Here is a 125,304-nt window from a genome sequence, read left to right as displayed (position 1 = left end):
GCTTATAGTAATTGACCGTACCTGTTCTCTTCACTGCCCACTCTGAAATGCTCTTTACCAGGAAATGACTCTGTCTTAATCTCCATGGGAATACTGAAAGAGAAGTCTCAGAGAAGCTAATTGCTTCCTTAAATTAAAAAACTGGGTGAAGTCAGATCTATTGTTCCTCCGGAAGCTTGCTTCTAGAATTTGGAATTGGCCTCCCAGTGAGAAGGTTTTAAATTATGAAGATCAGGTCAAGGGAGTCCCACCCATCTGTGAATAAAACATTCATGCAGAAAAACAGCCTCCTGTTTTCCTCTCAGAAACCTGTGCACATGCTTTACACTCCCCACATCCAATTAATTCATTACCAGGTTTTGCATCCTAAATGTCTCTCAAAACCATTGTATCCAGCGACCTGCCATTCATTTATTCAACAAATTTATTGACTATCTGCTATGCGTCAGGCTATGCTAACTACTGGAGATACAGCAGTAAACCAGACTCCAGTCCTACAAGAATATCAAACCATTCACACCGTAAAGTCTAGGTCCTTGAAAATTATGGCCCAAAACTCTTATTGATGCAAATAAGCATCATAAAAACTACATGGTTAGCAAAGCAAAACTCCAAATTGATGATAATGAAGCTAAACTAACAATAATGGATATTTAAAAGAAAGACTAAGCCAATGTAATACCTAGAGACCAATCTGAGTCAACATTGTGAATGAACCCCTAACAAAGCCTTGGAGCTGAAAACTAAGGAATTCCAACTATCTGGGGATTTGCACAGTGGGAACTTTGCAAAGTTGCTGGCAACTCAACTTAGTACAATGCTGAATCAATTCCTGTGTAAACTTGGGCTAAAGACCAAAACTCTGGTTTATGAAGAGCAAAGATGAGTTACCCTTAATAACTTCCATAGGAGGTTATTAGTGGTCCTTACTGTTGTAGAAAAATTTACTTTTTTTGTTTTGTTTTGTTTATTTTTTTCAGAAAACTCTGCTTCTTAAAAAGAAAAAGAGAACTTCTGCATTTTGCATTAGTGGATAAACCCTTAAGAGGTGCAGTGGGAGAACAAAAGCTAATCCTGATAGGTTGTGTGATGGAGAGGGGAAGGAGTGGAGGATTAAAGAGGGTTGACTGGGATACCCTTTCAGAAAGATGAAAATGGCCTAGATTTTCTCAGTAAAAGCACAGCTCTCTTGAACCAAGTTTGAAAGAATGTAAGGGCTAGAGTGGGTTTAAGAATTAGGAAATGCAGTGCTATTTAAAATTCACTATAAGAAGTTTGAAAAGAATTTTTTACCCTTCAGGAATTTTCCACTGAGCTGAACATGGGGCAGTATGTTTATGTTGAAATAACGGTTCAAGAGATACTATACTTGAACATTTATACAATCCTTATCCTTTCTTAATCACTTTACGTGGCTTATCTCCAGATTGACAGACACCGATAGTCAAGAATTCTGGGGAGGGAGAGTTATGGAGAGGCTACAATAGGCTGGGATGGCCAAAAGATGTTTGGATAAAGAGGTAAGGTTGGAGTTGAACCCTGAGCTGGATTTACAAAACAGTGTGTATTAAGAGGCTCTGAGAAGATGACATTGACTGGATTGGAGATGGGTCCCAAAGAAGGCACAGACCCAGAGGGAAGAGGACATGGCAAGCTGAGCTATTTGTTACTGAGAATCTTGGAGGGTTTGGAGGTCAGGAAAATGCCAGGTTTTAGAAGGACCACACAATAGTAATCTCAGACATCTATCTCAAGCTTTCAGTCTCCCACAATCCATTCTTTCTCTAGTCACCAGGGATCTTTTATCTTAACTGTTTTGTTTGTGCAGCTTCCTTCAAAAGCTCCCTTTCCATGCCTGAACCATAAAATCGAAAATTCCAGCATATGCAGGACCCTCCAAGGTGTACCTTGCACCCTCATCTCAGTGGTGTAAGGGTGGGGTGGGCTGAGAAGCTACTTCCTGAAGCAGGCTTTTGTATATGCTCTTCCTTATTTCTAGAAGGCCCCTTTTCCCCTAGCTAGGTTTCTTCGCATTCACCCCTTAGGAGCCAGGCATTCTGCTCAATCATAAAAATACAAAGATATATACAATGTCCAAATTATATGACTTACGGCAAAATGGTATTAAAAATAAAGAACACATATTTCATATTAAGTGCACTGTCACTTATTGTACTAATCACCTTGAAGTTGTGTTGTCTTGAAAATAAATTTAAAATTTTCAGAAGTTTACATGGAGTCATAATGATTAAAATCAATATTCCAACCCCTAAGTAAGTTTCTACCTCCTATAGTTCAGGTAAGATAATTTTGAAGTCAACAAGTTGTTGCTTTTACCTCACATAGTTGGGACCAATACGTTGAATGTCAACTGAAAAGAGTGGATTAAAGCGGAGGATCAAAAAGTGACACATACATACCTTAAACAGTTCCTTTTTAATTTAAACTATATAATGTGTACTCATTTGCCAATAGTTTGATGTAGGCTCAAGGCTTTTTCTTTGCTTATGGAGTTTCTCATCATTTCTCATTATTTTCAAATGTTTTTTTCATTTTAATAAGCCATTTTAATAAGACATCTAGTTTCAATGCCTTTAAAGTAGAATGAGAAATCAAAGGTACTTAGGAAGCAATCTGAGTGTAGAAGCCTTCCAGGTTTTTGTATTTTTTTCTTCCAATCTTTTACAGTTGTCTCTATGATAACTAACTTGACAACAAATGTTCTTAAGCAACATCTTCATTGAATCTTTCAACAACTTGCTTTTCATAAAACATCTGTCTTTTAAGGGTCCATCATATTTTATTAGTTCATATAATATTTAATTAAATTATACACACACACACACACAATAACAGGTACAAGCGAAGTAACAGGTTTGGTTAGCAACTGTTGCTAACCACCAAATCCACTGTGGGAGGAGAGGGAGGATGGTTCACTGGAAAATTTCCTTCCAACTGTGAGATACCAGGGTGCTGGGGTCATTACAAGGTACTTAAACTTAGCTGGTATGTTTTTGAATTAGCTGGTATGTTTTTTAAATGATATCTATTCTTTGATTATTAAGTAAATGATTATATAGTTTATAAGATATGAATTATTTGAGGACTGAAACTGTATTGGAACTCCTTTGGTTGCGAGTGACAGAAAATGAACTCAAATGATTTTATGCATAAAAGAGAATCTATTGAGTTAGAGAACTAAAAAGTTCAGGAATTCACTTGGCTTCAGGCCTCCCTCTCAGTCCACCTCTCTGTCTTCTCCACTTCTCAAAGCATATTTATCTCACGTTTTCATATTTATACTTTCTCTGTGTAGTTGAGGAAGACGGTTCACCTCCAGTATGCAGCATGGTTATTTCTTGGGATTACAGGAGAGAATGTTTTTTCCAGCAACCCTCTACCACGTCTCTGAGAAGCCTCTGATAGGCCTTGATAGGCCTTGATTTGGTCATGTGTCCATCTTTGAACCAATCACCATATCTAATTAGCCAGCCTGGATCTCCTACCCACTACTGTGCGGATAGAGCACTGTGACTGACAATCCCATTAGACCTCAGTAAGTGGGGGAAGAGACAAGTCTTCAAATGATAAACTGTGTGCGCTTAAGAGAAGCTAGACCTGCAAAAACAACAGATGTCCATAGCACAGACCATGCCTTAATTATTCGTGTATTCCCCCAAGACCAAACACATAGAAGCAGCTTAGTATTAAATAATGATACTAATACGAATATATAATATTAAATATTGTACTAATGAATAGCTATTTATAGCACTTTATACTTCTAAAACATTTTCACAGACATTATTTTATTGTTAATAGTAAAGACAGATTAAATGACTTGCTTAAAGTTACACAGCTGGTTTCTGATAGAGCCGAGTTCATAACTGGGTCTCCTGGTTTCTAGTCCAGTTTCCTTAGGAAGTCTTCCTCTTTTTTTCTCTCTTGATGCCAGGGCTGATGTCAAAGAGGAAGGAAAGAGGGAAGAGGTATGTGGTCATGCTTTCACTACTTCTTAGAAGGCTTGATATGGTTTTCTCCTTCGAGGCCATGCTAGTGGTAGGTGACTAGTATCTATCTTTCAACCTAATTACATGTATGTATAATGGATGGCTGTCATCACTACTTGGACTATTAATTTATTGAGTTGTGAAATCTGCCAAAGGAAACCTCACATATTGTTTTGTTTCTAAGGTTAATATTTGCCGTGTGTTTGACCATACTTTGATGTGCGAACACTCTATCATGAAGATAGTTCCTTAAAGGTAGTTTAGTATACTGGAAGTAGTGGAAGATGTAGAGTCAAGCTATTGTTTGAGTCTCAGCTCCATTACTTGTAATCTTGGACAAGATGAGTAACCTCCATGAAGTGGGGTGGGGTCACCTTCTCCTGAAGTCCCTGGCAGCCTGAGTAGGGTGAATATAAAAATGAAATTGAGATTCTGTGAAATAAGAAGACAGGGGTAATGGAATCCAGGAGATATTCAATCGTATTCAGTATTCATGCACCAAGCATTGGGGTAGGTCATGTGAACCTAAGGGCCTCACAGTTTGGTGTAGGAGGCAGGCATCTATAAAAGCACAGTCTTATTAGCATGGATTTGGATCAGAAAGACATGTGTTTTTAAATCCCAGCTTTATCCTTTCTAGCTGTGTAATGTGAAACAAGTTTTTATCATCTGCGAAACTCTGTGTTCTTATCTATAAAATAGAGATAATATTTAACTTGTGATGTTGTAGGTAGTGACACGGAAGTGACTCACTAAATAGTACCTTCTCTTTCTTTTCTTACACTGTACAATGAACCTGGAAGCACAGTTCAGGAAACAAGTTATCTGGTTGCAGCATGGGACCAGGTTCCTGGATCACAGGTTTGATAATAGGCATAGCTTTGAGATGATGATTGTGGATACTGGAATCATCTGTCAAAAGGCTGTATTTTAACTTGACTTCATTTAGATAAAAACAGCCAAATTGTTATACTGGAAATTCTTAAAGCTCAAAGCAACTTTAATTCTTTCAAGTGCTCCTGTGATGACCTAGTCTTGTGCATAACTCCTCTGGTATAGAAAGGAACAAATATTTGATATCCATCTTCATTGTTTGCTGTGGGTTGGTTTCCTGTTATTTTTTTCCCTCTGTCTAGAGGAAGGGAGTAAAGGAAACTTCCTTGTGAACCTACTACTGTATGGAACATGTTAGAAAAAAATTAGCACAGAGGGCAAGAGTAGAGCTTCTGAATTATCACCAGCACAATTCAATTCCAGTATACCTTAGGGATAGTTTATTGATGATTGTTCATTTACTCACCGAAAGTAACAAAAGTGCAAAGTACCAGAAGGAGGGGCCCACATTGAGCTAGGCAAATCAGGAGAGCTCACCCTCAATGTGGATAGTCTAGTAGAAGGTCCCACACACCCATGTGATCCAAGTTAGAAAGTGATTTGACATTAGACCATCAACAGATTTAGATAAATTGTTTTTGGAATATGTTCAGAATTGGGAGAAGCGACTTCTTAGAGAATAAGAGAAATTAAAGAAGGTTTGTTGTTTTGTTATTGACTGGAAGAGGTGGCAGCCCAGTCTTGAAACTCTGGTAATACTTTAGTATATGAACTTGCAAACAAAGGTAGGAGAACATTTGACGTATAGGAATTAGTGTGAAGAAAGGACAAGCCACGGAGACAGGAGTGGGAGGAGCATGTGGGTATCGGCTGGGCAGTTTCAATTACTCAGAAAAGAGAATGTTCTTATCTCTACTACTCATCCAGCACTTACCTGTCCTTTTATTACTTTTTATTTTTATGAGTGTACATCTCATCTCCTAGATGACCAAAGGGAAGAGTGCTGTACAAAAGTAAGCTTTGGTTTCTCCCCACGTCACTTACCGTCCTTAGTAAATAAGCAAGCCATACATATGTTATGCAGGTGAAGAGATTGGTTGACTCCTTGAAGGTAAAACAGAAAGAAATTGTATAATCAAAAGGAAAATTTTTTCATGTAAGATCACTATTTTAATGAATTAGAATGTTTTCCGTCTTCTTTTTCTCACACTTAAAAATTCTTTAATTGGCTCACAAGGGACCCACTTCAGATCAAAAGACACACACAGACTGAATGTAAATTGATAAGACCAAGGTATTTTATGCAAATGGAAATTTTAAAAAGCTGGAGTAGCAATAATTATAACAGACAAAATGTACTTTACAAGGAAGGCTATAACAAAAGACAAAGGACATTTCATGTACAATAGCCAAGATATGGAAGCAACGTAAGTGTCCATTAATAGATGATTGAATAAAGAAGATGTGGTACATACATACAATTGAATATTACTCAGTCATAAAAAAGAATGAACTATTACCGTTTGCAACATGGATGGATTCAGAGTGTATTATGCTAATGTGGAATTTAAAGAACAAAATAAATGAACAATCAAAACAGAAATAAACTTCTACATACAGAGAACAAACTGATGGTTGCCAGATGGGAAGGGGCTTAGGAAGCTGCGTGAAGAAGGTGACGGGATTAAGAAGTACAAATTGGTAGTTACAAAATAGTCATGGGATGTAAAGTATAGCATAGGTAATATAGTCACCAATATTGTAATAACTATGTATAGTGCCAGGGGGGTACAAGACTTATTGGGGGATTACTTCATAAGTTATATAAATGTCTAACCACTATGCTGTATACCTGAAACTAATATGAATATCAACTGTAATTGAAAAAGTTAAACATTTTTTTAAAGATTATATCACCAAAACAAAACCCTAGGCCTATTACAATAACTGGACTTATTCATTGTATTCTTTCAACAGCACAAAATTTATTCACCTTGTATTTTCTATTTACAAGTGTTTTCATCTGTGTGATCTCATTTATTTCTCTTTAAAAAGCCTCAGATTAATTAGAATCTTATGCCAGAAAAAAAAAATTCTTTATTTTTTCTTGATAGTACTAGTGTTAATAGCAATATTTGACAGCATTAGAATATAACTTATGTACCAACTGAAGCAATACTTGAGTCAGGCGAGAAGCAACAATGGACACAAAAAGCTTTCATGGGATGAAAGGTTGTTGGGGAATAAGATATTCACATAGCATCAACGTATCACCCCATAGAATAATAATTAAAGGGAAAAGGCAGATCTGGGGGGCAATACCTGATTCAAACTTGGCATCACTCATCCTGAGACAACTTGCTCTGTAGAGCCAGCACCCTGCCGTGAAACAGTATGACATCCACAACGTCACATGTAGAGTATTCTTGCCAACAGTGTTTTCTCTAAATCTAGTAGTGGGGGTGGGGATACAAACGCAGACTGTGAGACATTCAACAGGACAACTGGCCCAGATTCTTTTTAAAAATGGCAATGTCATGAAAGACAAAACTGGTAATAAGGCTGCTCAAGAATTAAGGAGACTAAAGAGACATGACAATGAAATGCAAAGAATGATCCATGACTGGCTCCTGGATTAAAAAACAAACAAACCCTAAAATACACTTTTGAGACAATTGGCGCAATGTGAGTATGTCCGGTGTGTTAGATAAGGTTATGTATTAATGTTCATTTTGGGGGGTTATATTATGGTATGGTGGTTATTATGGACTGAATGTTTGTGTCCCCCCCACCACTGTCCAAATTTGGATGTTGAAATCCTAACCCTAATGCAATGATATTAGGAGGTGGGGCCTTTAGGGAGCTGATTAGATCACGAGGGTGGACCCCAGAGATCTCTCTTGCCATTTCCACCATATGAGGAGAAAACTGCCATCTGCAACCCAGAAGAGGGTCCTCACCAGAACCTGACCACGCGGAACCCTGACCTCAGATTTCTATCCTCCTGAACTGTGAGAAATAAACTGTTGTTTATAAACCTCACGGTCGATGGCATTCTGTTATAGCAGCACAAACTAAGACAGTGGTTATGCACGAGACTGTCTTGGTTCTTAAGAGATCCATGCTGAAGCATATAGGGGTGAAGTGTCATCATATCTGCAAATTACTTTTAAGTGGTTGAACCAAAAACAGTACGAATGTTTCTGTCTAAATAATTGAGCAAAAAGAATATACTATGTACTATAGATATTTCATATCTGAGTGTGTGTGTGAGAAAAAGCAAGCAAATGCAGACAATGTTCACAACTGGTGAATTTAGGTGAAAAATATAGTTCATTGTGTTATTTTGTCAGCATTTGTATAGGTTTGAATTTTCCAACATAGTTGTTAGGAAAAGTGAAAACATCTTTTTCCTAATTGTCAAACATAATATATGCTTGTTCATTGAGAAATTTTAGAAAATATAGAAAAAGCATGAAAAATAAAATAATCATATGCTATGGTAGAGCTTTTCTTACCGTCTCCCTTTCTAGTCCCTCCACATCTTATAACTCTTAGGCACAAAGGCCAACCTTGTTAATTAAGATTCAGGTAGGAAGATGAACAGGAGTCCTTTACATTTCTTAAAGATCCTATCAATGGAGTTTCAGATCACTTTGGCTCTCTTTCTCAGGTTTAATCCTTTCTATACAGAAGCTACAAACTTTAAATACTCAAGTGTTACACAAAATTATTTTTAAAAAAATAGGAAAATGTTTAGGTTGACACTTACAACATCACAAAATTCAAAACATAAATTCATCATTATGAAATACCTAAAAGGCTTCTCGTTGCAGTTAGAAGAATACACACACTCAGGTGGCATAGCATGTCAGATCTGACCTCTGCCTTCCTCAGATTTTATCTTCCACACTCTCACCTTCTTCTGACCTCCTGTACTTTGAATCTCCAAAACGGTCCTAGATTTTGCCTTAGGGTGTCCTTGGCCCACATCTTTACGTGGCTGACTCCTTCTCAACATTCAAGTCTCAGCTCAAATGTCACCACTTTCAGAGCAGCCTCTAGGGACCACTCTCTGGAGGCAGCTCCTCCCCAACTGCCTCTCCCAGCCCTCTCTGTTGTTTTAGCATGTTTTGTTTCAAGTCAATCATCACTATTGGAAATCATCGTGCTCCTTTTCAATTTAATCATCTTTGTTGCATATCTGCTCTGAACCAGAGTGTAAACCTCCGTGAGGGACCCTGTCTATCTTGAGGCCACTGTATCTCCCAGGGCTGAGATGGATCAGGGTCCGGTACATATTAGGTACTGTGTAAATATTTTTTGACTGAATAAATATTCCTTTTCATATACAATTCACACATATGCCACTTAGACCACAGCTTATGTAGGTTAGTATCAAGAGCTATACAGCTATTTCAGGAGCTGTAGTGAGTTACTCTTTGGAGGCTCTTAAAGTTTCTTCTAAAGAAAGTCCAAGTAAAATCAGAAAAGTGGCCACGTGGAAGCTCCTCTAATGAATAAAAGAACTGTACCTGTACAGAATGTCAAGAGAAGTTTGTGATCTGTGTAAAGTATATCAGTTTCATATCAACCCAATTCAAGTGAGTTTTCTAGGGTTAGGATTCCTTGTGATAAATTACAAGATTATCCTTAGTACATTTTAAAGTTTGGGGGACACAGGAAGTAAAGAACTCCATGAAGTTAAAATTAGATATGAGAACATAGTATCTGTAGTATTTGGTTAATGTTTACTCTTTCCTCTTTCCTTTTTTAAGCTTAAAAGCTTCAGGGCCACTTCCTGAAAAAGCTTCCAATGCCAATTTTCCACTGCAATGGAAATTACTATGACTGACGCAATTAAAAAAATGTAATTGTGGCACTCTTCTGTCCAAGATCAAAACCCTTCCTCTCCCTCTTCAGGTAATGATCTTAACTTACACTAATCCTATAAAGTTATTTTCTGCTGGTATTTGAGGACTGTTATTAACAAAACAAAACAACTAGACAAAAGTCTTCAACCACCTTTTAAGAATGTATCTAAATTCTAGTCTTTTAAATAAAATTTTTACTATAAAATGCATACAAAACAGTGCAAAAGACATATGTGTACAGTTTAATAAGTTATTGAAAAGCTAACAACCTAGATGAAGAACCTAGATGAAGAAATAATACTGTCAGCTCCCCTAAGGCATCTCTATTCTTCCCATCCTTACTCTCTTTTTTCCTCTTAAGGTAACCACTATGGTATCTTAACTTTCATGGTAATAATTCCTTTGCTTTTTTTTGCGGTTTTGCTGGTATGTATAGAATCCCTAAATGATAGTTTTGTTTTGTTTTAGTTTTGTAGTTTAGTTTTGCCTGTTTTTGAACTTTATATAAATGGAATCATCCTGTATTTTGGGAAGGCATTGTTTATTGTGTTCAATATTATGTTTAAAAAATTCACCTTGTTGTCAGGAGTTCCTCTAACTGGTTCATTCTTATCCATTACCCTCCTTTGTACCCCAGTTTTTTTTTTTTTAGGATTGTTTTACCTATGGCTACACTCTGAAATCTTTTTATGGGTAGTTTAATGGAGTTTGGGTATTTTTTAGAGACAAGAAGCAGTAAAACTGTTAAGAACATTAATTCTGGAATTAAATGACCTGTGTTTGAATCCAGACTCTACAACTTAGCTGATATCGTGAGTAAATGATCAAAACTTTTTGAGCTTTACTTTCCAGAATGGGGAAAATAATATTACATCGTAAGATTGTTGTGAAGACAAAAAATAGGGTAGCCAGATGGCTCAGTTGATTAGAGTAGGAGCTCTGAGCAACAGGGTTGCTGGATCGATTCCCACATGGGCCAGGGAGCTGCACCCTCCACAACTAGATTGAAGACAACGAGCTGCCGGTGAGCTTCCGGAGGGGTGGCCGGATGGCTCAGTTGGTTACAGCGTGGGCGCTCAACAAGTTTGCTGGTTCAATTCCCACATGGGATGGTGGGCTGTGCCCCCTGCAACCAATGATTGAAAATGGCAACTGAACTTGAAGCTGAGCTGTACCCTCCACAACTAGATTGAAGAACAATGACTGGGCCCTGGAGAAACACACTGTTCTCCAATATTCCCCAATAAAATTAAAAAAAAAAAAAGATTCTGTTTTTGTTTTTGTTTTTTTAAAAAGAAATTCATAAAAGTCCATAAAGCACTTAGTACAGGGCCTTGCACATGGTTACCCTGAATAAAGGATGGCAATTACTATTACTATTATCCCACTCGAAGTTCCAGTTCAGGAGCTGTTTAATCTCGGCTCTTCCTGGAGGATCTTGCTTAATACATAGCAATTGAGATAGAGCTTTACTCACCACACGTCATCATCTTCAACATCCTCTCAGAAATTGCCTTCCTGGTGACTTCCCCATAAATTCCTCCATAAATTTGTCCAAGGAAACTGCCCTAGGAGCCTCCCACCTTGTGGTTGTGATTGGGTGGGAAAATTAGAGGCCCTTCGGGCCAGGTCCTCAGCAACTCCTGAATTGCCCTTGAACAAATACCAATCCTTGGATTCATTAATTAAGCAGGTGAGGCAGAGTGGAAATATTCTAATCCCCCTTCTTTTCTTCTTTAAGACCTAGTACTAGAGATGTAAGCCCTGAAATGCTATTAAGGAATGTGCTGTTTTCATAAAGACAGAAGACTGAGAGATGGACAAGACTCCACAGGCATGCTGGATTTGAGAAACAGGGTTATATTCATTTGCTCATTCAATGAGTATTTGTGGAATAACTCTACAACAGGGACTGTTTCAGGCAGACGGGACACAGCAATGACTTGTTAAATTTATTGAGACTTGTTTTGTAGCCCAGCTTGTGGTATGGTTTCTCTTGGTGAATTGCCCACGTGCTTCTCAACAATTTTACAAAAAGAGTACTATTTATTAATATCCCAAATGTACAGTGGGGGAAAATGAGCCTATGTACTTTAATTTCCCTTAAGGATTAATCCATCCAACTAATAAGTGGCAACGTGAGATCTGAACCTATATTTCTGATACCAAATTCTGAGCTCTTAAGTTTCTCCTTTACATATAAAACTGAAGAAAAAAATTGGTTTTTATCATTCAGCTGCAGGTAAAATCAAATTTCTAATCACAGTTCCTCTGAGAATAATATTTACTTTGAGTTGTGAGGATTTTAGTCAAATAATGTTCAACAGTGGATCATAGTCCATAATACTGCTCTGAGTTGTCAAGAAGGAATATTTGATTAAAAATAATTAAAATTTCGCTACAATTTATGATTATGTAACATGATTACACTGAGCAGGACATCCAACAAATTTTGCTATTGAAGAATGATGTGTTTAGGTTTTAAGGCTGGATTTTCTTTCTTTTTTTTTTTTTGTGTGGATTTTCTTTTTGAACATTTTCAACTACTACCTAATATACACACTATTAGGCAAGAGTTAAAAGAATACAGTTTTTAGATTTTTCAATGTTGTCAGCATCATTTGGAAAATTAATCTGAATGGAATAAAAATGGCATACTATTCCAATAGAAATATAGTTTGGTCCTAAGTTGAACCACATAAAATTGCCATTTTGTAGTTAAAATGAACAACTATTTCCAATTTCATATAGTTCAACTTAATAAATTCTATTACTCCACATGCATGAATTCAGCAGGAAAATAAGCCTCTCCAAGACAGGGATTTGGGCGTTTTTGTTCACTATTGTGCAGATGGTAGGCAATCAGAAAATGGTTGTTGAATGAATGAATAAGGAAAGCAAATAAAATATGGTAACTAAGCTTCCATTCTAACACAACATGCCTTTGGGTTTAGGTTTGGTATGGGAATAAGAAAAATAACATATGAATTAGCTAGTCTCTTAAAGTGATAAAAAATTTAATTAAAAAAACTAATTTACCCAAGAGAATTAAAAACATGTCCACACAAAAACTTGTCCATAAAAATTCATAGCAGCATTATTCAGAATAGCTAAAAAGTGAAAATAACCCAAATTCCCACCAACTGATGAAGGTTTAACCAAAATGTAGTATACCCATGCAATGGAATATTATTCATCCATAAAGGGGAATGAAGTACCGGTAGGTACTACAACATGAATGAACCTTGAAAATATTATGCTCAGTGAAAGAAGCCAGACACAAAAGGCCACATATTATATTATTTATTCACATAAAATGTTCAGAAAGAGCAAGTCAATACAGACAGAAAGTAGGTTAGTGGTTGCCAGGGTCTGGAAGCAAGGGGAAATAGGGAATGACTGCTAATGGACACAGGGTTTCTTTTTAGGGTGATGAAAACATTCGGGAATTAGGTAGTGGTGATAGTTATATATCCTTGTATAACTAAAAACCCACTAATTGTATGTATACTTTAACATTAGGGTGAATTTTATGGTATGTGATACATATTTCAATTTTAAAAAACGGGAAAAAACTCTCTTCAGAACATGTCAAAGTACACTATAAAATAATAGATGTGTTTATAAATCTGAGAGTATTAGAAAATGTTCCCTTGTTTAATCATAAACCAAGTGGAATGTTTGGAGATTTCAGTAATCTGACAGGGAACATTAAGAGGATTAACCTGACTTCCCAGTGTTAACAACACCAATTTAAAATGCATCATTCAAAAACTACAGTCATACTAAAATAATTATAGCAATGACTTCCATGAAAACAACACCAATCAGATTAATTACCCATTAAAGCTCTCATCTATTAAAATACTTTATATTTATATAATGCTTTTACTTCCTTAAGTATTGAATTATGCCTTGAGATCTATTGTATGAGAGTCACATCTCTAACCACTCAATTAAAGGCAGAGAAGTGGGTGGGATTGGACAGAAATTGATTAGCAATGCTGACATTCCAGCTTGGAACACAAAGTGAAGCAGGATTTAAGAAACCTAAAATCCAGCCTTCAATGCAGATGGTAGGTAGCAAGAACTAAAATTGCCAACTTCTGGAGTAAAACTAAAAAATATATATTGAAATACAACTTACATATATACGAGTAAAAGTACACATCGTGAAATGTAGACTATGAATTTTCCTAAGAGAACACTCTTTTGGAAACAGCCTCCAGATCAAGAAATAGAACACAGCACACAGAACTAAGTTTATTTTTTTTTTAAAGCTAAAGAGAATATTAAGATAGTTTAAATCCTCTCAAGAGCAGATTCTCCATCATATCATAGTTAAATTTGGGAAGGAGAGCAGAGGAGAATGAAGTGGTAATATTGTATACCGTTAGTATGCACTTAATTTTGATGGCAAATTTACTGACACCAGTATCTACAGTACTTCACCCTCATTTAACCACTCAGAGTAATGGTCTTTTTTCCTCGACCCAGAGATTCAGAAACATTTCTTAAATTTAACTTTTGAAAATCCACATCTGGATGCTTCTTTCTAACAAAATTGAACCAAATTTTTGGAACAGGAAAGTGCTGTGTGAAGACGTACTTTTTTTCTTGCCGAAAGCTGAGCTCTCTTCTGGAGGAAAACAGTGTTATCTAGACCTCAGTCCACCGTTCCCTCAGAAGCCCGCGAAGATCGGAGCACGCCCCAGGGTGGTCTAGCCCCCCCCCCCCCAAGCCCTCCCCGGCCCCGGAACCCGAGCCCTTCCTCTGAGCTGGATCCCGCCCCTCGGCCCGAAACGCGGAGTTTTCCTTTAACTTAGAGCACTACGAGGGTGTGCGGTGCCGGGCCAGTTCCTCCCGCCTTCTTCTGCACCGCTCCCTTCCCCCTCCCACCGAGTTTCAGGTGGATGGGTCACCGAGGGAGGACGCAGCCACACCTCCTGGCCTGCGTCCACCTCCCCCTTTCTCCTTCCTCTGGCGGAGGCGGCGGAACTCCCGGGAGAGCTGGCCAGAGCGCCAAGGAGCCCCGGCGAGGTGCAGCAGGTGAGACTCGCCGGCACCGGGCCGCGGACCCTCCCGCAGCCGGGCCTGGCGTAGGCGCGCATGCCCGAGGGCCGGCGGCCGGGGTGGGGGGGCCAGAGGGAAAGGAGCGGAGCTGAGTCCCGGCTCGGTCCCGGGCTGCGGGCTGACGGCCCGCGCAGCGTCAGGTGCGCCCGCCAGGTGAGCGAGCTCCCTGGCTCCCGTCGTCCTTGGTAGGTCGGGCTGGGCTCCAGGGAGTACGGGAGAGGTGGGCGCGGGACCGGGCGCACGGTACCCCAGAGTCCCCGCGGCGCCTCTGTCTCGTAGGGGAGGCGCGGGGAGAGGGCACCGGCCGTGGTTTCGGTGGCGGTTTCGTCCCGGGGCTGAAACTCGCGGGAGCCGGAGAGGCGCGCGGCCGCGGAGCGAGCAGCGCTGGGCTGACGGCGAGGCTGCCCCCGGGTGCCGGGCGCCCCTTGGAGGCTCGGAGCAGCTCCTTCCGCGCAAACGCGTAACGCGTGTGCGCCCCGGCGGCGTTTCGTTGTTGCGGGACGGGAGGTTCGCGCACGGCGAGGATCCTGCGCGCTGCTCCCCGGGCTGCAGTTCCGAGGGCTCCTGACGGAGAGGGGCACAGCGCCCGGCTCCGCGGGCCTGGACCCCCAAGGCTGGGGGGAGGGGCCGCTCGCTGGCGGGGCAGCTGAGATCTTGGGGACCTCATCATTTCCGCCCCCACCCCACCCTTCGGGGTGTGCGGGGGAGAGGGGGCGGCCGGGTTGAATCCGTGGAACACTGTTCCTGGAGGACGGAGTGGGCCGACCGGCTAGTCTGCGTCCCCTTGGTGGGAGTTGGGTGAGCGCTGTGGATGTAAGCTGGGGCGGGGATGTAATTTCGAGGGAGGCTGTATTTCGAGGGAATCTGCTCACGCTGGATTCTCAGCCGTGACCAAAAGGCCTCGGGCGGCCCCTGTTGGGCCGGCGCCTCCTGCCGAGGGTGCTCCTGGGCGCCGGGGGCCTCACTACCCGGGGACCTGCCCCCGGCCCGGCCGCCGGGGTCTGCACCTCCACGTCCAGCAGACATGTTGCCTGCGTCGGAGGAAGTGCGGGGAGAGGTGGGTTGAGGGGCCAAAATGGCCTCTGCACTTTGCGGCTGGAAGAGACTGGAAGAGCGAGTCCAGGCCCCTCGTGTCCCAGGTGAAGCGACTGAGCCGGAGGAGAAGTCACGGCATCCTCGGGCCGGCCCTGGGGCTGGCTGGGCACTCTGCCCACCTGGGAAACGAGCCGGGGCGGGGACGAGGCAGCCTTCCAGGTTCGTGTGTGGCCCTCGCGCACAACAGGTGTATTCTTGGGATCCCTGGAAAAGAGAAAGCCTTCCCATTAAGGCACTGGTGTCGATGCTTGCTGTGATTGAAAACTACTTCTTTCTAGACGGAGGTAGAGTTCTCAGACTACGCATTCTTCCCAAGTGTAACAATGTTTCTTTTCCGTTGTACGTATAGATCTTTATTTTCTGTGTGATTTTTTTTTTAATATTGTAAATGATTGAGTCACAGTAATAGATACCTCCTTAGGCAAAGCAACACTTTTGTTTTTTTTTTTGGTAGTTTTGCATTTATTCCTCCTTTGTTAGGTGATGGGAGAGCAGGATGGGGAGGTTTAGACAATTCCAGGTTATTTAGGGGAATGATGGGCAGTGCCTCCTGTGTGGGAGGCCCTGTGCTAAAAGCGTTTTGTACGTTATGTCATTTAATCAGTCACTCTAAAAGGTAGACCTTATTAGAACCCTTTTTAAAGGTGAGCCAACACCTGTAGGGCAAACATGTTACAAAAGGGCTGGCTTGAAAAACTACTTCAGCTTATCAGGGAATGTATACTAGAAAAGCAGCAGTTCTTGATATTCCAGCATCAGAACCAGATTTGGGGAGTTTCTCTGAAATTCTCTTTCGGTTAGTCCCTATGGCCTCCTTTAAGTTTTCTGCATCCTATTTGATGTGAATGTAAAATTCTTCCTGTTCTAAAAATAAAGTTGGAATTATTGCCCTTTCAAAATGATAAAAGGTTAATTGTAACCTCATTAATTAACTGATATCCTTCACTTTCCCAGGAACCTTCCAGAGGAAAGTTTTCTTCAGTTGCATTTTGAGGCTTACTTCATTAGAATATTTAGTGGGCTTTTTTCATCTATTTATGAAAATATTAGAGTAAAAAGCCCAGGCAGATTTTTGTTACACCTTTTGTTTTAGCCTTCAGGCTTACAGCTGTTCTGTAACCTAGTTACCTTTCCAATCTTGAATGTAGTATGAATCACCTAGGGATTTTATTGAAATACAGATTCTGGTTAATAAGTCAGAGTGGGGCCTGGAATTCTGCTTCTCTAACAGGCTTCCTGGTGATGCCTGTATGGTTTTGTGTATTTGACCTTTTTCTATCCTTTGCCTTCAGACTTTAAGCTCTTAACTACTTTTCTTGAACTTTAAGGATAGTATTTACTGGGGGTTAGCTGAGTGAAGAACTTCAAGACATTCATTGCTAGGTTGAAACCCCAGCTGTAATGTGGGCTATTTTTTTTTTAAATTAAAGTTTATTGCAGGGACAATTGTTCAAGTTACATTAGGTTTCAGGTGTACAATTCTGTAATACATCATCTATATATCACATTGTGTGTTCACCACCCAGAGTCAGTTCTCCTTCATTCACTATATATTTGATCCAGCTATTGGTTTTATAAATCAAAATGTTGGTAGAGCCTCACTTTGTACCTGGGATCAAGAATAAGTGTGATGGTCAAGATAGACATCTAAGTACGTGTGAAGCTGCTATTCTTGTTGGAGTGGAGATTGTGGCACTGAAAAAAAAAAAGGGAAAAACTAATAATTTCATTGCCGGGGTGGGGTCGGGCGGGGGGCGGGGAATTTGCTCTGAAAATAAAACAGGTTTGGTGGATGGAATGAGTGACTGGAAGGGCCTCTCTGAGGAGGTGACATTTGAGCTGAGACCTGAGCCCCAGGCACCTGCCATGTGAAGATCTGGGTGTTCTAGACAGGAAACTCACAAGACCAAGGCTCTCCTTGGACTGACACCTTTATTCTAGGCAATGATTCTCAAAATATATGGTGTGCTTAAAAATTATCTGGAGAGCCTATTAAAAATGCAATTTCTGACGTAGAGTTTGTCTGTTTCAAAATGTGTCTAATTTCAAAATTTTAGGCCGTTAACTAATGATGTGCCTATAACCTAAATAGAATCATTTAATATCAGGCACAGCTTTAAAAACTTCTTAAAGGCAAATGAACTGTTGCTGTATGTGATTGAAAAGGAACAGACTGCCCTTAAATACGAAGTTTATTTTTTACTTTTTGACAATTTAAAGAATAATTTGAAAATGCAGAGCATTTTCAGACTTTTCTACTTCATCTTAGCTTAGTTTTTTTTTTTTTTTTTTTTTTTAATAAGGCAGCTTTTTACCAGTAAACAGTTTCAAGAGGAGGACTCATTATATGTTAACATTAGCTGGCTTTCAGCTTAACATATCCACAAGGGTCTGCTGCTTTCTTTTTGCCCCTGCCTCTTAATTAGCTATTTGACTTATGTCCCTATCACAGTCATGATTTGCTGTGCTGGGCATTGGACAGCAGTCTGTTCTTGGCTCTCTTTCACCTTTGGCTGTGGCCCTTAAAGCACAGTCACAGACTGCCTTGAAAGAGACCTTAGATGTCCTCCTGTCCAGTCCCCCCAAAATATCAAAATCAAACTACTTAAGCTTTGCATAAATGGCATGAGATCACATTGTTATTTGTTATTTTTGGAGGGTGTGTGGGGTCAGGGAGAGGGAGATAATTCCTCAGATTGAGAGGAAACCTGACCCTGTGGTGTGTTTTTTTCAGAGAACCATTTCTAGGACTACAAAGACAGCTCTTCAGATACTTGAAGGCTGCCATAGTGGTCCTTCTAATGTTGCGTTCTCCAGGCCAAACATTTCCTGTTTTTCCAATCATTTTCCTGAAGACATGGTTTTTCTAGATCTTTAATAATTTTAGTCACCCTCCTAGAGAGACACCTAGTTGGAACAGGATGCATACATTTCAAGGTTAGGCAGTTTGCTTCTTTTTAATAACCATCATTCCTAGTTTTAAGCACTATCTCTGTGAATACTGCCTGAGTTTGGAATAGCATGTTACCTTTTGTTGAAATTCTCACCAAGGACATACACTCTTAAAAATGATCAGTTATTAAGCCAGATCTGGCTTATCCAGCATGTTGCTATTACTTTTTTAAAATTCAGTTTACATTTTTAAAATAATTTATTCATGCCACCAATGTTTGAAAATGGATACAGTATACCTAATTGCCTAAACACTGAAATCTCTCACCTTCACAGTAAACCACCTCTCTGTGAATACATTTGCTCATCTTCTTTAATCCATTATTTTACTTAGGTATCCCAGCCTACAGGTCAAGATTATTCCCCCTATTGACAGAAGAAAGAGGTTAGTGAGGCTCAGAGAAGATAAGGAACTCGTGTGAAGCAGTGAGCTTTTCAAACTGCTAGATTTGTTTTAACCCATCATTCTGGCTTTACAGAGAATTCCATTAGTATTGAAGTACTTGTAGCCAATGGGTTTGTTAGTGGTCACCACTAGAGACCTCCCTTCAGGTGGACATAAATGGTCCATTCTTTCCTCCTAATATTCACCCCTTAGGAATCTGCCTAACAACACTGTACGCTAGAATGTGCTTAGGATTCTCAGGATTCTCTGCATTTCCTTCACCTACCAGTTTGGTAACCTCAAAAAAGGAAATGAAGTTGGTGTGGCATGACTTGTTCTTAATGAGCTTTCCAAAATTATTTGCTTCACCATTTAAAACCTCTGCTAGTAGACGAGACATCAGAGCTAAACTCTGAATTCAGGAAATAGTTTGTTTGGAAAGGGATTTTTTGCGATACTTAAATTGCAGCCTTAGTCTGGATTTATTTAGCATTTTCAGAAAATCACCATTGAGCCTGGCATTTTTGGCATAGTCTTGAATGAGTGAGTCACAGGTATAGAAAGAATAAGATTCCTCTCAGGTCAATTTGTCAGTATTTGAAATTCAGCTTTGGAAGTAGGTACTGCATTTAATGTTTAAATCCAGTTTTTCTTAATATTTTTCTAAATGTCAATTAGGAAGACATTTAATCTGGACTTTTACTTTTTTATAGCACCATAATGTTTTGGCCTAAATTGCTCATTTACATGTGTGTTTGGGTGCTAGCTAGGACTGTGTACACCTATGATTTATGGACTTCTGTATGTTACAGTGCAATAAAACAGTGTTTAGAAATAAAAGAATGTAGAGAAATTATCTTCCCTCACTGTGTTTGGAAAAATTATGCTAATTGCATTGATGTTACTACCCTTCAATATATTTCTATCTTTGAGGTTTTCCGTAATATACACGTTTGGGCAGTATTTTATCCTGAGACATTTGGAATTGACTGTCTTCAATGATGTCAATGGAGGACAGCTGCCATTGATCTTAAAGAACAAAGTTTAAAGAGTTTGGATTCGTTCACGGTTCCTAACACAGTGATGTACGCCTACTCATACCTTATTTGAAAAGGAAGAAATATTAGACACTGTAATATATTCAGATATAGATCTTGCTCAAGTGTCCTGCATCCCTTCCCCTAGCGTCTGCCTCTTCCTCTGTAAGTCTTTGGTTATCCCCACACTGTATTTCATCAGCCCTAAATACCGCCTGTTGTTGTAGCTGTTTCCTTTGTGTGTGACCTTCTGGAGAACTGGCTCATTCTTCTGGAGAACTGGCTCCTGTGGGATAGTGGAAGCACTTAATAAATACTTGTTGAGTGGGTGAAATTGCCTCCTAGATGTTTAGGAGGAATTTTAGAACAAAATTCCTCTGTGTGCTCTGGGGAATTTTAGAACAAAATCATTCTGCTTTTCATTTAGAGAAGAGGACTCTTTAACACAATGTGTGTTTAATACCCCTCCTCCCCCTTTTGTAAACATTATGCTGGGTTTTGAAGACTTGGAAGAGCAGAAGGGGACAATGTCTGCAATCCCACCATCCACAGATGCAGCTTGTAATCATTTATAATGATAAAAGCATACTTTTTAAAAACCAGATTATGCTTTAGTTAACATTGAGGGTCTAGTGTGTGCTAGACTGCTAGATAGGCACTTTCTTATACATTCTCATTTTATATGAACTTTCAAAAGTAATATGAAACAAACATTTTAAGAAATTTTCTTTTATACATCTTCCTTGTGCTTTGAAGTGACTTTATTTATTTATTTATTTATTTATTAGTTTCAGGCGTACAAAACAACACAGTGATTAAGCATTTATATACCTCACTCATACTCTGGTTTCTTTTCAAATCGTATAAATCTTTCGCCCTTTATATACCTCACAAAGTGATAATGCATCTGACACTGTACGTAGTTATTACAATATTATTGACTCTGTTCTCTATGCTGTACTTTATATCATGTGACTGTTTTTTAAATTATAGTTGACGTTCAATATTATTTTATATTAGTTTCAGATGTAAAGCATAGTGGTTAAACATTTATAAAACTTATATAATTTATGAAGTGATTTCCCCAGTCAGCCTAGTACCCATATGACAATATACATAGTTTTTACAATATTATTGACTATATTCCCCATATTATACTTTATATCCCCATAACTGTTTTGTAACTACCAAGTTGTACTTCTTAATCCCCTTCCCCTTTCTCACCCAGCCCCGCAATCCCCTCCCATCTAATAACCATCAGTTTGTTCTCTGTATCTATGAGTCTGTTTCTGTTTTATTTGTTTATTTATTTTATTGTTTAGATTCTACATGTAAGTGAGATCATATGGTATTTGTTGAAGGGACTATTCTTTAGAATACCGTTTTTACCTATGCTGTAAAAGCTTTGTGAAATTTTCATTACTACCACTTAGAATTTGAAGTTTCAATGTGATTTGTATGCTGGTGATGCGCAGAGCGCCACGCTGTGAGGCTCGCAGGCTGGATGATTCCTATGCTCAGTAATTTCCTGTGCTCAAGGATTAATGGTCCATTGTACAGAAATAGCAGTGGGAAGGGGAAGAGAAATAACCACGCTCTGAGAGGTTACTTGAGATTGGTATCATTAGTTTTCTTAGTAATGCAAGGAAACTCGAAGCTCAGTAGTAATGCCATTACCCTACTTATGTTGCTTAGATTGGTGTATCTTGGGAGCTACAGTACTCATCTTGAAGATCGGGTGACCATTGACATCAGCCATGTCCTCGAGGCCTTTTGAAAGTCCACCTCCATATAGACCTGATGAATTGTAAGTAAATGATTCTGTAGTTTTCTTATTTTTAAATGTCTATCACATGTAAAAAAATAGGTACCTATCGTTGAAACTTTCATCTATTGTTTGTTTACTTTAAACATAAAGTATGTGTATTCGGTGCAAAATGAGTTTCCTTCTTACCCATAACTTCCAGGATGACAGTTTTCCTCTGCAGCGGCAGCTATTATCATCTGTTTCTATAGTCTAGGATTATATTTTTGTGTGTATTTATTCCTTTTAGTTTTTTTTCTTTCGTCTTTTTATTTTTATTTTAACTTTTTATTTATTTATTTTAAGTGTGTTTTTCCAGGATCCATCAGTTACAAGTCAAGTAGTTATTTCAATCTAGTTGTGGAGGGCGCAGCTCACAGTGGCCCATGTAGGGTTGAACCATCAACCTTGTTAAGAGCACCACGCTCTAACCAACTGAACTAACTGGCCGCCCCTCCTTCTAGTTTTTCACGATTGGTATGAAGCTTCCTATTAACGCCTTGTTTAGATGACCGTTGGCAACATAGCATCAATTTTTTGAATGACACTTTTATTGAGATATAATCCACACTCCATACAATTCACTCACTTAGAATGGACCTTTCAGTGGTTTTAATATATTCACAGAATTGTGGAAGCATCACCACAGTTTTAGAACATTTTTCGTGATCCCCTTTCCAAAGAAACCATACCCATTAGCAGTCACTCACCATTCCCCCCCATTACTCAGCAACCACCAGTCTACTTTCTGTTCTAGAATTGTCTGTTTTGGACATGTCATATAAATGGAAACATGAATCATACAATATGTTGTCATTTGTAACTGACTTTCACTTAACATGTGTTCTACATTGTCAGTTTTAAGAGTGATTCCTGCCATTATATAAAACAAGAAGCAAAGTTGAGGATTCTTGGAATCCTTAGTCATTTGGAGATTTAACAGTAAATTCTTAAATTTGTTATCAAGCATTAATAGGGGTTTCCTCCTTGAAATAGTTTGTAGCTTTAACTCTTTGATAACTAGCTGAGTGTTCACATTACTTAGCCTCCTGACTAATATCTGAACATGGTAGGGACACTGTTTATGACAATGGGGTCCTTAAAGTATGTCAGAGAATATAATTAGTGATTAATGCTCCATTAGCCTGACACTTATTTTGTGTTGCTTTTGTAAACAGTAGTGAAATAGAAAAGGGCACAGAACATGTGTACGAGATGACGAATAAAGACAAAGCAAAATCATCCCCTAGGTCAAGAAACAGAACAGCTCAAAGACCTGCCCTGTGTCCTCTCCTTTCCCTGGAAACCACTGTTCTAACATATGGTCATCCCTTGCTTTTCTCTATTATTCTACCTCTCTATACATCCTAAACAATACAGTTTAGTTTTACTTGTTTTTAAACATTTTTTTTTGCTTCAGAAGAGTGCTATGGAAATATAATGTGAGCCATATATATAATTTTGTTTTCTTATAACCACATTAAAAATAAAAAATTAATTTTAATAATATTTTTCACTTAACCCAATATATTCAAAATACAGTTTCAGCACATTAATATAAACACTGATTCATGACATAGTTTACATTTATTAAGCCTTTATTTTTAGAGCAGTTTTAAGTTCACAGCAAAATTGAGAGGCAGGTAGAGAGAGATTTCCCATGTGCCCCCTACACATGCACGTGTCCCCCATTGTCAGCGCCCCCACCAGAACGTTAAGTTTGTTATAATCAATGAACCTACATTGATACATCATTATCAGCCGAAGTACATAGTAAATTTTGGGGTTACCTTTTTGGTGGTGTTACATTCTTTTTTCATACTGTGATCACTCTGTATTTAAAAGCACACCTCAGTTTGGACTGGCCACATTTTATTCCGTAAATCCATGTGGCTAGTGGCTGCCGTATTGGACATTACAGCTCTGTAGCATTCCATCAGATGGATATATCACAGTTACCCATTCAATTGGGTTCCCAGACCCAATTCCAATGTGGGGGTTTCCCCACATACTAACAAACAATTTGTAGGACACCAGCAGGGTGCTCAAGAACTCAACTCCATTCTGACACTATCTACCCAGAGATAGCATCAGATTCCACAGGTTAATGGTTCAGTCCTACAAGACGCCCTCAGCTCCACACACATACTTCAGACGCCAGCTTTAAGCCGAGGAGCTCTGTGCTTCTGACCAACTGGCTACAGATTGGAGGCTCCAATGACCTCCAACTCAGAATGCCAGTCATAAGTCCAGATTGTTATGTGCACTTCTGACTGACTGGCTATACAGAGGTTCCCACAACTCCCTCTTTGGGTTCAATTAATTTGCTAAAATGGTTCACAGAATTCAGAGAAAGATGTTACTTACTAGATCACTGTTTTATTGTATTAAGGGATATAACTCAGGAACAGCCAGATGGAAGAGATACATAGGGCAAGTTATGTGAGAAAGAGTGCAGAGTTTCCATTCAGTACCTAGCACAGTTCTCAGCACATGAGAACCTGGCAGCTCCATTAAATAGCTGTCAACTGAGTAAATGAATGAATGTGCCTTCTTAGGTAAGAGAGTGAGGCTGCCAAGAATGGCACAGAACCCTGGGTAGGCCATTATAGGTGTCATGTCTGAATGCACGGGTCTCAAGTCACACAGGCAAGAGTTGACACTTGTTCAAACTGCCTGGGACCCATTCCCAGGGATTACGATTTAACTGGGATGGAGTGCTCCAATCAGGGTTTTTACACATGCTCCAGGTAATTCTAATAGCAAAATTTGAGAACCTCTGTTCCACAGAAACTAGAGCAGTCATTCTCAGTATATGGTTGCCAGACCGGCAGCATCTGGAAACATGTCCTACACCAGACCTGCAGAGTTAGCGGCTTTAGGGTGGGGGCCACCAATCTGCATATTTTAACAAGCCCTGCAGCTGATTCTGATGCACAGGGACCTTCACTGGTCAGTGAGTGTCTGAGTCAGTTCTGCTTGTTCTAACAAAGTACCATAGACAGAGTAGGTTCTAAACGGCAGAAATTTATTTCTCACAGTTCTGTAAGCTAGAAATCCAAGGTGTCGACATTGTCGGGTTCTGGTGAAGGCCCTCTTCTAGGTTGACTTCTAGTTGTATTTTCATGTGGTAGAAGAGGCGAGAGGGTCTCTTTTTTAAAAATTTATTTTTTGTTTTTTTAAAATTTTATTGGGGAATGTTGGGTAACAGTGTGTTTATCCAGGGCCTATCAGCTTCAAGTCACTGTCCTGCAATCTAGTTGTGGAGGGCGCAGCTCACTGGCCCATGTGGGAATCGAACCAGCAACCCTGTTGTTCAGAGCTCGCGCTCTAACCAACTGAGCCATCTGGCCGCCCCTGGGGTCTCTTTTTATAAGGGCATTAATCCCATTCATGAGGGCTCTACCTTAGGATCTAATTACCTCCCAAAGACACCACTTCCTAATGCCATCACATTGGGGCTTAGGATGTTGACATTTGAATTTTGGGGGGACACAAATTGCCCCATTGCAGTGGGGCAGTACTAACGATAGTTTTATTTGCCAATGGATTGTTTAAATTATTCCAAGTACTTGATACAGTCTCTCTGCTTACTTCCAAAAAGTGCTAACTTGAAATTGTTTTCATGTGCATTTCAGCAAACCTAGTCATTATGCACCAAGCAATGACATGTACGGTGGAGAGATGCACGTTCGACCAATGCTGTCTCATACGGCGTATTCTTTCTACCCAGAAGATGAAATTCTTCACTTCTACAAATGGACCTCTCCTCCAGGAGTGATTCGGATTCTGTCTATGCTTATTATCGTGATGTGCATTGCCATATTTGCCTGTGTCGCCTCCACACTTGCCTGGGACAGAGGCTATGGAACCAATCTAATAGGAAGTGGTTTGGGCTACCCTGTTGGAGGAAGTGGCTTTGGAGGCTACGGAAATGGCTATGGTTATGGCTACGGGTATGGCTATGGAGGAGGCTACACAGATCCAAGAGCAGCAAAGGGCTTCCTCTTGGCTATGGCTGCCTTTTGTTTCATTGCTGCCTTGGTGATATTTGTTACCAGTGTTATAAGATCTGAAATGTCTAGAACAAGAGCATACTACCTGACTGTGATCATAGTGAGTGCTATCCTGGGCTTCATGGTGTTTATTGCCACAATCGTCTACATAATGGGAGTTAATCCAACTGCCCAGGCTTCTGGATCTCTGTACGGTTCACAAATTATTGCCCTCTGCAACCAATTTTATACACCTGCAGCTTCTGGACTCTACGTGGATCAGTATTTGTATCACTATTGTGTTGTGGATCCTCAGGAGGTATGGGTAGTTTTGTTTTTTTCCCCACCCCCGTTCCCCTTGGGTCAGAGGCTCTCAACTTGGGATGCTTAATAGAATCACATTGGGAACTTTTAAATAATACTGATGGCAAGGCCCTGTTTCTATTTAAATCAGAATCTGGGAGAAGGGCTGCTTGTCATTATTAAGATGCAATTAACATACCACATAATTCATCCATTTAAAGTATAATTCATTGGTTTTTAGTGTATTCACGGAGTTATGCAGCCATCACCACAATCAATTTGATAAATTTTCAGTATTCCCAGTCACTCCTCATTTCCCTAACCTTTCTCAGACCTAGTCAACCAGTAATCCCATTCTATAGATTTGCCAATTCTGTATATTTCATATAAACAAAATCGCAATATTTTCGCAGTCTTTTATGATTGGCTTCTTTCATTTAACATAATGTTTTCAAGGTTTATCTGTGTTATAGCATGTATCGGTACTTCATTCCTTTTTATTTTATTGAATACTATTCCATTGTATGCATATACCAAATTTTGTTTATCCGTTCATCATTTGATAGACACTTGGGCTATTTCCACATTGGCTATTATGAATAATGCTTTGAACATTTGTATGCATGTTTTTGTGTGTCCTCTGAGAAAGGACGTCACTATTAGACAGGTGCAGAGAGCCTCCTCTTATCCATTAGCTGATGTCTTAATTTTTCTTGATTTGAGTATATACCTAGAAATTGCTGGGTTTTATGGTGACTCTGTTTAACTTTTTGAGGCACTGCCAGAGTCCTTTCAAAAGTAGTTGCGCTGCTGTACATTTACCAGAAATATGTAGGATTCTCTACATCCTCACCAACATTGTTTCTGTCTGTCAGATTCTGATGCTAATGGGTGTGAAGTGGTACCCGGTTTGGTTTTGATTTGCATTTCCTTGACAGCTAATGATGTTGAGCCTGTTTTCTTGTGTATATTATCTTCTTTGAAAAACTGACTATTTAGAATCTTTGTCCATTTTTTAATTGGGCTACTTGTATTTTTATTACTGAGTTTTAGTAATTCTTTATATACCTGGATACAAGTCCCTTATAGATGTATGATTTGCAAGTATTTTTTTCTCCTTTTGTCATTCTCTGTTTACTTTCTGTATGTTTCTGTTTGCACAAAAGTCTTTCATTTTGATGAGGTCTGATTTTTTTTTTCTTTTGCTGCTTGTGCTTTCGATGTCATATCTAGGACTACTTTACCTAATTCAAAGTCACAAAGACTTACTCCTTTGTTTTCTTCTAAGATTTTTAATTTTAGCTCTCACAGTTAGGTCTGTGATCCTGAGTTTAGGGCATGATATAAGGAAGGAGTCCACCATTCTTTGTGTGTGGATATCCAGCTGTATTGGTATTATTTTTTTTGAAAGGACTATTTCACCATTACATTATCTTCATGCCCTTGTAAACAATGAATTGATCATAAGTGTATTTATTTCTAGACTCTCAAAGGATTCCATTAATCTATATTTCTATCCTCATGCAAGTACCACACTGTCTGGTTTACTGTAGCTTTATAATATATTTTAAAATCGAGAAGTTGGAATCTTCCAACTTTGTTGTTTCAAGATCGTTTTGGCTAGATTCTGGGGCTCTTGTGTATTCATATAATTTTGGGATCGGATTGTGACTTTCTGCAAAAAAAAAAAAAAAAAAAAAAAAAAAGCCAGCTACCGTTTTGAAGGATTGCATTGAATATGTAGGTCAATTTGGAGAGTGTTGTCATCTGTACATTTAAGCCTTCTGACAATGAACATATAGGATGTCTTTCCATTTACTTAGGTCATCTTTAATTCCTTTCAAAAGTGTTTTGTGATTTTCAGAGTGTAAGTCAGTATTTTGAAAAGCTATCCAGTTGATTCAGATGTACAGATTGGGGAGAGAACCTGCTTTCAGTAACCATGAGTCACCCCCTAATTATATTAAAGTGTTTCTGGGTTGCTAATTTTTTTTCCTTTTTTTTCTCCTCACACTGACTCAGGAATTCTCATTTTTTCACTGGAATGAGTCACTCTGTTTTGAAGACTGAAATGTGTTCCCTGCAAATGTAGATTTTCAGAATGTTTGTTGTTGACATGCAGATGAATCTGTGATAAGTAGGGCTGAGGGTTGGCACTCCCATCTGACCACACCCCCATTCCTCTTAGTCCTTTGACTACCTGAAACCTGTGGTCTTTGAGAAAGGACGTCCCTGTTAGACAGCTGCAGAGAGCCTCCTCGTTCGCATTAGCCTCCCTGCCTCGACTCCCAGTGCCTCTGGGCCAGTGCACCTCTTAACACACCTGCCGGACAGCAGGAGAACTTTCAGGGGGAGGGCTTCCTTGTCACAGGGCCCTTTAGAGTAAGCACACGAAAGACTCCTGAAACGGAGAAACCTGCCAGACTAAATGAATCATTAGTCCGTGGATAGCTTGGTTAGGGTCTGTCTGCATCATTTATGGTAAGGCAGAGCCTCTGTAAAATACGGCCCCTTGATGCTCAAGCTTTGGAATAGTTTTCTGTAATTCTAAAATGGGGATGATGATAGCACAGAACATTAAGCATGTTCTGAGGACTGAGTCAGAGAGAGAGAGTGTATGTGTGTGTTTTGCTCATTTTAGCACAATGGTATGAGCTAGGTTTTATATTTCTAAAATGTAACCATATGTATTAGTTTTATATCAGTTAAGCCACAGATATTTAGTAGGGTATTTGTAGAGAGTGAATTGGGATAAAGTAAGCAATTAAAATCTAATTATGTCAATATCTTCAATCTCTTTTTAGGCCATTGCCATTGTGTTGGGGTTCATGGTTATTGTGGCTTTTGCTTTAATAATTTTCTTTGCTGTGAAAACCCGAAGAAAGATGGACCAGTATGATGAGGCAAATATTTTGTGGGACAAGGAACATATTTATGATGAGCAGCCCCCAAATGTTGAAGAATGGGTAAGTATTAAGAAAATCAGCAAGTATCCAATTTTTTATTAAAACCCTAGCTTTCTCTGTTTGCCTTTTAGTGCTTTGTGAAACTTTATTTTTAGACTTATTGTCTGTGTTGCAAGAATTGTGGCCTTAGGTTTTACTCAGAACTTTAAGAATGTGGGATAAGTGGAAATTATTTTACTACAAGGTCAGAATCAGATTTCATTTTCAAGAAGTGGATCTAGGCAATGAAAATAAATTGCTTCTAAAAGAATGAAGTGGAAAGAACTTAGCCTTTACAAAACTAAAACAAATCTTTTCCCTTCACTTTTGTTTTCCTCCTTATCGTTTGGAGAGAAACACTATAGTCCAGGAGCTTTCTTGGGTCAAGATTGGCAAAGGGTGTTTTTGGAGTGGGAGCAGGTGGCAGATCTTTATACTTTTTACATGGGAGAACGGCTTGGTCCATCACAGTGACTCATTCTGTATTAACTTTACCTATGAAATATTTTAGTGAACCAAAAATGAGAGCAATTTCCTTTTTTGTATATACTGTTAATACCATTAGGTGACTTCCTGTATGACGTGATTTGCTGAATGCCCACAAAGTCCCTCTCTCCAAAAATGTCTCCCCAGTCAGTACATGTCACTGATTCCTAACCTGTCTCTAGAGATGTTTGGAGTGAGATTTTGTTTCTCAGAAATCCTCTGGTAGAATGCTGTTGGGAGCAACCTCAGAAACTGCCATTATAGCTGTCTGAGCAAATTGATTTCTTGCCATGAAGGCTGGTTCTGGGATGGCGTTTTTCTTTGGCTTGTGGGGGTAAAGCAGAGAGGGCTACGGGTGGGTACTGCTGGTTAGGTCACAGGTAAAGACATTGATCATTGTGAAGGCTCCTTTAGCTCTAGCATCTGATACTTGAAGAATTCTAGACATGTAGATGTAAAAAATTTTTTGTAGTTAAGGAGCAAAAATGAAGCAGTCTTAGAAAAATCAGAAGGTGTGGTATGTATGTTCCATGGAGATGATAGTTCCTACGTCCCTGCCCTCTCTTTAAAGCCTGCTTGTTAGTTTTTCCTCATTTTTTTTCTACCCATAAAGTGTGAAGGTATTATTAGGGAGTGTTTTCTTTTGACCTTTAGCTCTAGGCAAGGCCACCTGTAGATGGAATAGGACAGTCTATTGTGAACTATGAAGTAAATGTTTTGCAGAGAGTTTCTGGGTGTGTCAGTTTTCACTGGCTGTTGGATTTGTTTACTCGAGGTTTCGAGAGCCTTAAAAAAAAAAAAAAAAACTGACTGAAGAGAGACCAGTGCCAGTAATATTGGAGTCCAGTGAACTTTGCGCTCTCATCTGATTTTACTATATTGAAAGTTTAATCAGTTCTAGGTGCTTTTGTTAATTTGGCGAAAAAAATAGTCATAATAATTTATGGAGGTGACAGCGATGATGATGAAGCTGAAAGTATTTAATTTTTTAAAAGGTATTATTTTTAGAATGCTTCCTTACTGAATCCCTGGAGAGTTGATAGCCAGACTAGGTTGTGTGACATGTACTTAATAGTTTGTCTCTGGTAATAACTGTTTCGTCAGATGAAACTTGAAGAATTATCTGTTAAATAGCAGGCCTATGATTTTTGAACATACTGACTGTTTATGATTAATCCCTTCCAAATTCATCATTTCTTTTTCCTTTTGTTCCCCAACTGAAATGCCTAAGAAAGGCTAGTATTTGAAATAAGCGATTCCAAGGTTGTTTTAGCCACAAGTATTTGCCTTTCCTTCCATTCTCTGCTCACGTGCCCAAGTTTGCTTTGCTGAACTTGATACCGTATTCTCATTCTTTCCTTAATTTACTTCCGCATCCAGATGCAGACTCTTACTCTTGTCTCTCTGCCATCATTCGCTATTCTGCTCAAATCGATTTCACTTTGATAACTGCCCATGTGGAAATGTTTAATGCTGCATCTAAAGTGCCTGACAATGGAGTGGATTGATGATTATTCTTCCTTTTGGTCTTTAGAAATTAATATCATAAAAATAATCCCCACTTGGATCAAATATATGGTGATGGAAGGAGAACTGACTCTGGGTGGTGAACACACAATGGGATTTATAGACTATGTAATACAGAATTGTACACCTGAAATCTATGTAAATTTACTAACAATTGTCACCCCAATAAAATTAATTAAAAAAAAATAATAATCCCCACTTAAAATAATGGAAGAAAATCTAGAATTAATTATGTGTACTAAATAGGGATTAAAATTTGAATTCTAATTGGAGAACTAAGACAAGAAACTCCCCTTATGGCTAATAATCGGTTGTTTGGGAGGGAAAGAAAAACTTACTAAAGGAGCAATTAATTAGCTACTGAATGTTAGTTTACTCCTTCCCTACACATTATGGTAGGTTTAGATAATCATCATTTTATTAGATCTCACTGCCTTTCTTGGATTTTTAAAATCTTTAGGATCAGAATCTTCCATGTAAAGGTACCTCAAAAGGTGATCCTTCAGAGTTTTAAGATGGTGTCAGCCCTTTTGTATTATCGGTGAGAAAGTGTGCAACCCTTCTTTTTTTTAATCACTCAATATTCACAATTACTTTATAAGTGTTTTGTTTTTTTTAACCCATTCCCTACCCCTTCCTCTTTGGCAACCATCAGAACCATTGTTCTCTATATCTGTGGGTCTGATTCAATTTTGTTTATTCATTTGTTTTGTTTCTTTAGATTCCACATATAAGTGAAATCATATGATATTTGTCTTTCTCTGGCTTATTTCACTTATCATGATACCTTCTAGGTCCATCCATGCTGTCACAATGGCAAAATTTTTTTTTTTATGAGTAATATTCCATTTTGTGTGTGTGTGTGTGTGTGTGTGTGTGTGTGTGTGTGTGTGTATGTGTACACCCGTACCACATCTTTATCCATTCCTCTATCTATGGACACCTAGGTTGTTTCCATATCTTGGCTATTGTAAGTGAACATAGGGGTACATACATTTTTTCGAATTAGTGCGTTTATTTTCTATGGATAAATACTCAGAAGTGGTATTGCTAGGTCGTATGCCAGCTGTATTTATCATTTTTTGAAGAATTTCCATACTGTTTTCCATTGTGGCTACACCAGTTTACAGTTCTACCAACAGTGTACGAGGCTTTTCTTTTCTCCACATCCTTTGACAACACCTGCTATTTGTTGATTTTTTTAAGTGATAGCCACTCTCACTGATGTGAGGTGGTACCTCATTATGGTGTGGATTTGCATTGCCCTGATGATGAGTGCTGTTGAGCATCTTTTCACATATACGTCTTGGCCATCTGTGTGTCCTCCTGGGAGAAACGTCTGTTCAGGTCCTCTGCACATTTTTTAATGGGATTGTTTTTTTTGGTGTTGAGTTCTATGAGTTTCTTACATATTTTGGATATTAACGCCTTCCTGGATGTACGGTTTGTGAATATCTTCTCTCATTCATTAGGTTGTCTTTTTGTTTCATTGATGGTCTCTTTCGCTGTGCAAAACCCTTTTAGTTTGATGTAGTCCCTTTTGTTATTTTTTGTTGTTGTATTCCTTGCATGAGGAGACATATCAAAAAAGATGTTACTAAGACCAATATCAAAGAGTTTACTGCCTATGTTTTCTTCTAGGAGTTTTATGGCTTTAGGTATTACATTTAAGTCTTTAATTCATTTTCAGTTTGTTTTTGTATATAGTGTAAGACAGTGGTCCAATTTCTTTTTTTTGCATGTATGTGTTAGTGTTCCCAACACCGCTTATTGAAGAGACTGTCTTTACCTCTTTGTATATCTTTATCTCCTTTGTTATAGATTAATTGACCATATAAGTAAGGATTTATTTCTGGGCTCTCCGTTTTATCCCACTGTCCTATATCTCTGTTTTTATGCCAATACCGTGTTTCCCAGAAAATAAGACCTAACCAGAAAATAAGCCCTAGCATGATTTTTCAGGATGTTTGTAATATAAAATAAGCCCTACTGTATTTTCCCTAAAATAAGACAGGGTCTTATATTAATTTTTGCTTCAAAAGACGCATTAGGGCTTATTTTATATTACGAGCATCCTGAAAAATCATGCTAGTGCTTATTTTCCGGTTAGGTCTTATTGTCTTATTTTCGGGGGAAACATGGTACCATAATGTTTTGATTATTGTAGCTTTGTAGTATAGTTTTAAATCAGGGAACATGATACCTCCCACTTTGTTCTTTCTCAAGGTTTTCTTGGTTATTAGGAGTCCTTTGTGGTTTTATGTAAATTTTAGGATTAGTTTTAGTTCTGAGAAGAATGCCATTGGTATTTTAATAGGGATTGCATTGAACCTGTAGATTGCTTTAGGTGGTAAAGCCATTTTAACAATATTCATCATTTCAACCCATGAACAAGATATAGCCTTCCATTTATTTGTATCTTCTTCAATTTCTTTCTTCAGTGTCTTATAGTTTTCAGAGTACAGGTCTTTTACCTCTTTGGTTAAATTTATTCCTAGGTATTTTATGCTTTTTAATGCAATTCCAAACAGGATTGTTTTCTTAACTTCTTCTTCTGATCGTTTGTTATGGATGTATAGAAATGCAACAGATTTCTGTATATTGATTTTGTATGCTAAAACTTTACTGAATTCATTTATTAGTTTTAATGGTTTTTTTTTTTTTAATGGAGTCTTTAGGGTTTTCTATGTACATATATTACCATGTCATCTGCAAATAGTGAAAGTTTTCCTGCTTTTCTGTTTGGATGCCTTTTATTTCTTTTTCTTGTGTGATTGCTGTGGCTAGAACTTCTAAAACTATGTTGGATGGAAGTGGTAATAGTGGGCACCCTTGTCTTGATCCTGATCTCAGAGGAAAAGAGTTCAGCTTTTCCCCATTGAGTATATATTAGCTGTGGGTTTGTCATATAGGCCTTTATTATGTTGAGGTATGTTTCTTCTATATCCTACTATGTTGAAAATATTTTTCATAAAAGGATATTGAATTTTGTCAAATGCTTTTTTTGCATCTGTTCAGATGATAATATGATTTTTATCCTTCATTTTGTTAATGTGAAGTTTCTTGATTGATTTATGGATATTGAGCCGTCCATGCATCCCTGGATAAATCCCACTTGGTCATGGTGAATAATCCTTTTAATGCATTGTCAAATCCAGTTTGCTAATATTTTGTTGAGAACTTTTGTGTCTGTGTTCATCGTGGATATTGTCCTATAATTTGTTTTTTTTGGTAATGTCTTCGGTTTTGGTATCCAGGTAAATGCTGAGTTTGTAGAATAAGTTTAAAAGTGTTTCTTTCTTTCCAAATTTTAAAAATACTTTAAGAAGGATAAGTATTAATTCTTCTCTAAATGTTTGGGTAGAATTCTCCAGTGAAGCTGTCTGGTCCTGGACTTTTATTTGTTGGGAGTTTTTTGATTACCGCTTCAGTTTTATTGCCAGTAATAGTTCTGTTTAAATTTCTATTTCTTTCTGGTTCCGTCTTGGAAGATTATATGCTTCTAGGAATTTATCAATTTTTTTCTGTCTCTGGAGGCTCATGGGATGTCCTAGAGAAGATTCAACCTGGAGCAGTGTTGACTAGGTTCTTGTATCCACACAAGAAAGAATTTAAGAGTGAGAGAGATGCAGGAAAGAAAAAGTGTTTTATTGAAAACAAAAGTACACACTTGAGAGGAAAGTGCGGGAACTCAGAGAAAAGTCACCCAGAGGAAGTCACGATCAGGGGTATTTATCCTTCCCAGGGCAGGAATTGGTGACATCCCATTGACATGATTCATTTATCTCCTCCCCTGGGCAGGACCCTCTGTTTTCTGCTTTTTCTTTATTTGGTTCCTCTGGAATTGTCATGGCATCAGATGCATGATGGGAGTCGTAGTAACTGCAATGCAAATGAGATTATAATGAATTATAATTAGCTAAAGGTCAGGTCCCAGTCATAGGGATCAGCCTAGCTGGAAGAAACTGGTTCTTGTTTTTCTCCAGCTGGAGGTACTGGATACATTCACTTTGTTACTGGTGTAACCAATGGAGCACATCAAGTTATACACTGGAAGGGTTTCCTAGGCTACATGTCCTGCCTCACTTCTAGATTAATTTTGTTTGCATAGTTATAGTATTGTTTAATGCCTATTTGTAGTTCTGTGGTGTCTGTTGTAATTTCTTTCATTTATTATTTATTTGGGCTCTTTTCTTGATGAGGTTGGCTAAAAGTTTGTCAATTTTGTTCATCTTTTCAAAGAACCAGGTCTTAGTTTCATTGATCATTTTTATTTTTAAAACTTCTACCCTGTTTCCCTGAAAATAAGACCTAGCCGGACCATCAGCTCTAATGCGTCTTTTGGAGCAAACATTAATATAAGACCCGGTCTTATTTTAATATAAGATCAGGTGTAATATAATATACAATACAATATAATATAATAGACTAGAATAATATAATATAATATAATATAATATAATATAATATAATATAATATAATATAATACAGTACAATACCGGGTATAATATAATGTAATATAATACCGGGTCTTATATTAGTTTTTGCTCCAAAAGACGCATTAGAGCTGATGGTCTGTCTACGTCTTATTTTTGGGGAAACACGGTATTTATTTCAGCTCTGATCTTAATTATTTTGTTCCTTCTTCTTACTTTGTGTTTTTGTTTGTTTTTTCTTTGTAGTAGGCTATGAACATCCCTCTTAGAACTGCTTTACTGCATCCTCTAAATTTTGAAAAGTTGTGTTTTCATTTTCATTTGTTTCAAGATAGTTTTTGATTTCTGGTTTGATTTCCTCTTTAACCCATTGGTTTTTAGTAGCATGTTGTTTGGTCTCCACATATTTATGTTCTTTTGTTTTCTTCCTGTAGTTGGTTTCTGGTTTCATGGTCATTATGGTCAGAAACAATACCTGATACGATTTCAATCTTCTTGAATTTATTGAGGCTTGTTCTGTAGCCTAATATGTGATCTGTCCTTGAGAATGTTCCATGTGCACTTGAAAAAAAGATGTATTCTGCACGTTTAGGATGAAATGTTCTATAAATGTCTATTAATTTGATCTGGTCTGATGTGATATTTAATGCTATTATTTCCTCTTTACTTTTCTGTCTGGATCATCTATCCATTGATGCTAATGGAATATTAGAATTCCTTACTATTATTGTATTACTGTGAATTTCTCCCGTTATGTCCATTAAAGTTTATATAATGTCAAGTTGTTGTCTTCTCAATCTTAGTTGAGAGCACAGTTCAGCTCCAGGTCCAGTTGCCATTGTTAGTTGCAGGGGGCACAGCCCACCATCCCTTGTGGAAGTCGAACCGGTAACCTTGTGGTTGAGAGCCCACGCTCCAACCAGCTGAGCCATCTGGGAGCTCAGCTCCAACCAGCTGAGCCATGTGGGAGCTCAGCAGCAGCTCAGCTCAAGGTGCCATTTTCAATCTTAGTTGCAGGGGGTGGAGCCTACAATCCCTTGTGGGAGTCGAGGAGTTGAACCGTCAACCTCGTTGTTGAGAGCCCACTGTCCCATGTGGGAATTCAATCGGCAGCCTTTGGCATTAGGAGCACGGAGCTCCAACTGCCCAAGCCACCGGGCTGGCCCGAGTTATTGATTTTTATAGTATGGGAAAGGGCAATCAACCCATGTATTCTCATCTGTTCTTTCTTCGCTTGATGGCTTTCCTTGTGATTTGATATTTTCTTTAGTGTTTTGATTGGGGTCCTTTCTTTATTCTTTATGTATTTTTTGTAGGTTTTTGGGTGGTGGTTACTGTGAGATTTATGTATATCGTTCTGTGTCTATAGTGCAGTCTATTTTGAGCTCATGGGCATTTAGTTTCAAATATAGTCTAGAAGGACTACATTTTTACTTCCGCCCTCCATGATTTATGTATTTGATGTTATATTTTAGGTGTTTTTGCTTTGTGTATCTCCTGTTATTGTAGTTTGAGTTCAGTTTGGTACTGTTGTCTTTTGACCTTCTTAGTAGCTTTTCAAATGTCTGATTCACTGTATTTATTAAATATTTGGCTTTGCCTGTGAGATTTTTTTCCCTTTCTCATATTTTCTTATTTCTCGTTATGGCCTTTTGTGCTTGAAGAATACCCTTTAACATTCTTTTTAAAGTTGGTTTAATGGAGATGAACTCCTTTAGTTTTTGCTTGTCTGGGAAACTCGCTCTTTCAATTCTGAATGATAACTTTGCTGGGTAAATTAATCTAGGTTGTAGGTTTCTTTCTTTCAGCACTTTAAAGATATCCTACCACTCCCTTCTGGCCTCTAAAGTTTCTGCTGAGAAATCAGCCGATAGCTTTTGGGTTTTCCTTTATAACTGGTTGTTTTACTCTTGCTGCCTTTAAAATGCACTCTTTATCTTTAAAGTTTGCCGTTTTAATTACAATATATCTTGGTGTGGGTCTCTTTGAGTTCATTTTGTTTGGAACTTTCTGAGCTTCCTGGACCTGGATGCCTGTTTCCTTTCCTAGGTTAGGAACGTTTTCAGCCATTATTTCTATAAATACAGTTTCTGTGCCTTTTCCCCTTTTCCTTCTGGGATCCTTATAAAGTGAATGTTTGTGTTTTATTCCACAGGACTCTCAAACTGTCCTTGTTTTTTAAATTCTTTTTTTGCTATTCTGATTGGTTCATTTCTACTAGTCTGTCTTTCAGGTCGTGGATCTGTTTTTCTATATTAGCTTATCTGCTGTTGATGCCTTCTACTGTATTTTTTATTTCAGTTATTACATTCTTTAGCTCTGCGTGTTTCTTTATTATACATTATACCTTTTCGTTGAAGTTCTCCCTAAGTTCTTCTATTTCACTCTCAAGTTTGGTGAATATCCTTAATTCCTTTGAATTCTTTATCAAATTACTTGTCCCCATTGTCTTAGGGTTTTTTTCTGGGGATTTTTCTTATTCCTTCATTTGAGAAATAGTCTGTCTTTTCACTTAATTTCCTTTCTATGTTTGTTTATATGAATTAGGCAAAATAGCTATCTCGTCCAGTCTTGAAAAAGTGACCTTGTGTAGAAGTGACGTGTGTCTGCTGTGCGTACGGCGTTGGTTTGACAGCCTGCTGGAGCCAGACAGGTGCCTATGGTGCCTGGGTGCTGGCCTGCAAGGCAGGAGCAGCTCAGGCAGGGAGGCCAGGTTTGTGTTGTGACACCCTGTTGATCCTGCTTGCTTCCTTTGTTCCGAGCCAAAATGTGCTCTGGGCAGTGTATCTGCCTGTGAACCTGCACACACGTCAAACCTCCAAATAGAGCTCCCGCCTTCCCTAGCGAGGTGGAAGGGGTCGTACACAATGGCGCTCACCAGCACCTTCGATCTGGAGGGTTCCTGCAGCTGCCGAGTGTTCCCACAGCTCCTGGAGAGCTGTGGTTTGCCAGCTTTCCTTGTTTGGTCCCTTTCTCTCTTTTGTTGTTCAGAAACTGTTCATTCCTCCATTGTCTCTCAGGAGTATTTTCTCTCTATATAGGTGTATATTTCAATGTGCTCTTGGGAGGGGCAAGTTCAGCATCCTCCTGTGCTGCTGCCATCGGGGACCTTCTCAGAAAACATGCAGCTTTCTAATTTCCTGTCTCTGAATCTTCAGCACAATGATTTCTCTGCCTTCCTAGGGATTTCTAGGGTTGTTTTGCTCTGGTTTATGTGCGTATCTTGTACTTCGTAAAATAAACAGGCCATGTTTGCACACTTTGTGTTACCCTCGTCCTTTCTAGTCACTCACTTAAGTTTGTACCAACATTGTTGTATTTTAAATGTTTTAAAGTTCTAATTAAGTTTACAGATTTTTGTTTTTTCTGTTATGTTCTTAAACCCCAGATCTAATTGGTACTTTTTCTGAATTAAAATACAATCATGCATTGCTGAACAACAAGGATAAGTTCTCAGAAATGCATCCTTAGGCGATTTCATTGTTGTGCTCATCTTAGAGGCACTTACTCAAACCTAGATGATACAGCCTATTACACAACCAAGGAATATAGTACAGCGCACTCCTGCTAGGTGACAAGCCTGTACACCATGGTACTGTACAAAACAACACGAAATTGACTCAAGTCCAACAGAAAATGGTGCAGTCGAGTGATGTGGTAAAGACAAGATGTATGAGGTTGCGGCCTGCATAGCACAGCATACTTTTTACACTGAACATTTTTTACAAGTAGAACGAATACACCGTAAAATAATGATAAAAAGTACAGTATAGTAAATGCGTAAACCAGTAACCTAGTCATTTATCATCATTATCAAGTATTATGCACTGTACATAATTGTATGTGCTGTACTTTTATATGACTGGCGGTGCGGTAGGTTTGTTTGCACCAACATCACCAAATCACATTAGCAGTGTGTTTGCTGCAGCGTTACAAAGGTTACAAGTCACTAGGCAATAGAAAAATTTCAGTTTCATTGCAATCTATGGGACCACTGTTGTAGATGTGTGTTGTTGAATACTGCATTGTTAATGCAGCACGTGACTGTGTGTGTGTGTGTGTGTGTGTGTGTGTATACACACGTATGTGTATTTATTTAATCAATCACTCAACCTGATTTGTAACTAAAGAGGATTTTGAAAATACAGTGAAGTATAAAGAAAATTCTACTATCCTAAGTTACCATTTCAGTATTTTCTTTAATCCTTTCCCCCTTCTTACTTCTTATTTTAAATTCGATGTATGATTATGTTCCCTATCAATATGAAATCCTACCTTTTGGGATTGAACATTATATATTGTAGGCTTTTTAAAATTACATCATTAAGTATTCCTCAAAAACATTTTTAATATTGTTAAAATTTCATTGAAGTATAATGTATACATCTGTACACAGAGTAAAGTGCATGAAGTGCGCTAATTTAATTGTATGGCTTGGTGAATTGTTATACATAAATGGCCATGTAACCATCACCCAGATCAAAATATACAACATTCCAGTTTCCAAGTTGTCCTCATGCCTATCTAAGTAGTATGTTATCTAAGTAGTTTTATTTCTAGAAGTTTCTAAAGCTTTGACATTGTGATGCAACATTTATGTAGCATTGTTTCCAGCATTTACCTGCCAAGGTAGGATCTAGTGAGGATGAGCTGGCTGGGTGTAGAGAAGGAACAGGGTCCCTGATTATCCTTTGTGGTCCGCCTTGGGTAGCTTTGGTTTCCTTGGACTCTGATGAATGTAATTACTTTGTCTGTTTATTAAATAGGTTCCTCATATATAAGTGGGGAAAATAAAAGTTCCATCCACAGATACGCTGATGCTGCAATGATTAAAGGGCTTAGGTCAGTCAGGGCCCGCACATAATTTAACACCCAATACATGTTTAGCTAGAGTAATAATTGTTAGTATTTGCAATGATGAGCTTGAATAAGGGAGCTGGGGTACGAGTACCCAAAATGTCAGTACATTTAATGTTGGTTGCAGTTTAACTTAATTTTCCTGTATTTGTAAGCTTATCAGCTTGCTACATGTTCTGATGAGAACAAATGTTTTCTGAAAGGTGTAGGCCCTGTGTGTTATCTCCTTGCACCCAGGATGAGGGAGACAGATATGCATGGGGACAGGGCAGTGGTGGTAATTAACAGTAGATACCTGACGAAATTTGAATAACTTTTTTATTTTCAACCAGTACACGCATTTGTAAATGTGAAAGCAGTGCTGTGGACCTCTGAGTGTTGGTATACTAGACTCTCACCCTGGGAAAGAATTCACTGTTACCTGTGGCCTAAAGTAGGACAAAGTGGAACAAAAGTGAAAGTGCCCTGTCTGTCTTGACTTAGAAGAGACCAGCAGGGAGTACAGCAGGCCCTGTGTGTCCCAGCACCAGCAAATGACGAGGGGTGGCAGACAGGCCTGGGCATCCTGGAGAGCCAGTTTAGAGAGCTGTCATGGGAGGTACCGAAGGAGGTAGAGAATGTACTGGAGCTGGTGAGTGTCTCTGTGGCTCTCTGAAGGCAGCAATTCCTAGATTTCCAGCACTAAATAAAATGAACACTAACTTAATGATAGGTGATAAGTATAATGGTACAAACGGGCAGTTGTCTGCCTTGGTTCCTGGTTCTCAGACCTTAGCAAACATCAGAATCACCTGGAGGACTGGTTAAAACAGCTTTCTAGGCCCCACTCCCAGAGGTTCTCATTCAGTAGCCCAGGCATGGGGCCTGAGAATTTGCATTTCTAATGCGTTCCCAGGGAACATTGGTGCTGGTGGTCTGGGGACCACCCTTTGAGAACCACTATTGTGTAGAGCCGAACTGCAACTGTAACACTGCCAGCCCAGTGAGTTAAGGTGTGCATAAGGCCTTTTCCATGTCATGGCATACTTAGGAACGGAGAACGTTGTACGAGTGGTGGAGTAAATGGAAGGAGATTCAGGACCCCAGATGGTGACTGACCGGGGACTCTGAGGGCTAAGGTGTTCCGTGTCTGTGGCACACCTGCTGGGGAGCGCGGGCCTAAGATACATGAGTATTAACATACAGTCTGCTCTAGGGTTACTGTTTCTAGAGCAAGGAGACCTTGAATGAGAGCGCTCACTGAGTATAAAGTTCTCCAGCACACGCGCCCCAAAGCTCTAACAGCTCATTGATTCTTAGGGAGCTTCAGAATTCATCTTCGTTGGTACATGGTAATATTTTCCTACGGGCGTCGTGCATCGGGCTGGGGACGGACGTTGTGTTTGCTAAGTCCTTAGTGCCATCATCTAATCAACAGTAAGCTCATCAGCCTTGCTCAGACTAGTCTGTGTTCTCTTCATTAGTGGGACTAGTCCATTTGGGAGTCTCTGCCTTCAAGTGACTAGGAGTGGAGAAAAGTCTGAGGGAACTTTCCAGAGGCCATTTGAAGGCTCTTGTCGGAGTATCTGTGGGTGTAAAATAACAGAAAACGGGAAAAACGAGTTGGACCACTTACTGTTCTGAGAACTTGCAGTGAAGGGGGAAGGCAGGTTGTAAAACTGGAGATTGTACTTTGAGATCAAGCTGCTCCTCTCTCTGATGTCTGATGTCTTTCTTCATTTTAATTACCAAGCAGGAAAAACCCTTCTCTTTCCCTTTTGAGGCTGGTGTTTCTACACTCTGACCTAAACAAAAGCACCTGGTGACTGAAGCACGTATTCAAGTAATTTTGTGTCAAGCTGCTCTTACAACATTAGTCTAATAGGCAAATAAAACTCTTATTCATGTCACATCTCATTAGGGTGCGGTGAGGAGTTAATACAATGAGAGTGATTCCTTTTGTTACCGGGATTAGTCAGTACCCAGACGAGATGGGTACCTCAAGCCATATTTACGTTACTGAGGTGGCAGTTATGTGAGAAAGGCTTTGGAGCCAGGCGGGCCAGGGTTCAAATCCCCTTGCTGCCACATCACCTTCTGTGTGAGCAAGAAGCAAATTAATTTAATTGTAGAGGATCAGTTTTCTCATCTGAAAATGGAGATAATTGTATGTACCCAGGCAGTGCTGAGGAATAAACAAGGTCCAGTTTTACCTGGCACGTGATGGATATGCAGTGTTGTGGCTGCTTGCTCACGGGTCGTGAAAGAAGTAAGAGGAGGGTTGGCTGGGCAGGGTTTGCTGGAAACTACTGCCTCGACTCTTTCTTTAGTCTCAAGTTTTATTTTTTCTAACCAGGATGTACATTTCTGCGGCCTATAGTGGACTTTTCTACTGAGTTCGGCTTGTTCATTGGACTGGGGAAGGTACAGTTAAGTTGGTTATTGCAATCTTTGCTTATGTTACACATTTAAGTTGGAGCCAGGAGTGGTCCCATACAGATGCAAAACCTCTCCCAAGTCCCAGGGCCAGCCCTGGGTGGAAGTCAATAGAAACACTGAAACTGGTCTGCAGAGTAAGTGTAGGAAGCAGAATCATTAAGTCCTGATGGAAAGGAAGTGGAGAAAGAAAAGCTTTCAGAAAGTCCCAAATTAAACTACACTTGTTAAATCAAATTATGCAGAGATCCAAATCGCCAAATGGAAGATTTAGTGCCACTGTTGACAGTCCCCCGGTCTCATCACTCAACACACGAACTTCTCTTTCCTTCTCAGAGGTAGATGACTTTTTGTCAAATTTCTCCACCAGTTGGATGCAGGTCTGGCCTGACTCTATTTCCCTTGTGTGAACTAAGAATGAAGACAGAACCAAGAGAAAAATGGGGAATGGCTTTCATCGCTCCATTTTGTACTAATTCCAAATAACATGTGAAATTGTTGTGCATGGAGAGAAGTGTTTTCCCCAAACTTTGTTTTGGGGGGGAGAAGATCTTTTTCCAAAGGGACCTGAAACATTGTTGACCTCTTTATTCCAACTCTGACCTACAGAAGTCAGGGAAGGAGGCGCATGAGTCACTAGTAGCCACACAGGATTGTGTACATGCGTTTTGGTCCCAGATGAGGAAGTTACAATGATGACAGGTGTTTGGAGAAGAGCTGCTCTAAAGCCACCCTCTTTGTTCTCCTGTTGGCATCCCACAGGGATTTAGGATGTTTTCATTAACTCTCCAAGGAATGTTAGATGTTGTTACAAAGATTTTTTTCACAATTGACATAATCAGAACACTTGGGAGTATAATTTAATTTTGAATAAAATTTTGTCCTCATAATTACCTCTTGTGAAGATCTTTTTGACATTATTTCATTTGAATTTATTTCATTTTGACATTTTAGAAACACGTTTCTTGATTGGAATATGAGTCTGAGTAAAACTTCTCCTGTGTCTTCCTTAAACAAGGTCTGTGTGAGTGCTTGTCCTTTTTGAATTTAGTCTCAAGCGAGTCGGAGTCATTCTTTGGTTGCTTCTGTGTCCTTCTCCTGGACATGTGTTTTTCCTTCCACTGTCTTATCTTCCCCTTTAATAGTATAGATGTGGAGTGTAGACTAGGAACTCCTAGAGCAGATTGCAGATAAGAGGAGCAGGTTGGGTGGGCCCTGCTGCGTGGATTCCTGCTGCTACAGCGCCCTTCCCTCTTGGGTCTCCTCTCCACGACCCGGGGGTCTGAGCGCTGGCACAGCCACCCAGGCTCCTCTTTGCTTCAGGACAATTCCAGCATTTGGATCTGGAATGAGTGACTCTTAAACTTTTCTTTCCCCTCAGTATTTAGTGGAAGACATATCTTTCTTAATTTGTGTTTTCACTTCTGCCCCTAGTTTCTTAGAGCAACAGCTCAAGTTACTTGAAGAAAATTGTTCACCATTTACTGTTTAGAATTAAGCCTGGTTTTTCTCAGGTTCTAAATCTTTAAACAAGTTTTATTTATTGTTATATATTATATTATATGTTATAAAATGGTGGAGGTTTTGTTTGTATGTTTTTAAAAGAACTTTAACTACATCATTGAGTTCTGTGGGTGGCTGGGGATCCTGTCAGTAATAACTGAAGCTCAGCAATCCCTTTTCTCATAATAGAAAGCCCAGGTCGAGGACTCCTTGTATGAATTACTAGTATCTGGTCACTCCACTGGGGCTTCCCCCATCCTTCCACTCTTTTCCAAAGCAGCAGATTTATCCTCACTTTGCATTGGTGCCATGAGAAAAAGTAATATTTTAGCTTTTTTGGGGAAAAGTGAAGCATAAAAATGAAAAAAAAAATGACCTCACTCCTTGTTTTACAAATATGTTTTGCCTCTAGACTCTTAAACTCCTCTTAAGGACATAGGCTGCTGCTTATTCGTCTTTGAGTCTGTCTGGGGATTTTTTTTTTAACAAATGTGAAACCATCACAAATGTACACATCATTCTTTTGCAAGGGTCATGCTAATAATTAATCTTCCCTGTATTGTCCCACTTTTAGTATATATTCTGCCAAAGCAAGCACTGCCTTGGAATTTTTTGTATGTATAAAAAAAAGCTTCAGTAACAAAAGACCTGTGCTGGAGGGTGAAGTCAATCCACAGGCTTGGCCAGTCCTGCTGACTATTAAGAGATAAAGGTCAGCTCAGAGCAGCTCATTTGATAAGATGTTCAGATGTACACAGTGTAGAAATGGAACCGTAATCAATGAGGTAACCTTTAGACAGCAAGCTCTGGGTGACTTGTGCCAGATACTGTGCTGGGCTGGGAGACCCAAAGAGGAAGGTAGGAGACTGCCCCGGGAAAGGTGGTGGGTAGTATGGAGCAGAGAGGCTTTCTTTCGAGTGATGCCTCGATTCAAATCCCACATTTCCATTTACTAGGTGTATGTCCTCGGGGAAATTGTCTCGTTCCGTAGCTTCTTCATTTCTGAAATGGGAGTCACAGTATTTACCTGTGAGGTTGTGCCTACTAAATGATCTATCAGTTCAGTATTTGGCACATTATATGCAGGCCGACAGTGGTGGCTTTAAGAACAGTCCACTATCTACTGACGTTAAGAGAGGTGGGAGCAAGTCATTATACTGTATGTAAACAATTGTCCCTCAGCCCGAAAGTGCTCTGGTGGGAGGTTTGTATGCACAGGTGCTTGGGGGAGATAGGAGGACAAGTAGGTGCCTCACCCAGCAGGGACATGTGGGGAACACCTCCAGGACGGAGTGGCACTAATACTACTTGGCAGCGAGCCAAGACTTGAAGCCTAATTAAGGATTAGTTGGCAAAGAAAGGAGGAAAGACATTCCATTCCAGGCAGTAAGAAGTCTGTACAAGGACACACAGGCACCTTTTTTGTAAGGTTGTAGTTTCTGGTTTGCCAGAGTCATAGGAAATCTACGAGCCTTGCAGCCTCTGCTACAGTTGTGAAAGGGAAAGAACCTGGAGAAGTATTAAGTGGTTTTTTAAAGAAAAGGACGTCTTTTTAAACTCGGATGCAGTCTCAAGCATGAGAATAGGCTTTGTGCTTGGCAGTGCATTTGTCGGTACTGCTGGTGACAGCGTCAAGTCCTAAGGAATTCAGTGGGAGCCACGCTGGTGGGATCCCCTGTGGTGGGATCTAAGCACACTCCCTGGCAACCCACCCACTGGTTTCCCAGTGCCTGCCAATCTCTACTTTCAGGAGGAAATGACTCCATTCCTTTCTGACTCATGGGAATATTCAACAATCAAGAAGGCCTCTGTGTGTACTTACAGGGGTGGGTAAATAAATATCTTTGGTATGTGATACTGCAGAGATAGGAAAGGGAGCAGGACGTGTTATAATGCTATGCTTAACGGAAAACAAGATGTAAAGTGTGTGCGCTGCAGGGAAATACACTGTGTTGATACTGAACCTAATTGCAAGGATTCATAATAGCAAAATCATCCAATTAAATGTCTGCTGTCGCATTTAAATACTTACAAACATTCTTTGTTTAGATCCAATGGCTTCAATTCCAGAATCCAGCATCTTCTGAGATGTGACTATGTTCACAAGGCAGTGTGCTAAATGAGATACCTTGTCATCTCACTTAATTGTTAAAAGCTTTATAAAGTAGGTAGCTGCCCGGTTTCTTAGATATGAGCAGACTGAGGCTTTCTGGAATTCACAGTTGGCAGATCTGGTGTAAGCCCAGGTAATCTGCTGCCATTGTTCTCATCACCAAGCTACACCAGTCGTTCCATCTCCCTATTTTTGAAAAGTTGCTCTTTTTCACAGAAATAATTTGTGGAGTTATTTTTAATCCCTGCCTCCTCCCCCCCCCCCGCCCCCCACACACACTTTATTCCTTTACTTTGAAACAACTTAATACTTATCTGGGTTTAGTAATTTTTTTTTTAATCAGTTGCAGAGTAATATGTGATAAGATAAAGATTTTTAGGTAAAATTTAGAGTGAATTCTACTTCATGAACTCTAACAGTGTTGGGAATCTAATTGACTATGTTTATTATATTTGAATTTTTCTCCCAAAGGGTCTGTGGGGAGCCTTCCGTGTTAGCAAAGCATAATCTCTAATACATATTCCTCTTTAGGACAAATTCTCTTACATGTCAGAAGGGAAGAGGGAAAGCAGAGAGGCAGGCAATGATGTTGTGATTGTTCGTACTCCACAGGATACTAAATATATAGAGCCATTGGGAATGTATGTTAAGGGTGAATTAACAAATCTCACTATAGAACTGTGGCAAAATCAGTTTGAGCTTCTTCTGTGGTTTTAACATTCCATATTTAGGGTGAATGGATTAAGAAGAACCAATGTCCTTTGTCCCTTGTCCTAGCTAAGTGTTATTTTAGGTGTGGTGCTCAGACAGCATTACCTTAGAATGCGTTAGGTATTAAAATTCTCACCCTAACACAGAGGTAGCCTAGATAAAATGAGATTAGTCTTCCTGATAGGGAGAGGAACAATTACCACGGATACTTATTCCACCTAATCAAATTCGAAAGAGAATTAGGTAATTGGGATTTTTTTTTTCTTCTTTGTAATTCTTTCTGGACTTGTTAAACTAACAGTAACACCCATTATGTGTTTGTAAAAATACTGATTTGGCTGTTAACAGTAATAATAACAAGGCAGTCATTACAGGTTAATAGTAGTTCATGAACTCAATAAATATTAGATCCCTTTATATGTGATATTTTTCTTCCATTTCTTCCCCTTTTAAATTACAGGCTAAATAATACTTGTGTCTCTTGGGGCTGTTTCTTCAGGTTAAAAACGTTTCTGCTGGCACACAAGACATGCCTCCTCCGCCTTCTGACTATGTGGAGAGAGTGTATAGTCCCATGGCCTACTCTTCCAACGGTAAAGTGAATGACAAGCGGTTGTATCCAGAGTTGTCCTATAAATCAACACCGTAAGTAGCACCTTCTTATAGAATGAGTCTAAAGAATGAGTATTTGCCCATGTTTATAAATTAGTTGCTGTTTTGTGCTATTCGCCTTAAAAAATTTCCAAGAGTTTGCATAAAGGCTGGAGACTGATCTTTGCATTGTAGGGGGATCCTTAGGGTCCCTTGGAAGATAAGGAAGTGGGGGCTGTGAGTTGGTGGGGTACTCTTCCCCTTCTGAGCTGAAAATGCGTTTCTCATGATTTAACAGATGAAGGGTAAGTTAGGTTCTTTCACTCTAGACATGTGGATCTCTTTCCTACTTCTGGTTTTCGGTATAGATAGGTGCGAATGAAAGGATGTTACTGATAGCATATCTAAGTGCATTTCTCAATAATCTCTCCTTTTGCCTATAATTATTAGATCTCATTAATAGTGTTGACTAAGCACAAAGAGTTGGGAGGCTTTGGTGAGAAATACTATGTTGGTGCAAAAGTAATTGCAGTTTAAAAGGTTAAAAATAATTGTAAAAATCACAATTATTTTTGCACCAACCTAATAATTGATGAAAATTTACTCAAGGGTCTTAGAGTTTATAAACTGGAAATACTAGGCAGAAACCTAGAAATGTTCCAAAAGAGAAAGAAAAATTAAGAGTTTTTATAGTAAAAGTCACATCCTTGAGAATAATTAGTCTAGCCCTTGAATTAGTCCAGAACAATTACCGGTATCAGTCAGATGTCAGGAGGTCTGGTCATGTCCCGAGTCTTTGGGGGGTAGTCAGAGGGTTATCTGCACGTTTGGTGTATGTCCAGAAATTGAAGCACCCCCAACTGGTATAGTATTATCACGGTAGTGACTCAGGACTGGAAAGTTCAAAAGTTTAAGTTCCTAGGGTAGTTAAAACAAGAAAAATAATCATTTCTTCATGCCTCAACCTTCATGATGTTAAATAATTTAGCAGCTTTGTTAAAATGACTCCATTTTGTATTTTCCCCATCGTCACTCTTTCTTCACTAGAAAGAGGAGATTGCTTGTTGATCACTCCGTGTACATACATTTGTATTAAACTAGTAGACTTCATTTGAATTCAGGAATTCTGAGGTCTCCTTTGCTGCGCTAGATGCTTCATGTTGCTGATAAAGCCTACAGATTCATTTCACATGTAGTAAAAACCTCAGAGTGAGTTTCTGTCCGAGAGGACGAGTCATTATGTTATTGGAATGGTGTCCCTGTTGTGTTTTTAGTTTACCCTAAAGCCTAGTTCCAATAGACCTAGTTCTAATGACTAGTGAGGGAAGTATGTTGGAGGTGTTGGACATAAGGATGGGGATGTACTTTTCGCCTAAGTATGATAAATTAGTGTTGCTATATATAATTCTAGAACTCCAAATTCCTTTATAGACCACACGAAAGAAACCTTCCCTTCAGCTAGTTTGATTGTTCTTAAAGGTATATCTGCTGGACAACTTTTTGTTCCTTCAAAGTTTTGTCTCCAACCCCTCAACTATCATTTAGTGGCTGAGCTATATAGAGATCCACAGTGAGTGCACAGGGGGTGCCTGGAACCCCGTAAGATGATACCCGCAGCTGAGTCAATTGGGAAATCAGTTTGAAGACAATAGGTTTTATTATTTGGAATTTGGAAACAGATTGGCAGTCTTCATTTATTTTGCTTTGGTCTTCAGAATTGACCTTGCCGTTCAGTCAGTTGTGAATGATCTGGAGGAAGAGCATTTTCTATATTTTCCTCCTTCTTTTTGGATTTTGACAAAAACCAAAGCACTTGAGGCTATTAAGGGCAAAGGTACACAGGAGAGATGCCATCCTTGGGAAAGTTTCAAGCTGTGATTTACAGGACTTGCATGTATGCGAAATAAATATCTGTAATGCACCTTGTGACCAGCTATGCCTCTGAATTAGTTCTGAGATCTGTACGGTTACACAGCATTCCCACATGCTGTCCCTTTTCATGAAAACCAAGATATTTTCACAAATTTATGTGGAACAATTTAAAAATCTTACTTGTTCTTGAGCAAGCCAATACATTCATAATTTAAAATTAAAAGGGACAAAAGGGTATCTTATGTCCCCAGGTACCTAGTTCCTCTCCCTAGAGGCAGCTAGTGTTACCACTTTCTTTTATATCTTTCCAGAGGTTATTTTTAAAAAACATGCTGGCCAAATGTGTATATTGGTTATGTTTTTATTTTTTAAAAAATACTGGCATATTAAATGTATTGTTAGCAGTATATCTTGGAGATTGTTCCTATTGCTGTACAAAGAGTTTACTGATCTGTTTTGTAGCTGCATAATATTCCATCAGTAATTTATTAATCTCATATTGATGCACAGTTTTTCCCAATGTTTTGTAATTACAAACCACTGCAGGGAAAATAAACTTGCATATTTATCACTTTACATATATGTGAATGTATCTGGAGGAAACATTAAAAGTAGAATTGCTGGGCTAAAGAAAATTGAGTATTTAATTTTGATAGATGTGGTCAATCTATACTCCATAATGTTTGTACCAGTTCACACTCCCAGCCTGAACCCCAGAACTTTTTCGAAGGTCTTGAAAATGTAAGTGTGATGCTTAATTTTAGAACCCAGAAGAGGAGGAGGGGGTGCTAAGGGATTCACATATGACAGTGTCTCCCACAGCACCTGACGTGTGCGGTAGTGATGGAAGGAACTTGCAGCCTCTGGGGAGTAACAGACATTGTCAAGTGCTGTGCAGGATTCACAACAAGGTAGCCTGTCGTTCCTCAGGCTTTCTTGAAGGTCCATAACCCAGAGCACCTCTCCTCCTTGCTATAGCAATAGACAGAGAAGGAATTAGAATGGGAACATTGTGTCTGAGGTCCATGTTGAGGATAAGGTACCTCAATACTAAGATTTCCCCCCCCCCCAAGGCATAACTTACATTCAGTAAAGAGCACGCTTCTTGACTGACAGCCTGATGAGTTTTCACACGTGTGAACATTGAAGTAACCTGCACCACATTGAGACATTTCAAGCCCTCCAAAAAGTCCTCTTGTGCCCTTTCTTCATCGCTACCCCTCTCACCCCACCATCATTATTTCGATGCCTATCACCTTTTACTAGTTTAGCTTGTTATTAGAGTTCTTATAAAATGGAATCATGCGGTAATTACTCTCGTGTCTGGCTCCTTTTGCTCATCATTCTGTCCTATACCTTAGAATTTCAAGGCAGGTAGAATTAATCCTGGATTAGAAGACAGCAGAATTTAGCTGAAGAAGGTTGCTTCTTTACCCTTGAAGTGAATTTGGGAGAGCCCTCTTAGGTATGCTCCTTACTATCCTGTCTACATCCAGGGTGAATTAACCTTAATAAATCAAGGAAGTTGAGCGTTGACACTGCAGAGATCTTTCAAGGCAGGATGATACCTTCGAGTGTCAAATGAGACCATTGCTTTTTGTGGACTTTTGTGCAAGTTGTAGAAATTCACTGGTTCACATGGGGCCCAGGGGCTTCAGGCATAGCGTGATCCAAGGACTCAGAAGATACCGGGGCTCTTGTGGCTATGTTGCCTTTATTCTCGTCGTAACAGGGTGAGCACCCACATGCCCCAAGCTACACTCATCTTCCAGTCCGGGATTCAGAAAATGGAATTTCCCTTCCCAAAGGTTATATGTCAAACTTTGGCCTTTTTTAGGTCACTGTCATCCTCAGGGCTAGGAAGATGGAGTTGTCTGATGGGCAAGGCTTAGTTATTTCCCCCAATAACTGTGGCAGTTCTAAAATAGCACATATATAATGGACATCATTCTGACAGTCATTCTGATGAGTCAACACTGATGTTGATCGTATGTTGTTTCACTTCCTTCACTGATAACTGGCTGTCATCAGGAAGGACGATGCTTGTGACTGTGTTTTCAGTTCAGTAATTACCCTGAACACCCGCCATGTACACATTCCTTGGCCAGGTACCCTGGGAATACCAAGTCCATGTTGTCATGGATGTTGCAAACTAACAAGAGCAGAAGGTGTACAGTAGCTCTACAGAGAGTTGGGGCAAGATAAGAGCAGCAAAGGCATGTGAAGGTGTGTGTGTTAGAATAAAACAAATGAATAAAAAAGAAGGAATCCAAAAGCTACAAGAGGATGAAATTCTAGACCTGGGAGACTAAGTCGGATACTGAGGAAAGTAGACAGCTGGTTACCTCTTCTGAGTGTACGGATTTTGATCTAATAAGATGTGTATCTAAAAAGTAGGTTCAAAGATGATTGAGAGTACGCATGTTCCCTAGCTTTTATATTTATATATACTTTTCTTGCTAAGCATTTTGTTTTTAGCTTCTATGCTATATCAAGTATATTACTGTTTAGGGCTTCAAAGGGCATAGGAAGAGGGGAGGTGGAAAACTTCCATGGTAAAGATTTATAATATCAATATCTAATAAAAAATTATGAGGGGCAGCGTGCTTCAATGTTTTCTTTTTTTTCTAATTTCTTTTACCCTTTAGCTTCCTCCCCCTCTGGTCTGTACCCCCTCAAATAAACCCACGGCATTCTAAAGGTTTTTGTTTGTCGCCTCAGAGCAAGCAGCATTCATAGTACCTGGCAATTTTGGCAGAGTGTCTAGGAACTTGTTTAATTATTGACTTGCAGAGAAAGTCACATTTTCCCTCCTTTAGAAGTAGCATTAACATAGTGCACAAAGCTACGTTAACCTGAATAAATAAAGAAGAAATAATTACCACCACCACCAACTACACACACACTCTCACGCAAAGCTTTAGGAATCCACAAGAAATTAAGTGTGATTAGAAATCTAAGACTGATAGCAGTTAGAATTGAGCAGTTCTGGTCACATAGAAAAGAAAGTAAATCTCATAAATAAAGCTCAAGATTACAGTTTTGGTGAGTTGAAAAGAGTAAGAAAAGAAATCTTCAGATGTAGTTGATTTGAATAGCAGGACTGATGTTGGAAAGTCTCAGGTACTTTGTCTTCCTTTCCTTTCTCTTCTTGCCCTTCTCCAGCTCTGCTACAGAGGAAAGTTAATCTTTGCATTTCTGTTACTCAGAAGTAGTGTACAGTTGCCACAGCTTGTGGTATTTTATTCCATAATAGGCTTCGTTTTTAAACTTGTGGCAGAAACATTATAAGCAGTTAAAAATCTGATGCAATATTGAATAATTAAATTAGATAAATACGTGTAATGGTAATCCTTCCATTCCGTTCATTCTGCATGGCTTCAGGATTAATGGAGCAACTCAAAAAAATCTTAATGAGCTCTTTCATCTATTACCCAAATTGCCAGGTACTATGAATGCTTCTTGCTCTGAGGCGACAAACAAAAACCTTTAGAATATAAAGCTTCTTAGTGTTTTGGATTTTAAATTTTTAGCTTTTTTAGTTTCTCGTGATATTTTGAAAAGAGAATTGCTCTATTGGAGTCTAAAATTAATATAACAAAGAGCTTGTCTCTGAGAGTCTGCTTCCAAAGGTAGCTATGTCCATGGAACGGGAAGAACCTGTAGAACAGTCATGACCATTATTTTCTTGACAGCCTTCGGTAGGGTGTGTCCCTGGCACAGGTCAGGTAAACACACCTTCCACACAGCCTGAACTTCCTAACGTGAAATCTTAGGTCCATTTTCCGAACTAGAAGGTTTGCTAATGGGCTCCCCTTCCATAGGACCCTTCCAGCTACTTGTGCATGTTAGAGGATCTGAGCTGGTCCTTTCCTGAACGCAGGAACTAGGGGTCTGCTCAGGGCTGAGCTAATGGACTGTGGAGCGCACACACCTACATGTGGACGTCTCCCAGCTCCCTGCTGCTGCTCTTTGTGGTTACAGTGCCCTGGCAAAGGCTTGGCGTGTACCCCATGATCACTGAAAAACAATTCCTCTTTTATTAGGGTGCCTGAAGTGGTTCAGGAGCTTCCAGTGACTTCACCTGTGGATGAGTTCAGGCTGCCTCCTTATAGCAGCAGTGGTAACTTGGAGACACCTTCAAAAAGGGCTCCCACAAAGCGAAGAGCGGGAAAATCAAAGAGACCAGAGCAAGACCACTATGAAACCGACTACACGACGGGCGGCGAGTCCTGCGATGAACTGGAGGAGGACTGGATCAGGTACCGAGTTGCCCCTTTGCTGGAACCACTTGCATGTCTGACACTAGCGTGGGCCAACCAGGTTTTGGAGGTGTTGCCTCCTACACTGGGGTGGATGGTGTCATTCCATTCTTTGCCAGCCAGGACTGGAGATGGATTTTTGTTACTTTTTTGTGTTAGTACTCTTGTAATAAAGATAGGTGTGGAAGGGATATGTTTGGCTGTAACCATGTCTTAAAAATATTTTCAATGTCCCCTACAAATTGGCTGATAAACTTCACCAGCGCTCTTACTTTTACTAATAGTCACCCAAGGAAGGTCTTTCAAAGAAATAAAATACAAATACAGAGGAACTTTATTTTACCTTACTATAAAATTCCTAGACTGGTACTATGGCTTTCCTTTGGCATTTATTTTTAAGTTAAGCTTTCATGATGAGACCAGAGATTCTTTTAAAAGTTTAATCCAAAAGATTTTGGCAAACAGTTCTGTAAACAACTGCGTTAACAATTTAGTGTTCTGGCCAGGGTTGTGGTTAAGTTCCTTTGTGTGTGTGTCAGTGGTTTTGTTATAGTCCTTCGTCACCAGCTATACTCGAGTTTGATGTGTAGCCTTTTTATGCCCAAGTAGTCTGAGGAATGGCATGTAAATCAGAAACGTTTGTAGTGCAAAGGGATTAATCAAAACATTGCTTCTGGAAGTGTTAGGACGGTGGGGTGGGGCATGTGTAGTTTGAAATCCCCTACTCATACATCATATTCCTCTCTCCCTCCTAGAGTTTTTGGCCTCATTCAGCCATCTGTCTGTAAAATACATTTGCCTAATTTATATCATGGAAGATTTAAATGAAAACTCTGAACAATTCTGAATTTTTGTTTCACTTTTGAGCAAATCCTTTAATTCCTCCCTTTTGTAAAATGAAGATATTAGACTGAGATCTAAAATTTGAAATTCCATATTGCTATGAAGTTCCTTAGTTCTGTGAAACAATTCAGAGTAATTCCTTAGTGGATTATAGGTGGATAGCATTCCCTTCATATGTAAAGAATAGCTTAGGCATATTGAAAGATAACAAGTGATACAGGGTTTCAGAGCTTTTTTCATGGTTGAATGCATTGCCAGAATATTTGTACAGTGAACATGCATTTTCTTTTTAATAAATTTTATTGGGGAATATTGGGGAACAGTGTGCCTCTCCAGGGCCCATCAGCTCCAAATCATTGTCCTTCAATCTAGTTGTGGAGGGCACAGCTCAGCTCCAAGTCCAGTCACCGTTTTCAATCTTTAGTTGCAGGGGGCGCAGCCCACCAACCTATGTGGGAATTGAACCGGCAACCCTGTTGTTCAGAGCTCGTGCTCTAACCAACTGAGCCATCCAGTCGCCCCAAGCATAATTTTTCTTAAAAGAACTTACTGTACTCCACGTTCCTCTCCCCATAAGCTACAAAAATAATAAGAGAATGTCACTCTCTACATCCCACCAGCTTTATTATTTTTGAGGAAGAAACACTGGGTTTTATGTCTTTTATGGATACTTAAGTAGTCATTTTCTCAATTTTTAGGGAATATCCACCTATCACTTCAGATCAACAAAGACAACTTTATAAGAGAAATTTTGACACTGGCCTGCAGGAATACAAGCTCTTACAAGCAGAACTTGATGAGGTCAATAAAGAACTCTCTCGTCTGGATAAAGAATTGGATGACTATAGAGAAGAAAGTGAAGAGTACATGGTAAATTAAAACCTGATAATTATATATTACATAAAATTTTATTCTGATCTATGGGGATACAATATCCTTTATACTAATGTTGATACAAATTTTGCTAGTAATTATGAAAATGATTTCATTGAAGAATAATTGAAATTGAGTCTTGGATAAAAGCCTTTCCAAATTGAAGAGTGTACTAATGTAGTTAAGAATTATAAGGCAAACTATGTACATATATCCCTTCCTATTTAAAAGAAAGTAGCTGTATTACTTTTTCTATTTATATACACAGTTCATTCTTTCTGTAAAAAATTCAAACAATCCAGAATTGCATACAGAAAAATAAATTGCCTTAAATTCCACCACCTGGTTATCACCAAAATATTAGTTGTTAAAATATCTTCTGTGTGTGGAAGGGCACCTAGACACACACAGTCTTCGATAAGGAATCATTTTATGTGTTTTACTTACATCTTTCCTTTTTTCACTCAAAAATACTCATGGTCTGTTTTTTTCCCCTTGATCCTCTGGCTGAAGTAGTGATTGTCGGTGTAAAGTTACTCTTTCCTTTTTAATCCCCCTTCCTTACTCTTTGGAAGGAAGTCACTGTACATAGGTCACACTTAAGGAGTGGGGAATTGTACTCCAGATCTCTAAACGTGGTGTACTGACACAAATTATTTGGAATTCTTCTGCGTGGTAAATGTGTTACTTCCTCTTTTTTATTCATTCATTCAGTCAGTCATTCGTATCAGTATAGACTTAGGGATATCTATTTTATACTTTGGGCTATAATCCAATGCTACTTTATTTTGTTGCTGGAATTGTTATAGCTTTGACCATTGGGAACTCTTTCAGTTGCCTTCTTTGTCTTTTTGATGTATATCCATCATTGGGGGTTTTTCTTTTTCTTTTTAAATGCTTTCTGGCACAGCTTATATCCGGATTTTCTACTCAACAATTGCTTATATTTATTGTTTCATGTAAATAATAAAGATTTACTTATGGAAAAAATAACATTTTTATGTGTTAGCCACACAATTTTCTATTCTGGGGTTGTACCATAATTTACTTAATAGTCTTCTCTGTGACTAGACTTTAGGTATGTCTACTCCTTGACGCGCACACCACCACCACCACCACTACCACCCCCCTACCTCCTCTACCCCCCACCCTCCCACCCCTAATAGTACCAGTAATATGCTGGTGAACCTCTCCATCTTTGCACACTTGTCTGCTTATCTAGCTAGAACAAATTCCAGAATGTGAAATTGCTGAATCAGAGGTTATGTACATTTAGATTTTTCTTGAAGAACTGCTCTACAAAGATTATATCAACTGCATTCCTGCTAATGATGCTCTAGAGGGCTCATTTGACCCACATTTCACTAATATTTAGAGTCTGAAAAATTACTGCCTTCTGCCTTACATACTAGTAATTAAACTTTTAAAATCATATCACATATTTATTTGAATTTCACATTCATTTTATGAACTACCCTTTGCCATTTTTAATTGGGGTGATCTGTTTTTCAGTTTTGAAGAATTTGCTTCTTACATAGTTTGATTTAACTATTGTTTTCTTTTATGGCTTTTGTATGGTGTTGTCATAAGCCTTTCTCAATTCAGTGAACTTTTATTGATCGTTAATGTGTCCTTGATGATATGAAAGTGCTGAGGTTAGAAAGATAAACACAATCTGCTGTAGCCCTCAAAAAGCTCATATTCTAAGAAACTGACATCTAAACAACTTAGACAATGTGTCTAATGCTGTATTCACATTATGTGTAGAAAGTACTGTAACTAATTGCTCAGAGAAGGGATAAGACCTGCTGAAGGCCTGAAGAGTTGAGGAGAAGTTTAACTGAGACCTAACCATTACAGTGTCTCCAGACAAAATGGGGGAGGGGTACATGTGTACAGCCATAAAGAGATCATGACAGAAGTCTGGAAGCATTAATGTGCTTGATTTTTTTTTTTTAAGGAATTGCACGTGATGGATGCTAAGACTGGATAGGTGAGAAAGTAGATTAGTAGAGGAGTTAATGGGGAGCTCTGACCGGTTTTAGAATGGAATATAACCTGATGAGAGCTGTGCTTCACAAAAAGATCTCTGGTGTCAGCATGGCACTTGGACTAGCATGGGGAGAAATGAGAGGCAGTAGAGCAAATAATTACCTGCCTATGCGAATGGAACCTAAGAAATAGGTCATCAGCTTCTTTTCACTGGATTCCTTCAGGCCTCCTGTAGACCATAATAGTTTTAAGAGCTTTAAGACTTTGTTGTTTTAATTTCCAGTAATTTTGGCAGTCTTAGCTTCAAAGTATAGCATCAATAATGTTATTTTTGAAAGAGAAAATGCCCCATTAAACAAATTTCCCTGTGTTTCTCTTAATAGGCTGCTGCAGATGAATACAATAGACTGAAGCAAGTTAAGGGAGTAAGTATCCCAGATTGTAAGATTCTTTTAGGAAGAACTTTTCTATTACGCGTTTTCCTTTAACCTTTAGTGGCTATGAATATCTTGTCATGTATGCACTGACGATAGACAAAAGGCCCAATAATTGCAAGATAAACTATAACTAAGTAAGAAGTTGGAACATTAATTTCAGTTGTTTGCAGCAACAACCAATACTGATTTTGTAAAAACTTTTTAAAGGTTGAAATATACATATAGAAAGGTGCACAAATCATAAGTGTATAACTTGGTAAATTTTCACAAAGTAACCATATACCTTCGTACCTGGCACCCAAATCAAGAAATAGATTTCCTTGTACCCCTGACAACGCTCTCTTGTACTCTTTTCCAGTTTTTACACTCTCTCTAGAGGCAACCACCATCCTAACTTCTAACATCGTAGATTAATTTTGCCTACTTTGAACTTTATATAAATGGAATCATATACAAGTATATGATTTCTTTTGCTCAGTACTTTGTGAGATCCATTCATATTTTGGCATGTGGCTGTGGTTCATTTATTTTTTATTTATTTTGTGAATAAAACACAACTTATTATACTATTGCTAATGAGCATGTATTTGGGTGGTTTCCAAGTTAGGGCTTTTACAACCAATGCAGCTTCAGACATTATTGTAAGTGTGTGTGCACGTGTGCACACGTTTGTCAGGCGTATACTTAGGAGTGAAATTTCAGGGTCATTGGGTAAATGTGATCCAGCCTTGACTAGGTACTAGGTCAAACAGCTTCCCCGTTGTGTGCCAGCTTAGATTTCCACCGAGCATTGTAGGTTCCTGTTGCTCCATAGCTTTACCAACACTTGCTGTTACCAGTCTTTCTTGACTTAAAACATTTTTTTGTTTTTAAAAGATTTTGTATTGTTTTTTAAAAATTACAGAACATCTTTTTAAATGCAAGACTTTAAAGGAGTATAAAGTTTCCTGTTTCGTTCCACATTTACCCAGTTCCCCTTTCCCAAGTTAACTGACACCAGTTTGTTGTTTTACTGATTCTTTTCAGATGATGTGTTAGTGAAAAGGTCAATAAGGTTTTTGGGTTACTTTACAAATTATTAGAAAGTAGTGTATCCTTTGTGAAACTCAGTTTCAAAGATATAATTGAGCAGAGAATCATCTGCCTATTTGGTTTGAGATACTGCCAGGTGCCTTATCTATGTTACTTCCTTTAACACTCCCAACAATGCTATGATTTCTGTTCCACTTTTTTTTCATTCACCTCTGCCTTCCCAGCAGCTAACACATAGCTTGTTTTTATTTTGTTAAATTTACTTGGTTCCTTTTTTTTCTTTTTAGTCTGCAGATTACAAAAGTAAGAGGAATTATTGCAAGCAATTGAAGAGTAAATTGTCACACATTAAGAAGATGGTTGGAGATTATGATAAACGGAAAACATAGAAGGCAGATTCCACATTGTTTGAGAGATGAAGAAGTATCTGACGTCTCTGCAATGTTGTCAGAAGGCAAAATGACTTTCGACTCTAACCCAGGAGCCAAACCTTTGTGATCATTACAAAGTTTTGGTAGCTTTAATATCATCAGTTTATTGTCATCAGTATTGAAGCATTTTATAAATAGCTTTTGATAATCAACTGGGCTGAACACTCCAATTAAGGATTTTATGCTTTAAACACTGGTTCTTGTATTAAGAACTAAGGATTGTTTGAGGTTTTTAAGCTTTTAAAGAAGGTCCATGAGTGGATTGTGCTGTGAACTTTGACACCCAAGGCAGTCATATCTTAGTGCTTCATTAGTTGGAAGAGGTGATCTCCTTAATTAATCCTCTCAGAATTCTCCCTTCAGGTAACCCTCACTTATAATCATACCTTTTCTGATAAGGGATCTGGGTCCCAGGGAAACTGGGTCCTGCAATGACGTGAAACTGCTTGTTTCCTAGCTTGCAGTTTTGGTTAAGTCTGTTTTATGACTCCATTAATAAAGTTTTTGGCCTTTTCATATCTTAGCTACTAAGGATGTCGCTTTCTACCAACCTCCCTATTAATTTTTTTTCTGTGTATAAATGGTTAAAAGAGCTTTTTGTTGTTTTATGTTATCTTGGTAATAAAGATCATGTAAAAGTAACAAATTGAAATTTAAAGATTGTAAATATATATTTACTTTTTAAAAATCAAAATTTAAACCTATTGGTTAGAATTTTATTGTGTATTTTAAAATACTTTTTAATCTTTTATGGTTTACATGCCCTTTTTTAACCAACTAGACCTTTTCATTATATCAGAGTATCCAATTACAATTATAATTTAATTGTGACTTGAAATGTATCTTACAAGAGTTCAAGTTCTGTACATACTTTATAAGGTATTAAACCAGGTGTTTTCTTTCTATAATATACCTGTTTGATGTCATTAGTGCTGTTAATTTTAAGCTGTGCAAAGCTACTCGGTAGTTGTGTCTGTTAAATTGTTTTAAACTATTTTGGGTGCTGTGCTGGTTGCTTATTTCCCAATCCCTTAGTTATAAGAAGGCCTATTTTTCTGAAAGTAAAATGCAATACCACAAAACCCCAAATTATTTCTTATTGTGCCCTTAAATCTCAGCACTTTTTTAAAAATGTGTATTTTTATTAGAAAAGTAAAAGCTGATAATACCAGGTATATCACTAGGCAAGTTGATTGTGATTGTCCACTCAAGCTTAGAATTCTGTTTTTTTATAAAATGTTTTGAAGAATAATCTTTAATCATTAGTATGCAATTCAGACACTTAAGTATGTCAACGTAAAAAACATCCAAACCTGTAGAGATTTTTGAATTTATTTGAGCCAAACTGACAGCATGCCAGGAAGCAAGATCTCAACTGCTTCAAGAATGACAGTTTTACAGTTTCTTTTTTGCATTTGGAATTAGGGAGAGAACATAAGGAAAATTACATGATGGTGGGAGAAAGCAAGGTGGGGACTGAATTACAGGACATTTTAATAGATTATGTGCTCCCTTGAGGGTGCTCCTCCTAAGGGGTCTGAAAAAGGATTATTCTGGCTTTTCAAAGGTGTGTTAATCTAAATGCACAGAAACAATAGACAGGGCTTGCTTAAGGCAAAGATAAGCCTTTTACTCAAGAAGTTGTATACCTGGGGTGTGACTACCCACCATGACCTGCCTAGTTAGGAATTTATGATCAGTACGGGCGTTGCCAGATTTATTACAGAGCACCTTTTTCATCCTAAGTATATAATTTTTTATATACAAGTCTGAATCATTTTCCAAAGATAAACTTTTAAATGTTTCTATTATAACACTGATTCGTTTCTTCAAATTGAAGAAATTCCTAATTTTCCATGTGCTGTACATACTTATGACAAAAGGTAACAGTCTATGCTTTTCATATCTTTTGGATTCACACCAAATGGTAAGGAAGCTCTTGAGCAACTTAACTAATTTTTGTGTATGTTAAAATTTTAAGTCTTTGTTCTTGGAAGTCAATGTACTTAGTTTATGAAGGCAGCTTGCCAGTGTTCGGACGAAACGAGACTATTCAGCTGAATGCAGAAGATCAAATAGCGTAAGTTTGCTTTGTAAAATTGTGCCATAAAATTGTACTTCGAAATACGAAAAACAAAATAGGAATCATTTTTCAAATGTGGTACTTACTAAAGACCACCTCAGGAGCGAGAATCAAGGTGTTTCTGTTGGGGTTGGCATTAACTAGCTGGATGTAACTGAAAAGCCACTCAAGCAGTTTCCTAGTCTGGAAAATAAGATTTAGATGGGATTTCAGAGGTCTCTTCCATCTCTGATCTGTGATTCTTATGTCTGCATTGTGCTTTGTGCTGTGTATATCATTGTTCCAAGATTTTGTTGTGAAAGAATGTGGTCCATGAGATAAAGGTTCACTGCACAAAGTGACTTCGTTACATGTGTGATTCTGTATTAAAAGTAGGTAAGATCAATATTTTATTATGAAAAATTTAAAGAAATACAGAAAACTATAAACATACATGTATGTACCTACTATCCAGAAATAAGTGTTAGTTTTGTCATACATGCTTTGTATTTTTGGAAATAAATTTAAGTCTGTTAGTATTTATAGTAAAAGTTACATTGTATATACAGATACATACATGAAATATCACTTCATTCTTACAACAGTCTATTGACATGGAACCATTTCAATCATTCTTTTTACAGATAAGGTAACCAATGATCTGATGGATTAACTGGTCCATTGTCACATATAGCAAGTAACTAAACTAGGAATCTTAGTGTGAATATTAGGTTCCATACTCCCATTCTAGCTTGACTTTGTTAATAAATTAATGGGTTGGATAAGGTACAGTTCCTCTGTATGATATTAGTAAAATTATCCTATTTTAATTTTGAGTGCATTTTAAGTATGTTTAATAACATGAAATGCTTCCTATGAAATACTGAGGTATCTGTAACGACCTGAATGGGGGTATGTACTAGTATGTGTAAAGCAGGGTCAGGACAGAAGGGTTCTTGAATCCTGGCTCCAGGGATTTTAACTTTAGTTTGGGGGTATGGGAGTTCCTAATGCAAACACATTCTCCAGTCTTCAGCATTAGGATTGGAAGTAGCTCAAGTGGACATTTTTAAAGACTCAGCTGGAGGAATCAGTTCAATCTCATGCTGGTAGCTCATGGTTCTACACTCACCATGTAACCTCTCTTGTTTGAAAGCACTAATTAGAATGAGTAATGTCTCTTCCCTCCTGCTGTGTTTCATACTGTTTATATGTCTTCTAGTGGGAATAATTTACAGGAATAAAAATGCCCAAGTCACTGTTTTTAGAAAACTCTTAAAATAATGCCACTTTGGAGTTAGAACTAACAACACATACACATAACTACGGTATTTGTGTATGTAACAAAATGTGGAAGTGTATGTTCCCCCCAAAATTCTAGTTGGTGTCATAAGACCTGCTAGTTCTTCCCTGCATGTTTGTTTATCCTTGCTTTGCCCTGCAGCAGTTATTTGCTGTGTGACCTTGGACAAATTACTTAGTCTTCCTGTATTCTCCGGTTGCTTATTTGTAAGAGAGACATTTGTACCTAATACAGTTTTATGAAGGTGGTTAATGTGTGACTTAAACCAGTCCTTGTCAGAAAGTAAATAATAAATATGGCTAGTTATACCTATTGCCCAAAGCCAGGAGGTGAAACTTTAAACAACTTTTTAAAAAGCAAATTGTGTCTTAAAAGTTTATGTGTCATTCCAGTCCCCATATTCTTCCTTTCTGCTGGAGTGCAGCTTTAGGGTGTAAATTCTGAATTTTAGACATAACTGCATTAGGCCTGGCATTGTGACGATTCATAGATGGTGAACAAATGCTTTAAAAGAGAATAGAGTTTACATGTCAAGATAAGGATTCTTAGGTACTATATAAGCAATTCTAGAGGTTTTTTAACGAGTCTCTTTTCGAATGATTTACGTTCCATCCGAAGGTATTGGAATAGGCAGGTTCACCTCTACCAGTCTTTGAAGTTATACACTTTGAATTTCAGCTTGATTCCACTGGCTGAGCTGTTCATGAATTTCCTAACTCCGTAGATTGTGTCCAGCCACCCATGGGCAAAGAACAAACTGTTCCACTCTTTATAGTTGTCCCTTAGTTTTACCAGTTGAAACATTTGGCGAGGTTAGATCATTTTTTTCTACCACTTTGTACACAATTAGAATATTGAGTCATAATTATGGCAAGGGATGACCATGGATTTATGTATATTGTTTTGACTAGTACCATTCCTAGTTAAGGTCTATGACTAAAACATATAGAGGATAGTAAACTTTACAGCTGGAAAAGCCGTAATGTTTCAGCCTCCTCTCCACAAATATGCTTTAATTTAAATTTATTTGGGAGTCCTCTGCCCTTTTCCTGGTTTTCCGTTAAAAGTTCCCAGACTGATGGGTAGTAAATGTAAGTGAGAAACTTGGAGCTTGGGTTTGGGGCTGTCCTATAGGAATGCACTCCATCTTGGAATAGGATGGCCAATCAGAACAGAAAGAAAGAAAAAGGAGAAAGTGGAGTTTGTCGGGGAGGCAAAGATGGAAGGCTGAGTGGCACTGCGAAAGAATCAGCAAAGCTAATTTCCCCTCCTCTCCTTTTTAAAGACACCACCAAAACTACATAATAAGGCCTTGTCTTCTGGTGGGAAATAAAAGGAGCTGGTTGTGGAGCTGCCACTATGTGACGTGTAAACACTGTAAGGTAGGTGGAGGTAACCCCATTTTATAGGTCAGACTTGGGTTGTGACTTGCTTGAGGTCACTCAGCTAGTGTGGCAGATCGTGATTTTAAATACAGGTCTTTCCACTACTGTGCAGGATGGCTTCTGTTTATGGGAAGCATGAGAAGGTTTTGGTACAATAAAGCGACACGGGAAGCATATGCTGATGGGGAAACAGAGGCTCCATCTCTCGCATGTCCTTTCTGTTCTTTTCCTGGGCCTAACCTTTTCTCCAGTGTTCTGGGGGTGACTTGCCGCTCCATTTCTTGAATGTGGGGGGAACGCTAGTATTTAATTCCCTATGGATAGCACGCATTTCAAACAATTTTTCCAAAATTGAACTGATGGGACTCACGCTCCACCCTCTCAGTAACTGCCACTTCAACCTTTCAGTTGCTCCCCTGAAGACTTCTGGAGTCACTGGTTCCTTGTTCATAACACACATCCAGTCTATCAACGAGATGAGAATCCAGCTGCTTCCCACTAGCTGCACTGCCATACTACACTCGTTGAAGCCATCATCATCCCTCCAAAGTTCTCTGTGCTCAGAGGCCTCCACCTCTGATTTCAGCTGCTGCCACTCATTTTCACCCTTTCTCAGGCATTCCCTCAGACACACCAACGCGTTTCCACCCCTGGAGCTGCACTGGCAGCTCCTGTTGCTCCCTAGTATCAGCGTGGTTCATTCCCTCTTTCTGACCATGGCTCAACTGTCTTAGTGTGGACTCCTCTGATCACACTATTTCAAACCGTAACCCTTTCCTCTTCCATGCCTAATTTTTCTTTATGGCACCCTCTCTTGATAACTATCTTCACAGCAGAAGCAACTCGATAAGGCCGAGGATTTTTGGCAGTTTTTCATTGCTATTTCCTCAGTGCCTAGAACTGAATCAGGCCCAAAATAGGTGCTCAATAAATATTTGTTGCACGAACAGCAAGGGCGTCCCGGAAAACGTTGCACAGCCAGGTGCTGCTGGCCCAGCTGCTGTTGCTGCTGCTGCGGTCAGAGTTCTTCAGGCCAACCTTTTAGAAATAAATCAGCTCCTCAGATCCCAGGTCGACAGCTACCGGCCCTCCGAACATCCAAGAACGAATAATGGCACTTTTCCCGCCTCTGAGCTGAATGGGGGCGTAGGCGGTCCCGCCTCTCACTCAAAATCAGTTCCGGGAATGCAATGACCCCGGAACGTTCTGCTGCGACAAACTCCACTCAAAGCAACCGGAACGGTTCTGCGTCGTCACTGCGCACGGAGGAAGAACTTCAAAGGCGCCATTAGAGCGGATTGGGCGGAGCTTCCGGACAGAGCGGCTTCCGGGCGGAGCGGCGTCGGGCGGGACTGGTGAGTCCGCGGGTACCGGTCGGAGGTCGGAGCGGAGCCCAGGCGTGGAGTGGCTACCTGGAGAGCACGGTGGCAAGGAAGGGCCTTCATTGTCCCGGGCGTAGGCTGAATGGCCCCGACCAGCCTCAGAAGGACTAAGGCTGTGTGGGAGCGTGTGGAGAACGAGGGCAGTGTCCGTCTGGGGAGCTGCGTGGAAGCGTGTGAAGTCTGGGGATGGCTCTGCTTCCTTCCCTGAGGCAGAGTGCGAGTTTTGGGAATCGTGATCATGGGTTCGAGTTTGTGACCTCCCTCCAGTTATGTGGGCTCGAGAGAGTTCCCATCCTTTCAGCCTCGAGTTCCACACCTGAAAAACAGGACAGTAATCACCCTTGCCTATCTCACAGCGCTCGGCAGGATAAGGTCGGAGGAAAAGCCTCCTAAATCGCGGTGTGTGGTGCCGATCTTACTTGTTTCCAGGTAGTAGTCTGCGCTCACGTGACAGCCAAGGACATCTTTCTCTAGGATGCATAAACAAATCCCTTCTCTAGTAACAGCATGCTTTGTAAACCTCTGTCTTCCCGGCCGAACGTCTGTCGTTCTGGGGAGCTTCCTGACTGTCCTGTCCTTGTCATTTCCCGTTGCCGGCGGCTCTAATTCCGAAGTCCTCGTGTACAATGAACCACCAGGGTTCCCTGTGCAGTTTCTACTCGTTAGTTCGCAGTTTGTTTATGAACTTTCAGAGAATTCAAAGTAATAAACTAAAAATAAAACAATTTAGATATTGATGTGACGGAGGGCAGTGGCCACGTTTTTAAGAATTTGGGTTTAAAAACATGGAAAACGTGTAAGTTTTTGATTTTTAACATTCACAATAAAGACAAAACCGCTCGCATGGAGAATCAAAATGTTCAATTTAGTCACTACACTACAGTTACTGCCATCATTAAACTTGCAAGGCATTAACAGGTTATATAGTGAAATAGCATAGATGTTAGAATGTCATCCTTACTTCAGGATATTAAAGTGGATCACCAGATTTATTGAAAGGAGAATCCAACGCCAGGGAGTGGTTTGTTAATTCAGTGAGAAACAAGTTTAGTAAATAATACCTGATTATAGCAGGTGCCCCTGGTGCCATAAAAGCAGTCTCCAACTTGTCAGTAGATTTTAATGCTAGAAGTCCATTTATAGGTCAATTATTTAGAGTTTTATATGTATTTTTCTATAGGAACAATGATGCAAAGGGAGGGTAAGGTCTTGGTTGTGGTCCTCATCACAAAAATTAATCTTTGCCTCTGTCAATGATGGGACCTGTTTTGTCCTTAATGTTTTGGCACTTAGGATTCCTTTGAGCCTTCATTTATGCAAAAAGGAAGCTGAGAATGAGAGTGGGATACAGAAGGAGATTCCATTGAGGACGGTGGAAAGTATGGATATGATGGGGATGTTTATTACTTGCTTGTGGTTAATAGGTTCTCCCCACCACCAATTTTATCCCGGATTATTAAAGAACATGCTCATTGAAAATATGAAAAGTACAGAAAAGAATAAAGAAGCAGAAAAACCAATCACCCTTAATTCTATCATCTAGACAAAACCTATTTATTGAATTTGCCCTACTTATTGAAATTGTATTTATTGAATTACTAAATATTTCTTTTTCTTCCAATAGTTGAGATTATAGTGTAGGTTTAATATTCTGTCCTTATTTTGAATTATGAGCCATAAGCATTTACTATTTATAAATAATAAATTTCATTTAAAAACTTTTGATTATGAGAACATTCACACATACACAAAGGTGGAGAGGTAGTACAAGGAATCACCATGTATCCATCACTCAGCTATAATAATCTCAGTTGGAGCTAATCTTGTTTCATCTACACCCATACCTATTTCCAATGATTCTGTGGGCCTGTCCTATGAAATATTTATAATGCATTTATATTATTTTTTAAATGGTAAAAGATGCTTCTATTGGTGCCAAATTTGTGCATAAATATTTCCGTTTTTTTCTTGGGGGTGGAAAAAAGTTCCATGAGGGTTTTGTGAAGTATTTTCACCAAACAATTGTTAAATAAATAAAGGAATAAGATGACATTGCATTCTAAGTTTTGGTTTTTTTTACTTGGTATGTTTACTTCCCTCTCTACTTTTAAATTTAATTGTATGCATTTGGTGAGAAACATCTTCAGAAATTCACAATCTAATGCTTTTTATAGGACATTGAATAATATAAATACATTTAAGAAAAAAATGGATGAAGAACCTGAGCGAACTAAGCGATGGGAAGGAGGCTATGAAAGAACATGGTGAGTAGGGAATTATTACTCTCTTTTAGACATTTTTTTAATAACTGTATTGAAGTATATTTTACATATTTTAAAATTTCACTTGTTTCTAGTGCATAATTCAGTGATTTTTAGAAAACTTACTGAGTTGTGCATTCATCACCATAAATCAGTTTTAGAACATTTTCACCACTTCAGTAAGATCTCTCATGCCCATTTACAATTAATTACATCTCTGTCTCTATCCTGAGGCAACCACTCATGTACTTCCTTCTGTCTCTATAGACTTGCCCTTTCTGGACATTTCATGTAAATGTAATCATATAATACATTGTCAGTTGTGTCTGGCTTCTTTCATTAACATTCTGTTTTCAAGTTTCATCCATGTTGTGGCTTGTATCAGTAACTCATTTTTATTGCTGAAGAGTATTTTATTAATATGGTTAAACCATGATTTATTCATCCATCAGTTGATGGACATTTAGATTATTTGCAACTTTTGGCTGTTAAGAATAATGCACCTTTGAACACTTACATGCAAATCCTTGTGTGGACATATGCTTTTATTTTGCGTGGGATAATAAATTTTTAGCTTATCTTTTTTAACAAGTAATTACTGCTCATAGGGAGATTCTTAAAGAAGATGAATCAGGATCGCTTAAAGCTACAATAGAAGACATTCTCTTCAAAGCAAAGAGAAAAAGGTATGTAAATTTTTTGTGTGTTACAACAGGTAAAAATATATTCCTTTAAGCCTTTCTGTCCACCTATACCCACTCTTCAGTACTTAATTTCAGCTGTGTTTCAGGGAAACTGACCTGTAATCTTCTGAATGGGGGGAACGAACCAGCAACCTAGCACTTCAGCAGGGAAATGGGTCTTCAGAGACTATCCAAAATGCCTATAATTATGTGGAACCCATAAGTTAATAATTTCCTTCACTAAAAAATGCAGGTTAGTTGAAAAGTTATATTGATTTGTTGGGTAGTATATGGTATTCCATTAAAATGTTTGTGTAATTTTAACAGAGTATTTGAGCACCATGGACAAGTTCGACTTGGAATGGTATGTTATTTTTTTCCTTTACTGGTACAGAACTATTCTGGGATGGAGAAAAATTCTGGCACAATCGAATAAACAATAGTAAAACAACAAACATTTTAAAACAATATAGTAAAAATATATGTGTAGAATATCTCAATACTAATTACCATTTTTACTTCTTGGTTAACAATGTATTTGAAAATTGTCCTTATTTGTGTGTTTTTTCTTATAGATGCGCCATCTTTATGTGGTGGTAGATGGATCAAGAACAATGGAAGACCAAGATTTAAAGCCGAATAGACTGACATGTACTTTAAAGGTAAAAGAAAAATTTTAAAAGAATACAATCTCTCTCGTGTTTTTTTAAATACGAACTATAGCTAACTAGAAGTGCTACCAGATCATTTAGGGAACTGGTATATCAAAATAGCTAATTAGAGCATTTCCCTCATATCTGGAGTTTCAGTTACCAGCAGTTAACCGTGGTCCAAAAATATTAAATGGGAAATTCCAGACATAAGCAATTCATAAGTTTTAAATTGCATGCCATTCTGAGTAGCATGATGAAATTTCATGCTGTCCTGCTCTGTCCTGCCCCATCCTACCTGGGATGTGAATAATCCCTTTGTTTAGTGTATGTACTCTGTAAATACAGTACAATAAGGTATTAGAGAGAGAGAGACCACAGTCATATAACTTTTATTACAGTATATTGTTATAATTGTTCTATATTAATAGTAGTTATTTTTGTTACTGTCTTATGTACCTAATTTATAAATTAAACTTTATCATAGGTATATATATATATATATATATATATATATGTGTATATATGTGTGTATATATATATATATATATATATGTATGAAAAAAATAGTATATATATACAGTTGAGTACTATCCATGGATTCAGACATCCATGGGGGAGGGGGTCTTGGAATGTATCCCTTGAAGATAAGGGGAGACTACTATATTTATTCCTTTAATTTCTACCCTCCCATCCCAAGTCAGTTATTCCTTTTCTTTATTGAATCCCATTCTCCTTTGAATTACTTGAGTCACCTCAGTTTATAAACACATTCGAATTATTCATAATTTATGAAAACCCATCCTCAATTCTGCTTCGTCTCTTTTTCTGATCTTTTCCTTACTTAGATTGTGTCTTTCTTCCATGTCCAAAAGGTTCCATCTTTTAAGGTCTAGCTTAAACCTAGCTCATCACTTACAATTTCAAATTCAGGTTTATTTAATATTTTAATTTTTATTTACTTAATAGTTTTCAATTTATCATTTTTTAATTTAATATTTTTACTGCTAAACATTTTTTGAAAATCTATAAGCTTAAAAATCATGAGAAGTGATGCTTGACAAATAGGTTTCCCAAAATATTTTATCTATGGTTATTCTACTCTAATCTAGTATTTCCTTTTTGTTTTCTTTAAACAGTTGTTGGAGTATTTCGTAGAGGAATATTTTGATCAAAATCCTATTAGTCAGGTATGTAGATAAGTGATGGAATTAAGAATTAGATTCCTGATATTATTGCAAAATATTTATTTTTAAAACATTGGGCATATATTCTGTGAATTAAGTGATTCAGATTGTGTACCAGTTTTTGCTACACAATGAAAAGCAAGATAACTCTAAAAGTTGAATTATGTATAGTGAACTCAGCTAAATTTATGTCAAAATCATCATGAGAAAAAGTTTCTCACATGTTACTTATTCCTTTTGTAATTACTAATTTATTTTAGTACATTCTCACCGAAAAGAAATAACTTGTTAAATTAATAATCATTTTTGTTTTTATTTCGAGATTGGAATAATTGTAACAAAGAGTAAAAGAGCTGAAAAACTGACAGAACTGTCAGGTATGCATAAAATTACCTTTACAGAATTCAAGTACTTGGCTTAATGACCAAACCTTGTAACCCTGTTCGTAAGGTTGTCTAGTAAGTAAAATGAAGCCTTCCTGTACGCTCTCTAGGTGAAACACCTAGAAAACCCTCCATTAAACTCTCAGTATCTAAGATGAATTGTTTTAAATAGATTTCTGCACAGTGGTGAATAGTATTACAATGAAAGCAAGTGTGTTTATTTAAGATCTGTACATTCTTATCTTGAAAATATTGAGATAAATATATTATAATTATTCAGAAAATCCACTTAATCTTAAAATTAATTTTTAAATAGTTAAACCTCTAAAGAGCAAAGAATTTAAGAAAGTGAATTGTAGTTATTGTTAATGATCCAATTTTCCTGTTTACATGGCATGCCTAACTGAATTTTATTCTCTTAAAAGATAATGGCAGGTTTTATTTGCTTTAGTATATGTATGGTTACAAATTTACATCACTAATTCTATTTTATATTTTGTGAAATACATTATCACTTAGATGTCATTCTCAAATCTTTCATCCTCACCAATACACATGAGGGAACTGACATACTTTCATCATCTGTAGTTTTTCACTATGACAGTAAGGAGTGAAATGTGTGTTAGACTGAAGTAATCCAAGAAGTTCAGTTGCAAGTAACCAAAAAAACTCTCAAAGTAGCTGAGGCACAAAACGGAAAAGTTTGGCTACTATTCAGAGTTGGGCTGATTTCATATATAGTCATTTTCAGGGGTTCTAGCTCTGTCTGGCTTTATTCTTTGATAGGTTTTCTGTGAGATGAAAAGATATCTATTAATAGTCCCAAGTCTGTATAACCTTTGTAGTCTGTAGCTTTAGCACAAGTCCCAGAGAGAATACTGAATCTGTTTACGATCTACTCATCCATGAGCAGTCAGTCAGCGTGGCCAGGGGAACGAAGTATTTTGTTGGTAGGCCTGGATTACGTGCCTGTGCCTGGAGCTGGATGGGAGCAGGGTAAGCTTCACCTGAACCACGTGGTCTAAGCTGGATTATCATACAATGGGGGAAGTTTGGTTCCCCCATTGGAAAGGATGTAGGGCCAATCTCCTGCCCCCTACCTCCAAATTAATAATAGTTTTCTATGGGTGCCAGTGAAGTCATGTATAGAGATGAAAAATCCTCTGTAGATTCTGATAGGCCTCTTCAAGGCACCCTCTTCTCCCTCCGATCAGAATCACTGCTATAAACCACACTGACAGTAATGTAATACACTTCTTTTCCTCATACTCACAGCGCAATGGGAGGTGAAAAAATATGTGTATGGTAGGGTAGAAAGAGAAGTGGATAGAGAGCCGGGAGATGTAGGTTTGAGTGCTGGTCTTGCCATTGCATTGGGTAGGTATATGTCCTTAGGCAAAATATTTAACTTGTTAGAATTGTTTCCTAATCATGAAATAAAGGATTTGGTCTTTTCATTTCTATGACTAAATGATTCCAAGAATAAATACTTGCATTGTATATTAAATTTGGCAACTCGTTAACATTTTAAAACTTAATCAGATAAATAAGAATACCAAGAAGCTCCAAGTGGATAAATGGACAAAGAAGACTAGTAATTTCATATGAGGATAAAAAGAAACTAAATAACTACCGTGTTTCCCCAAGAATAAGACCTGGCCGGGCAATCAGCTCTAATGCATCTTTTGGAGCAAAAATTAATATACAACCTAGTCTTATTTTACTATAAGATGGGGTCTATAATATGATATGATATGATATGATATAACACAATATAATATAACAATATAATACAGTATATAACCGGATCTTATATTAATTTTTGCTCCAAAAGATACATTAGAGCTGATTGTCTAGGTTTGATTTTTGGGGAAACACAGTATTTAAAGAGAAAGTTTAGCCAGGGGTGGTCGGTTCGCTCAGTTGGTCAGAGAGTGGCACTAATACCACCAGGTTGCTGGTTTGATCCCTGCATGGGCTACTGTGAGCTGTGCCCTCCTTTAAAAAAGAAGGAAAAAAAAAAAAGAAAGAAAAAAGCCGAACAAGTGATCAAAAATACACAAACCACTCAACAGCATTTTATTATTTTATCTATTTTAAATTAGCAAGATGAAGTTTCAGAAGTAATATATTGCTTGCTGAACCATGGAGAAACTGGTTACTTACAGTGATGATAGTCTGGTTAATTAGTTTAACATTTTTTGAGGAAAGAGCCATATGAATGGTTGTTCATTGGAATTATACTTAGGAAATGATATGAAAGGAGAGAAAAAAACCTCACTATAAATATACTCTGCAACGGTTAAGTGTAGTAGTAACAAATTGAAAATAAATGTTCAACAGTATGTAGGTAGCTTGATGAATTATACTATATGATAAAATCAATTTAATGTTTCGATTATAGTTAATTAATATGAAGACAGAGTTGAAATAGGAGAAAATGTCCAAAGAATACCATATTTCATTGAATGTCAGATTCCATCATTTATGAGATACCTTTAGTTTATGAGCCATCAAGAAGGAAACTCTAGCACTTAAACTTTGACACAATGTCAAATGATATGCGAATTGTTCACACTAGCTTCTTGGTGATTTAATATGTTTGTCAACTATTTTAAAGAATTTGGCAGTTTCTCTTCCCTTTGTTTGTATTGCTTGACTGGAGATACAGAGATAACCTTTTCAGATGTTATTTCTGTAACAGAATATAACACAACTTTGTCTATTTGTGGAAATCCTCCTATCTTAGGTCTTATAAAGTTCTGGTGTTTTTCCCTTGAAGAAAAATAAGGAATTGCAGGCATTCTTCTGTCAATGAATTTTTGCTTCACTGATAACAAATGTACATCTCACTGCTCTGTTCCATGCCTTTCTACATAAAGATTTAACCTTTATAACCTTTGTAAAAACACTTTCAATTGCAGTTAAACGCAGCATAAATAGCACAAAGTACATAATACAGTTTAAGCAACAGCACATCTGTAGTCATTCATAGGTTCTCACATGGGTAGGTGATGACAGCTGTGTCACAAATGCTGCCTGGCTACCAGTGATAGTAAGACACATCATGATTTCACAGATACTAAAATGTGAAAATATATGTCTTAAAAATGATGAGAAAATATCGAAAGTAAAAAGTTATGCACTCTAATGTGTGCTAATAGATCAAAGGAGATTTGTACAACAGGTCCTCAAATCAAGTTCAATGTCATTTCATTATAATGATTAGATACCGTAGGAACTTAACTCTTGTTTATATCTATTAGCGTGTGGTAAGAATGGCCTTGCTATACATCATTCCACTTAAAAGTCACAGGACCTATTAACGATGTTAAGTGAGGACTAACTGTATTCTGCTTTCTAGTATGAAGTGAGACGTTCTATAACAAACATCTCTTGAAGGGATTCTGATCTTTAACATCATAGATAGGTTAATTTTGGGAGAGACATAAATTTCCATAATATATATGTAGAATTTTATTAAAAGCAAATTATTTCATTTCTATTTTAGGAAACTCTAGGAAACACATAACATCTTTGAAGAAAGCTGTAGATATGACCTGCCATGGAGAGCCATCTCTTTATAACTCCTTAAGCATGGCTATGCAAACTCTAAAGTTAGTGTTTTACATTTCTTATTTATAATTGATTTCAAAGGTTTTTGATTGACTTATTCAAATGATTTATCATTCAAATTATTTATCATTTAAGTTAAAATGATAATATAAACCCAACTATAATGAAATCGTTACTAAGAGACATATGTAATATCATTTAGGATGTTTAGTGTAGTGTTAGTAATTTTTATTTTACATTTTAATTGGTGAAGTATATACTTAAAGGTTTTAGAAAAATGTAATTAAAATTGTATCATTAGTAGTAGTACAAAAGAAATATGTTGATGAAAAATATTTTAATGAGAATTGATTGTATGTGAAATTTAATGTGATATAATTGTGAGTTTGTTGTACATTTATTGACTTTTATTAGCTTATTTTGTAATCTGTAAATTAACAGCATTCTTTGCCAGCAAGTTCAACTATGTGGAATATAACTAAGATCTGAGAGGAAGTATTCAGTATAGTTAAAGTTCATATATTTTGTCCCTGTCTAGGGATCTGTTCTGATTCAGATTTTTATACCTTTATATAATAGATATTTAAATAGTTTTAAAGTAGATGAGAAGAAAGCAACACAACTATTAAAGTTAGGCACAAGAGCAGCATCCACAAGTGAAAGCTGGGAGCCTAACAATGAAGTTATACAGGAAAGCTATAAATAACTGATAAAATTGCTCCTAAAAGCATAGAAATTTCCTATTTAGAGGAAAACAGCTTATCACATCTTAAAATCCCATAAGCCATCATTTAATTAAATGGTAGCAAAATTAATGTTTATGATTGTTATGACTGAATCACCCTGAGGTTAAATTGCAATCTTTAAAAAAGAAGTACATTACTCCTGTATTGTCATACTTTCCAATGTACACTTTAGACTTTGTATGAAACAAATCGAAAATGTATGCTTCATGGTGTCAGGAACCTTGGCAGTGTTGTTTATCACTCTATCCCCACAACTTAAAAGAGTATTCAATAAATATTTATTGAATGAATACATGAATCAATGACTTTTTTTAAGTGTAGCTAATTTTAGAAAAATTTACATTAAGGTGTTTAGAAATACAATTCATTCCTTTGTAATGTTGCAACAAATGAGATATATTCTATAGTCTAACTATATAAACGAAGTGTACTATTCTTTTCAGGTAAATTTTTTATTAGCATAATTTGTTATCCTTAATTGGAGAATATTTTATCTTTCTTTAGACACATGCCTGGACATACAAGTAGAGAAGTCCTCATCATCTTCAGCAGCCTCACAACTTGTGATCCCTCTAATATCTATGATCTAATCAAGGTAGAACCAATAATTTTATAATCAAAATCAAAGTGACAATGCTAAACAAAATTTTGTAGTGCATTTATTACTAGTTTTGAGAACATTTATTTTTCAGACATATTAATTGTTCAATGCTTTTTTTTGTCTTTCTCCAAAACCCTCCATTGACTTGGATTTTATGAAGACCCTAAAGGCAGCTAAAATTAGAGTGTCTATTATTGGATTGTCTGCAGAGGTTCGGGTTTGCACTGTCCTTGCTCGTGAAACTGGTGGTATGTATCTAGAATCTTCAATATTTGCTCATAATTTCTATGTAAGAAGTAACAATTTATTAATTAAATTAGAATGTTTTCATCTGTTTTTAAGCTATTAAACTTAAGTCAGTTCATGTGCTAAAGTCCAAAATATGGGTAGCCATCTTAAATGTCATTTGGTGCTATAAGATATCATCTCAAAATGCAAGGAATTTTCAGTAGTTACGTTGGTGTTCAGAGGAATCATTTATAACTCTTGAAAAGCTAGTAATTTTACTATATGTATTACTTTGTAAAGATCTTACAACTTGGCTTTCATTAAATTGTAATTATAGTGATTCGTAGAGAAGTTAATTTAAAGATGTTATTTAAATAAGGTTTTTGAAAAATGATAATTTAACTTAAATATTTGTATTGAAAATGTACATTTTCAGATAGTAAAACGTTTACAGAATTACATCGAAATTATTATTCATTCTTACCTTTAGAAAGCTGATTTTACTTTGTTTTACTTTTCATCTTGTTAGGCACATACCACGTTATTTTAGACGAAAGCCATTACAAAGAATTGCTAACACATCATGTTAGTCCTCCTCCGGCTAGCTCAAGTTCTGAATGCTCACTTATTCGTATGGGTAAGTGTTAATTTGTGGTATTTTAAAATAGACATTTAAAAAATATATTTTGGCTCAAACTTCACTTTTGATTTTCTTTTTTTTTTCTTCTAATTTTATTGGGGAAGATTGGGTAACAGTGTGTTTCTCCAGGGCTCATCAGCTACAAATCATTTTCCTTCAATCTAGTTGTGGATGGCACAGCTCAACTCCAAGTCCAGTCGCTGTTTTCAATCTTTAGTCACAGGGGGCGCAGTCCACCATCCTATGTGGGGATTGAACTGGCAGACTTGTTGTTGAGAGCTTGCGCTCTAACCTACTGAGCCATCTGGCTATCCCCCACTTTCTATTTTCATTTGCACAAGTTATCATTTTAACATGTAAGAATTTTTTAACTTAAATGTTTTATAATTAGAGAAAATTATGCTGTTGAAGCAATTTTAGAAAATTAGAGAAGTAAAAAATTAAATCCACAGGTAGTCCTATCACTCAGAGAACACTACAGGCTTTCTTTTACTGTTAAGACTAGAAATATATAAAGATACTACATTTATAGAAAAACCCTTGTTGTGTTAGGAAATTTAAAAACTGAGCTATAAAATCCTCTGTACTGTTTGATCAAAGTTGTGTAATACATACTGCGAAGACAGAAGGTTGTAGGGAGTACATCAGATTGTTCAAGGTGATCTTTTTCAGGAGAGGGAGAAGGACGGGTTTCGCATCATTTAAAAAATTTTTTTGTTCCCTCTATTTTCTAAAAATTTTGTAATGAGCATTTATTAAATTTATAATTGAAAAAGACATACTGCTTAAATATAAAAAGAATCTCTTTGTTTTAATGTGATTTTTTTAATTGTCAGTGAAATGGAATGCTTTTCTGCCTTGTTTTAGTCCATTTATAGTATTGGTCAACCTTTCTTTTCTATTTCCTCATCTGTAAAATGATATTAGTATCTGTCTCGTTATGTGTTACCAGGATTGTGTTGCTACAGATGAAACATTTAGAATAATGCTTGACATAAACACTCAATACATTTTAAATATTACGTTGGCTAGTTTTTTTGATTTACTGATATATTTCTTTAGCCCATTTTAAAGTTATTATTTAAACTTACAATAATTTATTTTTCAAATTGATTTGTTAAAGCTATTTAGGAATATCAACTCATTTGTATCCCATGATATAAATATTTTTTCAGTTGGTCATTTACCTTTTATTTGTTTTGATATATAGATAGATTTAAAATTTTTATGTAATGAAATCTCTTTATGTTTTTTGCTTTTCTTGGACTTGCCTTCAAATTTAAAAATATGTGACAAAGAACAAAGAAATAAAAATAAGAAAAAGTATATATATGAAAAACAAACTACCTAGGTGTGGGCATTCCAGAATTTTAAACAGAGGTATATATTTTTATATAAAGTGAAAGTAGAATATGTAATAGACTCCTTTATTGTGTCAGGAACTATTTAAAAATTACAAACATTTTCTTTTTAAAAAGCAGTATATGTTAATTGTTATTAGAAAACATAGATACGATCTTTAGAATCTGAGGCCATATTTATGGACAGATCTTTCCCCCATTTCCTCTACTTTTAATTTTTCTTGTAACCTGCAATTACTGTCAGTCTGACCATGCTATAATAAACATATCTAAAAAGCAGGAAAGAGAACGTTTGTATAATTTCATGGGCTTTGTGGTGGGAACATCTTTAGGATCCTAGCCCTAGAATTTTGTTAATTTGCTTAGAAAAATAAAGTAAAACATTTTCTTTTATAAAGGATTTCCTCAGCATACCATTGCTTCTCTGTCTGATCAAGATGCAAAACCCTCTTTCAGCATGGCGTAAGTATAAACATTGAAACTGTCAGTGGTGATGTTTTTACATTTTTAATTCCCTTCTATAAGTTATAAATCAAGAAGATGGGCTTGAAATGTAATGGCTTTTGTAAAAGATTACCTTCTATATAACTGTAAAAAGGAGCAAGGACTATATATACTTCTATGAGGAATCTTTAGTAGATATTACTAAGTAAAACATGGTAGAAAAAAGTGTATAGTATGCTACCAATCATCTAAGAAGAAGGTAGAGATTTTAGTAGATATCTATACTTGTTTATATTAATAAAAATAGTAATGGAAATAAAAAGTGAAAACTAAAAAAAAAATTTTACCTAGGTGGTGTGTGGAGAAAGGCAAAGGGGTAGACCTTAGACTTTTCTGAATACTGTATCTTTATTTTTATTTTTATTGGGGGGAACAGTGTGTTTTTCCAGCACTCATCAACTCCAAGTCGTTGTTTTCAGTCTAGTTGTGGAGGGTGCAGCTCAGCTCCAAGTCAAGTCGTCGTTTTCAGTCTAGTTGTGGAGGGCACAGCTCACTGAGTGGCCCATGTGGGAATTGAACCGACCACCTTGGTGTTATGAGAAATACGCTCTAACCAACTGAGCCAATGGACCACCCCTCTGAATATATCTTGTTTTAACTTTGGAGCTTTACATTTTACATAATTAGAAAACAAAGCTAAATTTAAGAAAGTAATTCTTAAAAATTACAGATAAGACTACTGCCTCCAGCTATAAAGGTATATTAGGGACTGGATTTACCCTCCTGCGTCCTGCCAGAAAACCAGGCAAAATATATAAAACAACAGTTTTCAGACATTGGACAACAGGTAGTGCAGATAATAATCCCTGAAAGAAGGAAAACATATGAGCTTACTGCCTAGAGAGAATTTCCAGGCTGCAGTGCAAGAAAACCCACATACAGCCTGAAAGCTCTTCCTTAGTTGAAGAAACAAAGTTCAGCATTTGGGGAGGCTGAAATCGCTATTATTTTGCAGGGCAGAGTACTAGAGAATAAAGAGCTACACACGGAGCTCTTGAGACGTGCAGACACTTCCCCATGAGTCATTAGCTGAGTATTGATCAACACATTCCTGTGAGGGAACTACAAGGGGCCAGGGAAAGAAGGTGTGGAGAGGAGCAGGCAGAACAATCCCGAGACCTTACTAGGGCAAGGAATAGTTCATGTTCCCACCAGTCAGTTTGGAAAGGCCTCTTAACACAACAAACCTTGAATGGAATCCAATAGAATAGGATAATGAACCAAATTAACCCTAGACTAACAGTTGCTCCGGACAGCCTAGCAAACTGAAAGTCTTGAACAGATCAAACTGTTTCCAAGTTACTTAAGTATATTCCACAAAAACCTCCAACATATTTAATAGAATACAAAAAATCCACCTAAAACAAAGCAAAAGTCACAGTGTCTGGCAGTCAGTCAAAAATTGCCAGGCATGCAAAGAAATCAGAAAATACCTATAACGAGGAGAAAACTCAGAATGGAAACATATCCAGAAATAACCCAGTTGATAGAATTAGTAGACAAGATGTTAAGACAGCTATTATATTTATACTCCATATGTTCATGAAAGTAGAGAACATGAGCATGATAAGAGATATGGAAGACAGAAAAAAGCTCCAAATGAAATTTCCAGAGATGAAGAATACAATGTCTGAGATGAAAAACTAACAACAGATTAGTCACTGAAGAAGAAAAGATTAATAAATTCACAGACATTAATGGAAACTATTCAAAACAAAAATGCAGAGGGGAAAAAAACAAAAAAACGAACATAAGTGAGCTATGAAACAAATCCAAGATTTTGAAATCAAGGTAGTGTACTTTCTTTTGCTCTAACTGTTCCCATCTTTATATATCACATTTTTAAAGAAATGTTTTTCTCCCCACAGGCACCTGGATAGCAACACTGAGCCAGGGCTTACATTAGGAGGCTATTTCTGCCCACAGTGTCGGGCAAAGTACTGTGAGCTTCCCGTTGAATGTAAAATCTGTGGTAAGAACCTGTTTTCTATTCAGTAAACTAATCTTGAATAACTTAACCTATGTTGCTCTGAAAATAAATGTAAATATTAAGCTCTGCCTATGTTTCTGGATTTAATATGAGGAAAGAAATAGATTATTTTTTTTTTCACTGACTACCCAGTACTCCATTTCTAAGAATAAACATAGCATCTAGAAGAGTTTCCTGATTCTCTTTCTGAAAAAAGTATGTTCTTTAAAGACAATGCATGAGAGCTGGTGGACATTTTTGCAGCTTTTTAACTACATAAAATAAATATCTATAAGGAGAAAGAGGAATGAAATTATAGGATTGTAGAATTTTACTTTATTTGTAAGTAAGCAAATAGGCAAATACAAGTCACACACTTAGTGACAGAACTAAGACTCCATTCTGGACTCTCCTTTTATGGCCATAGATAAACAGAAGTAATGAATACTGCAATCCTAAAAAACTAAAACTTGAAAATATTTAGCCTAAGTTCTATAATTAGACATTTCAGTCATTGTCTTTATGAGTTTTGGGCCATTAAGTATGTCTCTTTGCTTTATGTGTTAGGTCTTACTCTAGTGTCTGCTCCCCATTTGGCACGATCTTACCATCATTTATTTCCTTTGGATGCTTTTCAAGAAATTCCCCTAGAAGAACATAATGGAGAAAGGTATGTGAGTTTTGATTAATCTATATCTGTTCTAAGTGGTAGTGTTTGAATACATTGTTACTACTTTTAAAAAGATAGGTACATTAATTTGGTCAAGATTACTTCTATATAGAAAACGAGATGTAGAATGCCTTGGTTATGACTAAAATGACTCATTGTCAAACAGATCTGGATCTCCAGAAATCTATTAATTTCCATAAACCCACCTATGTATAATAAGAGTGGTGGTATACTAGTAAATTAGTTCTCCAAAAAGAAACAAAAAATGAAAGCTCGTATTTTTAGCATTGGTTGCTTTATATGGTGTAAAACTAGAGGATTTATCCAGAAGGTTTACTATCAGAGTAATAAAGAAAAGAAATCAGAGAAATAAAGAAAAGATCAAATGAAGAGTAGAAAAGAAATAGTTCAAGGACATTTTCTACTATTAAAGTAGAGAACTTCAAGGATAAAAGGGACTCTCAGGTGCCTGACATATTGAAAGAAAGCAGACCCACATTAAAATATCATTGTGAAATGATACCATTGCGAAATTCCAGAATATGCAGCAGAATACTAACCCTGAACATTTCTGGAAAGGGAAAATTAGGTGACATAACTTGGAATTCAAGTTGTTTGGCTTCTCATCAGCAACACTGGATTCTGACAGGGACCGTTTTCTTTCAAAATTTGGAGTGAAAACTATTACTAACCTAAATTATATACCCAGCCAAGCTATCAATTAAATGTAGGTAGAATAAAGACATTTTCAGACTTGAAAGGTCTCAAAAAGACTTTCTGGGGAAGCTGTGGAAGAGATGCTTCAAAGGAACTGAGAAAGAGAATGAATGAAAGAGAATAGGAATATCTATCTAATTCAAAAGTGGCTAAAGAAAGCCATAGAATGATGATAAGGGGAAATTCCAGAATGATGCTTGTGTGTCAAATATGGAGAACAGTTCAGTTTGGAGGTCAGAATGCTCTAGGAGAGATGTCACCAAGTGGACGAAACTAGAATTTCTGGTGTAGTTGAACATAACAAGGAAATTGAGACTTCTCAGGGGAAAATTAGGACTGAGTTAATGGAAATTAAATAGAAAACTAAGCTTCTGAATAACTACAGTTATTGACTCTAGGAAGAAATGTTTTAAAGAGAGGAAAAATTAAATCACGTGGCTCAGTTGAGTATGTTTATATAGTCATAATAAACTAAACATTTACTATTCTGTGCAAAATGATTTAACTACATAGTATTGAGAATGATATTAGTTATGCACCTACATGCTATTTGTTCAAGAGGGTTGAAAAAGAATTAAATTCTCATCATCTGTAGTGGGAGGTTTATAGCCAATGCCTGTGAAAAAACCAAGAGGTAACACTCTAAGTATAGGTAGCTATCAAACGGTTTTCGAAAGTGCTGTGGGGAACAGAAATGAAGTGGGAGGTGGGTAGGCAGGGAACTGCATTTTTTAGTAACAAGTTTTGAGAACTTTTAACTGTTTAAACCATTCCTTGAAAATTAAGCCCATAGGCATCCATTATATGCAATAAGTTAACTTCTTTCCTGTCCATGTAGAGTTGTACCAGCTGTCTGTTATCTCTGGGAGAGTTGAAAAATTGTCCCTCGAATCATTTTTTGTAGGGTTTGATTCCTTCTCAGAATCCCAGTTGAGAGCACATGCTCATATTTAACCTTGATGAAAATTAAATTATTTTTAAAGTAAGATTTTGGACCAACTGTTAGATGACCTTGGGATATACTGTGGAATCTTCTTAAGTTACTAGTATTCTTAACTCTTTCTCCTAAAAGTCATGTGTTAATTAATTGTAAGTTAGATTACTTATTAATTAAAAGATTTTTGTTAATGAGATTTTGCAGAGCTATTTTAAGGAATGAATTCTAAACAAAACGATTCTTAAACTTTTCCAGATTTTGTTATGGATGTCAGGGGCAATTGAAAGACCAACATGTAAGTTCATGTGCTTTCTAAATATGAAGTAATGTATAAGAAATATTGAGCAAATAGTGTTATAAGCTTTCAGTAGATTACTTAAGACCAGGCTAATATCAGGTTATTCCTTAGAAGTGTAATAACAGTAGGTGGAGATAACATGGGAACATAGTAGTTTAAATAGTTGTTTTATAATTCCGCATTCCAATTTTGCTACAAAGATATTTTAGTACTTTAAACTGTCTTCAATTTGCAAGCTAAATTGCATTTAGTTTGGAAGTGTTCAAAGTTATTTCTCCATATGGTACTTTAGGGTCTGTTATAACCCATTTTGAAGTTACCATTTAAGGTGGCCACAGACCAAACATTATGCCCCCATTTTGCCAATGAGGAAATATTTTTAAAAATTTTGAAGGGGGCCAACTTGAATGTATAAACTTATATAAAGACAGAAATAAGATAGATCACTATCTAGTTTTAATTTTTTATTAATTTAGTTACATGTCCATATTTAAAACTATATAAACTATATAGAATATTAGTCGGATTGCTTGTTTATTCTACTCATATTTCATAAAACAATTTTATTAAGTTTTATATGCCTCTGATTATCAGTAGCTTCATTCTCACTAGAACCATTTTTTGAATTATTTGACAGGTTTTAAGAACACATCATCTTTACTTCTATGCTGTTTGAGATTTAATGATTTTTGAATCTCTGGGTACAATGCTCAGCCCTGGAAATTTATCCCAGGCACAAGTGTCCATATACTAATTAATACTAATAGGATAATGAGTGTTTTCTTTTTTATGTGTCTTTTGCCTTCTTCTTTCGTGGTTTAACTAAAAAGGGAATATAACTTTTGCAATTGTGAGGTCATTCCCCAGGAATAATTAAATAATTACATACATTTTTGTGTTTTTCTTTTTAATTGAATCAGTCAGATGTCCTCTCTAAGCCTTCAGAACTAGCGTTAATTTCAAGCTTATGTGTCTTCCCCAAATGAAGTAAGAGTGTCCTATAATACAAGAGACTTTTAAGGCCTACAAAACAGTTATTTCCTCATTTTTAAGGAATACTTTTTTTTTGGAAAAAATCGTACATTGGAGGTAATAAAGTAGGTAGGTGGGTGGGGGAAAATTGATAGAGATATAAAAGAGCAAAGCAACTTGAGTATCTTCTAGCTATGGTCTGCTTAACTTTTGGAAACTATTTTTTTATTTTTTGGAAACTACTATTGAAATTTACTTTTCTTCTTTTTATTTATTTTATTGCAGGTCTATGTTTGCACTGTGTGCCGAAATGTTTTCTGTGTGGACTGTGATGTTTTTGTTCATGATTCTCTCCATTGTTGTCCTGGCTGTATTCATAATATTCCAACCCCTTCAGGTATTTGATTCCAGCATATAGTATATATTGTATGTGTTAAAAAGAAATTTGCAACTGTAAATAAAATGATTCTTTAGAAGACGCTCCAGTTAAAAACTGAAAAGTAGTTCAAAAGGAAAAACTTTTTGCTAAGAAAACGTAGTATTTTATTAAATTTTAAAATTTGTATCCTGTCACAGAAATACCTGGAATTCAATAGTATCTTTCAGCTAATTTTGTTTTCTGTAATTTTGAGTTGTAATGTTTTCAGTCATTATACATTATAGTATTTAAGTTACTTACATGATTAAATTGATGTGATAATGTCATTGTTTTATAATTAAAATACAGAATTTCAGTGATTTATTTTTATTCATTTTTAGTGTAAAAAGGAAAGTAAGTGTAAGTGTAAATTCAGTGTAGGATGAAAATTAGTCAGTAGTTATGAAATCAATGCATATGAAATTATGTACTGCTACACCCATTCAAAGGATCTTTGTTTGGCTTAACTAAACCATCAGAATATAATTATAAAATTAATGCATCTGAAATTATTTGTGGCTATGACTGATAGGGGTCTTTTTCAGCTTAAACATTCAAACTCACAAGGGTACCATGGTCATACATGGTACCAGTTTACTCAGAAGGATATTAAACAGGAACATCAGGCTGCCAGTAGAGCAGCTCTCTCTGCTATGAGCATCAGTTCTCATTAGCAGTGAAAGTTCTTGCAGCAGTTCAGCCAGTACATTGTAGGTGCACAACAATGAGACCTTCCACAGGCCTCTTATCACAATTCCATACGCCCAACTTCCAGCTATCCCATAAGGGACATGTCAGTTTCAGGAGTCACCACACTGAAGAAAGCCTGAAGCATGAGGTTCCCATCAGATGATTTATAGTGCATCCAGTCCAGGTCCAATTTAGTAATCAAGAGTCATTTTTGGAGTGGCCGGTTGCTCAGTTGGTTAGAGCCTGGTGCTAATAATACCAAGGTTGCCGGTTCTATCTCCACATAGGCCATTGTGAGCTGCGCCCTCCTTAAAAAAAAAAAGAAAGAAAGAAAGAAATTTTTACCATAAGCAAAGTTTCCTAAAAATATAGTTGACATTCCTACCTTTATCAGTTACCATGATAACAGAACTAGAAATCTTAACTGAAGGTGTGATTCACATGTAGTAAAGGCAAAGGCCTTGTTAATCTTTTCATTCTCATATGCAAAACCTGTTGCTTTCAACCTTCCTCTGTAATAACTGGTAAAGTGTTTTACTTAATAGAGTAGTATAACTAATACGACCATTTTGATTGTTTGGTATCTGAGACTGGTTTACCTTATAGTTTAAGCTAATGGAAGTTGTAGTGTCTGTCTATCCTTGTTAGCCTCACTCAGGTTCATACCCAGGGATTATTTAACTTAATCCTCTTCAACTTTCCCACTCTAGATCATCAGAAAAATTTAGATGAGAATGTATGATGAGTTGTGTTTCAAGTTCAATGCAATTTTACTATTATAGGCAAAACTCTTCAAGGTTTATCCTGTTTAGAATCAGGTTTCCATAGCAAAGGTGTGTTTATTTTAAATCTATAAACTTTAGTCACTCTAGATTGAATTTCACTATGATATTCATGATTTTATAAATAACAATTTTTAGCAAAGTACATTATCAGTAAAGACACCTTGGAGAGTCTATTCATTAAGTCTTGGATGGAGCCCACGAATATGTATTTTTAAACGCATGTATGCACATGCACACACACGCAAAATGTAATGTGACCAAAGTAGCAGATCTTTCTTCCAGGCATCATACTCTGAACCTAGACCCAAATGGTTCTTTATGTGGAAACAGATTTCTGCTCTAGATAACGAGCTAATGACTGTCTTCTTCCTTCTGCTCTGTCAACAGAGGTATCAGTAGCTTATAGGAGATATCTTTAACATGATCAGAGTATTCTACCTGACTTAGTAGAAGAAAGGCCATGAGTGGTCAACACTTGAAAAGTTATTAGAAATATATTAGTGACACACCATCTCACTACTGTATGTCAGGAATATTCAGTGCCTGATTTTGGCTGCTTATCTCTTTCTATAGTTTTGCGTTTCATCTGCATACTTGATAAGGTAAAGGCGAATATTTTAGTTAGGCTGAAGGAGGAATTTTCTTTTTCACAATTATAAAGAAAATCCTGGCTTGTTTAGGATTATAGAAATAGAAATGGTGATCTCAGACTGTTATCTCTGGGCTTTAATTTTCTTTTTGGAACTCCACAGTATACTATAATAGTGAAGGAAACTGTTTAACATTAGAGATCTTTCTGAATAGTATGTCTTTCTGAGTTCTGCTGTTTGATTAATTAGAAAACTTCTTAAAACTCAAAGTTCATTATGAAAATTAATTTCAAATACTTTTAAGTACATGCATTTTACTTCATGTTCTATTTTATTTGGCCTGGCAATCTTTATCTTTTCACTGAAGCATTTAGTCCCTTTATATTTAATGTGCCTACTGATATATTTGGGTTTAAATCTATTGTCTCACTTCATGCTATTTGTTTCAACTATTCCATATTTATTTAATTTAAAAAATTTTTATTGTTGAATATGGGGAACAGTGTGTTTTTCCAGGACGCATCAGCTACATGTCAAGTTGTTTTTTTTTTCAATCTAATGGGGGGCACAGCTCAGCTCCAGGTCAAGTCATTATTTTCAGTCTAGTTGTGAAGGATGCAGCTCACTGGCCCATGTGGGAATCAAACGAGTGACCTTGGTGTTATGAGCACTGCACTCTAACCACGAGCAAATTGGCCACCCCTCATCTTTATTTTTTTTCTTTTTATTGCCTTTTGTGGATTGTTTTCTATTATTCTTTGTTTTTCCTCAACTAGTTTGGAAATTACATACTCTATTTTTTATTCTTTTAGTGTTAACCTAGAAATTATAATACACATACTTTCTTATCTTGGGTCCTCTACAAAGTAGAACCTGAGGCAAAGATGAAAGGATTGTTCCTTTATTTGGGAGGTGCAGATCCAGAGAAGCGAGGGTAGGGAAAAAAAAGGAAAGTTAGTCAAGAAAAATATTGATGCGCAGTGTGTTACCACAGTAGCCAGGCTTGGTGACAAGCTATGAAGACTTGTAGAAGTCTCTCAGCAAATACGTTCATTTTGAGTGTGGGACTTCTCCAGAAGGCTTATAGGAGAAACTGCCCCGCTGAGCAGTCTATTGAAGGGAGGAAGGAAGAGGTAATGTAGTCTCCTGACTCCTGTTTCCCATTGGCCAAGGTTTGCCACACAGAGCTGTGTCATCTGGTCCTTTGGTAACTGCTCAGGAAGCCAGGTCTCATGCTCAGCGGTGTGACATTGCAGCCAACTCTGAAAGGCGGAGGGGCAACTCAGATCAGATAGGCTTGGTGTGCATAAGTTTGGACTCCAGCCAGCTGAGGAGGCTGGGCAAAAGCAGCAGCAATGTGGAGTAGGAGGCAGGCAACACCTTGGAAAGAAGAAAGCGGCCAAGGGAATCGGAGGAGGCATTAGGAGTTTGTGTCCAATACTCATGTGTCCATATACATAATACCAAAATCTAAAGTTAATACAGATAATACATTTCACCTCATTTATCTCCTTTCTCACTTATCTATTATTATTGTTTTATATTTAATTATTTTCTGTTTCACAAGACATTAATACTTGTTTTTAATTAGTCAATGTTTATTAAGATTTATTCACATATTTACCACTTTTGTGTCTTCATTTCTTCTTACATCTCAGATCTATTTAAGATCATTTCCCTCACCTGAAGTACATTCTTCAGAATACGCTAGTGTTGAAGGTATATAATATGTTACCTGTGATGTAAGGAAGAAGGAAAAATAAAAATATGTATTTGTGTTAATGAAAAGAAATACTGGTAAACAATAGAAAAAAATCAGTGAAACGAAAACTTGGTTCAACAAAACTGAAAAATCTGTAGCTAGAGGGGAAAAAAAAAAGAGAACTCAAATCACTAAGATCGGGAATGAAAGGAGCCATCACTGTGGACAACCAAAATAAAGGTTGTAAGGGAAAACTATGAACAACTGAGTGAACATTAACAGGTATATTGAAAACGTTCTAAAATTGATTGTGACGATTGTTGAACTCTGAACATACTAAAAACCATTGAATTACGCACTTTAAATGGGTAAGTTTTGTGGTATGTGATGTATATCTCAAGCTGTCTTTTAAAAAATGAAACACTGGGAGAATACACAGGGAACTAATAAAAGTGGTTGCCTGGGATGGGGATATAGAAGAGTAGATGAAGTTAGGGAGGAGAGTGAGAATTATTTTTAAATATTTTTATATAGTTTAAATTTTTGAGCCATGCAAACAAATTAAGTATTCAAAAACAAAATGTATGGAATCCTGGGAAATTGCAGTGAAGCAAATGAAAATAAAGTAATGTGGGGCCGGCCCGGTGGCTCAGGCTGTTGGAGCTCCATGCTCCTAACTCTGAAGGCTGCCAGTTCGATTCCCACATGGGCCAGTGGGATCTCAACTGCAAGGTTGCCAGTTCAATTCCTCGAGTCCCGCAAGGGATGGTGGGTTGCGCCCCCTGCAACTAGCAACGGCAACTGGACCTGGAGCTGAGCTGCGCCCTCCACAACTTAAGACTGAAAGGACAACAACTTGAAGCTGAACGGCACTCTCCACAACTAAGATTGAAAGGACAACAATAAATTCCTGTTTTTAAAAAATAAATAATGTAGCAAATGTTAGCTGTTAGTTGAGGGCCTGAATAATTAACACAAAAGCAATCATGATCATCAAAAAAGGTAGTAAGTGTGGAGCTGGAGGTTGGAGGGGAACTGTAATAAAATTTCCTTTTCATTTATTTGGGTCATGATTCAAACAATGCTTTTTCCACTGATACGTGTCAATATGTGCACCATTTCTATTTTGTTGTGACCTCTTTTCCCCTGAGAATAACTATCTGTACAAGATGAAGATGGCAGTACTATTTGGAGGCTTAGTACATGCAGACTCAGGGAAAGGTCCTGTGACTGAAAATTTACCTCCATAAGCCAAGGACAGGGAAGCACGGAAGAGACTGGCTACTCCGGTTTGGGAAATAGTAGAGTTTATTAAGGGAAACTTACAAACCAGGCACATCTTGGGCAGCTGCAGGCGAAATGGTCCTGTCACTTGGAAGGTGCCAAAGAATTACATACAACAAGGCAGGATAGTTACCAGTAGTACATGACTAGTTCCAGGTATGGGTAAGTGTTTTACATGCTTGACCAGGTCACAATGGCTTGTTCCAGGAACAAGTGGGAGCAGGGGAGAAGTACCGGTTTATGTCGGAACGAGCATCAGATGTACTGTGGCCACTGCAGTCTGCGTGAGTCATGTGCTCAGGCACATGAGTAAATGAGTAAAGAGGGCCTAGGATGGAGTCTTACTGACCAGGGTAGAAGAAGATGAATCAAAGAAGATCCAGGAGTGTCTAAAATGGGAGGAAACCAGAGGAAAAGATCCTGGAACCATAGGAGAGAATGGCTTGATTGACCTATGAGCCAGATAATGAGCATGCAGAAGATGAAACTTTTCCAGATTCTTTCCCACCTCCAGCGTCCAGAGAGAGAAGATGGTAAAGGAGCCGAACCTGATGAAGGGTCAGGAAGGAAAGCACCTCTTCCTGTACCTCCAAAGAGAACAGGTAAAAGAAATCTACCCAAGCTCGATACTCAGAGATTTATTTCAGAGAGGGCCTCCTGCATTAAGGCATGTGTTTGATAAGGCAAAATTCAAAGGTTAAAGTCATGAGGCTGAAGACTTGAAGACTCTAATCAGACACATGGAGCACTGGGCACATAGACTGTTCCCTATGTGTAGTTCCCACACTGCAATTTGAGGATTTTATTGACAGACTTGAATACCTGGGAAATAAAAAAGGAAGTTCAGACCTGTTTTAAACAAATTCAACTTGATCTTCCTAATTTACATGAAGATTTTATTAGCAATAATGATGAAGTAGGGTAAAATAATGGCCATGATGTAATTGCTATTGAATCAGATCCCTTTCTGACAAATTCACCTGAAAGTGAGAAGTTTGCTTCTGAGACAAGTAGAAGACTAACCGAAAAGCAACAACAGAGAATGGAGAGAGATAAACAACTGGTCTTGGAAAGAAACCAGGCAAAGCTACTGAGTAATAGTCCCTAGGAAATAACTTGTTAACAAACACACCCAGGGCACAGACAGCTAAAGATGTTAATACGGCTGAGGATCAAAAAGAGGAGGAGTCAGATGGATTTAACAAAGACATTTTAGACAATCCACATGATGCTGCTGCCGCCAATATTGTAAATGAAGAGCAGGAATTAAAAACAGAAAACACAACTGGACCAATCCTTTAAAAATGTATAGCAATAACTTTATGCTTCATCCGGAAATGTTACTGAGGTTGGATGGGCTTCAACTAAGAGGAAATCTATGAACTTGATATCCTCCAAGTTTGAGATAACTGTATTTTGTCTACTTTGAAATCCTTATGTAGTAAAACATTTACAGATTCCTGTTTAAAATCTGGTATTTATAACTATATTTGTTTCTTATTAACTTAAAAATCTATTCACTTTAGTGTTTATATAAGTATGACTTCGTAACAATGAGTAGTTAATAAGCCGCTTCTACTTTCATCAAATGCCTGTTTTCACTAAATGGGGTGGTATTTAAGATGTAAATATGTAATGAATATTCATGTCCATTTAAAAAATTAAAATCTTACAAACAGACAAGAAGAACGAGCATCAATTACAATCAGACAATTCTTGAAATGTGTTTAGTGGGAAGCAATCACCCACTTCTGGCCCGGGGCCAGTTCGTGGGTCAGGCAGCCATCATGTCTTGGAACAGTCTCTCCTCTACAAGGCTGAAGAAAAGTGTTTAGATTAAAAGCATAAAAGTCCTGTATTTAGGGACCAACTGTGACCCACTGTATACCTGAATGCATGTCATAATCAAAACACTAACATGTCAAAACAGTGAGGGGACAGCAGGACTTCTGCTCGGAAGAAACACAAACTTTTTGTAAGATTTCTCAATACTTTTTAACTTCCTCATGTTCATGGTCATCGATGTTCAGCTGTCCGTAGCTCTCTAGTGATTGGCAAATTCATAACATGGAATGATTTCATGAGTGGTGAGAAAGAAAGGATACATACAGCCAGTCTTCTAAAAGTGGAGTGGTAGAATTGCAAGGCCTTTAGTGGGTCACAGAGTTTAGGAGAAAGGGCTAGAAGTTTGAGTCCGTGGGGCCTGTCGTAAGGAAGAAAAGGGCATAGGAGATTGTCATGCTTCTGGGAAGCAGCCTTAGGAGTGTCCTAAGACCCCTTTTTGGTCCTGTTTTTTAAGAATTAAAGATTCATTATTTTCTATCAACGTTCTCTATTCTAATTCTGTTCTTGGGAGACCTATTACAAGGTGGACTGGGAGTTCTGATGCGGTTCTTAAGGGATTTAAATTCCTTTTTAAAAAAATTTTTTATTGGGGAATATTAGGAAACAGTGTGTTTTTCCAGGATTCGTCAGCTCCAAGTCAAGTCATTTTCCACCTATTTGTGGAGGGTGCAGTCCAGCTCCAAGTCAAGTCACTATTTTCAGTCTAGTTATTGAGGGCACCGCTCACTGGCCCATGTGGGAATTGAACCAGCGAACTTGCTGTTATGAGCACTGCACTCTAATCAACTGAGCCAAACTGCCACCCCGGAATTTAAATTCTTGATTTCACTTGACTAAATTGCTATTTGAGTTACACCTCAGGCCAGGACCCTGAGTGTATTATTATCGTCATAATACACAACTTGTTCATTTATTTATTAACTCACTCAACAAACCTTGAATATCTGCTATCTATCTAATAGGATCCTAGGCAGTAGGATATAAACACCAAAAAGAGGACACAAACCCTAACCTCATGGATCTGTGAACCTCCCAGCCTAGAAGGTAGACCTATAAAGAAGTCTGTGAAAATATGAATACTATGCCAAGTGCTGTGGGAAGGCAGAAGAGGGGCTGTGAAGTGGGCTTGGATGCAAACTCAAATGGCAAAGGGGCCAGACAGATAATGCAAGTAAGTGAAAAGGGGCCTGGTTGCTGCAAAGTGGTGGCATCTGGAAAGCACTTATTCCTTAGGAAAGAGGCAGCTTCTAGATGCTAAACTCGGGTAGTAGAGAGACGTAGTCTTCACTGTACAGCCTCTTGTACCTTTTGAATTTTATATATGTGCATTTGTTACCTAGTTTAAAAGAAGATTTAAAAATTTTATTTTTAATTTATTGGGTGACACTGGTTAATAAGATTATATAAGTTACAAGTGTACAATTCTATAATACATCATTTGCATTGTGTGTTCACCACCCAAAGTCAAGTCTCCTTCCAGCACCATATATTTGACCACTTTTACCCTCTTCTACTTACCCCTATTCCTTCACCATCAGATTATATGATAGACAGGTGTTAACCCTAAGGCAAAAAATTAGATGATTCTTTTCTTTAAAAAAAAAATTGAATTAACTGTTTCAGCTGACTTAGAGGAGCCAGTGTGGGCATTAGCACCCCAAAACGAATCCTTCGAGAACTGGGCATTTCATGTTCAAGGAACATTCCAAGTGAGCTTTCATCTGCTAGCTCTGTCTTTACAGGTAACTGGCAATCATTTTCTGAGGAGTTCCCCTGATATGTAGGGCTTCTTCAGGGTAAATCTTGGCTCCCCATTCTGGGCTGCATGAAGTAAAGGGCTTAGATTCAAGTCACACTCATATGGCTTTCAATTAGATTTTAACTATAATTTTGCCCAGTCAACTTTTAAATTGCCTAATTCTTAAACATACATTGAAAACCAAGGATCAGGATTCATGTGAGGAAAGCTGGCAATGTGAAAAATAAATACAGTGGTACCTCGGTGTTTGAACATCTCCGATGACGAACATTTTGGTTTACGAATGCCGTAAATTTTACGATCTATGGTGTCATTAGATAGTAAAATTCATGCTAAATTTGCAGTTTTAGGGATTGATTTTAAAGGTCTGGAATGGATTAATCCATTTTGCATTACTTTCTATGGGAAAACTGTGCCTCTGTTTTTGAATGTTTCAGAACTTGGTCTTCCGGAATAGATTATGTTCAAAAACCGAGGTACCACTGTACCAAGGTACATGGCAATAGCCTTGGAGGAAACAAATAATTCAGGAGACAGAGGAACTAAACATTAGTATTGATAAAGTTTATTTATGAGGACCCACAAAATGGAGGCCACTCCAGTGGCCCACCCCAAGTCATAAATCTAAACCCAAGTCAGCCTGTGCTGACAAAATCACCTGTCATGGAAACCTAACATACACCAATCACAATCTTCCAACTCAGCTTTAAAAAAATTTTTTTTTATTGGGGAAGGGAGTAAGACTTTATTGGGGAACAGTGTGTACTTTCAGGACTTTTTCTTTTTTCCAAGTCAAGTTGTTGTCCTTTCAATCTTAGTTGTGGAGGGCGCAGCTCAGCTCCAAGTCCAGTTGCCATTGGTAGTTGCAGGGGGCGCAGCCCACCATCTCTTGCGGGAGTCGAACGAGCAACCTGTGGCTGAGAGGATGCGCTCCAACCAACTGAGCCATCCGGGAGGCAGCTCAGCTCAAGGTGCCGTGTTCAATCTTAGTTGCAGGGGGCGCTGCCCACCATCCCTTGCGGGACTCGAGGAGTTGAAATGGCAGCCTTGTGGTTGAGAGCCCACTGGCCCATGTGGGAATCGAACCGGCATCCTTAGGAGTTAGGAGCATGGAGCTCTAACCACTTGAGCCACCAGGCCAGTCCCCCCAACTTTAGTAGCTTTAGTAGCTAGTTTACCTTCCCCTAGATAACAAGACTATGGCCTTTTAAGGAAATCACTGCCTTTCTAGCCAATCATACCCTATTTCCACATTGCCTCTTTATAAAACTTGCTCTTGCCCCAAATCGCTGGGGAACAGTGCTTGTGAGGCACTGCTCTTCCTGCAATCCATGGGTTATTTTCCCTTGAATTAAGGACATCAAATGCATTACTAAATTATTTTAGTTTTGTCATTTGAGAAATTATAAAAGAGATCCAGAGAGATTGCGTTGGTTAAAAAAAATTAGATGTCATGAGAATAAGGAACACAAGAAAGCTGTGAGAAATTAAAAGTACGATTGCTGAAATTAAGAATTACTAATAGGTAGTCTCTCAGAAAGTAGAGCAAAAGCACTAAGAATATATGGGGGGGAAACGATAAGAATTTAGGTAATCAATTAAATCCCCATCTAAATAATGAGAATACCAGAAAGAGTGAAACAAGAATAACAGTAGGAAATTATCAAAGAAATTATCAAAGATAATTTGCAGGGCTGATGGGGGACACCCACATGTTCAGACTGAAAAGGCCCACTGAGTGTCAACCCAGTGCAATGAATGTAGAAAGACCCACATCTAGACACAATATTTTGAGATTTTATAGCCCCAAGGATAAAAAAGAAAAGTCCTACAAGATACCAGAAAGATAGAAACTGTTATCGTCAGGGAAATAAGACACTAGCTCTGTAACAATTAACCAATCTTAATTGTTTAGAATAAAATACTTCTGTTGTGGAACTTGGTAGGTTTTGTTGTTCCTTTTGGGTCCTGACTAAGCCCTTTTGACTCAATATCCTAGAGCATTTACTGGTAATTTCTCAATGAACTGCAATTTGTTTTGAGTTTTACTTCCTCAAATATTTTCGCATTGCTTCTATTAAAGGACAAACACAGAGCATTTGTACTCAGGGTACACATTCTCCTTCCATTTGACTGGGACTCTGGATAAACCTCTAGGTAAGTAAATTACTTCCTCTGGCCAAGGTGCTTTTCTTCCACACCTACACTGATGGCCCTCTTATTTCTCTTATTGTGGTTTCTCTCTTTGGAGGCAAGAGGACAGGCACCAGAGTCACACAGACTTGGTTTCAATCCCAACTCCACGACATAGTCATCACACTGGCACTCACCACTCGTAGTCAAAGACCAAGGAATCTGGAGAGGGCCTCGGAGATCCTCTGTCCTCCCCAGAATCCTCTGTCCTCCCCCAGAAATGGCCTCGGGATTAGCAAAATTGACCACTGAACCGGCAAAATAGATCCCAGCTGGTCTGTTGCAATCCTGTGCTTATTTATCTCCAGGAGGGCTGGAGCCATGGTGCTGTCTCTTGGACAAACCTGAATGGAATGTGCTAACTAGTGATTAATGTAGTCCTGTGCTAAGGTCTGAGACAGACCAGGGGGCAGCCTCTACCAGCTTATTTCTGTTTTTGAGATTTGTCAGCCATCCTACTTTTGGCCATATGACCAGAGGGGTATAAAAGACCCCTTCTCGGAAGAGATTGTGGTTTCCCTGACACCAAGGTATCTTGCACACATCTAGGTGGTTCATTCCCTAAAATGCAGCACAGCCTATGCAACTGAAAAAGGACCCCCAGGAATTGGTCCTGGAAACTGAGACCTCTCTGATGGTTGCCTGTTTCTTATTTTTATTTTTGTATTTTATCCTTTATCTTTATCAAAGTCTTATGTAAGTATACTACATAGAGTCCTCTGAGTTTTTTTAATTATCCAACCCTGTGTAATTGATAAAGGTATAGTACTGTGAATGGGATAATTCAAACAGTTTTTGTCTTTATAATTTAAATCATAGCTAAAAGCTTTGTTGGGAGAAGATTTAGAACCACTGATCGAGGCTGGCTGCTGAGGAATTCCTGGTTTGAATTCACTCAAGTACCATAACTGTTGATAGGAGGGAAAACACAGTAATAGAATTTAAAGGTGGTCAGTCCAGAGCCAGAGGAAATAGCTAAATGGATTAAAACAGAAATTCAGGTAGCAGGGAAGTCAGTCAAAAATAATGTACCTTGGCTGGTGTTTGCTGCTTTGGCAAAAATGAAAGTAACTAAGAAAGAGTCCTAGGCTGCCAGACCACCAAGTTTTGGCTGGTTCTTTCTGTGAAGGGAAGGAATATGAGGCCACAGGAGAGGTGGGCAGATATTTCTTCTGGTCAGAATGAGACCCTCATCTGATAGGTAACCACTAAAGAGACTCTACAGGGAGAGGACATCAAGAAAACAGAAACAAAGGAGCTGTTCAGTCAAAAAGCTAAGTAACCCTGTGGACTGACAGAGCTTCTTGAGGGAACACTGCTGAAATGGATTTAACACATTGACATAGGAGCTCTTTTCCTGTCATTAGGTACTGCCAAATGAAGGGCATGCTTGGTCACGATCTCCTATTAGTTGCAACTTTTGCCGAAATGTGGGTAGATGGGCAAATTGCAAATCAGTTGAACTGGATAAAGGTGGGGGCACATAAAACACATCTTGTAAAGTGGAGCCATCCAACTCCACCTGTGTGTATTAAACGGACTACCCCTGGAGTTCCTGAAATGTTGAGGATGCAAGCCAGCATCTTTGGACTTGTTATATGATGGTACCAAGACATCCCTATTTTATACCTTTGACGTAAGTGATGACTGACGCTCTGATAAGAGGGCCTCCAACTATTTGGACGCCACAAGACCTTACTGAGGGAAGGTTGCAGTGAGAGACGTTATCACACACCTGCTAGCATATTTGCTCTGAATTGGGCAGAATGATGAACAGAAAATCAATATTGTTCAGAAGAAAAGAAACAGTAAGAATAAAAGGGTTGAAAAAAATCTCAGGGCTAGTAAAACAAGTGGAAATGTTCATTAACTTTCTCTTTTCCCTTTTCAGAAAATGGCCACTCAGGAGGAGGCAGCTGAAGAGAGGATTTCCCAGTATGATTATGCTTTGCTCCCAGAGCTGTCTGCTCTTCTGGGCATAGATGCAGTTCAATATGTAAAGGAAGCAGAAAAACAGGAGCAGAAAGATCGAGAACAAATGCAGAAAGGCTTTAACTCTGAAATGCGCAGTGAAGCGAAACGGTTAAAAACTTTCGTGACCTATAAGTCCGACTGCTCGTGGACACCACAGGAGATGGCAGCAGCTGGATTTTATTTCACTGGCGTAAAATCTGGGATTCAGTGCTTTTGCTGCAGCTTAATTCTGTTTTGTACCAGCCTCCGGAGACTCCCCATAGAAGACCACAAGAAGTATCATCCAGAGTGTGAGTTCCTTTTGGGCAAAGATGTTGGTAACATTGCCAAGTATGATGTGAGAGTTAAGAATCCAGAGACGCTAAGAGGAGACAAAGCAAGGTACCAAGAAGAGAAGGCCAGACTCGAGTCCTTCAAGGACTGGCCATTTTATGTCCACAGGATATCCCCAAGGAAGCTTTCAGCGGCTGGCTTTGCCTTTACAGGTAATTTGAAATCATTTTCTGAAGTATTTCTCTGGAGTTTTAAGTTTAGGCTCGATATTTCAGTTACAATATTTAGTGAATCTTTCCTCACTTGTTAAATGTGTCATAGTAGGAACAAGGTCTATTTTATTAAAATTCAACTTCAGTAATTTTACACTAGCTTTATGTTTCATACAGTGGGTTAATTTGATATATGAGACACACACACACACACACACACACACACACACACACACACACCCTCTTAAGTTTGGACCCTAGACAATACTGACTGCATTCTTAAGGTCCTGAAAATAAATCACGAGAGCAGCCTGCCTCCAGTCTCCTTCTCACACATCTTCCTTTTGCTGCTCTTACATGATCTTTGTTTGATTCTTTTAATTGCTGCAGTATTGGAGGGTGTTTTTGGTTGGTTGGTTGGTTTTAATCTTAGGGCAAACTCTAATGTATAGGGCAGACTGCATTTCAGAAAATTGTACTTGTTTGAATTGTCCTAGCCATGCCATAAATGTACGACAGATGTGAACGAGAATTGTAATAACAGTAACAGCTATCATTTACAAAGTACCAACTAGACATGGATTAAGCACTAATTCTGATCCAACAAACTTGCCATTTCCCCCAAGTTCACAGTTGAATTCATTGAGGCTCAAAGAGTTTAAGAAACATGCCTTAATTTCCACAGAAATTTCATGGCAAAACTACAACTTAGGTTTTCTAACTCTGCTTTACTTCATGAGTGCTGAGGTTTCTCTGCTTCCCCACTACGTCTGCTCTGAAAGCTCAAACAGCAAAACACCAACTCTGGGAACACCTTGCAGGCGTGTTGAGTCAAACAGCTTAGTGGTCTGTATGTGAAGTATGGCCATGGCTGAGTGGTGGGGTCCAGGGCTTCGAAAATGGTCAGGTAGGGCAGCAGGGCTGTGAATGGAGATTCAGCCAGATGAGAGTGTGAGTGGAAAGACAGGCAGGAGCACGTCTTACTCATGCGCAGAGCAGTCAGCTCCGACACACGCTTTCTGGACTATCTGCAGGTAGCATTGCGGGGCAATCTAAATGTTTTCCTTCATATACAGGTAAACGGGACACTGTACAGTGTTTTTCCTGTGATGGTTGTTTAGGAAATTGGGAAGAAGGAGATGATCCTTGGAAGGAACATGCCAAATGGTTCCCTAAGTAAGTAGATAAATACCCTTTTTTTTTAGACAAAACAAACTAAAGAAAGTCACTTACCTGGAATAGCACCTTCAGTTTTTATTTTTTTCCTATCCAAAGTCGGGACATTCCAGAACTTATTCAAGCACTTAAGCAAGAAAGGCCTGATTACATCATGAAAATTTTGAATTACATTATTTTAAAATAATTTCTTAAATGTTTTATTATAAGGCCGGGTCTTATATTAACTTTTGCTCCAAAAGACGCATTAGAGCTGATTGTCTGGCTAGGTCTTATTTTCGGGTAAACATGGTGTATTTTGTTTAATAGATGAAATATATTGTTTTATATAATTCTGCTTACTGCCAGTATCTTTCATATAACTACAGGAACTAGATTTAGTCACCGTAGTTTAATAAACAAAAAGAATCCCCAGCCTATGTATTACTATAAAGCAGTCTTTTTTCTTATATTATATATTGTTTCAAGAGAAAAGATAATCTGAAGATTTAATTATAAATTATTCATGTTGTTACTAATAGAAATAAAGAATAGTTATATGAGAATGGTGATTCTCATAAAAAACATTGTTTTTAATTGGGGTGACAATTGTTAGTAAAATTACATAGGCTTCAAGTGTACAATTCTGTAATATATCATCTGTATATCACATTGTGTGTTCACCACCCAGAGTCAGTTCTCCTTTTATCACCATATATTTACCCTCATCTACCACCCTCCTTCCCCCTTACCCTCTGGTAACCACTCTACCCTCTGGTAACCACTAAACTGTTGTCTGTGTCTACGAGTTTTTGTTTATTTGTTTGTCTCTTTCCTTTGTTGCTTTCACTTGTATATCCCACATATCAGTGAAATCATATGGTTCTCGACTTTTTCTGACTTATTTCGCTTAGCATGATCATCTCAAGATCTATCCATTTCATCACAAATGGCAGTATTTCATCTTTTCTTATGGCAGAGTAGTATTTTATTGTGTAAATAAGTTTTGAGATACATCTTTTGACAGTTTTATTTGAAGTTTAATAAAATTCACTAATTTTAAGTATACGATTCAGTAAGTTTTAACAAATATTGTGTAACCATCACCACAATAATAGAGATATAGGACATTTCTATCAGTTTGGGAGTAAATTTTAATTATGTTTATTAATTATAGATGTGAATTTCTTCGAAGTAAGAAATCCTCAGAGGAAATTACTCAGTATATTCAAAGCTACAAGGGATTTGTTGGCGTTACGGTAATTTACAGCAGCATTTTTTCCCCTCAGGTTTCCTTTTGATTACCTAATAATATCTGAATTAGAAGGGGATGGGCATTCTTTTTTTTTTTTTGTCATAGGCTGTACTTCTTTCTTATTCCTTCTTTCCTTCCCCTACCTCTCATCTGGCAGAGTGAAGAAAATCACATTCTCTTGCTGAACTAGAGCCCTTACAGTTTCTTTTTCCAGGGCTGGCTTTCGATTGGTCTGTCTGCCTTCCTGACACTCTTCTTTGAGGCCTCCTCACCTAGCTTTCCTTGGCTCCCCCATATGAATATTGGGAACTTGGCACCATCATCCATAGTGAGGGCCTTTGAGTTGCTGCCTCCTAGCTGGTTACTTTATTAATCAGGATTCCCTAATGGCAGATGGTGGCAAAACCAACCCAAATTGGTTTTAAGCTTAAAAAAGGAATTTATTGGCTAACATCATTCAGATCAGAACCCTGACGAGAGAACATGGTCTGAAAGTAGGGGAGAGGTGTTTCCTTAGAAAGAAGTCCGGTGCAATTATCAGAGAAATATCAGCTGCTCAATACCCAATGCCCTTCTGAATCCAGTTTCCTTTCCAATATCTCATACTTCCTTATTAGCTAAAGTACCTATGTGATATCTACATGTAAATCCACTTTGGAGCTGGATCTCTAGAAGCAGTGACCCCAGAAGGTTTCCCCTGTTAGGTATAAATAAACATTCATGGGTTCTTTTCTTTTTTGCACTATATAAAAAATTCCAACATTAATAGAAATAAAAATTAAAGGAATGATCTCCAACAACCCTGCCACTCAATCCAATGAAACTCTCCATTGGGGGAGGGGTTCTTTCCATTTTTATTCATAGATTGATGTATACTCTAACTCAAAGTTGATAACTTGAATTTTAATTTCCTTCAGGGTGAACATTTTGTGAATTCCTGGATCAAGAGAGATTTACATATGGCATCAGGTAAAGACTCAGACATATTCCAAAGTCTTTGCTTATTTATTTCTTCATTTGCTTTTCTTTTGTCCTCATCCTTTTTATAAAAATTCTTCCATTTTCTTCTCCATTTTATGGTGCCATAGTCATTTTAAAAAAATTTCTTTTCATAAGATTTCTGGTCTTCTGGAGTGACTTAGTTTTTTTAGCATAAATGAGCTTAGGGAAATATGGCAGGGTTGGGTCCTTGACTGACACTTCTCCTAAAACAATTACAATTTTTGGATAAAATGGTTTTGAAAGCATTCTTAAATGGATCCGTGTCTGTTAAGAAACTAAGTGTGAGATAATAGAAAATATATACGGTATATATTGGTCTCTGCCCCTAATTCCTGGCACAGAGCTCCTAAAACCCTTGTAAATTCCTAAGTGAAAAGAACATCTTTTGTTCTAACGAGGTGACTCTGGTTAGGCTCCTGAATGGGGGCTGGTCACTAGAAAGACCAAGGCATGATTAGAAGCTTGGAATTTTCAGTCTTGCCCCCCCCCCCAATCTCCAGAGAGGGGAGAGGAGCTGGAAATGGAGTTAGTGATCAATGTGACGAAGCCTTCATAAAAACCCCAGTAGTTCAGGGTTTGTGGGGTTTCCAGGTGAGTTAATATATCCACTTTGGGAGGGTGAGGCACCCCAGCTCCATGGAGACAGAAGCTCCTGCTCGGGGGACCCTCCCAGGTCTCAGCGTATGTATCTCTTCATCTGGGTGTATCTTTCACCATATCCTTTAAATGTAAGTGTCACCCTGAGCTCTGTGAGTCACTCCAGTGAGAGAAGTGGAGTGGGAGCAGGCCTGTGGGACTGAGCACTTAACTTGTGGGAGCTGACACTGTCTAGGTAGAGTGTCAGAATGGAGTAAAACTGTAGGACACCTAGCTGGTGTCAGAGAATTGTTTAATGGAGGAAAACTCCCACACATCTGGTGTCAGAGGTGTAGTGTGAGAGTCAAGGAGACACACAGGAGGAAAAGATAGAGGATTTTCCAATATGTTAAGTATATGCAGATTAAAAATGAAGTGACGGGAGAAATCCTGGGGTTAAGTGGAACTCTGAAACAAACTCATCTTTAGAAAATTTGCAGAAACAAGTTAACAGAAGTTTAATTTTAAAGTCCTTATAGGGCGCAGACAACAGGAACCAAATCCCAGGACCCACCTAAAGTGGGAAATGTAATGGAGACCAGTCCATAGAGTGGACACCTCAAGTGCAAGAAATAAATCTGCCTGCTCTTAAGGGATTTATGAGGAAAATTTGCCTCTTTCAAATCTTGGATAAGAAGTGAGTCTCCTCTAGCTGTTTTTAGTTTTATTCTGATGTTAGATGATGAAGAAATAATTTTTAAAGATTTTATTATAGAAAATTTTCAACATATACAGAAATAAGACAATAGTATGTACATACCCACCACTCTGCTTCAACAATTTAACTTGTGATCAGTCTTGCTTCATCTAAACCCCTTTCTTCTTCTTTTTTTTAATTGGGGAATATTGTGGAACAGTGTATTTCTCCAGGGCCCATCAGCTCCAAGTCCTTCAGTCTAGTTGTGGAGGGCGCCGCTCAGCTCTAAGTCCAGTTGTCGTTTTCAGTCTTTAGTTGCTGGGGGCACAGCCCACCATCCCATGTGGGAATTGAACCAGTAACCTTGTTGTTAAGAGCTCGCGTTCTAAGCAGCTGAGCCATCTGGCCGCCCCTCTGGAAGCTCAGCAGCAGCTCATTGTCTTCAATCTAGTTGTGGAGGGCACAGCTGACTGCCCATGTGGGAATTGAACCAGCAACCCTTGACTTTGTTGTTCAGAGCTTGTGCTCTAACCAGCAGGGCCATTTGCCACCCCCTTTCTTCTTTTTCACTTCTCCTCCAATTATATATACATACTTTTTTAAAGATTTTATTGGGGAAGGGGAACAGGACTTTATTGGGAACAGTGTGTACTTCCAGGACTTTTTTCCAAGTCAGGTTGTTGTCCTTTCAGTCTTAGTTGTGGAGGGCACAGCTCAGCTCCAGGTCCAGTTGCCGTTGCTAGTTGCAGAGGGCGCAGCCCACCATCCCTTACGGGAGTCGAACTCTCAACCTTGTGGTTGAGAGGACTCGCTCCAACTAACTGAGCCATCCGGGAGCTCAGTGGCAGCTCATCTCAAGGTGCTGTGTTCAATCTTAGTTGCAGGGGACGCTGCCCACCGTCCCTTGCGGGACTTGATGAATTGAACAGGCAACCTTGTGGTTGACAGCCCACTGGCCCATGTGGGAATCGAACTGGCAGCCTTCTGTGTTAGGAGCACAGAGCTCCAAATGCCTGAGTCATCGGGCCAGCACTTTCATTTTTATTTAAGACATACATCAGTACAGGCAGACCTTGAATATATTGCAAGTTCAGTTCCAGACCACTGCAGTAAAGCAACTATTGCAATAAGCACGTCATAATCTTTTTGCTGGTGGAGGGTTTTGCCTGCCATTTGTAAGAGATGCAACATCTGTGAAGCGCATTAAAGCAAAGTGCAATAAAACGAGGTATGCCTGGACCTATTTTCACTAACCGGAAGAAATCTGAAGAGGATTTTTGCTTTTACAAAAAAAGGCGGACAACAAAAACAGTGTTCGGCATTTGTTTTGCAGTGAGGCCTTATAGAGGCAGTGCGCACCCCCAAGCAGTGAGAGGGGTGCTGCCAAGCTTCCCTGAGAACTATACTCAGCATTTCAGCATCAAACCTCCATAGCTTTGAACTGTCTCTGAGCATCTGTACTTTATCTCGACTTATTTTGTGCATCCATTAGCAAGATGTGCCCTAAGGTAATTGCTTCTTCACTTTCTGCCATCTCAGCTTATGAAAGACTTCATAGGAATGCTGTACGTTCAGATAGCAGGAGAAACCTGTATTGTGGTTGGAATAATTATCATATCTTCCTATACATTAGGCTCCTCCCCTCCACCACCCCATCCCATCCCCTGGAAACTGTCACATGACCTTTCTGCTTCTGTCTCTTTAACGAGAACTTAATAGTCAGGTGGCCATACCTAATTAATTATAAGAGAAGCTGGGACGTTCATTCTATTTCCTGGCTGTCAATGTACCCAGCTAAAAAATTGGTGTTTCTGATTCTATGGAAGAATGAGAGATACTGGGAGTGTGGATAAGCAGTTTTTGACACATCCTTGGAAGAAAAAACCAGAAATACTTTTTTAATGAGGCCTAAGCATGTAGAATCTTCCACCAGTTCATAGTATTCTCTTTGGCTATTGGTCATCAGGAAGTACCACTCTGTAATATGAAGAGTAGGTTCCCCTCAACTAAATGTCTGCCTGGGGTACAGGAAGGTGATAAGGGAAAGGAAATTGTGTCCTTCCTTGGTACCTTGCTGACCTTCAGACCAAACACACAAACTGAGTTACAGTGGAGGTCCATGCAGATCTTCCACTGAGAGGTCAAGTAGATACCACAGAGCAGCACAGAATAGGGGAATGCAGTGGTCACTTTAACGGGAATATTCCATTGGTTACAAAAAATCTTAATGCTTCCTAGCCTTAAGCATATGGAAAGGCAGTGTCTACACTTTCTCCCTGCTCTCTCTATTCTGGCCTTTTGCCAGCCTCCCTCAAAGACCTTCTGCCCCGTGTCCTCACCCTCTTCCTTTTCGGACCTCCACCACAGGTCCTAGTCATCTGACCCTTTTAGGGCAAGCTCTAGTACCTCATATTTTTGTCCAGACACAAAAGGAGGTTTTCCCCTGCCCTACCTTTGCAGTGCTCACAGGGCTCCAAGAGTGGAAGGAAGATGATGGACGCTCCGTTTCTAGTTCAGTCCTTTGGTACATCCAAATGCTAATTTCCTTCCAAAGAAATACAGTTTCACAAGGAGGCTTGATCCCACTTCTAGTGGAATAAACCTGGCAATAATGTAGTAAGAGGCATTTGATTCCTCATAACTTACATACGCACTGCTGCATTTGCTTCTATTTTTTTTCCTGAGCTCCAAATATATTCTTCCTGATTTCATTAAAATAATACTTACTGAGTACCTAATAAGTGCTAGGCACTCTTTTAGGTCCATGAGATTCGTTGGTGAGCAAAACAGACAAAACTCTCTTCCTTCCTGGAGCTTTAATTCCACACTCTGATTTGCAAATCTCTTGCTTCACAGGAGTATGGGACAGGGAGAAGGTTCATCAAAGTGCATGATACATAGGAGCATTCATGGCTATTTCTCATTATACCATTGGTCCTGTATAGAATATTGCCTCACTGATGACCCAACTTGTGGCTGTGTCACAAAATCTGATTGGAAATACAAGTAGGGTTTTGCTAATAAAGGCCTGGCGATTATTACCCACATCACTTGACAAATACACATGCCAATGGCACTGATCAGATGTCTTTACTTCTAGGTATAAAGGACATCATCCAGTGTTTTCTCTGTAGAGGATGTTCGGAAAAGTGGGAGGAAGGTGATCACCCATTAGAAGATCACACCAAACATTTTCCTAAGTGAGTAGAATGAATGTTTAGTGTCTGTGAGTTTGGATGTATTTTAACAGTTTTTCCTTCATTTTCTTCCTCATTTGATCTTCTGATTAAATCTTGCACACCCCTCTGAATCATACTACGAAGAATGAGTCTTCTTATCTTTTATCCCCTTGCTCTCATGACACCCTTTCCATTTAGCCTTCCTCTCATTATAGTTACAGCATAGTTTTGGTAAGATCAGTATTTTTTCATTATATGTTTACTTATGACTATATAAATACTATGCAGAGCTGAACCTGTAGTAAATTATGACTTATTTTCCCCTCCCTGTACAAGTTTTAATTTTTGTAGAAAGTAATTATTGTCTTGTTAGTACGTTTGCTTAGTTTTTTGTTTTTTGAAATGAAATTCGTACATTAACCATTTTAAAGTGCACAATCCAGTGGCATTTAGTACATTCACAATGTTGTACAACCACCCCAACTAATTCCAAACAGTTTCACTACCCTAAAAGGAAACTGTACCCATTAAGTAGTCACTCCCAATCTCCCCACCCAACTCTTGCTCCTTAGAGCTACAAGTCTGCTTTCTATCTCTATAGATTTACCTATTCTGGATATTTCATATAAATAGAAGCACACAACATGACTTTTTGTATCTGGCTTCTTTCACTTAGCATAATGTTTTGAGGTTCATCCATGCAGTAACATGTATAAGTATTTCATTATTTTTAAATAGCTGAGTTATATATATATATATATATATATATATATATATATATATATATTACTGAGTTATATATATATATATGTATTTCAATTTATATATATATTCAATATATATAAAATATATTCCATATTCTATAATGTATAATATATTAATATGTATTTTAATTTATTAAATATATATATTTCAATTTCTCCATCTTCTCATTAATATTTATTTTTTTAAAACAACTATAGCCATTTGCTTAGGTTTTTTTTTTTTTTTAAAATGTCTTTAGCACTAGTTCAAATTCTCCCAAATGTTTAAATCTCCTCTCCAGTCATTCGGACTGATAAGATATCCCATCATTTTCATTTTCTTGAAGGAGTCTCCAGTATGAATTTTTTATCCTGTAGTCATCCTACAATGCTGGGATCGTTCTTCATGGTTATCCTAGGGATTCCTATTGTCTCTCTCCTGTGTTGTAGGTCCTCTGTCCTGGATCTAATGTTGTTATTAAGTTGGTGCAAAAGTAATTGTGGTTTAAAAGGTTAAAAATTGCAAAAACCGCACTTAGTTTTGTACCAACCTAATATTTCCTTGGTTTATTCACTCATTTTGGTGGAACACTTCTCCACAGTTCCCTGGGAAAGATTACACAAGAGATCCATGTTTCTAGCTTGTATATGAGTATAATGCTTATCTATCTATCTGCACACAATCTCTCACATTTGTTTGGTAGTTTAGCTGGGTATAAGTTCTAGGTTGGAAGTCATTCTAATTTTAAATTGTAGAGGCATTGCTACATTTTCTTATAGCTTCCAGTGTTGCTGTTGAACAGTTCCATGCCTTTCTGATTCTTAATTGTTTAATTGCAAACTACTTCCTCCCGTCCAAGAAGCTTTTAGGATTTTGTTTGTTTCCAGTGTTCTCAAATTTCATGAAGAAATGGCTATTTAATATTTTTTTCAGTGGATCTTTAAACATCTTTGGTTTATTTATTTTTCACCCACCAAAATCTTCAGAAATGTTCAATTGCAAGAATAAATTTGTTGTTTTCCCTTTGTAATTTGTAAGAGTTTTCCAGAAATAAATATTAATACATGTAGATCTTAAAACGAATACTTCGATCTAATTCTAAGATTCTAAAGAGAATATTGCTTTGAAGGAGTTTTGACAGAAGTAGTTTCTTTTTTAATTTCGATTTAGTATGTAATAAATTATTGAGAACAATGGGGACTTCCTTCTTAATTCTTGGAAAGATAGGTTTGGATGCAGTATCTAATTTTGCAGTCTAATTTTATTTAGAAATTTTTTCTAGAATCTTATCAGCTCCCTTTTTGTATGGCTTTTTACTCTTCCTCTGCCATTTTTTAAAATAAAAAACTAGGATTCCTCCAAAAGAGTACCTAAAATACTTATTATGATTTGAAGGCCAATAATAAAAGAAACCAATAAACTAACCACTAAAATTAAGAAATTGAATATTACCAATGCCTTAGAAGGCCAGTGTGTGCACACCTTCCCCAATTTCAGTTATATCCTGTCCCTCCAATCCAGAGGTAAACATGAACCTGAATTTTGGGTTAATTATTCTTTTGCTTCACTTTATGGTTTTTCAAACTACATATGTATCCTTAAACATTGAACTTTGTCTGTTCTGGAAGTATAAATAAGTAGAAGCATACTGCATGATTCCTCTGTGAGTGACACAATTTGCTCCACGTTGTTTTTGAGATTTATTCATAATTGTGTGTAGAGTTGTAGTTCACTTGTTTTCACTGCTATATAATGTATTATTTTATGAATATATAGTAATTTATCTATCCTGTTCTTGATTCAACATCTGAGTTGTTTTCAGAGTTGCAAATTCAAATAATGCTACAAATAATGCTAACATTCTTGTGCATACTGTGTTTCCCCAAAAATAAGACCTAGCTGGATGGTCAGCTCTAATGCATCTTTTGGAGCAAAAATGAATATAAGACCCAGTATTATATCATATTACATAAGACCTGGTCTTATTTTACTATAAATTTTTTTACTTAATTTTAATTTTAATATTATTTACTTAATATTTTACATACAGTAAAATAAGATCGGGTCATATTAATTTTTGCTCCAAAAGATGCCTTAGAGCTGATTGTCTGGTTAGGTCTTATTTTTTGGGAAACACAGCATTTCTCTTTGCGCATGTATTTCTCTAGGATACATAACAAAACATGGAATTGGAGTCACAGGGTTTGCACATATTCAACTTTACTAGATTGTGCAAAACTTTTTACAAAATTGCTTCTACTGATTTACATTCCCACTAGCACAGATGAGTTTCCTTTGGTCTGCTTCCTCACTAACTTAGTATTGACTAAATTTTAATTTTTGACAATCAAATTACTAATAATATTGAGCCTATTTTCATATTTCCCTTACAATTTCTCTATTTTTCTTCATAATTGTGTCTCGATTATTCTTTGCTCTTTCATATTCATAGAATGTATGAAATGTCCCTCTTTATCCCTCATAGTATTCCTTATTCTTGTCTTTATCTGATATTAATATAGCCACTCCTGCTTTTCTGCAGTTTTTACATATTTTTTGAAATCGTTTTAATCTATGACTTCATATTTAAAGTGAGTTTCTTGTAGACAACATAGTCGGATCTTGCTCTTTTAAGTCTGGCAATATGTTTTGTAATGGGAGTTTATAACATGTACATTTAATGTAATTATTGATATATTTGGATTTAAATCTATTTTGCTATTTGCTGTTTATCCCATATCTTCTTTTTTTCTCTTTTCCTGACTTCTTTAGTTTTTAGTATTCCATTTTATCTCTATTATTGGTTTATTAGCTGTACATCTTTGTCTTTTAAGTGCTGCGTGTACATCTTTGTCTTTTAAGTGCTGTGTGCTCTACAGTTTACAAGGTGCATGTTTAACATATCACAGTCATCTTCAAATAACACTTAACATACAATGTATGAACTCTGTAACAGTATACTTCTATTTCTCCCCTCCTATCCTTTGTGCTATTGTATTATATTTTATTTCCATATATAGCATAAATCTCACCATATAGTGTTATATTTTTGCTTTAGATTATCTTTTAAATACATTTTAAAAAGAGAAAAAAATGTCTTTTATATTTACCCACTTAGTTATCATCCCTGGCACTCTTCATTCCTTTGGTTAGATCCAAGTGGAGTTCCATCTGTTATCATTTTCCTTTTAACTAAAGAACATTTCTTATGGTGCAGGACTGCTGGCAAATAACTATATTGGCTTCATTTGTATGAAAAAGCCTCTATTTCTCTTTCCTTCAGAGTCCTTTTCCTTGATGGGTCTATCTGCATAGCGACCTTGGGCAGAAATATTAAAAGTCCTATTTGCCATTTTCCTGCAGCTACTCTTTCATTCCTAGACTCATCTCCAAGCCATGCAGGAAAACAAAAATGAGTGTCCTCTTGCTTTATTTCCTGCTTTCCTGTGATTCTGCAGCATGAAAATGAGCCCAAGTAGGTTGGTTGGTCTTAGTCTTCCCATTCACCTACTCACATTTATAGATCTCACCTATCCAAGTTAATCACTTTGGGCAGAGCTCTTTGGAATTTTCTCCCTTTATTCTTCAGGTAGACATCATGTCTGAGTTTAGAGGACATTTACGTCCCAGTTTCATGAAGTCTGGCAAATGGTTTCTAGAGAATATGTTTGTGGCCACTCTTTAGTCTTCATATTGATAGAGGGTTTCTTTTTTTTTTTTTAAATAAACATTTTATTTGGGAATAATTTTAGATTTAGAGAAATAGTACAAATATAATTCAAAGTTCCTATATTCCCACACCCAGATTCCCCTGATACTAACATCTTTTGCATTACTGTGGTACACTTGTTAAAATTAAGAAACCAACATTGGTACATTATTATCAACTCCATACTTTATTTGGATTTTGCTGTCTTCTGTGTGTTCCAGAATCCACAGATGGAGTTTCCTTCTCTATTTTTGATTCTTTGGGTTCATTTTAGTTGGCTTCATGGATAAATGTTCAATATGTACTCATTCCACCAAATTCAGTGGTTATCCCCATCATTACTTTATAATGATGTAAATGATCATTACGTTTACACTTCTATTGCTAAGAGCAACAGTATAAATGTCTTGTTTGATAATAACACTGACAGAGCAAATCACTAGAAACGTTAACTTTAATTTTTGTCATTAAAACCCCAACAGTGTTTTAAAAAACCTAATGCATATGCTTACTTGCCTACAACTATTTTTATAACTTTTAACTTTTGTGCTTAGTTGTCAATTTCTCCAAAATATAAAGGCCTCTGCAGAAGTGAATCCAGACCTTCAGAGCCATGGTGAACTTTCTGAATTAACGGTAATGAACAACACCATCTTGTTTATTTTAGCAGTACGTGATTGAAAACTATTTTTGAACAGGAATTGCTCATCATCAATATGTAAATAAATCATACAAATATCTATTAAGCACCTGTGATGAGCTAGGTGCACATGGGGATACTACAATAAACAAGACATAATATCTAACTTCATGAAATGTAGACTCAATCCCTTTTACTTTGGGGCTCAGACTCTTTTAGACTTAAAGGTGACTAGTATCCAGGCTGTCTGGATTCCATCTGTGATATTCATTTGTAGGACAGTAAGGTCTGACTTGCTACTTGGCTGCTCTCGGGGCTGGAAAGTTATGTTTCTTTTACAAAAGCAAATGACCAAATCATAAACCCAAATAATACGCTGACCCCTTTAAACTGAGAAATCCTTTATAGTTCTCTGGTACATAAGCCACTATCAATCATACACACACACACACACACACACACACGCACACCACCCCTTATTAGAGGTTGTATGTTAGGTATATTACATTCGTCATTCCACAGAAAGAAAACAAAGTAACTTGCTATTTATTTGATTCAGATTTTATAATTGTGAGCTGAAAAACAAAATTGAAAAAAAAAACTCGGGGATATATAAGTAGCTTATTTTTAAAGGAAGAAACAACCTGCCTGGATCCTGGATAAGTAATATTAAAAATGTTAATAGCTAAGGTCAAAGCTGTATCTAATGATTTTTGGAGGGCTTTCTTGCTCTAGATGCTATGATTCCGTTTGTCTGGATGGACAGTAATAGCTGCTTGACTAATGCATGGAATGTACTATACGTGTACCACCTAGGAGCCACACTTACAGATGTTTGCGTATCATTTATTATTCCATATCTGTAGCTCTCTTCCCTTCAATTGACAAGGGTGAACTGTGTTTAGATGATTGGTCCTCAACTGTAACGTGAAACCTCACCCTCTTATACAAACTTTGATTATTAATAGAGGATTATTTTTCAAAGGAAATCACAAGTGAAAGCAATCTTGAAGATTCAGCAGCAGTTAGTTCTATCGTGCCAGGTAAGTAGCACATGGGATTGTATGTATGTGTACATATATTCGTATGTAGGGGATTTTAAAAGAATATTTGTAATTGTGCCTTTCTTCTCTCCACAGAGATAGCTCAGTGGTTTCAGGAGGCAAAGAGTCTGAGTGAGCAACTGAGAAAAGCCTACACCAATGCCAGTTTCCGCCGCATGTCTTTGCTTGAGGTGTCTTCTGGTCTAGCCACCGACCATTTTCTGGGTTGTGATCTGTCCCTTGCTTTAAAGCACATTAGCACTCCTGTGCAAGAGCCTGTGATGTTGCCTGAGGTCTTTGCCAACTTGAACTCTGTCATGTGTGTGGAGGGTGAAACTGGTAGTGGAAAGACGGTCTTCCTGAAGAAAATAGCTCTTCTGTGGGCATCAGGATGTTGTCCCTTGTTAAACAGGTTCCAGTTGGTCTTCTATCTCTCCCTTAGCTCCACCCGACTGGACCAGGGGCTGGCCAACATCATTTGTGACCAACTCCTAAAGACAGAAGGATCTGTTACTGAAATGTGCCTGAGGAGTATCATCCAGCAGTTAAAGAATCAGGTGTTATTCCTTTTGGATGATTACAAACAAATGTGCTCAGTCCCTCAAGTCTTACAAAAACTGATTCAAAAAAACTACTCATCAAGGACCTGTTTATTGATTGCTGTCCACACAAACAGGGCCAGGGACATCCGCCAATACCTGGATACTATTCTTGAGATCAAAGTGTTTCCCTTCTTTAATACTATCTGCATATTACGGAAGTTCTTTCCACACAATATATCCCTCTTGCAAAAGTTTATGATTCACTTCAGCATAAATTCAAGTTTGCAGGGAATTCAGAAAACTCCTCTTTTTGTAGAAGCAATCAGTGCTTATTGGTTTCAGTATCCTTTTGGCCAATCCTTTGATGACGTGGCTGTTTTCAAGTCCTATATGGAATGCCTTTTCTTAAAGCACAAAACTTCAGGTGAACTTCTCAAAGCAGTTGTGTCCTCCTGTGGTGAGCTGGCTTTAAAAGGGTTCTTTTCATCTCGCTTTGAGTTTAGTGCCGACGACCTTCTAGAAGCAGGGGTCGATGAAGCTGAAGATCTAAGCATGTACCTGATGAGTAAATTCACGGCCCAGAGGCTGAGGCCAGTCTATCAGTTTTTAGACCCTGCATTCCAAGAATTTCTTGCTGGGATGAAACTGATTTTACTCTTGGATTCAGATAGGCAAGAAGATCAAGATTTGGGGCTTTATTATTTGAAACAAATTAACTCATCCATGATGACTATAAGTTCCTGTAACAACCTTTTGAAGTATGTCTCCTGCTACCCTTCAACGAAAGCAGCGCCAAAAATTGTATCTCACTTGCTTCATTTGGTGGATAATAAAGAATCATTGGAGAATATATCTGAAAATGATGACAACCTGAAGCACCATCCGGAGATTTTGGAGAGGGTGCTGTTATTAAGGCAGCTGCGCTGGCAGTCATCTCCAGAATGTTACTTTTCAGTGGTTTCAAAACATTTACTGGTTCTTGCCTTAAAAATTGCATATCAAAGCAATAGTGTTGCTGCATGTTCTCCATTTATTTTGCAATTCCTCCAAGGGAGAACCCTGACTTTGGATGTGCTTAAGTTACACTATTTTTTTGACCACCCAGAAAGCCTGTTACTGTTGAGGAGCATCCGGGTCTCCATAAGAGGGAAAAAAAGGTCACCTAGAGTAGATTGTTCAGTCCTGGAAACATGTTTAGACAAATCACAGGCTCCAACTATAGATCAGGACTATACTTCTAACTTTGAACCTATGAATGAATGGGAGCGGAATTTAGCTGAAAAAGAAGAAAACGTGATGAGGTTTCTGAATATGCAACACAATGCACCACCAGACATCAACACTGGCTACTGGTTACTTTCTCCAAAGCATTACAAGATTCCCATCCTGGAAGTCCACGTAACTGACAGCGACGGTTTGGACCAGGAGATGCTCAGGGTTCTAATGGCAGTCTTCTCAGCTTCACAGCACATTGAACTTCTTTTAATGAACTGCAGGGGCTTTATTGAAAGCCTCCGCCCGGCTCTTGAACAGTATAAGGCCTCTTTCACCAAGTGCTCCATAAGCAAATTTGAGCTGACTGCGGTAGAACAGGAATTGCTTCTCAACCTGTCTTCCCTGGAATCTCTTGAAGTTTCAGGGACAACCCACGTACAAGGTATACCTGAATATATTTTAGCCAACTATTCTGATGGTAATTTTATTTGCTCACTCTGAGTTTTAGGTAGATAAAGCTTCTGAAAGCATGGGATCATAAATTTTTGCTGATAGAATAGATATAAAATAAACCTTCACTTTATTTTTGTCAGTAGTATGAATTAGTGAAAGGCCTCTAAATAATGATTTTCAAACAACTCAGATAAAAATTAATAAAATATTAACTAATGAAGGCTCTTAATGAACAGACGCAAATTACGTGTTATTAGTAAAAGAATGATCTATATGTAAAAATGATGCCTGAGAATAACCCTCCCCCTACCTTCTCAATGGAAAGAAGGGCTTATCGTCTCTGGGAAACAGTATCTCCAATTTGTGTCTCCTTTCACTTTCCTAAGTAATCTTTGAGAGTTTTCCATGTAGGTTTTATATTTATTTTCATTAGATTTATTCCTAGGTACTTTTGTTTTTTGATGCTTGTGTAAATATATATTTTATCATTTTCTAATTGTTGATAGTTATGGCTTTGGTTTTTCAATAGATTGTCATATGCCTAGGTGTGCTTTGCTTTGTATATATCTCACCTGAGGGTCACTGAATGGGTTTTGGATCTGTCAGTTATTTATCATCAAATTTATAAAAATATTGCTTGCTATTTTTAATACTTTTATTATAGTAGAATATACATAAAATGTACTATTTTAACCACTTAAGTGTACAATTCAGTGGCATTAAGTACTTTTACAATGATGTGCAACCATCACCACTATTTCCAGAAACTTTTCATCATCCCAAAGAGAAACTTACTCACTGAACAGTAACTCCTTCCTCTCCCCAGTTGCTGGTGTCTGTTCTACTTTCTGTCTCTATGAATTTGTCTATTCTAGTTCATATAAGGGGAATTGTACAATACCTTGTCCTTTTGTGTCTGGCCCTATTTAGCTTAGCATGTTTTCAAGGTTCTTCCATGTCGTAGCATGAATCAGAACTTCATTTCTTTTTTAGCTGAGTAATATTCCACTGTGTGTGTATTGCATTGTTCCTTCTGGCTACTGTTAAGTAATGCTGCTATGAACATGGCTGTGCAAATATCTCTTTGAGACCCTGCTTTCGTTTTAGATACATACCCAGAAGTGGAATTGCTGGATCATATTAATAGTAATTCTGTTCAATTTTTGAGGAACCTCCAAACTGTTTTCCACAGTGGCTGCACCATTTTACATTTCCAAGAACATTGGACGGGGGGCTTCAATTTCTCCACATCCTCATCAATGCTTGTTGTCTTTTTTAATCATAAAGTCATCCTAGTAGGTGTGAAGTGGTATTTCATTGTGGTTTTCATTTGCTTTTCCCTAATGACTAATAATGTTGAGCATCTTTTCATGTGCTTATTAGCTGTCTGTGTCTTTGAGACATGTTCAAATTGTGTTGTCTTTTTGAGTTGTCTTTGTATATTCTAGATATTAAATCCTTATTGAACATGTGGTTTGAAGCTATTTTCTCCTATAGATTGTCTTTTCAATGTCTTTGATGCATGTAAATTTTAAATTTTGATAAAGTCCAATCTATTTTTTTCTTTTTTGCTAATGCTTTTGGTAGTATATCTAAGAATTCATTGACAAATCCAAGGTCGTGAAGATTTTACTCCTATGTTTTCTTAGAGTTGCATGATTTAGCTCTTATGTTTAGGTTGTTGATCCATTTTGAGTTAATTTTGTATATAGTGCTGGGTGGTAGGGGTCCAACTTCATTCTTTTGTACGTGGTAATCCAGTTGTCCCAGCACCATGTGTTGAGGCGAGGTCTTATTTTTGTGAATCCAGAGTAGCACAATGCTTCCCACATAGTAGACGTTCAGTAAATGCTGCATACAGCAGTATCTTCACAGATATATTTTCTAGAAAATGTGTTATGGTATGTGAAAGATTTTCATTTGAAAATATGAAAAGGGCTTGATGAATCAAAATGAATTTCAAGTTTTCCATTTGGAACTGTTTAGATTAATAATGGAAAATTGTGTGCTGCTTTCTAGATCAACTCTTTCCTAATCTGGACAAGTTCCCATGCCTGAAAGAATTATCTGTGAATCTGGATAAACAAAATGTTTTCTCAGTCATTTCTGAAGAATTCCTAAATCTCCACAATATGGAAAAATTACTAATCCAAATTTCAGGGGAGGATAGTCCTTCCAAACTAGGTAAGGGTGGCACTTTGATTTACTTATTTTTATATCACTTGGAAAAGCTTGACCAATAATTCATTTAAGAGTTAAAGCTTGTATGGATGTGGCCTGTATCCATGGTAAATTGTGGGACTAGCACCTCTCATTAAGAAAGCAGAGAGCTGTTTGTAATTATGGAGCCTTTACTGCATGCTGGGAATTGTTCCAAGCACTTTACAAATTTAACTCATTTAATCTCCATACCCATTCTATGAGGTAAGGTACTATAATTATTCTCATTTTACAGCTGGGGAAATTGAGGTATAAAGAGGTTAAGTAATTTGCTCAAGGTCACCCAGCTAAGGAAATGATAGATCAGTGATTCAAACACAGGAATCCTGACTACTACCGTGTTTCCCCAAAAATAAGACCTAGCCGGAACATCAGCTGTAATGCGTCTTTTGGAACAAAACTTAATATAATACCAGGTCTTGTTTTACTATAATATAAGACTGGGTCTTATCAACATAGTCTTATATTAATTTTTGCTCCAAAAGACGCATTAGAGCTGATGGTCCGGCTAGGTCTTATTTTCAGGGAAACACAGTACTAAGTCTGAGCTCTTAACCACTGGTATACTACCTTTCCAAAATAATTTGTAGAGTTCTTTTAAGTTGTTCTTTCAGTGCAACTTACAGATCTGACAGAAGGAAATACTCTGATTGGTAGCAATCAGAAGCACTTCCCTGTTTTTCTCATGGTTGATGGACCACTTACTTATACAACCGTTTTAAATACATCATTTAGCAAAATGATTTAGGCATCAGCAGTTCCTTAGTTTAATAAAGACTGAACACTAAGGACTAAGGAAATGTAAATCTCTATGGAACTGACATGCAGAGTTGCATTCAAAAGAATTCCCTGAAGCTGAAGCTGTAAGTGGTTTTATTATATTTGTCAGCAATTTTCACTTCAAATTTAGGTTTTGTTTCAGAATTGCTTTTTATTTCTTTGCTTTTGTGTTTTTTTTATATAGTATTCCTATTGTGTAAATGTCCAACTTAGAGACATTAGGATGTTAGTTAAAGCTGAAGGTGACTTTACTGAGTCAATGTCCTTGTTTTACAGAAGAGAAAACTGATCACCAGAGAGGGTCAATAACTATGTGTCCAAATTCAACATAGCTTGCTAGTTAGTTGCAGAACCTGAACCGAAGCCCCAAGTGGCCTGATTTGTTGGATCATTACATCATGGTGCTTTGTTTTAATTCAGTATTGTTGAACCAAAACAATAAATTATGTGGCTAATCCTGATAGAAATTTGCAATCTTCTCTAATCTCTTAAATCATTGATATTTTACAGTTAAATTAATTCAGAACTCTCCAAACCTTCATGTTTTCCATCTGAAATGTAATTTCTTTTCGGATTTTGAGTCTCTCATGACTGTACTTGCTTCCTGCAAGAAACTCAAAGAAATTAAGCTTTCTGGAGCATTTTTTAAAGCCATCCCATTTGGTAAGAGCTGTAATCATAAAATTTTGGTTTAAGACGCTTCTGTGAACAGTCATTCTAAGCACTTTTAAAAAATAGTCAAATTTTAAAATGTAATTGATGTCAAAGAACTATTGTAATAGGTATCTGATCTTAAATGAAGTTATCAAATAAGTTGTATTTGTTTCTAGAAGTTTAACTATTTCTAGTTATCGGAATTATTTCCTGAGCCAAGATTTGTTTTATTTTAGTCATACTAATTAGTTCAATCTGAATTACTGTATTACTTTTTGTCACTTAAAAAATATTCTTTAAATGTATTACTTTTTGGTATAAGAGATATAGCTGACATAACTAGATTTTTATTTTCCCTTTTATAGTCATCACTTTGCCAAATTTTACTTCTCTGAAGATATTAAATCTTGAACTCCAACAATTTCCTGACAAGGAAACATCTGAAAATTTTGGTATGTTTACAAAACAGTGCCTTTTGCTTATTATTCTCTTCCCTACAAAATCCATCTGCTGGGGCAGCTGGTTAGCTCAGTTGGTTAGAGCCCAGCGCTCTTAACAACAAGGTTGCCATTTTGATCCCCACATGGGCCACTGTGAGATGCGCCCTCCACAACTAGATTGTAACAACTACTTGACTTGGAGCTGATGGGTCCTGGAAAAACACACTTAAAAAAAAAATCCATTTCCTATTTTGCATTAGCTACAACAAATCACCGTTATTAGCTGCCATAGCTAATTAGGAGAGACAGTGCTGCTCAACTTTTACCTCCCAAAGGCCTTCATCTCACTCGATCTCATTCAGAGCAACATCCTCATAGTGCCTTATTTCTTAGAATACGTATTTGGTCATTATAGCATTATGCAATTTCATTGTCAGGTACCCATTCCAAACATGTTAAGTCTGTTGTTTCAAAGATTACTGGGGTATAGATGAAACCATCTTTTAAGGTTAAGAAAATGCAGTATGTGGGGCCCGCCCGGTGGCTCAGGCGGTTAGAGCTCCATGCTCCTAACTCCGAAGGCTGCCGGTTCGATTCCCACATGGGCCAGTGGGCTCTCCACCACAAGGTTGCCAGTTCAATTCCTAGAGTCCCGCAAGGGCAACTTGACTTGGAAAACCAATAAAGTCCTGTTCCCCTTTGCCAATAAAATCTAAAAAAAAAAAAGAAAAAAATGAACAAGAAAATGCAGTATGTGAAAATCTGGCTTTAACAACATTATTAACTATAGAAAGAGCTTAAATACTTTTTAATTTTTTTATGATTACAAAAGTAATGTATGCTCATGGAAAAAAATTCTAACAGATGTTAAACTGAAGCATATTACAAATTTTAAGCATTTATTTGAACAAAAGTGGATTTGAATTGGGCAGCATTCAGTCTAGCAGATAGAAGAGAGCTCTGAGGAGCTGTACAGAATGAAAGACTTTTATTGGCAGAAGACAGCAGGAATAAAGAAGTTATACTAGAAAAAAAAAAGTTATACTAGGTAAAAAAGCGGGTTGGTTGTTGCAAGGTTACTTTCCTTTAGAGGATGAGAGGGGTCTATCAGGCAGATTACCTAACTAGTGCTGCTCAGGCAATTCCTGATTGACTGGTTTAAGATTCCATTTCTGGGAGAGCCAAAACTCTAAGTCTTGGTTTGGTGACTCGGGGCTTAGCATAAGCAACTCCATTTTGCACGTGTTGTCTCATTGTTAACACAGGAAAATTTAAGTGGAGATAGGGAGTGTTGAGCAGTAGAGCTTCTCAGACTTTAGCATGCTTACAGATCACTTGGATCTCTTCCTCTTCCTGTTTTCTTCCTTTGGAGGTAGCTTTGTTGGTGGGGGTGGAACACGAGGGCTGAGATAGCAGAGGCAGGATCAGGGGCCAAGGAGGTGGCTGGCATGTACAAACAGTTGATTAAGCAAATACACTGAGTATAATGAGAGCCAAGTTTCCTCACTGTTAGAGAAGAAATTTCTAAATATTGAAAGGGGAGTCTAGAAAGAACTTTGAGGTAGTATTAAATTAGAATTGGAAATATTGGTGTGGGCATCATGTTTTTAACCTGTTCACACAAATAAACAACAGATCAGTATACACATATAGATATCCATTTATATACACACACTGATTAATATACATATTTCTCAGCTCAGTCAAGTGAGAGGCTGGAAAGTACCTTAATAGCAATGAGCACACCAAATACCCAGATCTTGACTTCTCAACACTGGCTTCCCTAAAAGGAACCAAGATTCTTGGAGAAATGGCAGATATAAACTGGGACAGGGAAAGTAAAAGATAAACCTGGAACATTGTTTTATGCTAGAAAGTGTTTGAAACATTTCCAGGTATGAGGCCTCAGAAGTAGAGAAGTTTCTAGGGATCAAATGATCCATAATGTACCATGCTAAGGAGGGACCAAAGTGAAAAGGAAAGCTATGAGAGTGGTGGATTGTGAGACTTTAATGCTGGCGGGGGTTGGAGGGACGGTGAAAGGAGCAGAGATAGAAATCACTGAGGTAATAGCAGGAAGTTGGATTGAAAAGAAGGGTGTTGAAGGCACTGAGCTAGGAGAGTATCCTGGAGGCCAGTAGTAGCTTCATTCTAAAAGAAGAAATGGATATATGATAGGCATTCTGGACTCCAGTGCAGAACAGATTGATTTGGGGGAGAGTAGAGGAGTGGTTGTCTGGAGGGAGCAATGGAGATCAAGGTATAGGCTGACCCCGTTCTCTTGCCCTTGAAGTGAAAGAGGAATAGCCTCTATGCTACATGGGGTGTCCTGGATGGTAGATGATTTTGAGGCTGTAGATTACTATTATTTGGGAACACAGTGTGGAAAATAACTTTCGGGTCTCTTCTGATAGCCTACACTTTAGGTTTTCTTAATAACCTGGAAGAATTGATCCTTCCTACTGGGGATGGGATTCATCAAGTGGCCAAACAGATCATCCAGCAGTGTCAGCATCTTCAATATCTCCGAGTTCTCTCATTTTTCCAAACTTTGAATGATGACAGTATAATGGAAATTGGTGAGTTACCCTAAAATAAAATGTTTCAGCTTGCATGAAAGCCAGTGATATTTCTTGTTTTCTGCTGCAAAATGTCCATACTTTTGTCTCTCTAAAAATGTTCAAGACACTTCCTCATTTTCGCTACCTTATTGTTTTCTCTTATGTTCTGTGGATTTAGGTTCATTTTGCCCAGATACAGAAGTAAAAGACAGCCTCCCATTTGAAGCTATACAAGCCCTCAAGGCTGTATTCTTGACACCTAGCGTTTCAGACTCCTGGCCACATACCTTCCATGTTCTTCTTTTTACAGTATTTTTAAAAATGGAATATTAATACACATATAGAAAAGTACACAAATCATAAATGTCCAGATCAATGTTTTCATTTTCTCAGTACCTCAGTCTCTAAAGTTAGTCTTGCTACAATCATGGATTGTAGAGTGAAAACAAACCTAATCTTAGCCCAAATTAAGGAAAAGAGATTTACCAATTAAAAAAAACAAAACAAAAACCTTGCTAGGTATCCACTTCCAAAGTAAAATCAACATATATTAACTAACTGAGAACTTCCTGTGTGCCAGGATCCCATATCCTTCAGAACCCTCAATAACACGGGTCCCTTCTGGGCAACAAGTGTAGTGTCTAGTAGTAGACAGTGAGAAGACATGGTTTGAGGAATGTCACATCCTATTCTCTGTAAAAGGGGAGATGTGTTTGCCACAATCTCTATTATCCCTTGTAAATTAGCCTGTTTCTTAGCCATGCTGGGCTCTGACATTTGTCCTCCTGTGAGAACAAAAGAGATGTCCAAATTTGCACAGAATGACAAAACTTGCATATCAAAAGTGGTTTCAGGGCTCTAGGGCTTAGCTTTTCTTCTCTTGTTTCTGCTTTTGCCTTGGGTTTTGGCCAAACAGTTCTTTATTAACTTGTCGGCTCTTTGGGACTTATAAGGAGATTCTATCGGGCATTTTTTACTCTCAGTGGTGGTGGTGGTGATGATGGGAAAAGAGGTTGGTTGAAATAATCTAGTCTATCATTATTGAAATAAAACTCCTTACGATTCTATTTTCATAAATATTTTGCTTTTATAGCCAAGGTAGCAATCAACGGAGGTTTCCAGAAACTTGAGAACTTAAATCTTTCAATCAATCACAAGATTACAGAGGAAGGATATAGAAATTTCTTTCAAGCACTAGACAACCTGCCGAACTTGCAAGAGTTGGCTATTTCCAGGTATTTCACGGAGTGTATCAAAGCTCAGGCCACAACAATCAAGTCTTTGAGTCAATGTATATTACGGCTGCCAAGCCTCATCACACTTAACATGTTAAGCTGGCTCCTGGATGCAGAAGACATCACACTGCTTACTTCTACAAAAGAAAGACATCCTCAATCTAAACTCTTAACTATTTTCTGGAAATGGGCACTGCCATTCTCTCCAATCATTCAGAAATAGATTGAGACAGAAACTGCTGACTTAAGAAAATTTTTGTCAACAATTCTAAAAACGTAATTATTCAATAACATTAAATATTACATACAGAAGTATATCTGTAAAACATGTAAGGTATATGTAAAAAAAAAAAAACCAATCCTGCATGCCCATCACAGAGCTTAAGAAATAGATTACCAGTATCTGTGAAGTCTCTGAATGATCCTCCCGACTAAAGAGCAGCCCTTCAATCAAGTTGATACATCTAACCCTCCATATTTAGAGTCAGCATCAGGTTTTCAGGCTAACTATGGTAAAGACTAACAAAGCCACAGAGAGTGGGTTGCGGAAGGTACACTGATCTATCTTAAAGCCACAATATGGAAGAAGTATTCAAGTTACGTGTGAAATGACTAACCTAAGGACTGACTCAGTTTCACACATAGGTGAAATAAGAGTTCACGTCAGATGAATCTTTTGTGGGTCTAGAGATATTCCTCAATCCTGTGGGACTTTTTTTGTATTTACCTTTGGTGTAATAGAGTTTACATATACCTTCTCTATCCATTGCCATTGTGAAGAAATAGGATTTAAGGGAAAATGCTTTTATTCTAGAGGCTTTTGATTCAACATTGCTATATAACCACACACAAAAATGCAGAATAGGGCAGTCCGTTGAAAAGCTTAGAATGGCTAAAATGACCAAGAAACAACCACAGCCTAAGAGAGACATGGAACAATCAACCTCAAGTACCAAAAGAAAGAACATGAAGGCTCCCAATCCAGCCAGGACCAGAAGTGGTCGCAAGGTACAGATGACAACTCCAAACGTAAAAGAATCCCTTCAAATGAGTTCTACTAAAAAAGGCTCCAAAAAAACTACCAAACCTATAAGAAAGCCTAAGAAATCTAGAGGAACAACACTCTTCAGTCAGTATCACAGGCTGAACGAGACCCTGAATCAAAATAAGCCAGTGCAGAACAAAAAGAAGATGAAGAAGGAACCTCCAGGGCATCCAGTAACTTCAGAGCAAGAACACAGACCTCAGAACACTCTGCAGTCCCCAAGGTCTGGTGGCTGAGAAATGGTCAACTGTGTAAACATTGAATTTTCCAACAGCGTACCCTGATGGTAATTAAAATCGAGCTGTTACGAGAAAAAAAAAAAAAGGAGAATAGAATTTAGCATTACTGAAGATTAGCTAAATTTGTGTTTTCTAGAAAATTGAATATCAATGCTTTTTTAGATTACGATATTTGAGAGTTTAACATATGCTATAATGCTTTAGAATTTTCTTATTTATCCACTCTGCTTAGGCAGAACATATTTCTCTTTAGTGACTTCAAACGGCTTAAGGTATTACATTTAATGTGAATGTCTACATCTGAGTGTCCAGAATCTCACTCCTACCAGTTAAGCAGCAGAATTTTCTGAATGGCTTTCCACCAAAGTGATCTTTATTCAGACTTCTCCATCTCATTAAATGCCAACTTTATTCTGCACTTGCTTAGGCTAAAAACCTTGGGCATCATCTTAATCCCTCTTCTCTCTTTCACAATTCGCATGTAATCTATTGGCAAATCCTGAGCTCCATTTGCAAAATACAGTCAGATCTAACCACTACTACTACCCACTTGTCGTAACTAGTTGGCCTGTTTCCTCCCTTGAAACTTATTATCTATTTTCAACATAGCAGCCAGAAGGCTCTTTTTATAAATCATATCATGCTGTATCTTTGGTTCAAATTCCTCCAGTGGATTCCCAGCTCAAAGTAAATGCTGAGAACCTTACAGTGGCCTACAAATGATCTGACCTCAGGCTACCTCTCTTACCTCCATCTCAAATCTTTAACCTCTTCTTGCTCACTTCCACTCAGCCATGGTTTCTTTGCTGTTTCCTGAACATGCTAAACATACTTTTTTTTTAGGGTCTTTGCATTTATCATTTCCTTTGCCTCTAGTAGGTTCTCCCTCTACTTATGTGAATGGCTCTCATTTCCTCAGATCACTGCTCTCATTTCCTCAGATCACTGCTCATTTCCTCAGGTCACCTCAATGGGTTTACTGACCTTTCTTTTTTCAAAAAGCATCCCCGACCACTGCAGTGTACACCTGAAGCTGAATAATAATGAATGTCAATTATAATTATATATATAGTCACAGGAAGTAGAGTACAGCATAGGGAATGGAGACAGTGGAAATATAATGGCTGTGTGTGATGTCAGAGAGGTAGTAGATGGGGGCAAGACGGTAATCACTTTGTGAGGGATATAAATGTCTATTACATTGTTTTGTGCACCTGAAATTAAAAAAAAAAAAAAAAAGCATCCCCACTCCCAACAATCTCACTCTGCCTAACCCCTTTCCCTGCTTCACTTTTCTCTGCAGTATGTAAGTATGTAAGTTGACTTGCATACAATGATAACATAGTTCAGCAGACAAACAGTGATGAGCAATGTTGTCTTTCGCTCCACTGAAAAGTTTTTTCACAGCAAAGGAAACCAATAAAACAAAAAGGTATCCTACTGAATGGGAGAAGATATTTGTCAACGATACATCTGATAAGGGATTAATACCCAAAATTTATTTTAAAAACTCATTTAATTCAATACCAAAAAAACCCAATTAAAAAATGGGCAGAGAATATGAAGAGACATTTTTTTCTAGAGGGCATACAGATGGCCAACAGACATATGAAAAAATGCTCAACCTCACTAATCATTGGAGAAATGGAAATAAAAACCACAATGAGATACCACCTCACTCAGGTCAGAATGGCTATCATTAATAAATCAACAAACAACAAGTGCTGGCAGGGATGTGGAGAAAAGGGAACCTTCGTGCACTGTTGGTGGGATTGATTGGTGCAGCACTATAGAAATTAGTATGGAGGTATCTCAAAAAATCTGAAAATGGAACTACCTTATGACCCAGCAATTCCACTCTTAGGTATCTATCCAGAGAAATCCAAAACGCTAATTTGAAAAAAATGTATTCACCCCTATGTTTATTGTAGTGCTATTCACAATAGCCAAGACATGGAAACAATTGAAATGCCCATTGGTAGATGACTGGA

General features: G+C 37.8%; 3 protein-coding genes and 1 pseudogene across 16 annotated transcripts; all 4 read left to right on the top strand.

Annotated features, from left to right (window-relative positions):
* Positions 1-14,350: 14,350 nt before the first annotated feature.
* Positions 14,351-62,204, top strand: OCLN (occludin). 9 transcript variants are annotated; one of them, XM_081054611.1, is made up of 9 exons: positions 14,351-14,767; positions 21,956-22,067; positions 25,703-26,378; positions 29,167-29,328; positions 47,856-48,001; positions 53,866-54,081; positions 55,623-55,794; positions 58,173-58,214; positions 59,546-62,204. In XM_081054611.1, the coding sequence occupies exons 2-9, from the start codon at positions 22,018-22,020 to the stop codon at positions 59,645-59,647; spliced, it is 1,566 nt and encodes a 521-aa protein (XP_080910737.1). In that variant the 5' UTR covers positions 14,351-14,767; positions 21,956-22,017; the 3' UTR covers positions 59,648-62,204. The 9 variants fall into 9 exon arrangements, with proteins under 9 accessions (XP_080910737.1, XP_080910738.1, XP_080910739.1 ...); XM_081054612.1 differs by having other exon boundaries at positions 14,716-14,976; XM_081054613.1 differs by having other exon boundaries at positions 14,735-14,944.
* Positions 62,205-65,742: 3,538 nt separating this feature from the next.
* Positions 65,743-91,354, top strand: LOC308499813 (general transcription factor IIH subunit 2). Of its 5 annotated transcripts, XM_081053655.1 has the most exons (17): positions 65,743-65,794; positions 67,996-68,085; positions 68,691-68,768; positions 69,093-69,129; positions 69,341-69,427; positions 70,555-70,605; positions 70,925-70,979; positions 74,497-74,602; positions 75,812-75,902; positions 76,069-76,156; positions 76,666-76,773; positions 78,536-78,599; positions 80,510-80,613; positions 81,178-81,280; positions 83,190-83,229; positions 84,490-84,601; positions 89,881-91,354. In XM_081053655.1, the coding sequence occupies exons 2-17, from the start codon at positions 68,030-68,032 to the stop codon at positions 89,988-89,990; spliced, it is 1,290 nt and encodes a 429-aa protein (XP_080909781.1). In that variant the 5' UTR covers positions 65,743-65,794; positions 67,996-68,029; the 3' UTR covers positions 89,991-91,354. The 5 variants fall into 5 exon arrangements, with proteins under 5 accessions (XP_080909781.1, XP_080909782.1, XP_080909783.1 ...); XM_081053656.1 differs by lacking the exon at positions 89,881-91,354 and having other exon boundaries at positions 65,773-66,220; positions 84,490-84,938; XM_081053657.1 differs by lacking the exon at positions 89,881-91,354 and having other exon boundaries at positions 65,794-66,035; positions 84,490-84,938.
* Positions 90,128-90,985, top strand: LOC308499814 (TIMELESS-interacting protein-like; annotated as a pseudogene). The gene has a single exon. The product of its transcript is annotated as a TIMELESS-interacting protein-like (transcript).
* A 4,030-nt stretch (positions 91,355-95,384) lies between the features above and the next one.
* NAIP (NLR family apoptosis inhibitory protein) lies at positions 95,385-124,841 on the top strand. Its single transcript, XM_081054475.1, has 14 exons — positions 95,385-95,434; positions 97,362-97,929; positions 99,006-99,105; positions 100,262-100,343; positions 101,257-101,308; positions 105,715-105,814; positions 110,801-110,882; positions 111,872-111,929; positions 112,026-114,128; positions 116,159-116,323; positions 117,650-117,802; positions 118,159-118,245; positions 120,648-120,812; positions 121,888-124,841. The coding sequence occupies exons 2-14, from the start codon at positions 97,365-97,367 to the stop codon at positions 122,250-122,252; spliced, it is 4,077 nt and encodes a 1,358-aa protein (XP_080910601.1). The 5' UTR covers positions 95,385-95,434; positions 97,362-97,364; the 3' UTR covers positions 122,253-124,841.
* Positions 124,842-125,304: the final 463 nt, after the last annotated feature.

This window comes from Rhinolophus hipposideros (genome assembly GCF_964194185.1).
Source record: "Rhinolophus hipposideros genome assembly, chromosome: 7".
Classification (NCBI taxonomy): domain Eukaryota; kingdom Metazoa; phylum Chordata; class Mammalia; order Chiroptera; family Rhinolophidae; genus Rhinolophus; species Rhinolophus hipposideros.
The sequence above is the reverse complement of the archived record's forward strand: the minus strand, read 5'-3'. Positions and strand labels throughout refer to the sequence as shown.

What these genes read in the sequence shown, in the direction of transcription:
- LOC308499813 (XM_081053654.1), top strand. Translation starts at nt 67,868, where the DNA reads ATGACATTGCATTCTAAGTTTTGGTTTTTTTTACTTGGTATGTTTACT. An exon ending in GGAGGCTATGAAAGAACATG is followed by an intron (nt 68,086 to 68,690) that starts GTGAGTAGGGAA and finishes TACTGCTCATAG; the next exon opens with GGAGATTCTTAAAGAAGATG. An exon ending in CGTTGAATGTAAAATCTGTG is followed by an intron (nt 80,614 to 81,177) that starts GTAAGAACCTGT and finishes TTTATGTGTTAG; the next exon opens with GTCTTACTCTAGTGTCTGCT.
- OCLN (XM_081054611.1), top strand. Translation starts at nt 22,018, where the DNA reads ATGTCCTCGAGGCCTTTTGAAAGTCCACCTCCATATAGACCTGATGAA. An exon ending in GTGTTGTGGATCCTCAGGAG is followed by an intron (nt 26,379 to 29,166) that starts GTATGGGTAGTT and finishes ATCTCTTTTTAG; the next exon opens with GCCATTGCCATTGTGTTGGG. An exon ending in TTGTCCTATAAATCAACACC is followed by an intron (nt 48,002 to 53,865) that starts GTAAGTAGCACC and finishes CTCTTTTATTAG; the next exon opens with GGTGCCTGAAGTGGTTCAGG.
- NAIP (XM_081054475.1), top strand. Translation starts at nt 97,365, where the DNA reads ATGGCCACTCAGGAGGAGGCAGCTGAAGAGAGGATTTCCCAGTATGAT. An exon ending in CACACCAAACATTTTCCTAA is followed by an intron (nt 105,815 to 110,800) that starts GTGAGTAGAATG and finishes TTTTGTGCTTAG; the next exon opens with TTGTCAATTTCTCCAAAATA. An exon ending in TGACAGTATAATGGAAATTG is followed by an intron (nt 120,813 to 121,887) that starts GTGAGTTACCCT and finishes TTGCTTTTATAG; the next exon opens with CCAAGGTAGCAATCAACGGA.